The 132500-nt window shown below is 52.1% G+C and overlaps 6 protein-coding genes across 20 annotated transcripts in view; 4 read left to right on the forward strand and 2 right to left on the reverse strand.

Moving 5' to 3' along the window:
• IGSF10 (immunoglobulin superfamily member 10) overlaps positions 1–5928 on the reverse strand; it is a 9952-nt gene extending 4024 nt beyond the window's left edge. The window contains 9 exon segments of the mRNA XM_053951883.1: positions 43–125; positions 127–557; positions 560–670; positions 673–1083; positions 1086–1869; positions 1872–2956; positions 3462–3852; positions 4478–4607; positions 5662–5928. Coding sequence (XP_053807858.1) covers positions 43–125; positions 127–557; positions 560–670; positions 673–1083; positions 1086–1869; positions 1872–2956; positions 3462–3852; positions 4478–4607; positions 5662–5855 — 3620 coding nt within the window. The 5' untranslated portion in view covers positions 5856–5928.
• Positions 5929–6115: 187 nt separating this feature from the next.
• LOC128792960 (uncharacterized) lies at positions 6116–7189 on the forward strand. The gene has a single exon (XM_053951884.1). The coding sequence runs from the start codon at positions 6116–6118 to the stop codon at positions 7187–7189; it is 1074 nt and encodes a 357-aa protein (XP_053807859.1).
• Positions 7190–27164: 19975 nt separating this feature from the next.
• On the forward strand, positions 27165–34752 carry AADAC (arylacetamide deacetylase). Its single transcript, XM_053951728.1, has 5 exons — positions 27165–27336; positions 30769–30991; positions 31219–31288; positions 31621–31792; positions 32886–34752. The coding sequence occupies exons 1-5, from the start codon at positions 27199–27201 to the stop codon at positions 33492–33494; spliced, it is 1212 nt and encodes a 403-aa protein (XP_053807703.1). The 5' UTR covers positions 27165–27198; the 3' UTR covers positions 33495–34752.
• Positions 34753–37678: 2926 nt separating this feature from the next.
• SUCNR1 (succinate receptor 1) lies at positions 37679–40857 on the forward strand. The gene is made up of 2 exons (XM_053951877.1): positions 37679–37693; positions 39031–40857. Exons 1-2 carry the CDS (start codon positions 37691–37693, stop codon positions 39979–39981), a joined length of 954 nt encoding a protein of 317 aa, XP_053807852.1. The 5' UTR covers positions 37679–37690; the 3' UTR covers positions 39982–40857.
• A 15274-nt stretch (positions 40858–56131) lies between these two features.
• MBNL1 (muscleblind like splicing regulator 1) lies at positions 56132–119660 on the forward strand. 15 transcript variants are annotated; one of them, XM_053951586.1, is made up of 12 exons: positions 56132–56257; positions 70743–71660; positions 95996–96166; positions 98309–98509; positions 104045–104302; positions 105218–105271; positions 105628–105789; positions 106087–106240; positions 111716–111751; positions 112440–112534; positions 114346–114470; positions 115497–115546. In XM_053951586.1, coding segments are annotated over exons 2-12 (1431 nt in total). In that variant the 5' UTR covers positions 56132–56257; positions 70743–71486; the 3' UTR covers positions 115498–115546. The 15 variants fall into 15 exon arrangements, with proteins under 15 accessions (XP_053807561.1, XP_053807564.1, XP_053807562.1 ...); XM_053951588.1 differs by lacking the exons at positions 56132–56257; positions 114346–114470 and adding an exon at positions 116364–119660 and having other exon boundaries at positions 70683–71660; positions 115497–115571; XM_053951589.1 differs by lacking the exons at positions 56132–56257; positions 114346–114470; positions 115497–115546 and adding an exon at positions 113147–113340 and having other exon boundaries at positions 70682–71660.
• On the reverse strand, positions 98528–100080 carry LOC128792807 (uncharacterized). The gene is made up of 2 exons (XM_053951602.1): positions 99354–100080; positions 98528–99260 (listed from the first exon to the last, which is right to left on the reverse strand). Exons 1-2 carry the CDS (start codon positions 99996–99998, stop codon positions 98820–98822), a joined length of 1086 nt encoding a protein of 361 aa, XP_053807577.1. The 5' UTR covers positions 99999–100080; the 3' UTR covers positions 98528–98819.
• Positions 119661–132500: the final 12840 nt, after the last annotated feature.

A 132500-nucleotide genomic window follows, 5' to 3' on the forward strand; every position in this document is an offset into this window, starting at 1 on the left:
GCTCGCTGCAGGGGTGGCTGCAGTGCTCTGGGCTGCAGCCACATGCTCTGGGATAGGTGTTTTAGGAGGCCTCTCCTTCTCTGACCTTTCCTTCCTCCCACTCTGAGTGTTTTACTTTTGGTGACTTCTGGTGTCGGTTTGAGGAGTGATAACAAGTGCAACTGTTGGCTTCAAACCCCTCACACCCAATCCACTGGTTGCAGTAGTGGCAGTGTCCTCTGCAGTGACAGGCATGGCTGTGGCAGCAGCTTTTTGCCTTGCACTATGTTTCTGTTCCTCTTCCCTGAGGAATGCTGTGTTTTGATGGGTACCCACGGGGTGCTCCAATGGCATATTCACGGTGGAGGGGGAAGACAGGGGTGTTTCTGGGCTAAATGGATTGATGGAACTGCTGAAGTTATTTAAGGCTGGTACATTTGATACATAGTTCATATTCACTTGAACACCTGTAGCCACCGCTGTACTTCCTCTGGCAGACCCCGGCCTCCCAGAATTGTATCGGCGCTCTTTCATACTTGGGATACGTCCTGGTCTAACAAGTCGTCTCCGACCAGAAATTTCCTTCGTCTTCCATAGTGCTGCTGGAGCTGGGGTGGATGTGTTGGAACATCCTGGATAACCTGGATTTGCTGACGAGTAGTGAAAGTTGAGGCCAGTGGTGGAGTAGGGTTCCTCCTTTCTGAGTACTGTGAAAATAAATGGGGCCAAATTCAGGGCTTGGTGCATTGACTGTTGCCACAGGGACCTGGTGATCTGTTTTGGTGGAGACATTATCAATAGACTCAGTAAAAATATGTAACTTGTCTGCTGTGTTTTGGGGAGTTACAGCCCTGCTGGTGCCTGTAGCTTCTGTCGTGGGTGTCCTGGATGCAGACTTTGGATGCTGGCTATTACTTTGCCCAGAATATATTGACTTTTGCACAGCAGGGAAGAGTGTGGCTGTTCCACTTGGTACACCTGGCTGTTTTACACCATTTGCTGATATTTGACTCAAAACAGATCTTTCCCATGGGTCTGTAGGTTTTGGAAGTGTTTGTGGCCTTTTGCTGGCAGGTGTCACAGGGTGTGGAAGAGGTGAGGGTAGGGAGTTAATGGCTCTGGGAGCAGGAGAGAGGTGTCCCAGGCAGGAGGGGGATTCGCAGTCTCCTCGGGCCCTTCAGTGATCGTGAGTTCCGTTGCTCTCCCCAGAGCAGATACTGGGGATCTCCCTGTTGCTGGTATGAATTCTTCTTCTGGAGATATGAGATCACCAGATGTCTCCTCCTCATCCTCGGGTACCTCTGAGAGCTTATGGACTTGAACGGGTGGTTCTGTTGCAGCTTCTCCTCGTTTGCCTGTCACTGTCGAGTTCCTCTTTGTTTTCTCCAGCAAGGCTGCCCAGCGCTGTGGATCCACTCTCCTGCCTGAGGAAACAAACTGTCTCCTGTGTCCCCTGAACCGCCTGCCTGTTCTGTCTCCGTAGGGCCAGTGAGGCATTTTCCCGTGGCTGTTCCTGTGACGCGCGCTCTGTGCGCCCTGGCTGCTGGCTGCTGATGCAGCAGACTCCCCGTGAGCTCTCAGGGTGGCTGGAGTGCCTGAGGGATGTCTCTGTGCTGCAGCAGAGCGCAGCAGTTCATTGCCAGAGCCTTCTTCCCACTCTCCCGGAGCTCCATGCTTTTTCTTCAGAGCAGTTTCTTCCTGTCTCATCAGCACTTGGAAAACCAAAAGATCAACGCCGTACCGGTTGGCTGCCACGCATCGGAAGTAGCCCACATCTCGCTCTGTCACCCCTTGTATTCTCAAGGTGCCATTGGCAAAAATATGTTTGTTTCCACCAGAGTGTCGGAGAATTGTGTGCTCAGGGAGCACCCAGGTAACGGCAGCGTCCGGAGAGCAGCCGTGGATGTGCAGGGGAGGTGCAGTGTGCTGCCGGGAGCAGCCGACAGCCGGGCTCCGTTGAGCCCGTTGTGCTCCACGTGAGGATCCAGCACCGTGATTCGGAACGGGAGCGCGTCGGCGTCCTCGTGGTTGGTGCTGATGCAGTGGTAGAGCCCCGAGTCAAACACGTCAGCTGTCCGCAGCGTCAGCACCCCGCTTTTGAGGACTATGATTCTCCCATCTTCACTGATGTGAGGAGCTCGCACTTTGCTGCCGTCGGCCAGTATCCACTCCACGGCGGGAGCCGGCTCTCCAGCTGCCTGGCACCCCAGTTCCACGGTGCCCCCGACCAGCACCGTGTGCTCCGTTTGGGTGCTGTTGTCCCTGGAAATGATGGCCCAGTGGTGGTGTCTCACCCAGTCTTTGTCATCGCTGGGCAGGGCGAGCTGGGCCTCGGTGGCGTAGCGGACGTGCAGCGTGCTGAGCGTGGTGGCTGTCCTGTCCAGCTGCAGGGACACGTGGCTCTGCATCAGCCAGGCTGGCTCAGCTCGCAGCTCAGCCTCGATACTGGTGAAAAGTTCATCTTTCTCACTGATGATCTGCTTATATTTGTAGCTACTGAAAGGCTCGTCAGCTGTCCGCGCAGTTCGCTCCAGTTTCAAAGGAGAGTTGCTGTACAGTGCCAGGATGCTCCACAGCTGCTGGATGTGTCCATCATCGATACCACACACCAGGAATGCTGAGAACGAGGTTTTGAGCACTCGGCTGGGGCCATTTTTGTCAAATGAGATGGGAGACATTTCTTTAGGTCTCTGAACATTGCAAGCCATGTTGCCTCGATTTCCTGCTTGGTCAGTCATATTCAAAACCACAGATCCTATTGGAGCTATCAAGTCCTTGGGAGACACGAAACTGAAATCCCCATCATCTGGCACCGTGAGGTTTCTGGATTTCAGGGAGTCATGGATGATTGGCTTAGTGCAGGTGAAAGATGCAGAAGGGAGATCCACTAAACTTTTCCCATTATGAGTTTTGGGACTAGCACAGACTGGGCACTGCTGGACACCAGAACTTCTCTCTTTTCTGCACTTTATAACATCTGAAGGGAAGAAAACTTCAGTAAGTTTCTGTGCTACAAGTTTTAGTATTAAAAATGATATATAGCTACTAACATGTGGTTCTTTTGAATAAAACAAAACCAAAGATTTAAGTGACACGTGAATGGCAGCAACAGAAAAAGTCCTAGAGTCCCCTGAGTTCCTGAATTTCTTTTTACAGAATCAAGTGCAATGTGGCTCTTGCTCTTGCCAATTCCACAAAAGTTAGCTTGTTCCCTGTGGATTCTCCCAGTGACAGAAACTTTGGACTGGCCAAGGAAAATTCTCCATTAAGGAAAGCTGCACTTGGGAATGGCCATTAGATTAATTTAATCTGGGAAAGGCAGTGGTATTGATCTCTTTATCTTGATTGCACACACCTATACAAATCCTATCTTCCAGTCTTTTCTGGGAGAATAAATAGATGAATAAAGGACAATTGCCTGTATCAGGAAGAGTAAGATTCTACAACAGGATTAAAGAGCATAAACAAAGCCTTCAGCTCACCTGGTCTCTCCCGGGCCCACCTGGCGAAGCCCTGCAGGCTGCAGTCGCAGGACCAGGGGTTTCCGTGGAGGTAAATGCTCTCGAGCTCTGACATGTAGGAAAACATTTCTTGTGGAAGTGAAGTCAGCACATTGTCAGATAGAGAGATGTGCTTCAGGAAGGATATTCTGAATATTTGACTATAGCGCAAGGTGACAAAAGTGTCTGGATGCAGCTGCTGAAGTAAATTTCCATCCAGGTGGACCAACCTCAAGGAAGTGAGCCCATAGAAGACATTGGGATTCACAAATTCAATTTGATTGTGGTCCATATGCAGCCGTACCAAGCTGTTCAGGCCATAAAATACATCCTGCTGAAGCACTCTGACCTTGTTGTAACTCATTTTTAAGACCTGTTCATGAAAAAAGTAACACATGCATAATATTAAGCCATGTTAAATTATAGGACCCCTAATAAATGCTGCTGGAGGTTGCTCTGTGCAGTGAAAGTTCTTCACCAGACCAGGAATGCCAGGTAACTGGAGTTTCTTTAAAGAATTGTTTATATGCAGTGTGTTAAGTTTCTGCAGAGTTTGGCCTTTTTTTCATGAAGTCTTGAAAGAGACAGGATTGCATTGAAGGGAAAGGGAAATCCCAATGGAAAAAAAAATCCTCAAAAAGCCCCAAACTGACTAACTAATTAACAATGACAGGTTTCCTTTTTCAGACACAGTAGTTGGAGCTTTGCAATCTTCTCCTCTGTAGAAAGAGAGTTTTGACTGCAGTTGCCTGCTAAGATACAGATGAGAGATATCCAGCAATGTGTTTGTCATGCTTTTTCCCCTGTATCGAGTGCCTACCTGGGAAGGAAAGACATTTCCCATGAGGATACTGGATTGTGAAGGCCGTTGACTTTCACGTGAATAAGGTAAGAAACAGGAAACCAAAATGCTGCAGGAGGCTGCTCTGTGGCTGCTTACCAGTATCACTGAGAGTTAAATCATAACAAAAAGTAACACTGGCTCATTTAGTTCTTACCTGTAGTGAACGTAAATCACTGAACACCTTCTCAGGGATCGTGCTGATCTCATTGCTGTGCAGCATCAGCAACTCCAGTTTCTCCAGGCCAGCAAAGTCCGTGGGGCTGAGTTTTCTCAGGCTGTTGTAGCTGTACAGGATGGGTTTAGTCAGCCCCAGCTCACAGCTTTTAAATCCAACCAACCCAAAACAAAAGAACCACTCTTTGGGAACGGCTAAAGGTAAGCAGCACTTCCCCTTGCCAAGAGGAAAGTAAGTCATTCCTTCACGTTGGCACAAAAGGTGGTCACTTTTCCAGGACAGGAACATTCCCAGTGGATGGGGTGAGTGACAGCAAGCATGAAACACATCTGTCTGTGTTCACTTCGCTGCCACTTCAGTGAGAAGCTCCTTGTACATTTTCTGCAGACACATCTGGATGGTTCAAAGGTTATGTGTATCAAAAGGGACACACAGATGAGACAAATACTGCTGATGGGTCTCAGCATTTGATTTAAGAGAGAGGACACTTGCTGGAAACTGCATGAAGAGGTCAGACAAGCCTGGGTGTGATCTATTCCCTGCTCCTTTAACCACACAGAGAATGGAGCCACCATGGAAGCTGACATGGCCAGACAAGTGACATTTCCCTGGAACTCAGCAGATGAAAGCACAGACCCTAAGGCTGTGGGACATCCTAAGTGACAGAATCACAGAACAGGCTGAATTGGAAGGGACTCAGAAGGATCATCAAGCCCAGCCCTTTAGTGAATGGCTCACAGGGGATCTAACCCCCGACCTTGGCGTTACATCACAGCAAAGTCTCTGCAGATTTTAATACCCGTGCTCCTTTTCCAGACCACTTTCTGAGCTCTGGACTACCCTTCCCCAGAGAGAAATCTATTTCAGTCTTCTTCCAGGTTCCATGCTACAGACACAACATATTCAGGTAATATAAAGGAAAGTCAAGTTGAAAACTTTCTGAAGTTCTCATGTGTCCTGTGGTAGATCCCCAAAATTTCTCCTTACTGTGGGTGGTCTCGGGCTCTGCTGGCTGTGGCTGCAGCCACTGCTGAGCACGGCAGAACATGATAGACTTACCTATTGCTGCGGCTAATTTTTAGCCCTAAATCTGGAAGGTTAATTATTGCTGTGCAGAGTGTTGGAAGGCAAGCTGAGTGCTCAAACGCCGCAGCTGCACGTACCCCAGGTTGATGCGCTGCACGTCCGGCGGGATGCGCGGGGGGACGGCGGCGAAGTAGCGGAAGGTGCAGTGGAGCTCGGCGGAGCCGTGGCAGGCGCAGGGCCGGGGACAGGCGCTGATGCCCGGGAGGGTGGCCAGGCAGGCGGCCAGGAGGGTCCCCAGCCAGCGGGGCCGTTCCCTGCGCGGGGCCCCCATCCTGCGGGGATCCTACGCTGCCATCGCCAGCAGCGGCGGCGGGCGGACGGGCTCCTGCAGGGGAAGCAGAACACGCGGGCGCTTACAGCGCTGAGCCGCTCGCGGTTAAGCCATAAGCAAAAAAGAATTCTTAACTTGAAAGAAAAACCCGCCCACGAGCCAGCCCCCAAACTCTCGGGTTTCCCCTCAGCGACGGATCTGTGTCATGACCTAGAGCGTTGTCATTTGACAGCTGCCCCGCTGTGCCCCTGCCCGGCGCGATGTGCCGGGAGCTGCCGCTCACAGGAGAAGCTGGAATTCCAGGAGCCGGGAGCAGCCCGGGAGCTGCAGCCGGTGCCCGCCGTGGATCCCAGCTGCGGACCTGGCCCGGCTGTGCGGAGCGCTCCCGCCCCCCCCGGCGGCTCATCCCCCGGAGGCGCCTCCACACGTCAGCTCCTTCCCCTCCAGGAACTGTTCCAAGCAAAATGAACTCATTTCGCATCCTCGCACCAACCCTTCCCGGGACCGGCGCGTTCCCACCTGCGCGCTCCCCTCCGAGGACGGGCAGGGCCGAACCCGCCACCGACTCCTCCTCCCGGGGACGCTGCCGGCCCGCCCGGGCTCCCCGCGGCCCGATCGGCACCGCTCGCTGCGAGGCGGGGAAGGGAGAAGCGCCCGCCGCCGCCGCCTCTGCGGGGATGCTGCGGGACCGGCACCGCCGCTCCCTCCGCGCCCCGCACGGGAACCCCGCACGGGAACCCGGATCCCCCGGCCCCGCACGGGAACCCCGATCCCCCGGCCCCGCACGGGAGCTCCGCATCCTCCGGCCCCGCACGGGAACCCCGATCCCCCGGCCCCGCACGGGAGCTCCGCATCCTCCGGCCCCGCACGGGAACCCCGCATCCCCCGGTCCCGCACGGGAGCCCTGCATCCCCCGGCCCCGCACGGGAGCCCTGCATCCCCCGGCCCCGCACGGGAACCCCGATCCCCCGGCCCCGCATCCCCCGGTCCCGCACGGGAGCCCCGCACCGCCCGGTCCCGCACGGGAGCCCCGCATGCCCGGCCCCGCATCCCCCGGCCCCGCACGGGAGCCCCGCATGCCCGGCCCGCCCGCCGCGGCTCGGCTGCCTCGCACACAAGGAGCGTTTGCTGGCCGGGCTGTTCGTGCGCGACCCCGCCAAGAGCGGCCGGTGACACCTTCGGCTCGGTGTTGGAGGACAAGGTTCCTCTCGCTGTCGGCGGCGTCTGTCAGTGCTTCCAGGTGCTTTTTTCGGCTCAGAGATGTCTGTAACAGCCACAAACTGACAGCACCCTTCTGCTGGAAGTGTGTCATTCTAGGGCAAAGCCCCTTCTAGGAGGAGTTCGACTGGAGATGTAAAGGCAATACAAAACTTTAACGATAAGATAAAGCCTCGAATGTATTTTTAAAGGTTCTAAAGTTGTTCAGATGAGTTCAAAATCAGGTGTGAGCTGTGGGAGCTCAGGAGGGGTGGCAGGAATGGGGCGTTCTGTGCAAGCCAGTTAGAACTTTACTGGTGGAGTTTGCTGGCTGGGGTTTGTTACCTCAGGGGTTGCCCCAGTGAAACAGGGCTGGTCTCACCTTGATTCAGCACGGGAGCCAGGGCCGAGAAACAGTGGCCCACTCGTGTGACTGGCACTTTGGGTCTCAGAAAAAAGAACAACGCCTCAACTGAGCCCTGCACTAACTCCTGGGGTGGCATTTTTAGGTGCTACCCTAAGAACAGGGAAATCCTCGACAGCTCACACTGAATTCTGTTCCCCTGAGTGCTAGAGAGGGTGAGAAGGCTGTTGTTAGGTGCGTTTTCTCTATCTTAACTACTGTCTGAAAAGCAAAGCATCAATTCCTTTCTTTCAGTTCATCAAATTTTTTCTCCTGGATGACTGAGGTCAAGGCTTCTGGAGTGACACATTCCAATGCTGTGCCTCTGTGGGTTTAAACACGAGGTAAAAGGCATTTTAAATGATTTGTGCCAGTCTCCGTAATTTGTAGACATGGTAGACAAGGAACTGAAGTCATTTCTGAGAACGTTTTCCAAAATCAAATATCTGAAAATCTGCATTAAAATACAAACAAATATTTTAAATGTACGTGGACTTTGTCAATATTTTAAGAACAGGGTTTTCATCTCAGGATGTGCTGTCTGTTGTCATTAAGCTGCAGCTCTCACTGCTGAGAGGCAGAGCATTAAGTTACAAGAGATACAAAGTTCTCCCTCTGGAAGGTGGCTGAGGAACATGTGGAATATTTTATTATGATGTGGCTGGGATTTCCCGGGGCGGCCTTACAGGGAACACAATGGTTGTACAAATCTGTGCTGAGCTCGCTGCTTTGCTGGCAATTCTGGCCCTTGTCTGACTTTAAGACATTGGTTTAGCTGGAATTCATTACAAGGGAGAATGAAGGGAGCTTTTTGTTAAGTGAAACTATATTTTGGCAAGAAAGTGTGACTGAGTGTGAGCTCAGGAGCGTTGGGAAGGGGAAAGCTGAGTGAAGGAAGTGTTTGTGAGCTGGATCTGCATAGCAAATTGTATGTACCAAAAGTGGAGCACAATTTCAGCTCATTTTTCAGCAGTTCAGTTTCTAACGTACCTTTCTGTGGAATAACCTGGCTTTGTCCAAGCCAGGAGGGAAGGCAGAGCTGCTCCACAGCTGCGTGTGCTCCTGGGGGCACGGGCAGGTCACAGTGGGCAGGTAGAGTGGGCAGGTAGGGTGGGAGGTCACAGTGGGCAGGTCACCCTGGGCAGGTACAGTGGGCAGGCACAGTCAGAAGGTCACAGGGGCAGGTCACAGGGGCAGGTCACAGGGGCAGGTCACAGGGGCAGGTCACCAGGGGCAGGTCGGCAGGAGACCTGCACAGGAGTGCACAAACACCTGAGGTGGCACAAGGGCACAGCCCGGCTCTGCTGAGCCCTGGGTCAGGCTGTCAGGGTGGCACTCGTGCTCTAAGGCTCAGCACTGGCATCTCTGTGCAGCAAAGCCTGCTCTGGTCTGTCACACAGCCCAGCCTCGCCCACAGCTCGGGAACACCCGGCCCAGGAGTCAGGCACACCCAGACCTGCCCTGCACACACACCCACCCGCCCTCCAGAGCCCTCACGGGGAATCCAGCTTTGCTTTGCTGTTTCTCTGTTTTCTCTTTAAATGACTGTTTGCTTTTTCTCCTTCCTCAGCGTGAAAGAGTCTGTGGAAAAAGACTCAAACTTCAGGGAATGGAGTCATAGAGAGCAAATGATGTATGGGAGGGATGTTTTTTTCTTCTGAAGAGATGGGAATAGCCTCACTTTTCAGGCAGGGACTCTGCCTCTCTAGTGGGCAGCCTGTTCCTTAGTCTGGTTTTAATGGTGCTGCTGGTACCCCTGGGACAGAAGCAGAGCCCAGCCTGGGGAATCTGGGTGCAGTTCAAGCCCATCAGGGGCTGTGGCGTGAGGCTCTGGATCTTCAGCTTCCTTGAAGGAAATTGTGGAGGGGCAGATCCACAGATCTGGGATCTTGGCAGAAATAGAGCATGATCTCTTTAATTACAGGAGTCAGTAGAAATTATATTAAGGAGGCAGCTTTGGAGAACACCACCCTGATGTGTTTCATGCATCAGTGTCAGCCTAAAAAAGGGGGTTTTATGCAATTCTAATCTTAATTATGTACCTGAATTCTGTATCTGGGTTTTCTTTGATGATTGGTTTTAAATTTGTTCTTCCATTGCAGACATTGCCTAGTCCTTCCCTCACCCCACTGTTCCCTTGTGATACTGTCCCAGCTGTTTCCCAGCCAGCACTGCAGGTGCCTCTGTTCCTGCAACACAGCATGCCCACTCTGCCTCAGTTTATCCCTCCTCATGCTCTCTCTTCTCTCTACATTGTGCCAATTCTCCTTAAAGGCCCTTTGCAAAATGTTTTCATGTTGTTCTTTTCCTTCACAGCTTCTTGCTGGCCAAATTCTTTCAGTGCCTCCGTGGGTTGCTGGATGCCTTAAAAAGGACGACATGACCCTCCGAGTGCCGTGTTGGGGATTTTCAAAATAACACACTTAGGTACAGCTCTCCTGTGGCTCCAGGCCACAGTCAGACATTCTAGCTCCATTGTAAGGAGCTGGACAAGCTCCCAGCAAAGCAGCAGCGACTCTGGAAGCAGGGTCGGTGCTTGGAGCTGCCGCTGCGTTTGTGCAAATGCTGCTTTGGACAGTCAGAGCCTGCGTGGGCAGCGTGGTGCTGAGCACAGGGCAGAGAATGCTGCACTCCAGGAAACCAATTCCATCAGAGGAATGAGTGCTGTAAAGGGGACTGGGCCATGGCTGCCTTCCTGTCCCCTCCTGTCCCCTCCTGTCCCCAGCAGCTCTGTGCTCCAGATTCCTTCTGTCCTCCCTGTGCTCCCTCAGCCGGCTGGGCTGGAGACAATCCGTCCTCTCCTGGGTGGGATGGGCTCTTGTTGATGTCCACACCAGGTGTGAAGGGCCAGGGGCCCCCAGTGGCTGCTGCTTTTGAACTCCATCCAGCAGAGGTGACCTGGGGCTCTGTAAATCATCCACGGTGTGGGCAGGCACAGCAAGAGCTCCTCGCTGTGAGGAGCTGGGTGCGTCTCACCCCAGCATGGCCAGCACCTGCTGAGCTGAGAAAGGTCTGTATTTTCTTGTCTGGGAAGCTGTGGCACCTTTCTCTTTCCCATGGGCAGTTGTTGGAGGTGGGCAGGAAGGGAGGGGTTGTGTGTCACCCCAGGGTAGAGGAAAAGCCTGTTTAACGCTCGGTGTGCCCGAGGAGGATCTGCTCTCCTCATTACTGGAGCAGATCCTCAGCCGGGGTAATTCCGTGTTTGATCTGCAATGACATGCTCCACCAGTGGTTCCTGTGCTCTCGAGGAGATCTTTAATCTCCTGTCAGGCAGAGACAGGCACCTGCAAATCCACTCCAGGCACTCCTGCTAAAGCACTTCTGCAGGTGCAGGCTGGATGTTTTCAACATTCATCTTAAACATTAGCTGGAGTGGTTTTTTCATGGTTTGAATTGCAAAAGCAGCACTGAACAAGATTTTGGAGGTCTCTGTCTTGCTCTCTGGAGTTGTTTTGTGAGGGTGATTAATCAGGCATGTTCCTGTTTCTTGATGGCCACTAGACATCATGGATTTACATCCACAGGATAAGGCAGCAAGCCTACAAATCTGTAGCCCACATAACCTATAGATCTAATGTAGTAATTAAAGGAAAATGTTCTGCAGTTCATTAACAAGAACCTGGACACCTCCCAGCCAACTGAAAGCAAACCAAAAGCTGATCTTTGCTGCACAAGTTTTGCTTGTCCTGGAATAACAAGCAAAGATGGCCCTGCACACTGGTCTTTAATTCAGCTTTTAAATTGTTGAAAAAACAAACAGAAACCCCCAACAAAAAAACTAACCAACCCCCACCCTCACCCAAAGAAGCCAACAGATGCCTCTGGGTGAGGGAGATGAGGCATGGCTGTTTATTCCCCAGTTACAGGTCAGAGTGTGTTTCTGAACTGTGTTTTATTTCCCAGTGACAATTAAAGAACAATTTCAAAGCAGAGTCCGGGTGTCAGCTGCAGCCTTTCCCCTGCCCATCTGAGTGGTGCTGCTCTCCGTTTGTCAGCAGCTCTGATCAGCCAGGGAGCTGCATTGTGGTCAGGTGCCTCCTGCCAGGCACAACCCCTGGGGCTGTTGGGGGCAGGCACAGGGTCAGACCTGCTTTGGCTGGCTGGGGGCTCTGTGCTGTGTGTGAGCCCCTGGTTTGAGGCTTGTGATTGAGAACCAGCAATAGCAGGGTGTGAGAAGCCTCAGGAGTGTAGGAGTTGCTACGTGAGTCTGTCAAGGTCAAGACTAGCAAATGAGAGCTCTTCTGGGCGGAACTGCGGGGAGAAGGGAAGCAGAGGTGCCTGTTCTGCAGGTAAGGAAGCCTGAATGCTACCCTTGGGTCTTCATGTTGGCAACACAGGGAGCAAGAGTGTTTTTTACCTGGTGAATGTGGTTTGCTTGCTGAGCTCGCCGTGGTGGGTCACACAGAATTGGACTACACTCTCCTGAGGAAGTTTAACTTGCACTAGAAGACTTTCCTGCTATAGCTATGCCAGCAAAAAGTAAATTTTGGGTTCAAAATTTGGGTCAACCCAAAAAGTGGGTTCTGGGGATGTGTGTGCTAAACGAAGCAATGCTGGGTTTGTGGAGAACTGGCACTGATAAGCTGATGAAGGCAGAGGGGATGGTCACTTGCTGGGCCATTTAAAAACCCTTGGCTCTAAGTGATGGAATAATTTTTCTCTGGAATAGCGTGTGAAGAATTGTTTGGGAGGAGAAGGCATGTGAAAGTGTGATATGGATTGAAAAGTGGAGAGCTCAAACTTGTCACTTTCTCCTTTTTCTCCATTTGTATGCTCAGCAGAGTAGCTCTCCACCACTTTCAAGTAGTTGAGAATATCCAGTTAAAAATCCTTTAAAAATTGTAATTCTCCTAATTGAAACAATGAGGTCATAGCTGGGTAATGATCTCCCACTGTCTCTTCTGCTACTTTAGTCTTAACAGTATTTTCCTATGGCTTCTTGAATGGCTCACAGGGACTGCCACGTGGCTGTTGGCTTTCCAAAGCTCTGGAAGTGGCTGTGTCCTATGGCAAATTAAATGCTCATGAGCTGCTCTGCTTTGAGCTGCGGGTGTGGGGTGGTTCAACATTTAAACCACGCTGAAGCTGTGGTGTCACTTATTAGACTTAATAAGTTTGTTTGTGTTATGGTTTAAAGTGGATCACCAGAGGCAAAATCAAGATCTAGTCAAAAAAATCAAGATCTAGTCAAAAAACCACTTCACAAACGTCTGCAGATGAGGTTTCTGAAGGCTGTGTTGGCTGGTTTTGCTCCAGCATTGAGTAAGGTCCTGCATTTTCTTTCTCTATTCTGCACGCTGCTTGTCCAGGTTGTGTTTGACCTCGTACTCGTGCAGAGAAGTTTCTGAACTGCTGCACCAATAATGTGGCTCGGCATTGTTAAAACTGGATGTCTTTAAGTGTAATGCTGGAAATGTCTGAAGCCTGCTGGGGCACATGAGGAGTTCAGAGTAACAGGTGACACGATTTGAAGGCCTCACTCCTGGAGCAGGAGTGACCTGGGTAACGTGAGGGGGATGAACAGGAGCAGCCCTGCAGAGCTGGAATGACCACCTGTGCCATTCCCAGGAAACCCAGTAAAGGTGCTGGCTAAGGGCCTGGGCTGCTGCCTTACTGACTGCAAGGAAAGGGGTAATTTTGAATTAATTATATCACTAAAGGTATCTAAAGAACATGTTGAGCTTTATCTCGTTGTGGTAGCTCTGAGCTATGGATGTATTGGTAATGGCACAGATCCAGGTCCCCTGGGCCCAGAGGTTCAAACAAACTTGTTTTTGTCAGTGAAGTGAATTCCACTGCAATTGCAGGAAACCAGAGTCCAATCTGACACACCAAATAAGTTTATAGACCTCTATTTGTAAGAGCATTTATTTCCCTGGGGAAAGCCTTTCGGGGCCATTGCGCTGCCAGGTGTGGAGCAGGGCCCTGCCCGGCCCTGGGCTGTCAGCTCCGACCCTGCCCTGGACCTGGCTCCAGGTGTGTGAGGGGGAATGGGGGAGGAGGTGCCATCGCTGCCCAGCCCTGCTGGCACCTCCGGGGGCGAGGCTGGGCACCCCTCAGCTGCATGGAACAAGGCCTTTCTGCTAGGGGTAGTGTAAAGCAACAGGGGGCTGGTGAGGGGCAGAGCATTTGCTGTCTGCTTCCCTGGGGGACTGCTCTCGTGTTCCATTTGTTTTGGAGCGCGTTTCAGACTTCCCTGCGTGTTGGTTTGTGTCGGAGCTGTTGGTTGGATCGAGTGTCCTTTCCATTACTGAATGCAACAAACCCTCCAGGATGAATGCTGCAAACTGTTCCAGAGCAGTGTTTTCTTCCATGATGGCCTCCTATGGAATATCCAGCTGCTGTGCTCAGGAAATCCGATGCTTTTGTCCATCTCAGAATACAATAAACCCCCATTTCTTCGCCCTGCAGCTCACTGCAGATTCTTGCCTCCCTGTTGCTGTTGGCAAAACTCTTAATGCAAATTCCATCATTGTGGGGGCACGGGGAAGGGGCAGTGTGCTGGGACAGACCCTGGTGCCAGGCTGGGGGAGCACTGTGCTCCTCCCTCAGCCCCTGCCCGGCGTTCCCAGGGCCAGGAGAGGCTGCAGGGTCCCCTGGGACACCTGGGCAAGCAGGGATCCTCTGGGAGGAGCCGGGCTCTGGGATCTGGGGTCCCTTGCATTCAGCCCAGCATGATCTGGTTTTATTTATCCTGTAAGGGATGTGGGATAGAGAGCACTTGGAAGCAACTCGACAGCCACTAAAATAAATGTTCTTTTCTGTTTATTCCTTGGCTTACATCTGGAAATTAGATGTGCTGCATTAGGAATCTCAAACTTTGACTGTCTTAGTGAGTCTCTAATTGAAGACAGGTCAAACCCAAAAGCATGACTGACTTCTGTTGCTGCACTAGGAAAAATCACTGATTTCAGAGAGGCTGTGGGTACAAGACATTGCTGCTGTAGGTACAATACATCACTGCTGTACAAAAAAACTTTACTTTGATCAGGACATGGCAATGACTCTGGTTTGGAATGGTTGAATCTCGCAGCAGGAAATAGATCAATAAAGACTTTAATGCTGGTCTTGGGTAAAATTACAGCAAGTTGTGAATGCAGGCTGAGAGCTTTCTGTTTAAAGCTGGTACATCTCTGCTAAAAACTGGTAAATTTTCCACAACAGTCAGCTTAATGCTGCATTTTTTACATAAAGAAAATTGTTGAATCAAGCTGAAAGGAATGTGTCCTTAATTCTTTCAGCAGTCCTTGAGCCACATGTTCAGCAGCTCTGTTCACAAACTCCAGCAATGTTCTTATTTCTACAACATTTGCCTCAATTTCCTGTTTTCCAGCATTTTTTGAGTTGAAGAGAAAATGACTTTTTTCCTCAATGCGGTCTCAGGGCTGGAGGTAGTTGTCAATATGTGTGCAGAAATGATTTCCCAAGGAAGCTCAGCTCTGCAAGGTGCTGGAACCTGGGCTGGTGCCGTGGCTGAGAGCCTGAGCCCTGTGGCCAGAGGCTGGTCTAGGTCGAAGTCCTGCTGAATTGTCCCTGCCAGCCCTGAGCCAGCGGGGACTTGTGCAATTAAACTGCTTTTAAACCTCTGCCAGCATGTTAATAAAGCCTTGTTTATGTGCAAAGCACTTGGAAAACAACTCTAAACACGGGATTTATTTGCAGTAAATGTTGGACTTAATCACAGAAGATTTTCATCTGGATTTGCAAACATGATGCACATTTTTGCTTTGTTCCATAGCAGAGTCAGGCACTGGTTACCTGTTGGAAGGGGCGAGTGGGTGGTTCTAAAGCAGCTTCCTGGCACTCCTCTGCTCTCTGTGCCTTGTGCTCCCACCGTGGTGTGCCCGGGGAGCTGCTCAGGGCACTGCTGGAAGCGTTTGGTGGCAGCAGCCCCAAAGCCATCCTGACCTTTCTCCTTCTTCAAGCAGAGGCTGTGCCCTCAGAGCAGCTGAGGAAGGGCTTTCCCATCAGTGTCCACAGATGGAAGAACCCAAAGCTGTGCAAAATTACTGGTTTTCCAGCATTTGAAAGAAATGTAGTCTTTCCTTTTCTAGAAAAGGACGTTCAGAATTCCTTTTTCATGATAAGAATGAAAAAGGACAGCTTGGCTTCTTTCCTTTTCTAAAAGGCTCAGCTCATTTCTGAGCCCTTCCTGGAAAAACATTTTCTGATGTTGAAATTAGCCAAGACCAGAGTTGCTGCCTGGGAGTACTTAGCTGTAAATTCACATGCTCTTGGCCTCTGGTTTGTTTTATCTCCTCATGTTTAGCAGAAAGCCCTTGGCTTTGCTCTGGTTTTGCTGACAATGTGAGGTCTGAAGTGACTGCCCCGGAAGGGTGTTACAGTCCTGAGATTAACATCGTGTGTGTTGGGCAAAACCGGCAGCTTCTGTGCCCCAGTGATGGCATGATGTGTAAGGGAAAATAACATTTAATTCCAGTTTAGTCCTTGTGTCAGTCCCACAGCAGCACCAAGTACCCGTGAGATTCCCACTGGGAGCTGAGATTCCTGCAGCAGGGGGATCAGGGACAAGGTGGGGAGCAGGGGCAAGGTGGGGATCAGGGAGCTGCTGCATCAGGACAAGGTGGGGATCAGGGAGATGCTGCTGACCCCAGCCCTTTGGAGGGTTTGTGCTGCTGGCTCAGAGAGCCCTGAGGTGACAGGGCTCCCTTCTGCCCACGCCTTCAGCTGCTGCCCCGTGCCTGTGTGTGCTCTGGGGCTGGATGTTTGCACCAGTCCTTACCAGGAGCAGCCCTGGGCCCCCGGAGCTGCTTTCCAAGCAGTGGGAGCAGGGCTCTGGGGGAGGTGGATGGAGGACTGGGAATGCTGGAGATGCAGGCTGTGCCAGGCTCCCCGGGCTGCCTCCCAGGCAGGCAGGTTCCAACGGGCTGCTCTGACCCTGGAGCTGCACTCTGCTCCCCCTGTCCATCTCTGGCCCCAGAGGAATAAGAAACATCTGTCAGAGAGGCCACGCAGCTCAAATGTTTGAAGTGCAGATGCTTGGGAGAGTTGTGTACAAACACGGAGCTTGAGTTTTGTTTGTTGTTGAAACCTCTGACACTGCCCCCTGTGCCGAGCCTCTGCTCTACCTAGCATTCTCCTGGGGATGTTCTCCTGCTGGCTTTTCCCTTTCCCCTGGTAATGCTGGTTCAAGTATAAACCAAGCTAAGAGTGCCACAGGGCTCACTGTGCTCCTGCTGGCAAGGTTTCCCTCGTGACGACGTGTAGGAAATACCTGGTTGGTTGTGTGTGAGCTGGATTTAATCTCTAGGTCGTGGTAAGCAGGAATGAGGGGCCAAATTCTGATCCAGTGATGACATGGGTAAACTCCCTCTGATTTCCAGAGATTGAATTGGCTGTAGAGGGCTGGGTTTGCAAATCCAAATGCCTCTGACAAACACATTTGGCTCACTTTCTGCCAGCACTCCATTATTTTTTCCCCAGTTCAGATGTTTATGTGAGTGCTTGCTGGCTCAAGAGGCTGAATGTGTCTGGTCCTATTTGAGGGGATAAATGAAACTAAACATATCTGGCAAATGCCATCAGCACTGCTCAGCTGGAGGAGCCCTACAGAGCTCTTGTACCCTTGTCTCACAGCTCTGCTCCTCTGGTTCCTCCTGGCTGGGAGGATGCAGGTTTCTTGCAGGAGCTCCCACAGCTGCCACCTCCCAGATCTGCACAGGGGCTTAACCCCCCCGGCCTGGTGTCCAGGTGAGCCTGAGATGGCAACCAGGTTGTGGTGGTGGCACTGAAGTTTATGGTAGGCAGAAATGCCCAGAGACAAACCCCTCTTATGTTGCATGGATAAATGATTTTTTGAAGCATGAGAAGTACTGGTATCAGTGGCACGTGTCTGTAGTAAGCAGTGCAGAACAAATCTGGGGGCAGAACCTTTCCTGCAGTGCAGTACTGAGCCAGTGTGATTTGTTTATCCTGATTCTGAGATGAGCAACTGTTGTGGTTTAAGCCCCAGCCCAAGGCAGCACAGCAGCGTGTGTGACAGTTTTTACAATTTTATTCAATGTATTAAAAAGACAATAAAATTTATCTGTACGGCCACGAGAGGAGCAGTCACTGCAGCGAAATGTGCTTTCAGCAGCAGGAGTGTAGGAGTGACACATGGTGGGAAAGCATGAAACCAAGCATAAACACCTTCCCTAGAGCAGGGTGTCAGGGAACTGCCTGAATGTGCAAAGCTCTGATGCTGTGTGTGACTGCCAGAGCAGCCTCTGAAATGGGGCACAGCTGGGAGGGCTTTGCACCCAAAGCTTCACCCTCAGATCGTGTGGTCAGCAGCTCTGGTGCTGCACAGAGGGAGTGTTTTACCTTCATTTATTACCTTCATTAGAGGGGATGTTCAGCCTTCATTTCCTTTCTGGCCTGGCTGGACAGGGCATGTGGAGATTTGCTCTGTCCTTCTGGATGTACACACTGTTCTTTGCTATTTTTCTATTCACCAGTATTATGAGCTGTAATTTTGTGTTAAAACCAAAGCACTGCATGGAAACAGCAGTCAGCAGGGAGTCAAGGAATGCTGGATGTAACACACTTTCACAGTTGTTAAGCCATTGCAGTTTGACTCATTGATGCTTCCTCCTCTCTGCTTCCTTGGATCTCAAATGCTACCCTGGTTTTCCTTTGCAGTTTCCTGGGAGGTGTGGTGGTTTTGTTTGTTTTTTTGTTTTGTTGGTTTTTTTTTTTTGGTTTTTTGTTTTTTTTTTTTGTTTGTTTGTGTTTGTTTGTTTGTTTTTTTCTGCAGCTCCTTCCTGTGGTCACTGCCACACATGCAGCATTCTGGGAGTGCCAGTGGGCATCAGGTGCCCTTTGCACGGGCATCTCCTGGGGATCTTCCCTGCCCCACTGCCCTCTCCTTGCACTCTGGAGGTAAAGCCCAGAATATCCCTGTGGCAAGCACATTTCTCTCTCTCTCAGGATTTTTCATAGAGGTGCACAGAGAAAAAGAGAAAACAATTTCTATTTCTGTTCCTTGTTTTTCCCATGTGGAATGTGCTTGGAGAATTGTTTACCTGGGGTGATTGCTTGGTTGGATGCTGGTGAGGATTGTTTGAGCCTGGTGGCCAATCCAACCCACCTGTGGCTGCACTCTGGAGAACAGGATCATGAGTTGGGAGTGGTTAGATATGGTAGAAAAGTAGGTTTGTAGTTTTAGTATCTCCTTTAAATAGCATAGTTATAATAAAGAAATCCTTCAGCCTTCTGAACTGATGTTGGACATCATCATTTCTTCCCACTGGGTTCTCCTGCATTTTACAAAATATCCCAGGAAGATTTTCCTTCCTGAGCTGGTGGGAGTGGATGGAAGGAGGGAGCCTTTTCCACCTGCAACAACAGGTTGTGTTTAAATGGTTCATCGGTGTCATTAGGGGGCTGTGATACATTTCCAGGTGTAGTTTTTGAAATAATTTTATTTCAAGACCAAGACAAGCCTGAATAGCTGAAGAGCATGTCTGACTCATGGGCTCATTCCCAGAGATAGTGATTTCCTTGGCTCGGACAGCTGAGTGGGATCCAGCTCTCGTGTCTGACTTCTGAAGCTCTGACAAAGGGAAGTGCTGACCTTGCTGAGGCGTCCCACAGGTGTGAGGAAGGCTCAGACACCCCGGGCCTGCCTCTCGTGGTCTGTGGGACCAGCTGAGAGCGCTGTCCCTCCCTGCGGGAGCCAGGCTGCTGCAGCTGGGTCCCTGCTGCTGAGCTCTGAGCCTGCTGAGCTCCCCCGAGGAGCCAGTCCCTGTCCTGGGCATGGGAGCCACTGTGGATGGGGAATTCTGCCACGTTTTCCCCGGGGCTGAGCGGCCAGTCCGCTCCTGGGGCGTCAGTGCTGGCTTGGGAACACCTCTGGGACAAACCGGCTCTGGGAGATAAAGCCAGAATTTGTTTCTAGCCAGAAAGAATGCAGCCCATGGAAAAACCATAAAAGTTTCTGGTTGTGGCAGGATTACAGCAGGGCTGACAGTGAAAGTTGCTGCTTGGAGCAGGATTACAGCAGGAATGAAATTTCAGAGGAACTCAGAGTTTCCACTCAAATACAGACATTGATAATTTTATGTTTGCCTCTTTGTGGCTTGAAGTCAACCTCCTCCTGAAGTTGATTTTTTGTAGAAGCTAAATCTTCTGTAATGCATTTTATAATTTTAAAAATATCCTTTTTGTTGTAAAATTGTCCCCCCTCCTTGTGTCCTGCTGCCTGGGTGGGCATGCAGCTCCTGCAGCACCCCGGGATGCAGCCTGGGGAGAACTGCACGTTATGGCTCAGTAAATGCCACAGGGAGGGTGCCAAGGCCACCAGGCTGTCATGGGCTGGGGCAAGAAACGCAGATTGCTGGGATTGTTTAAAAAGTAAGGGCTGCGGGTGTTTAATCTGACACCATTCACATCCTGAGGCTGTTTCTATGAAGTTTTGGTCAACCCTTTTGGCCAGTCCTTGGTAAAATCCCAGCAGAAACCTCAGTCCTGTTAATATTCTAATTGTTTTCCTCAGCTCTGTTGGTTATTGGCAAAGGCTGTGGATTCTCTTGCAGCTTTTTAATGGTTTTACACATGAGAAAATGATGGGATGCACTTTCCAAAGTGCTTTTGTAAGTGATGGGGCCACAAAGGAGACTTGCCAGGGAGTCTGCAGGCACCAGCAGTCAGGTTTGCCTTTGTCCCTCGGACTGTGCAAAGCCATGAGCCACTTTCCATCCCTGCCTTCACCTTCCCACAGGCAAAGCACGGTCTTGGAGCTGACTTCTTATTTAGAGAAGTGGTTTGAGAGCTATTTGCTTAGTTTGCACTATTATTATTAAAGACAGAAATGGGTTTTTAAAGGTTTTAGCGAGTTATAATTGTAGGTGGTTTTCACTTCAAATCACCCAGTGGGGGCACTGGGACTTGCTCTGCAAAATGGGGAAACCTGAGCTGCAGCAGTGATGGGCCTCAGGGACGTGGATGTCCCATTGCAAATCCACTGCAGTTGCTTCAGAATCACAGCACGACCCAGGCTGGAAAAGAACTCTGAAATATCAAATGCAACCTTTGGCCAATGCCCACCTTGTCACCCAGCCCAGAGCACTGAGTGCCACATCCAGTCTTTGCTTGGACACCTCCAGGGATGGAGACTCCACCACCTCCCTGGGCAGCCCCTGCAATGTTTAACAGCCAGTTTAACAATTTAACAGTGAAATTTAACAGTGGAGAAATTCTCCCTGGTGTCCGACCTGAACCTCTCAGCGCAGCAGGGGACATTTCCCCTTGTCCTGGCACTTGTTGCCCGGGAGAAGAGGCTGACCCCACCTGGCCACAACTCCTGTCAGGCAGGAGTATCAGCTGCAAGTTGAGAATCCTGAGTCTTTTGCTGGGGACTGACAGGATCCTGCAGTAGCACTGCAACCTGCTGGGCACTGCAGGTGCTTTAAAGCCCAATAAAAACCTCTGTCATGAACCTGCAGTTAATAAATGCTAACAATCAGTTGTTGCAAATTCATGTCCTTGATGCTTATTAGAAATATTTGGCATTGCAGCACTTCTCAGAATTCTTGTGAGGCCAAACCCTGTGTGTCCATTCTAGGAACTCACTGAGAGTGAAGAACAAACTCTGCATTGAACACAGATGTTGCTCACCCCTTCCTGGTAAGGAGAGAGGGTATGGACAGGACTCTCCTTGCACAGAGGGGTTTTCCCCCTCTCAGTGCGTCTACTCAAGTCATGGATTTTCTGCTTTGGTTTTAAACAGTTTCAATTTTAACATCAGCCAAATACTTCCTGCAATATTTTCTTCTAGTTTTGTACAACTTTGGTGGATTGAAAGATGGAGGTACTGTACGTGGTCCTGGCTTGAATCCTCCTTCTTGGAGCTTTCACAGTGAGATTATTCCAGGAGGATTTCTGCTGGCTCAGCTCTGAGCAGTCAGGGGTGACCCGCGATCCCAAATGCATTGCAGGGTGATTTGAGAAAACACTTTGGTGGTACCTGGCGTGAGCACAGACATTCAGCTCTTCTGAGGAGCTGCTCAGCACCAGCCTGTGTCCCCTGGTGTGTCTGTGCTCCCTGCATGGCCCATCCTGAGTGGCAGCTGGCTGGTCTGAGCAGCCAGGGTTCTCTGGGGACTGCAGCTCGTTCCAAACTCTCTGGCCTGGATCTCCCGGAGATTCCCAGTGCTCCTCATCTCCAGCCTGGCCACAGATGCTGGAGAACATTGGTTCAGGATGTCTGGGTCTGGCTGAGAATGGCTGTGAGAAACAGGAGCAGGGGAGAAAATGTGTCCCCAGATGAGGATATTGGGAGTTCAAGTTTCCAGTTTTGTATTTGATTTTAGCCAAATGACTGATTTTGTTACACGTTGGGAGAATGAAAACTAGAATGTGAGTGTGAGGCTGCCTTTAAAATGCTTTTACTGAGAGCTAGCCTTTCCCTGTGATCTTTGTGGAAACAAGAGGTAACCTGCAGGTTTGGCAGTTCTGACTGCACTGCACATGTGAGATGCACTGGACACGTGGCTACTGCTCGAGTTCTGGTGCTTCTGAGTGCAATTCTTACTGTAGGGTGGCAGCAGGGCACAGCCTCCCAGCACAGAGCTGCTGCTGAGCCAGCCCCACCGGCAGGAAACAGCCCAGAGCACTTCCATGATGGCACAGTGGCAATGCTGTTTCTGGGTGCTGACACAGAAGGGACGTTCTGCTGGCACGAGGGCATGGGCCCTGTGCTCCTCCAGAGCACCAGGATCTTCCAAAGATCACTCAGGTGATTTTATACCCATCTGAGCTGTGTAACTTACCCTTTCCAGTGGGAATAGGAACAGTTAAAATCCATCTTCTGGCACTGCTGCAGGTATGGGCTGCTCAGGGGATGGGTACCTGGCAGCACAAGGGTTTTAGCTTAACCTTTCTCTCACAAATACACAGGCCAAGTATCTGTGGCACTTTGGCCAAACCTCCTCTTGCATAAAGAAACATCCCTGGGGTCTTTTGTGTTGGTGTTTCCAGCAGCTGGTGAGAATTACTCCTGGTTGTTTCCTTTCCCTCTCCTAGTCACAAAAGGAACACATTAAGAAAGTCAAGATTTTCTGCTTACAAAATGAAAGAAAAAGCTTTGTAGAAACGAGGTCTGGGCAGCAGTTGGGTCTTTGTTTTGTGCAGCAGGACCTGCTTATGCAAGGGAGAGCCTCTGGCAGGGCCCTGCAGGGAGGTGGGCGTGGGGCAGCCTTGGGAGAAACAGGGTAAGAGGGATCTGTGGAGGGGGAAGCATGCAATGCACCTGGGGGGCAAACATTGTTTGGATTTTTAGTTGTTATTTTATCTGAGAAGATAAATTTTGTTACTGCTATTTTTTTTAGGTGTTGGATTTTTTGTTTTATAGTCTTCTACTGGGTCTGCTGCATATAAAGATTATTTGTACATAGGTATTTTTGTGTTACACTTTTTAGGACTTGTGGTTAGAGGTTGTGAGGGTTAGCCCCCCTCATTATTTTTTGGTTGATAGGATTATGTGATAGGGATCTTAAATGTTTTGTTTTAGTGTCATTCAGAATTGTAGTTTTACTTGTAGTATCTTAAAGATGGACTGGCTAACTAAATATATGTTTTCTGGAGTGTTTTGTATTTTTGGAGCGTTCAGAAACACTGTATGTGCTATACTTCTGCTTACTAAAGTTTCAGATAATTGCTTTTTTTCAGTTCAGGGTATGAATGTATTGTCCAATAAGACATTTGTTTCCATTTATACAACTTGCAATTTGGTAATAAGCAACAGATGAAAAAGCAGTGCCCAAATTCTCTTGTATAAAATTTCTTGTGAATGCCATCCCTTCATTTCACAGAAAGAGGCCAGGTTTCAGTCCCGTGAGTGGCATTTAAAAGTACAGATACCAATAAAGAAGAAAGAAAGCAGAAATAACTGCAGCTTAGTGAGGTGGTATGAATTCTAGCACTGGCTTCTGAATATCAACCCAAAGGCTGTCCCCCGACTCAAGGGGTGTTTTCAGCCCCGTGCTGCTCTGACCAGTCACTGGCTGTCCATCCGAGGCATTAAAGGGCAGAGCAAGACATTTCTGCTTTTTACTACAAGGTTGCAGCTTTATCGTCTGAAGGCAGACGTAGGCAGCATTCAGTGGCCCCAGTGCGGTGCTCTGGACCTCTCCCCCCTCGGGAGCCTCCAGGTGCCTGTCACAGCCTGTGCCTGTCACAGCCTGTGCCTGTCACAGCCTGCGCCTGTCACAGCCTGTGCCTGTCACAGCCTCTGCCTGTCACAGCCTCTGCCTGTCACAGCCTGCGCTGCCCCTCGCGGGGAAGGACCGCCGGGAGCGGTGCTCCTGCTCCTGGGGCTCTGCGGCCCTCGGGGTGGAAGGGAGACCGTCTGCAGGGCTGCACTGCCTCCCGGCGGCTTCTCCCTTCCTTTCCTAAAATACTTCCTCCGGATGGAAGCGCATCGCTGACCCCTGCAGCGCTTCTGCCTCCCCTCACCCTGCCATGGCTGCAGCCCCTGGCACAGCTGTGCCCCTCCTGATGAAGTTTCTGAAGCTCCCCGGGGCTGTGGTGTCGTTTCCCACCGCCTTTCAGCACCCCTGGTCCATCCCGCAGCCCTGCAGGGGTATCAGCCACCGGGGCTGGCACCTCTGTGCCCAGCAGGAGTGGGGCTGTGGCTGCCCCGACCCCATCGCCCGTGGGGGTACCCAGGGCAGACGGGGGCCCAGGGTGTGACCCTGTGGCCCTGCCAGCCCTCGGTGCCGTTTTGGGCAGCTTTTGTCACTGCATAGCCCAGAGGAGACGTGACCCTTCTCAGCGTGGGTGCACAAAGCCACTGCTGTCATCAGGGGTCCAAGGTGTCTGTGAGACAGCAGGGCCACCCTGGCAGCCCGGGGGTGCCAGCGCTGCCAGCAGCACCCCTCGGCTCAGCCAGGGCCTGGGCAGTGACGTGCCCAGCCCACGAGGCACTGCAGGACTCCTGAAGCGGGGCAGGCTTGGATGCACACTGGGAAACAACGCCCACGGGCTGCACGTGGCAGCGGTGCCGTCCCCAGCCCTGGAGGAGTGTGTGGATGTGGCACCTGGGGACATGGACTACTGGCGGCCTGGGCAGTGCTCAGGGGATGGCTGGGCTCGATGCTCTCGGAGGGATTTTCCAAGCTGAATGATTCTGTGACTGACAGACAAAGCAAGGCCTTGTAACACTGGAGAGCAGTGAGGGGAATTGCAGTGGGGTGGGAGCGGGTGGAGAGGCACTGCTGGCACACACAGATGTAAGGCTGTAAGCCTGGGCTGCTGTTACAAACAAGATGTACGGTTATAAACTCACACATTCCTCCTTTCCAAACCACAGTTTGAAAGCTCAGTCTGATGTTGCAACACTCATTCTTCGCTGGGCTGACTTACTGAGGTGGCAGGTCAGTGCCTGACTGAGTCCTTGCCCCTCTCTGCACGGCTGAGCAATGTGCAGTGACAGGCAGCCCTGGCTCTGATTGTGTCGTGGAGCACATGGGTGCAGGGAATGCTGGCTCTCAGCAGAGTGACATGCTGGCTGCTGCTTTTCCTATTGCAGTTTTAACCTGGCTTTACTCTGCTTAACTTTGCATTCATTTTTTTTTCCTGAAATATCAGTAGCTTGGACGGCATGAAAATGCAGAGGGTGGGCAGGAGGGCATGCTGCATGGCTCCTGGTACACTGTGTGCAGGAAAAGCTGCAATGTGACATTTCATCCTTCTATAACTACAGAATGGTTTGGGTTGGGAGGGTGGCTTAAAATTGTCTCATTCCACACACATTCCATGAGCAGGGACACCCTCCGCTAGACCAGGTGCTCCAAGCTCCATCCAACCTCACTGAATGAAATAAACAAGGAGGGAAAAGACTAAACCCACTGTTTGTTTGCTTTAGAAAGCTGTGGGTGGTGGGGGAGCTGGTGATGCACAGCAAGCAGCAGTGCTGAGTGCTGCTGAGGGCTCTGGAGAGCGCTGGCAGTGCAGGGCCTGGTGTTGGGGTGAGGCATGAAGGGCAATCACTGCATGGGATGCAGCTGGATTTTAACATCCACGTGTTTCATTTGGCACCTCATCCCCTGTCTGAGAGAGGTCTTGTGCTGTCCCATCTGGTCCCTTTGACTGAAAGGGCATATTAAAATTGGCACGTGGGCATTTCCATATTGCAGCTGATGCTGTACAGTTCTTTTGGGTCAATCAGTTTATGATTTCCTTTATCTGGGAATGCTGTGGGCTCAGGGAGATTGCTGGGGTGGTTCACTGGAGGGCAGGGGAGTGACTCTGGGACGAGAGGAGACGTTGGTCTTTCCAGGTTAAGCACTGTGAGCTCCTGCCCTAAGCCAAGGGTGACCTCGGGGCAGGAGCAGAGCCCAGGCTGTCGCTGCACAGCCGCGCTTCCATCTGGAGACCAGCAGGGAAGGAGAGTGGGAAACCTCCCTTAAGTGCAACAAAATGAAACACCAGTTTTGTGGCTGTTCCATTCTGGCCTCATCTCCCTCTGTGCTGTTTGCCCGTGCCAGAGCTGTCCTGGGAGCTCCCGTTGCTCCTGGGGAGGGGCAGGGCAGGAGAGGGCTTTGTCCTGCATTCCCCATCACTCAGCTGTGCCTTGTCTTCCCATGACACCTGAAATCTTACTTCTTTATCCATGTTTTCCCTCTCAGCCCCTGACAAAAGGGGCTGTGCAAAAGAGGACATGGGTTTGATGGTCTGTGCCCAGCCCTGCCTGTACACGTGTCACTGCTGGGACCCAGGGCCAGGCCACCCTCACCTGTGTCAGGGTGGGCTCGCCTGTCCCTGCCCAGCACCTGGCGCTCCAGGGCAGGTGGAGTGGCCATGGAGCTGTGCTCTCTCTTGGTTTTGTTGGAGCAGGGTCAAGGACATTGGGCTTTCACTGGCTGTTGTACTGCAGAAGGACTGCAGGGAGAGAGCACAGATGGATTTTTAAAATACTTGAATAGTGTTCAGAGGTGCTCAGAACTTAAATGTCTGAAAGTTTGACTAAGGGCCAGTCTTCATCTGTGTTTGGGCAGGTGGCAATGGTTCAGCTTTCAGCCTTCTGTGCTGCTTCTTGCTCTGCTCCTCCAAAGGATGCTTCACCCCACAGGCTGCTCAGCCCGAGAGCACGAGGCTGCGCTGTTTGCTGTTGGTAGAACTTTAGCCAAAGCAATCACCTAAATTTTAAACGGAAAAGATAAAACCGCTGTGGGCCAGGCCCTGCTTGAGTTTCTGCCTCGCAGAGCGGCAGCTCAGTGCCCCGGGACACCCGACACGGCTGTGTGCACCCGGGTGTCACCGCGCGGCCCCGCCGCCACCTCCCGCTCCCGTCCCTGCCGCCTGTCCTGGGGCCGGGGGCCGGGCAGGGACGGGCAGTGGGCTCGGTGGGGGTTCAGTGCAGGGACGGGCAGCGGGGTTCAGTGCAGGGCTCGGTGCGGGGTTCAGTGCGGGGTTCAGTGCAGGGCTGGCAGCAGGGATCGGTGCGGGGTTCAGTGCAGGGATGGGCAGTGGGCTCGATGCGGGGTTCACTGCAGGGCTGGCAGCGGGGCTCGGTGCGGGGCTGGCCCGCTCGGCTGCTCCCGGCAGCTGCACGCCCTGCTGGGGAAACGCGCTGTTTTGGAATCTGCACGGTGGAGTAACCTCTGCCCCGGATGATACGACAAGAAATCACCTCCTGGCCAGGACCCAAGCAAAACACGGGATTAACTTTGCCCTGTGCTGACTTGTTGGGAGGCGGTGAGAGCTGCTCCCAGCAGCGCCAGAGCGGAGCCTGCAAGGATGGGAGCCAGGCTGCTCTGCCTGTGCCTCCTCACAGCCCTCCTCGGCTACTACATCTACACCCCGCTCCCCGAGGACCTGGCCCAGCCCTGGACAGTGATGCTCATCTCGGCTGCCGTCAGGGCCCTGGGGCACCTGGTGAGGTGGTGGGGGCTGGGAGGGCAGGGCAGGGGGGTTCTCGTGCCCCTGGGGCTCAGGGACACGGCAGTGGGTGTGTGCCAGGCTGGCTGCTGTGTTACACGGGCACGGTGTTACACTGACCCAAGGGCAGGAGCCGCTGAAATGAAGCGCTGAACTGACTGTGACTAGGATACAAAGAAATGTAGGAAAGATTTGACCTTGCAGCCTTGAGAAAGGGCCGTTCAGAGTAACGAATGGGATGTGGGAGGTGACTGTGGATCGACACGCGTCTCTTGCTTTACGGCGCTGTGCAGCTCAAGCCCTGCTGCTTGACTCGTTCCTGACTCCCGAGTGCCCAGCTCCCCCGGCAGCGCTGCGCGTCCGGGCAGGGAACACTAGAGCAGCTCTCACATTCTGCTGATTTTTGTGGCTTCGTGGAAATCCACTGACAAAATAGGCCTGAAAGCCACGCAAAGCAACATCTCTGTGTGAGACAGCCCTTGTTGGCAGGGGGTACCTTTTTAGGGCTGTCCAGTCGGCAGGAGGAGGGAGGATGAGGAGTTTTTTGGTGTGTGTCAGGGACTCCTGTTTTGATTTCGGGGGTTGAAGTGGTGAGAAAGAAAGGAACTGTGGTCGGCAGTGTTGGTGCGCTGCCTTGCTGCTTGCCCTCCTAAATCCCCTGCTGGAGGGAGCCTGCAAGGAGGGCGGGCACGGGCAGCTCATTGCCCAGGCACGCCCGGTGCCTGCTCGGTCACACTGTCACCTCAGCAGGGCACTGCTGGCCGCAGGAGCGTCCTCTTTGTGCGAGGATGGTGTGTTTTCCCTGGCAGGTGGAGCTGTGCCCGTGGTGCTGCTGTCCTGCCTGCCTGGGAACAGCGGGGCTGTGGGCAGGCATCTTCTAACTGGGCTCTCATCTCCTGTGAAACCATCATCCCAAGGGATGGATGGGCACAGCCACAGCCTCCCTGGAGCTGCACTAGTGCAAACTAGAGTTAGGTGGCTCTAAATTGTCCTAAATATATCCTGAATCCAGTGTATGCTGAGTGTGCAGTTCCAGGGCAGTGACTCGAGGTCTCTTGGGGCAGGGCTGTGCTCCAGAGGGGACCCTGCTGTAGTCCCTCTGACTCCCTGATGCTGGTTTGAGCAAAAGGGACAAAGTGCCACCCTCGAGCGTTCCTGAGCAGTAGAATCCTCTCCGAGCTCCCAGAAGGGAGCACCACGGCATGGCACATCTGCATCCCCTCTGTTGTGGAGGGTCCTGGGGAGCCCCCAGCTCGGCAGCCCTGCTGGCTGTGCTCAGCGGCCCCTGGTGCCCCCTCTTTGCAGCAGGGGGGCTGGGAATGCCTCCCTTGCCTGTTGATGTTCGTGTCCTGTGTCCATGTGCTGCCAAGCTGGGGAACAGCCTCTGAGAGCAAACCTGCCACTTGCTGCAGTGTTTGAGCCCAAAATCCCCCAGGTATTTCAGGAAGTGCCCCGTGCCCTCGGTCTGAAACGCCTGAAGAAGGTACAGAACACAAAGGGATGTTTTTACTGTGTGACATCCCCCCAGGGCTCCCTCCCTCCTCAGCCCGGCTCTGTGGGAGCTCTGAGGCCCAGACTCGGGCCCCTCTCATGAGCTGCCCTGCCGGGCTGATGGGGAGCATCCCCCGAGGGTGCCTCATCCCAGCTGCTGCCCCTCTGGAACCTGACCCGCTGGAAGCCCTGTGGGCACTGCCCCTGCCCCTGGCCAGGCTCAGCCAGGCTCCCTTCCCCCTCCACAGGTTTTGGGTCTGTCCCTGCTCTAGGCACTGGGGAAAATGCTTTCCAAAGCACCAAGGATCCCAGAGTGGCTGGCTTTCCTGTTACTCCATAACACCCAATAATCTCACACTGGGACAACGAGGGATTTTCAGATGAGGGCACCATTTCCTTTTATTGAAAATGTCCTGGGAACCGCAGGCAGCAGCCCAGTGGTTTCCCACAATGTAAATTGTCCACTTGTGGAAAACAGCTCTGAGAGCACTGGAAACCCTCAGTGCTGGGGCTCAGGGAATTCCTCCCACTGTGGGGCTTTCACGAGCTCACTGGAGTCACAGCAGGACTCACTTTGGCTGAGATATTTGTTTTTTCAAGATGTTAATCCTTGGGGGAAAAGCAACAACTGAGAAATGTTTATGTAAACTGTGTCAATGTGGTGGCAAACGGCAATTCTGGCACGTGTATGTGTGTTTGTTTGTTTGTTTTCATGGAGCTGATGGCAAGGACCTGTGCTTGCCTTTGCAGTGTGCCAGGGCCTGCCCACTCATCTCCATCCCAGTTCCAGCACACTGGGATTGGCAGGGCTCCTCCTGGCATCACCCGCTCCAGGCCTTCAGAGAGAGGTGACTCAAAACTGTGGTGACAATCCCTGTCAAAGACTGCCAGCAAGTGAGCTGTGTGCTATTCTAGCTCCTGAAAAAGGAGGTTATATCATGAAATCCCAGACTGGTTTGGGTTGGAAAAGATCTTAAATTTCATCTCATTCCACCCTCCTGCCAAGGTCAGGGACACCTTCCACTAGACCAGGTTGCTCAAAACCTGGTTATATGTAGATGATGATTAAACAGTTGATTTAAATACAATTTGAAGGGAAAAAAAATACACCAAGCAGGGTCAGACTGTGACTTCCACTGTGACAGTCTGAAGGCTAGAGGTTACACCTCTCAGCAGATGACCAGTCATGCTCTGGGGGTTTCACATTCTTCCTGTGGATAACAAGCATCTCTTGGAAGCCAAACTCCAAACAGGTTCCGCACCAAGCTGGGCTAATTGTTTTCTTTTAAAATTCAAACCTGCTCTGAATTTCATCTGTTTTCACCTTCAGACAACATGTAAGAGCTTGGCTTTATTTCCTGTTGTTTCAATTGTGATGTGATGAGGCTGGGGTGGGAAGAGGGTCACGTCCCATTGCTGGGGATGGTGGTGGGGGAGCTGAGGTGCTGGTGCTGGCAGCAGTGCAGGAGCTGTGGGTGGCTCTCTGCAGTGTGCTCCCCGGGCTGTCCCCATGGCACACTGGTGCCAGCAGCAGGCCAGGAGCTGTGGGTGGCTCTCTGTGTCACAAAGCCCGTGCTGATGCTGGTGGGTCACTGAGATGGACACTGGGCTGCAGAGGTGACCCACGTGAATGCCGAGCACGAGTCTGAGTGTGGCACGAAGCAGCAGCCCTGGTTCTGGGCTGGGCCCTGGTTCTGGGCTGGGCCCTGGTTCTGGGCTGGGCCCTGGCCTTGCTGGGCAGCTGGTGGCAGTGTGAGCGCGTGCCACCAGCGCTCCTCGCACTGCCAAGCTCAGATGGAGGCACTCTGCTCTGGCCTGTTGTGCTGGCTTCCACAGCAACTTCGCATGTCTGTACTGAGCATCAAATGGCTCCAAGGGATTTAAATCTGAGAATAAATAGGCTGCATTCAAAACAGTTTGCCCTTGTCCTGGCTGCAGTCGGAGGCGGCTGAGCTGCTGGGGATGATGCACTACATGGAGGGCTTGAGGCTGATCACGGCTGTCGAGCTCGTCGCTCCCACGTCCGACGAGAACGTCACTGTGGCAGACACAGAGTTCAGCGCTGTCCCCGTCCGCCTGTTCCTGCCCCGGAGGGCACCCGGCGGGCTCAGGAGGGCCATGGTCTACTTCCACGGCGGCGGGTGGTGCCTGGGAGACGCAGGTGAGCTCTGCGGCAGCGCTGCCCTGGGTCTGTGCCAAGGATCTCCGCAGCCCTGTCGAGCGCTGCCTTGTGTTCGGTGGGAGTTGCCACAGGGAGGGGCAGGGGGCTGGGGTCTCAGCAGCTGAAAGCAGGGGGAGGTTTGGGAAAGTCAGCTGAAAGTGCTGCCAAGAGGAGCAGGCAGGTGTGGGGGTGTGTCCATTCTCACAGGCACCGGGCTCTCATTCCAGGCATGCACAGCTACGATCTCATGTCACGGCGGATTTCAAACGAGCTAAATGCTGTCGTGGTGTCAGTCAAGTAAGAGATAGTCTCCTTCCAGATGGGATGAGGGTGTGGAGTAAATTAATCTCTTTCAATTAATCTGATTTTTCAATGTTTCTGTATTTGGTCACGTGCTTTCCTGCTGACAAACACATTTGGGAACAGAGGCTGCCAGGGTGGCAGTGGAGAACTGTGGTTGGTGGCTATTTTGTCTTTACAAAGATGGGTGGGTAATAAAGTGGATCCTCTGGGACGGACAGTTCCCACTTCTCTGGGCACAGAAATAAACATCCCCCAGCTGGGAGATGCGAGCAAGTCCTTCTCTTTATCACCAGCAGGTACTAACACACTTCTCTTGCCTGCACCAGCTACAGGCTGGCCCCTCCGCACCATTTCCCTGCCCAGTTTGAAGACGTGTACGCGGTGACCAAGTTCTTCCTGCAGAGCAAGGTCCTGTCCCAGTACGGGGTGGACCCTGCGCGGGTCTGCGTGGCCGGGGACAGCGCCGGGGGCAACCTGGCTGCGGCTGTGGCACAGCAGGTACCATACAAACGGTTTGCAAGCTCAAAGTCAGTGTTTGTCGAGCTTCACGACCACTAAGAAGAGCTCAGCTTGCAGCACACGCTGCTCTCGTGGTCTGTCAGGATGTCACAGCCTGCGGGATCCTCACAGGGCTCTGGGAACCAGGCAAGAGGCTGTGCCTGAGCCACTCAATGGCATCGGAGCAGCTTTAGTGCCACCCAGGCATCTGTCCCCTAAAAAAGGCTCCCCGCCCTCTAGTCGGGGCTTACAGCACTCTAACCTTAAGCTCGTGTTGACTGGTTTAGGTATGATGTTTGAAAAGGGAATTTTAACTGCGTGACTCATAAAGATGCAAATAGCAGGGAAAACAAGCAAACAAAAAAACCCTCACTAAATGTTGCAGTGTCTGATCACACAGTTTGGCGCCTTTTGCACGTCTCCTTCAGCCTTATTAAATAAAGTCAGCACGATGTTGTTGCTCTCTTGAGAAGCTGTTTGGGCTGTAATGAAACACTGGGAATGGTGGTGAATTTGCTGCGGATGCTGAAGGCAGAAGATGAAGGAGAAAATGGAAAATTTATTAGTGAAGAGGGGAAAAGGTTGACATATAAGAAATGTCAATGTTTAATTAATCACATTTTATTTGTTACATCTCTAAAATTCACAGACTTGCAATTGCTTGAGTTGTAAAATCTCATGATTAAAAACCAAACAGATGAAAATGCTCTAAATTGTGTGAAATTGTCAGGTTTCTGGGTCTCCTTAAAGTTTCGTGATGCAAGAATAGAAATTTTATGTAGCTATAGAAAATCTTCTGTCAATACTTCAGAAAGCATGAAAATTTCAGAGAGTATTTCCCAAAAAATCATTATCCTTCAGTACAAGAAATAAAATGAAATTATATTTGATGTTTGAGAATTTTTATTACAGCATGCTGTTTTTAGATAACCTGCCTATATATCCAGAATTTCTTTATGCTGGTTTAACTGACAATCTTATTTTGCTCATGTCGCAAAATGCATGTCTTAATTCTTTACCTCAGATGATCCGTCAGCGTGGGAGAATCTACGCCTTTACTGATTCTTTGCAATGGTCTCTGTTTCTTCTACAGCTGTCGGAGGACCCTGAAGTCAAAACCAAGCTCAAAGCTCAAGTTCTGATCTACCCAGCTCTGCAGGCGCTGGACCTGAACCTGCCGTCCTACCGGGACAACGCCGACAAGCCGCTGCTGCCCCGCTCGCTGATGGTGCGCTTCTGGAGCGAGTATTTCACGTCGGACCCGGCTCTCAGGGAGGCCATGGCCTGCAACGGGCACGTCCCGGCCGAGGCGGGCCCGCTGCTGCCGCTGGTGAACTGGAGCCGCTGGCTGCCCGCCGAGATGCGGAAGGCTCACGCGTACGCCAGCCCGGCCCCGGGCGGCGCGGAGCTGGCCCGGAGGTACCCCGGGCTGCTGGACCCGCGGGCGTCCCCGCTGCTGGCCAGCGAGCCCCGGCTGCGCCGCCTGCCCCGCGCCCTCATCGTCACCTGCGAGCACGACGTGCTGCGGGACGACGGCGCCATGTACGCGGGCCGGCTCCGCGCCGCCGGCGTGCCCGTCACGCACCACCACGCCGGGGACGCCTTCCACGGCGCCCTCACCTTCCTCGCGTGGCCGCTGGAGCTGGCCCTGGGCCACCGGCTGCTCAACACCTGCGTGGGCTGGCTGAGGGAGAACCTGTGAGCGCAAAGTCCCCTCCTCACCTGCGCCAGGTGTGGCCGGAGCCGTGCCGGATTCCGGCCGTGATTGCCGTCCCCGTTGCAATTCCCGCGGTGCTGGGGCTGGAGCGTTTCCCGTCTTGTCCGGCAGGAAATCAGTCTGACCCTAACCCACGTGTTCCTCCAGTGTTATCGCCCGAACCTCAAACCCCCAGACTGCCAGGACTGCCCCGGGGTTCCTCTTCTGGCCCTGCAGCCTCCGGGATTCGGTGTCTTTTCTCCGTTGCTCTTCTTCCTTCCCACCACGTTTTCAGCCCGCGGTGTGTGCCGAGGGGCCAGGTCGCTGTGGGCACACGGGACGTGCTCGTGGCTGCTTTCTTCCTGTCTGCTTTGGCTCCGTGGGATGCGGCAGCAGGGCCCTACTGCTGCCGGGGCTGATGGGGTGAAGGGAAGCAGCGGGAGGCTCGGGGCGGCTGCAGGGACCTGCCCATCGCGGGCTGGGCTGGGCTGGGCTGGGGCTGCTGCTCCTGCCCGGCACAGCTTGAGGGAAGCACTTGGAAACCCAGTGGGATGGCTAAAAAATTGTGAAAGTGTTTGGGGCTTTGCTTGTTTGTTTGTTTTGGGGGTTTTGTTTTCTGGGTTTTTTTTTTTTTTGGGGGGGTTTTTTTTTTTTTTTTTTTTTTTTTGGTTTTTTTTTTTTTTTTTTTTTTTTTAGCACTCTCTTACTCCTACTTCCTTTCTTTAATCCTTGCACTAGCAGGAAAGAGTGAATCAAACCAGCACTGGATATTCACTGGGAAAAGGAAGCTGTGAAGGTCCCAGCCTTATGATAACACTGCTGCATGGTCTGTGCTCTACTCATATGTTAAGTCATGTACTAGGTGTTCTAATTGTCCTTGAAATTTTTTATCAGATTTCACATATGATTTCTTAAAAGTAGAATTAGCTTAGTAGCTTTATAGGCTTGGAAAAGAAACATAGTTCAGCTGGCTGTGGGGAACAAATAACCTCTGTGTAAATGTTTGGTGTGTTAAATATAAACCCTAAAACTTTTGACTGAAGCATGAATACAGGGGTTGGCTGTTGGTTTAAGTAAATCAACCACTGGGCAGGTACTTCATGTATCCTGCTTTTCTTTTGCATAAAAGGTACTGAATCCTCAATAATTCTGGGTTATTTTTCCTGGGTGTGTGCGGCCTGTTCAGATGGAATGTGTACAGGATGATTGCTGTTTTCCATCTTTATTAAGTTGAATCTAAAGATTAAACTCGTTTTTGATTCCAGTGCAATGTGTTTTGTCACTCGGGTGTCCCATCCGTGGGGAAGCAGTGGCAGCTGTGCTGCAGCCAAAGGGTGGCTGCTGCAGACAGCCCCAGGTCTCAGCCCTGCTCTCACTCCTGCTGGGGATGGGGTGCTGCTGGGCTGGGGCTGTCCAGGAGGGAAGCAGCAGTGGCTGCTCCTTGCACCTTGGCACACCCTCTGGATGCACATCCGTGCTCCTGTGCTCAGTCCCAGAGTGTTTGGGAGTTATTCCTCAGGTCTCCCTGCAGCTCTGCCAGCACAGCCCAGTGCTCACCCACACACTGGGCTCCTGTCTGCTGGCACAGGCAGCTCCACTGCAGTTTGAGTCCTCCCACATTTGGAATTAATTAACAGCCCCTTAGTGCTCCTGAGGAAGTTGGGCTTTGGGGTTTTGCTCAGCAATGCCTTTGGTCTGATTTTCTATACAGTTTTAGGGTCACGTTCACAAGAATGTTCCCTGGGATGGCATTTCTGGGTTGTAAATGCTAATGGAATGAGCCCAGCTGGGGTTTCCAGGAAGACAACCTTGCTTAGGAGACTGCTCAGGGAGGATGGCTGTGTTTTTGATTTGGAGGGGATGTGCCCACATCACATCCCTCAGCAGGTTGCCCTGCTGTGACCCAGAGTGGCCGTGGTCGTTCTCCTGCCCCACAGCACTGGGATGCTGCTGCTAGAGCAGCACTGGCCTGAAGTGTTGGCTCAGCTGGCTTTGCTTCCCCTCGGGGCTGCTGGAGGTGCCTGGGCCAGCCCAGCTGGAGCAAACCTGGCCCATCCTCCCTGTTCACACTGTCACCAGTGTTGTGCTTCCTCCATCGTGGCTCAGGCAGCAGCTCTGTCAGGGACACTGAACGCCTGCCTGCAAGGCAGAAGAAAAATTTATGTTCTAAGAAACAATGCCAGACAAAAATTGCCAACCTTCCCTTGTGTGTTTTTATAGGATACTCTTGGAACCAGAAGTAAATGGCTTTTAAGCACCAGCACCTAAATATGGACTCATGATTGATTGGGCTGTATGTTTTTGTTTAGGTTCCCAAAATAGACTTTTGGGATTGGAAATGCCTGGTGAGGCACAAAATGAGACAGTGAAAGCTGCACTATTGATGTTGCTGGCAGGAGAGGCTGGAGCTGCAGTAAGCAACCCGTTTATCCACGCCAGAAAACAAGACAAACCACCACAAGGGAAGGCTTTGGTACGTCTCCAAAAGCCTTCCCTTGAAGGGAGGATGGGATTTGGTGGTTGACAGTCAAGGACAAAGCTCAGCCTCACCGTGGTGGGGCTCACAACCCTGTTTGCAGCCAGCTCTGGGTGCAGAGATCAAACCCTCCAAGGATGCCCAAGCACAGGGAGACTGATCACAGACTCTCCTACCACAGGGTGCAGAAGGAGGGGTGTTCAGAGAGTGGGGTTCATGCTTGCGGGTGAGTCAAGCAGGAAATGAAGCATCCTCGAAGTATCCCCACCAATCTGGGCTTCCCCATCACCCCTTTCTTAAGAATCCTTAACTTTTTGTCGAAGTACTATACTGGTTAAAAAAAACCAAAAAATTCCCCAACAAACCACCACCAAAACCCCAAAGCCCCGGACCGGGCAGGACTCTTGGGTTTCTGGTGTTTTTGGCAGTGTGGGTTGATTGCTCCCGCTGTGCTCAGCCGGGCCCTTGCTCCCGAGAAGGGCTCGGGGAGGGCCCAACGCTGCCATCAGCGGCCACCCCACCCCACCGAGCCCTCGGGCTCCCTTCTGCTTCCTCAGGCCGACCTGGGCTGGACCTTGCCCAGCAGAGGCCGGCAGGACTCCAGCCCGCCGTGCCAGGAGCACCGGGAGCCGCGGGCACGGCCGTGGCAGCGGGCCTGGAGTGCCGGGTGCCAAACGCTGCAGCAACCACGGAGCCTGCAGCCGAGAGCCCAGCTCGGGTGCTTCTCATGGACAGGGCTGCTGAAAGGCAAAGGAATTACAGGTGCCAGCAGGTGTGACTGGGACGGCCTCAAAATAACTAAGGGTCAGAAAACTGCTCAGAAGTACAACCAACTGAAGCAATAGTCACAGAGCTGTGGAGCAGGGACCAATCTAAACCTACCGAAATGACATTAAGGAGCATTTCTTGCTCCCTCACCAGTTTTCTGAGGAGTTACTGCAGCAGGAAGGAAGAAATGCTCCATTTGTTCAACCCTATTTAATCCTTCAGTGCAACAGCAGTTGCCTGAATGAACAAGATATTTAAAAGCTGGTAAATGAGAAGCCAGTATCGGTTATTAGTCATGGGGGAAATTTTAAATCAGCTTCTGTAATGTCTTAATATGAGCTGATTTATTGGCCTTGTCCACGGAGAAAAGCCACAATAGCTTTTTATATATATTAATAGGGTTAATATTTGCTAACTGTGAAGTACACACAATAAAGGGGAGGAGGGGGAAGGCAGAGAAGCTGTGGCTGCCCCATACCTGAGGATGTTCAAGGCCAGGTTGAACGGGGCTTGAAGCAGCCTGGTGCAGTGGAAGTGTCCCTGCCCATGGCAGAGGGGGTGGAAGCAGTTGCTGTGGGGTTTGGTCACTCTGCATTAACACCATTATTATATTTTTATCTTTGCCAATAATTTATTTGCACTGCTGAGTAAAGCAGAGAGCTGCGGAGGGGTGATGCGCTGCTGGTGATGCGCTGCTGTGTGTAAGGGCTGCTCTTCCCGGCGGCCCTGCCCTGCTCCAGCCCCTGGCTGTCCTCAGGGCATGGCACGGGAGCAGGGGCTGTCCTCTCCTCCGTGCGGCCCGGCTGGCTCCCCGTGAAGGGGAAGTGTTGTTCGCAGCTCAGCCAACAGATCCCGCCTTCGCCTTGCCTCGTTAATGATTGAATCCTGCGCACACGCGGCGGGGCTGCCCCGCGATCCCGCGGCTCGGCCGGACCTGCGGCTCGGCGGCACCCTGGGCATGGTAAGGGCTCCAGCGCTGGGCACTCTTCTGTCCCACCCCTCTCTGAGTGGGCTTCTAACGCTTCACCTTCTTACCTTAAAATCGATCTGTCAGCCTTTTCCTAACGACTTGCTAAATTAATCATCTGTCCACACCGAACTTTCAATCATCATCGCTATTTAAGGTGCTGATGTCCGTGATGTGCTTTCTAGATTTGGAATCTCACTAAGGTGTTGGGTTTCTCCTCCAGAACCGAGCAGACAGGGCTCAGCAGGTGCAGCAGGTGAGGTCTGACAGAGCAAGCACTCTCTGTAGCATTTCTGTCTCCTGGGGGGCACAGAGTAAGTGTAGAGACTCGATGGAAATAGCTTTATGGAGTTTTTGTTCTGCCTCACGATCTCCCTTCGAAATGAAATACAGCTGGTCTCTGCTTTGAGGGCAGAGACCTGTGAACAAGTTCTTGACACCAAAACACCTTTGGAAATGCTTAACCTTAGCTTGAGTTCAGTTTTGATCTATATCCAGTTTCTGGCATTTGGCTTTCCCTGCTTTCCATTTGTTTGCTGACACTTTATCCCAGGCTCCCACCAAAAGCTGTCTATGTCCTGTGGCAGGGGCAGGTGGCTTTGCTGAGGAGGGAGAGGAGTAAACTCTTGAGATCCTGCTCTATTTCCTTCCCTGTAGCTGAAAGCATTTTTTTTAAACCAGCCTTTAGAAAGAAAGCGAGCTCGTGGTGTGGCACAGCTTTGAAGAAAGCTTTGGCAGATTGCACAGGAGATGTGCTCCGTCCTCTGTGCAATTCTGGTACCCAGTTTCCAGCACAGCACACAAAGTGCTCGATTAAGGGCTGGGTTAATTTAACAAACACATCTCTCCTGGCTCCCCAGCCAGCTCCGAGCAGCGCTGACGTGCTCATCCCTCACCAGCCTTGTCAGCAAACCTCTGCCTCGCTGACGAGGGAGGACCCGTGGGGCCGGCGTTGGGTAACAGGGGCAGATGACTCCACGAGGCTCTGACAGGGCACCCACGGGCTGGTTTCACTTTCCTGGCCCCTGGCACTGCCCTGGCTTTGGCCAAGCTGGCACGCAGGGACTGATGCCTTCATTCAGGTGATGCTCCCACTTTGAGTTCCTCACACAGGTCTTTGCTCAGGCGAGTTTTCCTCTTCTGTAACTGATCAGTGTCTGCAAGTACCAATCCCATGTGTGAGAGACATTTGAGGTCACATATCCACTTACCCTGTAGGCTGGAAGGAAATAGCAGGCTGCATTCACTGATTACAGCAATGATATAACAATAAATGCACAATGATCTTTTACTTGGGTTTGGTGTTTATTTTTTTCCTTTTGATTTTCCAGGCTGTGAACAAGACCAGTGACTGTTTTCTGATGAACAGAGTACTGGAAAAGTATTATCTCTCCACCATGTACAGCCTTGAGTTCATTTTAGGTGCCATTGGAAACACCATTGTGGTGTTTGGCTATATTTTCTGCCTGAAAAAATGGAAAAGCGGCAACATCTACCTGTTCAATCTATCCATATCAGATTTGCTATTTCTGTGCACTCTGCCAATACTGGTGAACAGCTACTCCAACGACCAGTGGGCAAAGGAGAGCATCCTGTGCCACAGCAACAGATTCCTGCTGCATGCCAACCTGTACAGCAGCATCCTCTTCCTCACCGCTATCAGCGTTGACCGGTACCTGCTCATGAAGCACCCCTTCAGGGACCACAGCCTACAGAAGAGGAGAACAGCTGTTATGGTGTGCGTTGCCATATGGATTGGGGTGATCCTGGAGCTGCTGCCACTGTTGCATTTCCTGGAGACTCTAACACCTGCCAATAATGATGAGTGTCTTGATTACGCGAGCTCCGGAGAGCCCGAGAAAAACCTCGTCTACAGCATGTTCCTGACGGTCTTTGGTTTCCTCATTCCTCTCTTGACCATGTGCTGCTTCTACGTGAAGATGGTTCGTTTTCTGAAAAACAGGAGCGAGCAGGTCCGTTCTGCCCTGACCCTGGAGAAGCCCCTGAGCCTGGTGATCCTCACCGTGGTCATCTTCTCCCTGCTCTTTACTCCCTACCACGTCATGCGCAACGTCCGGATCGCCTCCCGAATCCCGGCCTTGAACGTCTCCCAGTGCACGCAGGGAATCATCAGCACCGTTTACATCATCACAAAACCCTTTGCCTTTCTGAATAGTGCCATTAATCCCGTTTTTTATTTCCTGATGGGTGACCACTTCAGAGAGATGCTGATGGCCAAAACAAGACAGCTCCTGGGCAGGCTGACAGCCACTGGGAAGTGAATGAGTAAGCAGACCCCTTGGAGTGGGAGAGGTCTGGGAGGAAACGCTCTTAGGGAGAGCATTCAGCAATGTGCCATGTTTTTAGATAACTTTATTTATGCAATAGAATAGGTATGAGCTGGTTGTGTTCCTCTAAATGTGCCTGTTACCTTATTGTACAGGAGACTTCTGCTGAGCTGAGGGATGCTCTGCTCGCTCCCAGCAGGACAGCAGGACCCTGCCCTCAGTGGGATAGCCCAGAGCCCATTAATACTGCCATCAGGTCAACTCTCTGAGGGCAAACACGCTGCTCTCAGAGAGCTGCTTTGTGAGCCATAACGTGGGCCTGGGCTGGGGCAAAACGTGCCTTCGTGTGTCACAGGCTCATGTGTCACAGGCTGTCACAGGACAGCCAGGCACGCTCGCAGGGGCACTCACACTGCCACTTCTCAGGGTATGGAGCTACCTATCTTCAATATAGCTGTCTATAAGTGCCCGTGGAATCTATAGCCTGAAGCAGAATTTAGAGCTCAGAGCTGACAGTTCATTAGCAGCTCTACTAATGAACCAGGAGCTAATGAGAGCCAGTCCCTGCCTGCTCCCTGCAGGATCGATCAGCAGCACAAGTTACTCTGCCATGGACTGGCCCGGCTTCAAACAGACAAGGGAAAGATCGATGGAGCACTGAGCTCACGTGAGCTTGGGCTGGCCCGGGGCTGCTGGAGGGAGTGGGCAGGCTGTGGGCAGCCCCCTCCCCTGCCTGCACTCCTGCAGGGGGTCCCCAGCCCCAGGGACCCCCTGCTCCCCAGCACAGGGGATGGCTCGGGTCTCACCCAGCTCAGCCTGGGCTCTGCTCTCTGATGTGTCAGTCACCTGCAATGTGCTTTGCTGTGCTGGTGGCACCAGCAGCCCCTGGAGAATAAACTGCTTTAAAAACTAGAAAAAGTCTCCTCTGCGTTGTTTTACTTTATCTGCTGATCTCTGGAGTGTCCACGAAACCTCAGCATCTGCCTTGGTCCGTGTCACATGGCCCTGTGCCCTGTCACAGAGTTATCAAAGCAGGGTCTGGTCCCCAGCCCCACACAGCAGCAGCACTTCTGTGCCTGCCAGGGAGGTGACCCTGTGCTCTTTGCAGAAATGTGGAAGCAACTTACTTGCTTTGGGTTTTTTTGGCACAGAAACAGCCATGCAGAAGCTCAAGGTGCTTTGTCAATTTAGATTTCCTCCTCGAGGCTGGGTTTGCTGGAAGAGGAGGCACTGCCAGACCAACAGCACCCAGGTGTCACTGCCCTGGTCTTGCCTGGGTCCAGTCCAAGCCCCAAGGCAGGGCTGGGGCCAAGGGCACACTGGGTGCCCCTGCCCTCTCCAGAGAGGTGCCTGTACAGCATGTGGCATCCCATGCCCCTGTGTTGGTGGCCAGGAGCTGGTTTCTCTTTGTAAACAGTGTGTAGTGGCAGTTTTTATGGATTCATATACTCAATTACTTGTTCTGCTGTGTCCACTGAGGTGAGCAGGGTCACCTGCTCCTTCTGAGTGACTGAGCCACCGAGGGTTCCTGCCTGAGTGCACACTGCATGGCACTTACCCACGGGCACCCACCAGCCCCAAATGTGTGCTCTTCCTGTCAACATGAACCATAGATCCACCATCAGAAAGGAGCCAAGGCAGAGCCCGTGCCGTGGGACCCCAGTGCTGAGCAGAGCTCGCAGCGTTCCATCGCTGCTCTCATCACAGCAGGTGATGCAGTCACAGCACCTGCCTGGCCACCTGGACCTGCACTGCTCACGGCAGGCTCTCCTCAGCTGGGGAGCTCCAGACAGAGCCCCGGCACCTCACAGGGGCCCAAAGACCTGCTGGGCTCTGCTCCTTCCCCCTCCTGAGACAGCCCTGCTCTGTACCTCTAGAGAGGCAATCTCTAGTCCCCATGACTTCCATTTCCCTAAGCTAATGAGTGAAACTTCTGATCCTTACACAATTTACTGTGATGCTGCTGGTTTTGCAATTAAAATTGGGATAAAAAAGAGAATATAAACCAGTACGTTCAAGCTTCACATACATGCTCCTCTCTGCTTAATTCTCCTACTCCTGAGTAGTGCATGGAGAAATTTGAATTAATAAAGCTCCAAAGCACTACCTGGTTCACCTGAGCTGGGCTAAGCAGGGCTAAGGCGGGTGCAGGTGTGGCTGCAGGTGATGGGCAGTGGGTGCAGGTTCCCCCAGGCAGAGCCACACTTGGGCTGCAGGCATTGGCATCAGCACAGCTGGACAGGCTCCGGTTCTGACTCAGACAGGGTGTTTTTGGTTTCATTTTGTTCTGTCTTCCCTTATTTTGGGTGTGGACTGAAAATGTCTCCAGAACAGGAATTCAGCTGTGAGTCACGCTGAAAACAGTCCAAGTATGTTTTAGTGGCGGTAAGTGACCTAAAAATAACTGTTCCTGGGAAGAGTGGTGAGGGCAGGGCGAGGGGCTGGGGGCTGCCCCTGCCTCTCCCAGCCCTGCAGCCACTTTCCCAGGCAAACACAGGGCCAGGACACTGGGCTGTGTTCAGTCTGCTCTTCAGGTGCGAGCTGCAGGAGCCCGTCTTTGTTGGGAATTCACAACCAGCTCCCCACCCACGAGAAATCACATGGATCTATTTCTTATTCATTCCAAACCCAACCAAACCTCAGGTCCTCTGCAGCTTGGAATGTGTAAAATTCACAATGTTTTCCCTGACGTTTAGAGGGAATTTCCCGGGTTTGCCTTTGTTCCCATCACCTTTTGCCCCGCCACTGCCCAGGCAGTGCTGCCTCTGCTCCTTGCCCAGCTCTCTGCAGTGCCCTGTGCCACAGCATTGCTTTGATAATGATTGATAAGGACATGCCTCCAGAAGAGCAGGACTGCCCACTCAGGCTGCCACGGGGGCCGTGGATCCAGCGCAGTGCCCTGTGAGGGGTGGGTGGCTGCCTGGCTGCCCCGGACACCTGGAAGGAGCTGGCACCTCTGCCAGGATTCCCAGCAGCAGAGGTGTCCTGACCATGTCACTGCCACACTGGCAACTCAGAGTTTAACTGCTCATGTTGACAGTAATGGAGATACCAATTCAGCTGACTTCTGCTTGGTTTCAATTTGGTTTTCACTTTCTAAAAATATGTAAGCTAAAAATAGTCTTCCTGGAGCCCAGGAGGAGCTTCACCCTCCGGGCAGCCTGTCCTTTGGCTGGTGAGGTGAGGTCACCTCAGCAGCCCCCCGAGGTCTCTGGGGAGCACGCCAGGTGTGCAGGCACACTCATGGAAACACTTAGAGCTTTACCTGTTCTTAGAGCAGCTTTTGGATCAGCAGCACGAGGGTCTGGGCCGAGCACCCGGACACCTGGGGGCAGCGCTGCAGGGATCTGATGTCGGAGCAAGGTGCCTGCAAGACTCATTTTCCTTTCAGTTTTCTGTGTCTTATCGAGATTTTGACCCACATAACTGAAGTGGAACGTTTAACTGCTGCTTTGTTCATTCTTGCACTCTTGCCTCACTTCCTGACACAGCCACATAAGAGTCACAGGATGGAAGGTCTCACAAATAACTGTCCAGATGAAGTAATTAAATTATTTGGTAAATAAAGCAATCCAGCAGTATGCCTGCTGCCTTTTGAAATAAATCCTGTGCTCTCAGCTGCTCCAAGGCTTGGTCTTAGGAATTGTTTTTCCTTCCCAGAGGCTGCTCTGTTTGGTGAGTGCTGTTCAGGGGCAGGCACAGCCCACTTGCTGTTGGCCCAATTCCTTCTTTCTGATGGGCAAGGTGGGGACTGAGCCTGGCACAGCCCAGCTGTCCGAATGCCCTGGGGGAAATAGGGAGCTGTCACCCACCCAGCAGATGATGCAGTGCTGGGCACGGGCTGGGGAGTGTCCTCTGCCCAGCAGCGGGCAGTGCTGACGAGCCAGAAGAGGCAATGGATCCCACCTGCCCCAGGAGCTCCATCAGACAGGATGTGGGGCCCAAAGGGTTAAATAGGAGCCGTGGTGCTGCTTCCCTGCCCGCACAAGGATCCTGTGCTGTGTGCTCTGCTGGTGGGTGCCCAGGTGCACAAGGAAGGAGCAAGCTGAACAGGTAAGAACGAGGTGACAGTTCTCAAAAGTCTCTTTTACAACTAAGTTACAGCAGAAAAAATTACTGCAGAATGTGGCACTTCTTGGGGAAGCCTGGTTGAGTGATCTGCTGGAGAGGGAGCTTGTCTGTGCGCTGTGGTGTAGGGCTGTGGTGGGACAGTCAGATGGAATCAGGAGTTCCTGAAGAGAAGCAAAGTGACCCAGTTTGGTTTATCGGAAATGTGCGTTCAGTGTCGGTGCAGCAACGTGAGGGGAACTGCTCTGTGCTAAGGCAGGAGGGCTGAAGGGAGCTGCTGCAGGTGTAGTAACTGAGAGGCAATGTGCACAAAACCAATCCTTCCAGCTGGGTCACAAGTGAAACTACTCGGACAGGTCCCCTGCAAATGGAAGCACGAGGAGCAGCCGTTAGCCCAGGCAGCAGCCTGGAGCTGCCCCGGGCTCTGCAGGGACACACACGGGGCACGTCTGGCTTCAGCTGACCTGGCAAACGGCTCAGGGTGTGTGAATGCCCCAGTGGGCTCCCTCCATCCTTGGAATGGTAGTTTTAAAAGCATGGACTTTCTCTTTTTTCCTTTGGGCAGTCCTCACATCTCCTTTCCCCTGATCAGCCTATGGCGAGGCTCAAAGCAAACATGATTTCACCTGCTGGACCCTGGGCCACTCACATCTACTTTGTCACTGAACAGCTCCTGGCCCTCAGGGGTTTTCCATTCTCCTAAAGCAATACAGCTCCTGGGATGCCTGGTTGTGTTCCCCTGGCAGGTTTACTAGCGGAAATCCTCCTGCTGCAGGAGCACAATGGCTGGGGGCTCTCCAGGGTGAGCAGCAGCCAGGGAAAACAAACATCATCCTGTTAGAGCACATTTCTACAGAGGCCCGAATTTAAAAACCTCATGCATGAGGTTCGCTTGCCATGATTTTATATCTAGCAATACATTTTTGACAAGACAGGAAGTACTTTATCACCCTAATGTTTATTTTTCTTTATGGTGTATGGGGATATTCTAGTTTCTTTGTATTTCAACCCTATATTTTTGCAGGGAATGCTTTAGCTATCGACTGCCCTAAGAAATTATGGCTTCTCTGAGATTTGTGTCTATAGTTCTGTCACAGAGAAATAAGCTTTCCCTGATCCCTGTGAGCAAATTACTTCCAGTGCCCATTTGTCTTTCAGGGTGTTTTTTCTTATTTCCTTTTAAATATGGTTGTGCATTTCAGGGCAATCGTTACAAAATGGTGGTGCTTCCTGCTGCTCATTTTGCTTCGTTTAGGGAAGTGTCACAGGATGCTTTAGATGGCTTGATTTCCATAAAATCCCTTTGAATTCAGGGTTTGGTTGTGTTTCAGGAGGAGGGCTGTGACCTCAAGTGCTCGTCCCTGCCTTCCCTCAGGACCAGTGCATGTCCTTCATCCTCATCCCCTGCATGGAGCTGGAGCTGATGAGCAGATGCTCTCTCCTCTGCTTTGATTTCTGTTATTTCCTAGAAGGATTTCTGTAGTAACCTCAAAGGATCCCGAAATGACTTTTCCTGTTCCCATCAGAGATTAATTCAGTCTTTGTTTTCTCCTGCCTGCAACACCTTTGGGCAGAGTGTTTGGTATAACTTGGCAAGGGAAGAAATAACATCAGAATTGACCTTGAACCAAAATAAATAGAGAGGAATTAATGTTTAGTTACAATTATCCTGTTCTCATTAACAGTTCCTCTGCTCACTGTGACATACAAACTTCCAAGGGGTTTGGTGTGACTTTTGCCATATTTATGAAAGCAGCTTTTCCAGACCTGCTGCCTGTGAGGAAGAATAAGCCTGCTTATACCTCCTAAACTGCTTTTCAGACCACTCTATGTAGTACCCACTATTGCTTTACACAGATAAAGATAAAAATAAACAGAGTTAAGTGGTTCCTCTTAGCTACTTTATTCCTATATTGAATTATATCAGAGAAATCAGTTTTTCTTAAAGCTGCTGCCTATCATTACAGTGATTCAGTTGTACTGATAGCATTGAATGTAAGTTTCTCCAACAGTATTTCTTAGCATGACAGACTTGATGTTGATTCCTTGGGCTCCTTAAATCTTATTTTAAAGCAAGTTTGTGCTTCATGCCTGTAACATGCAGACTGTAAATCTGTTGAATGGACTCACTGTCTGGATGTGCCACTTCTTATTTATTTTTCTCTCCTTCTGTAATAGTATCTTTCATATTTTTCTTTATATCCCTTTCAAAAGCACAAGAGACAAAGTATGCCTTTTTCACTAAAAAAAACCCAATTAAAATATGGCCTAATGATTAGTTACTTGCAATCTGATTTTTATGACATGTAGCTACAGTCGCTACTTAATTAGAAAGAGTACAACTCTAAATATCGAGTTAGGGAAACCAGCTGGTGTTTACAGAATGAGCTGATCATTAACCCCAGCTCTGGGGGTGTCACCCTCCATTCCAGTATGCCCACTGGTCTGTACTGGGCAAGCATTGCTCGGGTTTTCTATGGCATGGCAAGGTGTGGAAGGGCTGTGCCCCACTGGAATAGGGCCAGGAGCCTGGACACTGGCAAAGGGGACTGATGCTCTGTGAACAGTTGTCATAGAACAGCAGATCATGGAAGCTCTTGGTTTGTGTCAGAGTGAAGTGGGTGGTGTGTTCTGTGTGTCCTCTGTGGGGTCTGTGCTTGTCACCGTGCTCTGGTTAACTGGGGGCCCATTATCCTGTTGGCAGCCTTTGAGCAATGTGTGATTACAGAAGAAAACCCTGAAATTTTCTTGTTTGACTGGGCCTTGATGAGAGCAAGACAGAAACAACACTCTTGTCATCTTCCTGTATTTTTATTCGGATTATTTTGCTTTGGGCCTGACAGGACGGGGTTGGTGCATCCAGATGAGGGCTGTCAGCCACAGAAGTTGCTCCAGTGAAGTAATGTGGCCTCTTGTATGCTGTGAACCCAATGCCCTCCCCAAAATACTCTACCTGTGTTGGTTAATTCCTCAGGCTGGGAAAACATCAGCAATAAAATGTGTGTTTTGTGTCTCATAGCAGATGATGTGTCTGAAAATAGGTCCCAAGTAGACCTGTGTGAATTAGCAGTGGCTTCTGAAGAAATTGGGGACTGTGGTTTCTTGAAGAGACAGAAAGATAGACTGATTGGAGTGTTTGCCAGGCTGGAGGAAACCTTTAGACATCCCTTCAAAAAGCCGTTAAAAAGGCAATGCCTTCACCCAGGCAGGGACATGGAGGGTCTTGGCCTGTCCCACGCCACCTGAGCATCCTCTTTGTGGCCAGCATCCCCCGAGCCGCGCTCCCGCTGCGACGGCTGCGGTCCGTCCTGCCACGGGGCGCAGCGGCAGCTCTGCTATCGGAGCGCATCCCCCGCCCTGCCCGGGGCCGGGGGAGCCGCCAGAGCTGCGGTTCGCTACCCGGCTCCCGGCCAGGCTGTGCCCCGGCCCTGAGCCGGGTCAGGGCAGGTCCTGCGGCCGCTCCCCAGCCCGGCCCCCGCTCTCCGGGACTGCTTGGTCTGAGTGCTCGTGGCCGAGCCTGGGGCCAGAGCTCCAAGCCCCGGTGCCCCGGCACTGCAGGCAGTGCCCTTCGCTGTGGCAAGGCGCGCCGGGCACAGGGAGGGCCCGGCGGGGACACGCTGGGTGCCCGCGGCTCCCGGCGCTCGGCGGGCGCGGCTGGGCAGGGCGTTCCCCGGCACCCGGCTGTCTGCGGCCAGGTTGGCGACACCGTGTCCCTGGCAGGTGCCGGAGAGGCTTCGCGGCGTGCGCGCAGAGCCGCTGGCTGTGCTTTGCCCTCCTGCCCGGTGCCCGGTGCGGCAGGGCTCAGCCCCGGCACTGCCCCTGGCCGCAGCCCTCCCGCTGGCCGGGCCCTGCGGAGGGCAGGAGCAGCGCTTCCCTCCTGGCACACGAGCCCGGCGTTCTGAGAGGGGAGCGGCACGGACTGGGCTCCGCCGGAGCCGCTGGAAGGGCTGTGACACTTACACCGGCGTGCAAGTACGCACAGGCTGCTGTCAAAGGCTGTCAGGCTGGAGCTGGGCACTGCTGGGGCCAGTGCTGCTAAAACACGGGAAAATAGAGCATCCCTGTTATTTTGGCTAAAAATATGGGGGTCACTAAGTCACGTCTGCCTCGCTCCTTATACCGTAATATTTTGGTGTAGGCATCGGCCAAGTAGCAACAACCGTCCATGGTCACACAGAAATGAAACCAGACTTTGAAATGTAATTTTCATGTCCTTCCTTGGCAGGAGGGGACTGTTGCTCCCTGTCACTGCCTGCCGGTCTGTGGCCATGCTGGAACATGGCTGGGTTATGCAGTGTGGGGCTGTATGAAAGGCTGTGCATTATTGCTGCCCTTTGGAAACATCTCCGTGTCTGGAATTGCTGCGTTCTGTATGAAGGCAGACTCACCTTGTGCTTCCGCTTGTGCCCCTTGGCAGTTTCACAGCAGAATACTTTTAAACGTGGCTGGTTTGGGTCACAGATGCACAAATCCTCTGGAAGCAACAGGGATACTTTGGTAAAACTCCACAGCTTTCACCAGAGCAGCTTTTCCTGCTCAGCAGCAGCCATGCTTTGAGTTAAATATTGAGAGTAACTAGTCAGTAGCTGGCTGTGTTTTTTCCCCCGAAGAATTTCTTTGTTTCTAAATGTGGCTGCGAACTGTTGCTGCCTCTGTCATTCAGGGGACAGGCAGTGCCCCCCACAGCTGGGCAGCTCAGATTGGAAATGGCAGGTTTGGAGATGGGATCCAAGTGCCCGCAGTCCTGCTGGTACAAGAGGTTTGCAGATGATGCCCGTGTGCCGAGGGTGGCAGGAGCTGCGGGTCCAGCCCCCGCCTGCACCGCCGGGCTCTGGGCTGGCAGCGCTCTGCTCCAGGAGAGCTGCGGGCAGCGCCCCAAATGTGCCTCAGCATCACGGGCACCGCGCTGCCGGCGAGCCTCGGAGCCGGGGAGCCTCACCCAGGTGATACGTGAGAGAAACGAGGAACGTTTCCAGGAGCTAATATTGAATTTGGCTGCATCGGTGCGGGCAGGAATGTGCCATTGCTCTGGAAGCCCAGGGAGGCTGTGAAAGGCAGGGAAGGAGGGGAGTTCCACTGGCTCTTTGCCAGGCATTGGGATGATAACAAGTAGGATTGAAAAAGAAAATTAAATAAAGTCCTAGGCCTGAAACTCTGCAAACTTCTTAAAACTATCTTTAATTTTATACTTGGATGCATTTAGTGAAAAAGAGGGAAAAAAGGTAAAGAATACATCAGGAGTGCCTTTAGTAGCATCACTTATTTGGGATCTACCTTTTGAAAGGGAAAAAATGCCAAACAAAGCAAATAAGTGTCTGTTGTTACACCTGGTGCACTTTGCCTTTACATATGAATTTAACTTTTGGGACTTATATGTTTTATTGTTTGAGCCAACAAACAAACCTCCTTTATGGTTGGACTCAAACAATCTTTTCTGGGATGGAATTTGATGCTCCATGTTGATGTTGAGATGCTCCCACTCCCGCCCAGTGCCAGCCAGGCCAGTGTGCCCATGGCAGGTCTGGTTACACAATTCCTCACGGAAAATACAAAAGCTGCCTAAACAACACAAGAAGGTACAATAGGGTCAGTTTATTATAATTTCTGGGGTTTAATATAAAAACATGAGGATCCTGCTCCTGGTTCCCATATCAGGGAAGGGACCTTTGTTTCCAATCTGGATCTGTTTGACACGATATCCAGCAGGAAGGCAAAGCTGTTATCTCCAACGCTGGGATGGAAATGAGGAGCAAGGACACTTTATCTCCTAATGAGGGAGAGATGAGATTGTCCATATGTTTCCCACACTTCCTCTGATTCAGATAATCTTTTACAGATTAACCAGAGACTTCTTATTCTTTGCAAACAAAACAAAATGCTCCTGCTCCTGAAAACTTTTACAGTCATTATTTTTCAAAACAAATATGTGATCAAAATTTGGAAAAATAATAATAAGGATGGAGTGGGGTGGTTGGTCAGACACTGTCAGCTTTAATGAGAAAGAATTAAAGCTCCTGAAATGTTGGGAACAGAAACCCCTTCAGCAGCACCATGACATGGGCTGGCTTTGCTGCCTTTCTGAAAGAACTCATTATTTTAATAATTGCAGCCTAAGAAAAACTTCAGGCTTTGGACTCTTCAGGAATAATAATGAAAAAAGAGGAAAAAAGCTGGGCAATGTTGTCATCTGTCTCACCACCACTGCTCACCCTGCTCAGTCTGGGGCTCACAACGCATTTTAGCTCAATTCAGAGCCAGCGCCACAAAGCACACCATGGCCCGAGTAATAATGTGCCAGCAAGTGTGTCTGTGATGAGTATTTAGTGAGCAGTTTTACTCATTCATCAGAGCATGAAGACTCCCCCTGCTGCATGTCTGACACCACAGGGAAGGCGGATGGGCCCTGCTCTCTGTTTCTAATCACGTCAGATTAAACAGGGCTGTTTGCTAGCTCACTGCGCCTGGCAGTCCCAGAGCTGGATCAAGAGAAAGGAGAAAATCTGTCATTTCAGCCAAGATTTTCAGACTAGACCTGGGCCTCTCTCCATGGAGGCCTCTTTTCTGATGGAGGCCTTGAGGATGTTGGGTTTCTGCACAGATAGCTGACACCCATGAGAAATTTTATCTGTTGTATCTCTCTGGGTGAAATTTCTGGTACCTTTCACCCTTATATGGGGTTTTACTCTGACCAAGCTACGGAACCTTTAGGAATCCCAGAGAAGGTTTCCTGAAGAGACAGAAAGATAGATTGATTGGAGTGTTTGCAAGGCTGGAGGAAATCTGGGGTGGCTGCAGTGCCTGTGCTCTGCTTGGAAAAAGGCTTCAGAATGGGAAGAAATCCCTAGTGCAGAGCATCCCTATCCCTGCCAAAACACACAAAATTCTGTAATAGGAATAGATATTTCTCAGGTGACTATTGTAATTGATTTTATTATTTCTTAGTGATTGAAATCAGGACTCAGGACGTGTCTTTCTCACCACAGCGCAGTTCTTGGAGCAGCCTCAGAGAGGAAGTGTGCATGCTCCCCCCACTCTGCTGCCGGTGCTGAGGCCAAGCTGGGGCTGTGCCAGGCTGGGGCTGGCTGGTACCTGCCCGAGCCAGGCTCAGGGGCTCATGGAAAGCTGTTCCCTCCACTCCTGCAATACCCTGTAGGGTGGGTAGTGAATCCAGCAGCGCTCTGATGCAGGGCAGGAGCAGAGGGGGACACCGGTGCAGGAGCGGAAAGAAATGACAGGAAATCCTGTGCATGGCCCTGCTGGCTGCAGTGTCCCACAGCAGCACTTCCAGGCTGCTCAACTGCATGCTGCACCTCCAACCACAGCTGCAGCACACCCCGAGCTCGGGCACTGCAGGGCCCGGGTCCCAGAGAGGCGGCTCCGCTCCCGGCACGGGGGCAGTGGGTACAGCCCTCCTGCCCCGGCTGCAGGGCACAGCTGGCACAGCCGAGCGCAGCCACAGGGCCTTTCCCCTGCAGCACTGCCCACACACCCCTTGCCCTGGGCCATGCCCACCACGCACGCTGCCGGGCGGGAGCCACTGGGTGGGTTTACCAAAGCTGGCATGGCCAGTGAAGACGGGACACCATGGCGTTTTCCCCCTGGGCTCAGCGAGGGACATTTCCAGCTGGCTCTGAGTGCAGCAGAGCTTCGGGTGGAAGGGCTGCTGGCTTTGGAAGCCTGGAGTTGGTGGTAACCCCAGCAGAAGTAGCAATAATGGGCCTGAAAGTCCCTGGCTGGCGAGGCCAGCCGTGCTCTGGGTGCCGGCGCTGGCCAGGCAGCCGTTATCTGCGGCTTGCAGCAGGAAGGAGTCCCGGGCCACCGCCCCAGCATTGCCCCATTTCCAGGCAGGGAGCGGGGGTGATGGCCCATGTCAGCGGCCCGAGCCCGCTTCCCCCAGCAGCTGCAGCGGGCAGATTAATGGCTCACAGGGACACGTCTGCAGCCGGCGCGCTGCAAACCGCGTGTCCGCGTCCCTGACACGAGCTCCCCGTCAGCGAGCTGGGCTGCAGCGCCATGCAAAGCACTTCCTCTGGCATGTCCTTTTTTACTAGCAGAAAGTAATTTTTGCTTCCTTAAGAAAATATATGCGCAAAGCCCAGCCCGTGGCCGTGGTTACCGCTGCACGAAGGGCTCCCTTCACTCCCTTGGCCCCACGGGTTTGGTAAGTGTCACTCTCTGGGCTGTCACCGCTTCCCCCGGCCAGGCCAGCGTGCTGCGGTCGCCGAGAGCAGCAGGCTGTAATTGGCCCCGCGGCACCGCGGGGCGGTGGCTGTGCCAGCAGCGCTGCTGGCGCCCCGCGCACCGCGCAGGAGCCCCAGGTGGGACTGAGCCACTCGCCCCAGCGCGGGGCTCGCCGGCCCGCGGAGCGCAGCAGGACAGGGCGGCTGTCGCTGTCGGCGACGGACGGTGAGTTGTTCGCAAAGCTGGATGGTTTCATTGTCGCCTTTCATTGTGCTGCTTTCGCATATGCGCCTCGCTATCTTGAGTTAGTGGAGACTTGAATAGTTTATTAGAGAAATTAACACTAAATGCAAGATGGTTTTATGCAGGGCATGAGTAACAAAACTTCGTGGTTCTGAAGAGCATTAAAAATTGCAGTCAGACCCACCATAGACCCTCTGTGGTGCGTGCTGGGGGCCCGCTGGGGCCCTGTGGTGTGGAGCTGCACCGTGATGAGCAGCAGCCTGCTCCCAGGGACACGTGGAACAAACACGGCGCGGGAGCCACTGCCATGGCGCCGGCGTGCGCACCTTCTCTTTCTTCTGCTTTTACTACAGTTTTATCCGTTCATCACCCGTGGTGCTAACTGCACTGGAAAAGCTTCCAAGAGCCCTGTGAGCTGGTTTAACATCTGCTGTGTTCTGGCAGTAGAGCGGACACAGGCCTGGTGAGGCACCCCCGCCATGGCTGTGCACCACTTTGGGTGCATTTCCCGTGGGGCCGGGTGCTGCTCCTCCGCAGGGTCCTGCCAGCCCTGGGCGAGGCAGGTGGGTGTCCATTCCGGGGGTGTCACTCCTCAACCCCTCTCTGGCGCTCTGGGGGGCTGTTGGTTAAGCTCATGGGAGACTGAAGTGACATTAATCCTCTGAGAGCAACCCTCAGCTTCCTACCATGAAATCCGCTGCTGCTGGCGATCGTCCCGCCAGATTTCCGTGACTAAACACCACGTTGGGTCGCACACAGCAGCCATGGGGCTGAGCACCCACACTGCTCCCATGGGGCTGGGGCTGCGACAGGTGCTGCTGGAGGGGCTCCAGCATGAGCTGCGGAGAAGGAAAGAAATTGCCTTTGCAAAAGGCAGTGCAAAAAGAAAGTGCAAAAGCTATAACGTGTATCACAGTTATTTGCTGGGAATTGCACTGTGGATTTTTCTCATTTATGTGCTTGTAGACTAGGAGAGATTTGCTTTCAACAAAAATACTATCACACAGTAGTTGCAGGAGGTTTTAAAATAAAAGGACAGAACAGTGTAAGGGCCAAGTCATAAATTTGTGTGCTATATTTACAGAAATGCACATGCGGATGAGATCATTAAAACAGAAACAAATGTGCTCTGGCCTGGCGGGAAGCGGTGGCTGCGTGTGCCATGCAGCAGCCGCGGGAGCGGGCTCCGGAAGAGCAGGGAGGCAGCAGGGCCTTCTGTGGTAGCAGCACTGGAGCTTGTGTCAGACCTTTTTGGGGAACTTGAGCTTCACCAGTGTTGCACAAATAAGGGCATAGGAAGCAAACGGCTTCTCCAGGGTTGCAGTAATATTCAGTTCGGGTTTGAAGCAACTCGTGAGTCTACCTTTAATAAAGGCTCAAGGAGGGAAGGAAAATCAGAGTACAGGTTGATTTAGTGACTGCTGTATTGCAGCTATTTGGTGAGATAAAATGAAGACACACTTGGAGCTCAGGTGGTTTCTGTCTGTGTGTGAGGCTGGGTACGGAGCCCCCCGTGCTCCTAACGGGTGGGAGCCCTGCAGTGAGGAGGTGTTTTTGTTCTGCTCGAGGTGCAGCTGGGATGAGGATGGCCACAGGCAGCCTCGTGTCAGGCTCTGGGACACACTGGTGTCCGTGCTCCGGGTGACCACTGGCCCTGCTGCCTGCTGGGCTCAGAGGGAAGGGCAGGCACCTTGGCACCCCTTTCACAGGTCAGCCTCTCACCTCAACAGCACCAGGGCTGCACTGACTCAGCTGGGAGAGCTCCTCTTTCTTGCTCCACTTGCAGCAGCACACGGGGACTCTAAAACACAAAGTATCCCTCAAAAAACTTTCTTAGCACACAGTGTTTCTCTTTGTCCTCAAGTACTGATTTATATCTTCTGGGCCGAGCAGCACACAACGGTGAGTGTGCAATTTCTTTATCTTTGCTGTAAGACAATTAGTCTGTTGGAATCGCAGGTGGTGATTGTTGTTGGTATTAGATAATGACCTGGGAGACCCCTGGATCTGAAATTTCTTTACGGTTTCCTCTTTTCCCTGCCCTACCTGGGCTTTCTGTTACGACAGAGCTTGTGCCTGACATCCATGCCCTAGGGTTTGATTCCCTGTAACCTGCATAAACCAGTGTGAATGGAATGCATTCACTTTTCGGGATACAGTGAGAAATGCCATCACTGTGCCCAGGACACAGCTCCAGCCTCCCAGCGCCAAGACACTGTTCCACGCCATTATTTAAGAAGAATTTGGGCAGGGAGGAGTTTGTACAGAAACTTTGTGACCAGAACAAGCACTTTGAAACCGCCCAGAGCGGTGATGTCGGTTCTCGGGGAGGAAATGGCCCAGGGAGCTCTTTGTGCTAGAACGGGAACAGGAAGAGCACGAGTGGCCCAGTACAATGCTCACTCCCTGGGCCCATCGGGGCTGTGCAGCCAGGGCTGCTCTGTCTGAGGGGACATCTGCTCTGCACCACAGCCAGGCAGGCAAATATAAAATACGGTGGGATACCAGTTGTCATGGATTTTGTTCTGCTCTGGGTTAAACTTCATTGAAACAAAAGTGTAAGAACACGACATTTTTCTGAAAGAAAATGGAATGCTTCTTTGTCCTTTCAGCCTCCCGTTTCTAGCAAAAAGCCATCAGAGCTAACCAGCAGGTATCAGAAAGCTCTCCCAGCCAGTGAGGTGCCGGCACTCCCTCGGGCATGTGGCACACCTGGATGCTCCCCAGGCTGGGCAGCTCTGAGGAGGGATGCTCACTAAACCCATTCTGTTTCCAAAGTGCTGCCTGCTCGGTTGCAAGGGTGATTAGAGCACAAGAAAAGCAAACTTAATTATATCCCCTCCAGGCTGTGTAATAGAACAAAAAGCCTCATGAAGGAAGCAGCTGGAGTTAGATCTTGAGACCAGGTAACAAAATCTGTCTCCCAAAGTCAAGTGAGGAATTATTTGTCACTACTTCGTCTCACAAAACATAACCATCTCCTTAGGTGTCTGTGTTAAAAGACGTTTAACAGTACGTGACACCGGAGATAAACTCTTTGTCTCTTTCCTTGTCTCTTTTCAGTTTGTTTGCCTTTCCTAAACCGTGGTTAGCACCACAGTGGTTCGATGAGCCCTTTGCACATGACCCTGTGCGCGTCTCCTGGCAGGGGACACTGATACACCTCTGGCTAATCTAGACCATTGCGTCTCCTTTTGTGCGCTCTGCTGTCGGTGTCACCCGCACGGCAGGACCGACACCTGCCCTGTGCCGGGGGCAGAGCCGACCTGCTGCCTCGGCGGTGGGCCTGCGGGCCAGGCAGCGGTGCAGCCGCTGATGGTGGGTGCCGGGGGAGCCGTGCCAGCCCCCGCTGCGGCCGGCAGAACCAACCGCCCTGCAACGGCTCCTCTAGCTCAGACGAAGGAAGAGCGGGAACCGGGAGGAAAGCAGGGTCCTGCTGCCTGCTTTGGGAAGCAGATCTTTAGAGGATCGTGTCCTCAGGAAGGGCTTTGGGGGGGGTCTGGAGCAATCGCGCTGGGCGTCCTGCGGACGCGGCCGGGCCGCGGGCAGCGCCGCCCGCCCCCGGGCCGCCCCTGCCGTGCCTCCCCCGGCCGGAGGCGGCGGGGCCGGGCACGTGTGCGGGCCCGGCTCGGTGACTCATGAGGCGCCGGCCGCTCCGCCGCGGGGAGGATGAGGGAGGGCGGCCCCGGGGGAGGGCAGCCCGCCGCGCCGCCGCCCCGCTCCGCGCCTTCCCCTCGCTCCCGCGGTGCCCGGAGCGCGGAGGCCGCACCGGGATTAGGTGAGCGCGGCCGGGCCGGGGCCGGGGCCGGGCCGGGCTCCCCGCGGGCCCGGGGCTGCCGGCGGGGCCGGGGCCGGGTGGCGCTTCCGGGCGGGGCGGGGGCGGCGGCGGAAGCGGGCCCGGGGCTGGCGCGGGGAGCCCGGGCCGCCGCTGCCTCCGCCGGCGGCGCCGTCAGCATGAGCCGCTGAGCCGGGCGGGCCGCGCCGGCAGGGCCCCGCCGGCAGGCCCGGGGTGAGTGCGGCGGCGAGGCCCGGGCCCGGCGGCGGGGGGAGGCGGGCGGCGGCCCTGCCGGGGCGGCTCCCGGGGAAGCGGGGGGGGGGCTCGCCGGGCTCCGCGGGGAAGGCGGGGAGCGGCGCTGCGCTCGGCGGGCCGGGCACAGCGAGCGTCCTCCGCCAGGGGCCGGGGCGCGGCCCCGCCGCCCGCGCGTTCCCCTCGGCAGCGCCCGGCGCGGGGCTCCCCTCGCCGGGCCCGGAGCCGCCCGGCCGCGGGGCGAGCCGCGGTTCCGCCGCGCTCGGCAGCGCCGGGCCGGGGCTCGGCCGCGGCTCGGGGCAGCCGGGCCCGCTCCGCGCCGCCCGGGCCGGGCGCTGGGTGCCCGCGGGGCCGGTGCCGCCGGGCGGTGTCGGAGGCGGGCGGGACCCCGGGCGCAGCGCTCGGCGGCTCTCACCGCACGGCCTGGCCCCGGCAGCTGCCGCGGTAGCGTGACGGAAAGAGAGCTTTTTGTTTCCTTTTTGGAGAAAGTTCTTGAATTCAGAACTTCGGTTTTGCAGGTGCAAACAAGTCAGTTTGTAAAGACGTTGGTATAGTGGAAGAGAAAAATGCAGGGATGTTTGTGTAAAATGGTTGTCTTGGAAAAATATCTGATTGCTTGGTTTAGAGGAAAGAAATAGTTTCTTTCGGTGATTTTTTTTTTTTGAGGTGGGGAATATATGCCCCAGAGAAGCTGGACACGGGTGACAGAGATAATGAAGTGCAGGAGAGCAGGGAAGGGATGTAACGGGAAAGAGAGATGGAACTAATGGATAGTAATGGTGAATAACTTAACTGGATATATCTTTTTTTGGCACTACGGAGAAGGGGTTCTAATGAAACGACAACATATCCCAAAGTGACTAGGAAATTATTTGCCTAATGAGTAATTAACCGATGGCACTTGTTGCTGCAGGGGAAGTTTGGGGTGAGAGCTGAGGAGAGGTTGCAGGCTTCCCTCGGGCTGGCTGCATGTGACACTGACACTGGGCAGGCCCACTGGCACAGAACAGTATTATGATAATGTAAAGTAGATAAAAGAGGAAGAAATGAAAGGCTTGGTAACCCCATGCTCGCTGCAATGGTGACAGGACTGCTGCATGCGGAAGGTTGGGATGTGCCACTGCAGGAACCAGAGGTGCTGGGAGTCTCTCTGCTCTGGGCTGAAAGCAGGCATGGGTAATGGCCCGTTCAGGTGTATCCCACAGCTGCCTCCAGCCTGGTTCCCCTGCCTAGGAAAATCTGCAGTGCGCTCCTGCAGGCTCTCCTCTGAGGGGTCTGTGGAGGGCAGGTGAACGCCCCATGGTGTGGCCTTGGTCGATGCCCCAGCCCTGTCCTGCTGCATCCCCGCATCAGGTGCTGCTCTGACTTCCCTGTCCTCGGAGCCGCCTGTGCTGGAAGCCTGGAGTGTAAGGGTGACGTCCAGGAGATGGTGATGGGTGCCAGCAAACAGCTGGAGCACGCCCTGCCCGTTGGGAGGGTGCTGCCCTGCAGGGCCGGGCTCCGGCTGCCCAGAGCAGACAGGCTGTAAATCCACATGGTTTCACTCTCACTGTCCAGGGGGGTTTCTGTGGCCACAGGAAGGTTCTTACACGTGTGGTGTAGATGAAGATCTAATGGCCAGCTCAGATTAAATCATAGGCTTCCCTCTCCGTTTTTATTTCCTTTGAGTACTTGTTTTATTCTGCTGCTTCAGCATCTGTGGGGAGGTGGTAGTGACACAGGGATGCTTGTAATTTGGGGGATGAGCCTCAGCACCTCTTGATTCCTAAATAGTGGATGATTCCTGCTCAGGAACTGGTGGATAATCTGCAGACATCATTTTCTGACACTGAGGAAATGCGTGTTGGGTTGTAAAAGGCCTTGTGGTAACTCCGTTACTTTCAAAGGCTTAATGGGTGTTTTCCTTAGGCATATTTTCAATGGGAATGCTGTAAACAGGCCAGCTAAGGCCAGCTCCTTAAGGTAAAACTGCAGGGAAAGTTCTGTTCCCATTCCTTATGATTTATGTTCATGCCAAGGATGATTTTTGCAACTATGAGTTTATCAGCAAATTCCTGCTACTACTCCTGCCCTGAGGGAAGGGAAAGGGAGGATCTGGCAGAGTTCAATTGCTTCCCTGGGAATTCCTGCACTTCAGTGTGTCCTGCTGTGCCCAGCCCTACACAGGGGGCTCTCCTTTCCCTTGCATGACTTGTGGTCTCCACTGTTGGTGTGCCTTAAGGATTAGAGCAGTTGCCTATGGTTATTATTTTTAAATTTAATTTTATGAACAATTATATACTGTAAACTTAGTTTCCCAAGTTATGCAGCAAAGTAAACAACATTTCTTTCCTCCTACCCCATAGTTATTTACCAAAAGAATAAACATGTAAATATGTTTGAGTGTTGTCCTTGGTGACATTTGGAGCCTGCTCTGCTGTGAATATGTGCAATTGCAATTCCATTAGTGTCAAAGAGAGTTCCCAGCAGTTAACAAGGAAAGAGAAGGGACTATTAAAACCGTGTTGTAGTTGTGATGAAACTTCAGTGCATCCTAAGATGAGAAAACACAGTTAATGTACTGAGGTGCAAGGTGAAGGCTTTGTGTGGTACCTGTGAGGATGCTGGGGCCCACTCTCCCTTCAGCAGTCTGTGCAGGGGGAATGTCCTTGTCAGTACTTTGCTCAGAGTAAAAAGCCAGAGACAAATGTTGGCTTGCCCTGATCTGTGCATTCAAAACCAGCACCAGGTCCTGCTGTTCTGAAGATGCTCTGAAGTCTCTTCAATAGTTTCAGAGGCAACAGCAGGAGAGCGACAGCAGCACCCTGAGCTGGGGCAGGCTGACAGATACGAGGTTTCCTGTGCCCATTGGGCAGTTTGATGTGTGCTGACCTCAGGGTGAAATCCCACTATCAGAAGAATTGCTTTTCCTAAGGGGTCAATTATTTTTTTTTTTAATGTCCACTTTCTGTCAACATCTACCCTGTGAAATAGTTCATGTTTCAGATTATGTGCATGTAATTGTTTAGAAGAATATTTTTATCCAAAATATCTTTATTTTAAGTAGCTGGGAAGAAAAAAATGTTTGCAATAGGTATAATCTATCCTCAGTAAAATCTGACTCGAGTTCTCACAATTCAACTTGATTAAGCTTGAAATTTTGGAGGTAAAATTGCTGTTGGTACAAATTAGTAAGACCAGCAGCAGTGTGTAAAGTGACAGCACTTCTGTCACAAGGGTGCAAAATCCTGCAGTTTGAGTTCATTTTTATTTGACTGTACAGGTTGTACAGGGAAACTGAGGCAGCCAGGCCTGAGGGAAATGCAGCTGGGCCTGAGTTTTGTGTGGCCAGATTATAATTCCCATAAGGCAAGTGCATGACCAGCATTAGCCCAGCCTGGGGAATGGGCCAGCTCAGCTTGGGTTTGTCTGTCCTTCCACAGCCTCCCTGCCCCCTGGAGCTGCCCTGATCTGAGCACTGGGGTAAAATGTGTGACTCCTGTGTGCTCTGAGACCTTTGCTTTGGGCAAATAGGCCAAATACTGGTTTTCTCAGAAAAATATTTTGGTACATAAATATGCAAGGTGTATATGCGTAGCTGAATGAAGTGAATTTCCACAGGAAAAAAAAAAAAAAAAAAGCAGCAAGTACTAGATAGGTTGAAATACGTGCAGTCGTTTGGTGTTTGGAGCAGAGCTCCTGCACAGCCCGCCTGGTTAGCCTGCCTGGGCTGGGCTCCTTTTATCAGTCCTTCTTGGGAATGTACAGGTGGCAGTTCCAGTGCCTGCGGAGTGTCCAGGTTTTCCTGTGGGAAGTGTACCTCGCTGTCCGCCCTGGGGCAGGCTGCTCTTGTAAAAGGAATTTCTTTTCCCTTATGTAACTTGTTGGTGTTACATCCAGAGTCGGCTCCTGCAAAAGTGCGTCAGTCTTGCTTGCAGTGGCAGTGAAAAAACTTAGCAGAGCGTGCACTGAATTCCCCCCTTATCTCTCTATAGCACATTTTATGTATCTTGTAGTGAGATGTTTTGTTTCTGCAGTTTCAGACTTCGTGTTTCAGAAGATTAATAGACTTAGCAGCCCTGTTTGCTCAGCTTAGCAGCGATAACAATGTAATAAGTCATGAGACGGTCGCAGATCATCTGGCAAGGCAAAATATGCCTTGGACTTGAACTTGGAGCAGGTATTATTTGCAGAGAAAAGTGAAATGTTGAAAGCATTATAAATAGCGTGTCCTGACTTGGGTGGCTGTGGGTTCAGGTCTGCCTGCAGAGCCTGCACAGGAGGCGGCTGATGGCATCTGCATTTCCCCTCCGGATGGCCCGGGAGGGTGAGGGCAGCGTTTGTACCGTGCATGGCTGGCATTTACTGCAGCACGTACCGAGCCCTGGCGGGGCTTGGAGGCTGGAGGAGCAGGGCTGGGCCCCGGGCTCCCAAATCCTCCCGCAGCAGCTCCCCGCATTCCTGCTGCCTTGCTGTCTCCTGTGCCAGCGAGTCCAACTGCGAGCAGTGAGTAAGGACTTGGGAACCCAGAGCATTTTTGGGCTCTGGGCCCAATCCTGCTTCCAGAGAAGTTAATTGGAATGTTTTCCTTCTAAAAAAGGGAGAGCAGTCAGAGCTGCCCAGCTCGGTGCTGCAGGCCCTGGGCGCTGCCGCGTGTGCGGTGTGTGAGCCGGGCTGCCCCGGCGGTCCGGCAGGGATGGGCTGCGGGCAGCCGGAGCCCCGGCGGTCCGGCAGGGATGGGCTGCGGGCAGCCGGAGCCCCGGCGGTCCGGCAGGGATGGGCTGCGGGCAGCCGGAGCCCCGGCGGTCCGGCAGGGATGGGCTGCGGGCAGCCGGAGCCCCGGCGGTCCGGCACGGATGGGCTGCGGGCAGCCGGAGCCCCGGCGGTCCGGCACGGATGGGCTGCGGGCAGCCGGAGCCCCGGCGGTCCGGCACGGATGGGCTGCGGGCTGCGGGCAGCCGGAGCCCCGGCGGAGGGGAGCCCTCCAGCTCCCGAGGCCGCTGGAGCCGTGGCGCTGCAGTGGCGTTATCTGCACTGCAGTGACAGTACCCGGCGCTCGAGGAGATAAGCTTTTGCTTTAAGTGTGAGTACACTGCTGTGGGAGCACGTGGATGTGCCGTGTCAGGTGGCTCTGGCCGTACCCGAGGTGTGGAGCCCTGGAACCCCGCGCTCCCCGGGCAGCGGAGCGCGCTGCTCCAGGCACGTGTGTCAGGCTTTCCGAGCAGGCTGCCAAAGCTGCAGGCACAGCAGCAGGCCTGGATTGGCCATATAAAGGGTGCTGCGCAGGGCCACCCGCCCTTCCTCTTCCTCGCCGCTCCCCAGGGCCGCGCTCGCCGGTGTTTCAGCGCTGCCTGTGCCGCCGGCTCCCGGGGAAGGAAGGTGCCGTCAGCTGCGCTCGCTGATAAACACGGCAGGGCTTTCTGGGGAGGAATGAACGCTCCCTTTTTTCTTCCGTGACTCTCCAAAGCCTGGAATAAAATCCGAATAAGTCCGAACAAAAATCTTGATTCCAGTGTGTGGAAGAGTTTATTGGTGCCTGGGCAGCATTCTTGACTTTGTATGGCCACCTCTGGTTTTCAGTGAAGTCTGGTACTCTTTACCTGTAATTTTATATGGGAATCCTTCCATGCTCCAAACGTAGGCACAACTTGAGTGGACTTTGAGCCTTCTTTCAAGCAGTGAAAAATCAAAGGTAGTGAGTTCATGATCCTGATAATGTAATTATGTATTTTTCAGCTTTTTGATGTGTAGCAGTTAAAAATGTTGTTTTGGGAGTGTGGGCGCTTGCTGTGGTGCTAGAGCTTTGCAGGCTGCTGGGAAGGAAGTCCCTGGGCAAATATCTTGTTTGCTGCTTATCAAGGTTTTTTTGAGCTTCTGTATTTATGTGCAAATATATTCAATAAATAAATCTTTAATGATGTGATTTTTATTGTGAAAAGTAGACACAGCTCTGTTCAATTCTTCTAATTAAATACAGCTAATGGTGGAACAGAAATACAAGCATTTGAACTTCTTTGACTAATTTTTCTGTGTTACTGACAAAGTTATTGCTTTGGATTTGGTTTGTTTTCTACAACTTCTGAGCATTCTACAGCTTCTGCCTTTAATCACCATTTTTATAAAAGCTAGGTTTTCGTATGTTATTTCAGAAGCTGTTTTCCAAATATCCCTGTTTCTGTTTTCCAATATCCCCATTTCTGTTTTTTTTTTTGTGTAAGAGTAGAAATCTAAACTTTCATTCTTGGTGTTTTAAAATGGCTTTTAGAGGTAGGAAGGAAAATACAAGGGAAACAGTGATCTTTTGAGATCTTTCCAGAATTCCTTCATTGCATTTAACGTGGGTAGCTTGCTATGTTAATGGGAAAGGGGACACACGGAGGAGAGCCCAAGCAGAGGATTGAGTATTCCTGTGAGAAGTCCTGGGGGACAGTGGCAGTGGCACCACTGCTGTGCCGAGCAGGAGCCAGCCCAGCTCAGGAGCCCCTTTGTGACTTGTCCCTGTGTGGTGGGAGCTCTGCTGGCTGAGGGTGAGTGCAGAGAGGCTGTTCTGAACAGGGGCTCCTACAGCCTTGTTTCTCACGGTTGTTGTTAGCTGTGTACGTGTCATAATTCAAAATGAACAAGCGTAACAATATACTAAAGCAAATACTGATTAAAAATTTGTCTCCAAGATATTTTCCACTTATTTCCTAAAATAAAAGTCATGCATTTTTTATTACTTCTTTTTAATACCAGTGACTAATTTGGAGCTGTTGCTTGATATCTGAAGATGCATGTATCTGTTTAGTTTGCGTGAGATTGGTCAGGATCCAAAATTGATCACATCAGTTAGTGTTTCTGTGCTGCTCAGCACTGTATATGTAAGGATCTCTATTAATTCAAGGAAAGTGTCTCCTAAACTGGTTTAGTTTTGCTGTGTATGGAAAAATCATTTTATATTTAGGGTATAACAGTCATCTCTGTTACCTCAGGTGGTGGCAGGGCAGAAAGAACTAAAAATCCCATTCTCTGTGGTTTAGATTCTTACGTAACTAATTAAATTATATAGATTCATTGTATTTTCTGAGATGTTGTACAAGTTTCTCTTATCCTGGAAGGATGTGATTATAAACATAAATTAAATGTAAGGCCAGAATGAATCAAAGCACCGCAAGTGCTCTATTTTGGATCTGAGATTCCCTGAGGAACAGACAGCTGTGAATGCAAATGCAGTCGGCTGTGTCTCCTGTCTCACAGCAGATGCTGGAGTGTTTTCCAGGACTGTCCTTGCCGTGATTCATGTTGGTGACCGAGTCGGGCAGTGTTGTCATCGCACTGAGCTGGCAGTGCCTCCCTGCTCCAGGTGTCCCCAGCATGGCAGTGCTGCCACTCGGTGATGCTGCCGTGGTTTCAGAGGTGTGGGACTCCTGCTCCTTCCTGGGGGGGCTGTGCCTGGCACTGCATGGCCATGCTGCAGAGCCAGGGCGCTGGTTTGCTGCTTCTGCAGCACTCCTTCGGTCCAAACGGAGATACTCTGCTGTCCCTCATTCCCAGGTAATTTTCTGGTCCCTGGGGAGAAGCGTGTGATTGTCCCTGCATTGCCATAGCTCGCCATGGCTGAGCTGAAGTGACCAGTTCTAAGAGCTGCTGCAAGCAGAACTCGGCGTAACGCGTTCCTCGTGAGCTGCGCTCACGTCCCTTTTCGCTTGCTCTCAAGTCAGATGCGAGATGAGGCAATCCATGATTGCCCTAACTCCGATGGGCCTGGCTGGGACTGTGCCTGTTCTGCAGCAGGCAGAGAGCAGCAAGGTGTCCCCCATGGAATCGTGCCCCACTGTGCTCCAGGTGTCCTCAGGGCCAGGAGAGCTGCTGGCATTGTCACCAGGAGCAGGACCACACGCCAGTGTGGAGCAGGTGACATGAAGGGCCTGTTCTATTCCTGGTAATTAGGTTCAGATTTAATCTTGCTAGTTAATTTGATGTGTGCAGGGATGTGGTGGCTGCATCCAGACACTTGACTTGAAATTATTGTCCTAACAAAGTGGTTGTCATGTGAACGGGCAAGAACTTTGAAATCTGGAGTTTTTGATGTGGGAGGGGAGGCCCAGCCAGGGATGAGTTAGTGAGGCCAAGGGGGGGAGCTTATTGTCTGGAGGAAGTGGTACTATTAATAAATTAATAATGCTTAGTGACCATGTGTATGTCCTGACCCATCAGGTGCTGTCTGCAGTGGTCCCTCAGGACTCCTTTTCCCCACTGCTTCATCCAGCTGTCTGTGGGGAAGGAAAAGCCACCCTTTGCACCAGGGCCACGTGGCAGCTGCATTAGGAAGGGGAGTGGAAACCAGTTTGTAAGTGGAAGCCTGAGCAGTACTGAGGTGCTGCTCTGTTTTCCCTTGCAGTACTGGAGGTGTTCAGGCATCAGAGCCGTGGGAAGCTGGGGTTGGTGTGTGCTGCACCTCTCACCAGTGAGAGCTCCTCCTGAAACCATCAGCATCAGCTGAATTTGGTGTCAGAGGGAAGCGGTTCCTTCCCTTGCTGAGTCATGGACGTGGCTTTTTTTTTCTGTAGGGATTCTTCTTACGGGTGATGCTAATCATCGTGTTGTATATAAATCCATACGCACATGTGCAGCTGTGGGACAGTTTTTTGCCTCTTTGCTGCTGCTGCAGGTGCCTGCCAGCTCCGAATCTGGGCTCTGGGACTCATCCTGGGGTTTGCCACGCGGCTGTTCTTGAGGACAGCACCCAGCAGCCACCGAGACAGGCGCGATAGTGAGCGGGAGTCCCTGCAGGCTGCAGAGCAGGAAGGTTTTACAGGTGCAGTGTCTGTTCACGCACCCCGTGCTGCCCCGGGGAGACGCCAGGGTTGGGGGCCTCCTCCTGGGCTGACCCCGCTGCCGTGGTCATCCTGCTGCTCTCCTGCCTTGCTTGGCTTGTTTACATTTGCAGTTAATCAAACAAAACGTGCAAGAGTCGGATTAATAAATAGCTTGTAGCTTTTGGAAGGGTGCATAGTTGATTTATTATGCCCTCTCAAAAGCCTTTGTGTAGAAACAACATGTTTAAAATTACTATTAGAACAAGAAAATAAAACTGATTTTAATAAAGCAGGTTTTGTTTTTTTCAATTCAGTTTGTTATTTCATGGAATTTTAACTTAAATCACTAGATTACTTTTATTTTTAAAGATAAACAACTTCTTTTTAGGCTTGCTTGGGCAATGTCACTTCTATGATGGTTGGAATTCCCCTGTGCCAGGATAATACAGAACTTCCCATTTCTAAAATACATTGTGTACATGTTATGGCAAAGGAATTAGAGTGTGAATATGATTTTATTACCAGAAACAGTATTTGTGACTTCAGTGGTAGGTGGGGATGGATATGTAAATGCTTTGTAATACAGAAATTGATGAAAAGTGGATTAAAGGCAGAGTAGTCCTTGCCCATTTTGTGTCCCTGACTTAAAGTTGCAAGAACAGAATAACAGCTTGTGTGCCACGTCCTCGTCCAGAGACAGGACCTGGCCCGTGCCTGCTCTTGCTCATAAATACACATCCAGCTAATGCTGTCAAACTGTGAATCCCGCGTGTCCCTGAAGTCTCAAATTTTGTAACAGAGATTGATATATAGCCCAGGTTATTAAAAAAAAAAAAATCAACAGGCATGTTTCTTGACTTTAATATTTCTAAAATTACAGCAAGAGCAGTTAATCCGTAACTGTCTGCTCCTTAAAGGAAAGAGGGTTTATGGAATTTGCAGTGTAGCTTTCTGACTTGAAAATAGCATTACTGTAATCTAAAGTAAGAGAGGATTGAGCTGTGGGATTTGTACGTCAGTGCTGCTGGTGGGAATTGGTTTGCAGTTTGATTAGGGATGGAAATCCTGGGGCAATACCTGATTTCTGCACGTGGTTGGGGCACGTAGTGTACAACATGTTGCCTCTTTTTTCATTATTTATCAAGTTTTCATGAACCGAGTACACTTGGGTGTGTTAAATTCAGATGGAATGTCACAGTTAGGTGGTTCTGCTAAAACAGTTTCAGAAACTGTGAAATAGACTCAAGATTAAACTACATCTGATGGGGATGTGCTGGAGGAGCCACTGAAGTCAGTGGGAGGTTGCACCAGGAAAGTCTGTCAGAGCTAAAACAGTACAGAAAAAAACCTTTAAAACACTAGTAGTAGTAGTAGTAGTAGTACTAAAACTATGTATGTCATGCAAAATATCTGCGTCATAGAAGCAGTGTTGGCAGTTTTTTACTAATCTGGTGTGGCACTTAGTAGTTCAAAGCTAACATGTGCTTGCAGTTTTACCAGGTTGCTGGGCTGGGGAGCTGTGAAATCCAGCCCAGGCTACAGACCCTGCTCTAGAGCTGGCTGCTCTCTGCTCCTGCCTTTGCACTCCCATTTTTTCCTGAAATACACAAAGGTACAAAATTGTAAGAGGAATCATCTTGCTTTTCTGTGCTGTCCTATGGGAGCAGCCCAGAGTGTGAGACAATTGGGATCTTCAGCTGTAGTTTACTAAAGAATATTTTCCTTTATCCAGTCCTATACTGTTATGTGACAAGATGTTAATTAGCTCATTGTTTCAGCTTAATTTTGTGACAGTGCTATAATTATATCCCTCAATTGTGCCATGGAGTAATTGCTGTATCTCTTCCAAATTTAATATTGAGATATGTCATTGGTAAACTTTGAGTTTGGCAGAGGTGTTTTGAAAATACTGTAAGGAGTCAGTAATTTTGTGTTCCTTGATTTAAAAGACAGCCATTTGGCAATTTCAGGCTTTGAGACTGCCCTGTCAGTGTAAATAGAATATTGATTTTATTCCATTTCCTATCTCATTAGAGTCATTGTCATGAGGATGAATTCACGTTGTGTAATTATCTGTTCTTGCCGACTGTTCTCATGTCACTGAGACTGGTGTTTTCAGCTTCCACTTTCTCTAAGCATAAAAATAGCATTCTTCCCTGCCATCTTCTCCTTCAGTGTTGGGCTTCTTGCCTGCCCAGCTTTCTACATCTTTCTTTGAGAGACGTGTGTGAATTGAGATGAACAGGGATGTCCAGCAAAGCCAGGTACAGGAATGTGAAAACAATGCCTCTTTGGGAGTGATTCTCAGTGCAGGGAGTTGCCTTATTTTTGTGTCAAAGACTGTAATGAGGGGGGAAAATGCATTGTTAATCTGTCTGCACATTTCTTTATAGCAATAAGGGGCAGTAACAGGAGTCTCTTCTGTGTCAGATTCACTTTCTTGGACATTTCCAGATAACCTTTCCATTGATTTGTGAGGCTGTTTCTTAATGATTTTCATTGACCCAGCTCAGGAGACAACTAAGTCATCTCTGTTACCCTCCTAAGGAATGACTTCTCAGTGTTGTTTCTCTCTTCTGTCTCTTCTGAGAATCACTTTTTAATTTGCTTTCAATCCTTATATCTTGATATTCAATGAAGGCAAGGTTCTGCCTTAGCCAAACCAATGTTGCAATATTCTCAAGACAAGTGGCAAATGCTTCCAAATTTCAAAAGGTGAGCTTTAAAATCCACCTGTGGATCACAAGAGTCTTTAGTACTGACTGCTCTGCTAGGTGGGGTCTAGAAACCGTCAACCCCTAAATCAGTTTTAATTTCAATGAAAAATAAGAAGTTCAATCCTTTTCCTGTCCTGTCCCTATGGTTCTCCCTCTGGATTTGTTGCAGTCGTATCAGCTGGCTTTTGCAGACAGTGTATCTTCTAGCAGGTGACACTGGGGACTCCTTAGTGACTGAGTGAGTATCACAAGAGAATTTCCAAGTGATGTGAAAATAATTTATGCAGATAAACAGGTGATTCTGTGCTAACATCTTCCTTTTTTTAGTGGGAATATTGAAGATAAACCTCTGGAATGATTGTCAGGCTTTATTTCGCTCAAAGGCTATTTTTAAAGCTGACATTTCTGGCTGTGTTCAGGTAGACAACAAACTATGACAAAACACTTTTTCTTCAAGTAACTGTTCATACAAAATATACATCTAGTATTTCTTTGTGTTCCGAAGATTTACCTTTGAGGCAACAGCTCCTTGGAGTAATGCTTTTCTTTTTGTGGCTGGCAGGCTGAAGAAGGAAGGGTGGAATTCAGGCTCAGTTAGTGCAGTCACAAGTGTGTCACTGACCTCAGCAGGAGCAGGATTTCTCTCCAAGTGGGTGATTGTCCAAATCCTAACAAAACTTATTACAAACTTGGGAGTAAAACACAGTTTGGGGAGTCTTACCAGGAATGTTTCTCCTGTCAGTACATGAGAGCACAAAAGCTAGTTTTCATCTGTTTTCATTTTGGGTGCTGCCTTCATGCTCTCTTTCATTTCTTGTTAGGGGTGACTACTCGTGTAATGAGAGTGAAATACCTTCTTTGGAAACAGTGGCCTTTAACTTGCATTGGCTTTAGCATATAAAATACATCAATTTACTGCTCTAACTCTTCTTGGTGCTTGGAAAAATCAATGCTTGGTATGGATTGGTTACCAAGCTGATGAACAGGAGAAAACCCTGCTTAGAGCTGTTCCACAGCTTTGTGTTAGAGCCCTTCCTGCTGGCATTGGCAGCACCCTGTCCTGAGGCTCTCACAGGGAGCAGATGCTCCGAACAAAATAACACGAGTCATTTTGTGCAGCGTGGGAGGACGCAGATCCAGCTCTTGTCTGCAGAGGACAAGTTGCAGTGCACCTTGACTGAAGGCTGGGAGATGTGTTTAGGCTTCCAAAAGTGCTGCTATTCCCGCACGAGGCTCTGGAGGTCTGGTGGACCCAGCAGCACATTCTCTGCTTTCAGATCTCTTGGTGCTAATCTGTCACGGCTGGGTAGCGTGGCACAAATGCAAGAACCAAGCTGGCTTGCCTGGACATTTGTTACAGAACAAGTTTTCAAGACCTAATTATTCAATATCGCAAGCACTGAGGAGCAGTGACTGCTGGTGTGGGATGATCCCGAACTTCAGAGTTTCAGGCAGTTGAAGCAAATGAGTATCTGTGTTTACCACAAAGACACTTAGTTGTTAACCTGTGCTTGCAAGTAATTATGTAGTTGTTTGTCTCTTGCTAGCAGGGATTAAAAACGTGGCATGATTTCAAGTGTCCTGGCAAAGAACGCACGGTGCCTGTTGTAATCTCGTTAGCTCTGTTAGGTGTGTTTTCCTTCCCCTGGAGTTGGTCGTTCTGATCACTGTGTCCCTAGAAAAAGACTGTAGCTTTTCCTCATCTGTTGGTTTGCACGCACGCTGAGAGCATTGCTTCCCAGGGTGTGATTCTGGGGGCTGTGTCAGTGACCTGCATGGGAGGGCGGTGGGAAATAGGAACATGATGAAGCAGCATCTTTAGAAAGACGGGGATGGGAACAGTCTACCCCTCAGCGCAGGCGGAGGATGCTGCTGGGGTTGCAGTGCTGGCAGAATCCCGTCGCTGGTGTTGTCAGTGTGTCCCAGGCAGTGCCACGAGGGCCCCTCTGCTCCGTCCTCGGGGCACTGCGATCCTCAGGTGGGGACAGGAGCTGTGGTTCATTATAGCGATTTGTATTTGCAGGTGGCACCAGGCTTCTGTGGCGGAGCTGGCCATCTGAGTCGCGGCGTGAAGGGAAGCCCCTGCAGCCCGCCTCGGCCTCCGCGGGCAGGGCTCGCCCTCCGGCCCGCCGGGGTTGGCGGTGGCCGGAGGCGCTCCCGCAGCGCGGTGCCGAGGGCAGAGCGCCGCTCCCGGCGGGCAGGGCCGGCGTCCCCCGGGCTCTCGGCGCGGCCCCGGTGCCGCTGGCCGTGTCCGAGCCGCGGGGGCCGAGCCGCTCCGGGGTCAGCGTGTCTCGGGTCTGTCCTCAGGCCGGCCGGGCCGACGGGGCGGTGCCGGTGCCGTTCAGCCGCCGCGTTCCGCACGCCGGGGAGCCGCGGCGGGCGGTCCGGCGGCGCCGGGCCCGAGCCGCTGGGAGGGCCGGTGCCGGTGCCGGTGCGGTTCGCGGCCGGGCCCGCACGCCGGTACCGCCGGGCCCGCACGCGCGGCCCCCGGCGGGCGCGCTCGGGGCAGCGCGGCGCGGCCGGCGTCTGACAGGCGCGACCTTTCATAAGACGGCCCCCGCCATTGGCTCCCTGCCCGGAGTGTCGCTGCAACGCTCGCCGCGATTGGCCCGCGGCGGTGCCGCCGCCCGGCCCCGCGCGGGGACGCGGCCCCGCCGCCCGCAGCCGTGAGTGCCCTGCGCGGGGCGGCGGCTCGCGGGGCGCCCGCGCCGCCCGCTCGTAACGTGTCTCTTCTCTCCACAGGTTGGTACTAAGAAGTGCCTTTCCTGACGTCGCTGCTGCTTGGGACCGCTTCTAGAGCAGCCGCTGCTTTTGCCTTGCTTGCTGCCAGCTAGACTGCGACGACAGCGCTCCGCCGCTGCCAGCCCCGCGCCCGCCGGGAGGAGGGTCCGGCGCTGCTCCCCCGCCGCCGCTGCACTGTGCACTAAAGTGTGCCGCGAAGGTCAGAGCTCTGCTGCCCGAAAGCCAAGGAGAGGAGGAGAAAAACCCCAGCCCAAACCCGGTGTCGGTCGTTGCTCTAAACTGCTGCATCTGTCTATGCCAAACTAATCGATCCCGATTGCACCGCAGAGCCCGCTGCGAGCCCGCTGCCCGGAGGCACCTGCCAGCCGCCGTCCCCGGGAGCCGCTCGGGAATCGCTGCCGGAGCCCGCCACGGTCCCATGCTTGCGGCGGCCGCACTCAGGACGGGATGCTGAGCGCTCGGGGCTAGTCCCGGCCACGCTCCCGCAGGCGCACCTGGCTGCCGGCCCCGGCCTTCCCCGAGCCCCGCTAACGGCGCCGCGCTCTGAACTCTGGTGACACAGCTCTTCCTCGAGATTGCAGCCACCCGGTTTTACACGTACTTATTTTGAAATAGGGAGCGGGGGGAAAAAAAAAAAAAAAAAAAGTGTTCTGGAGGTGGCGCTTCCATAATTTCCAGTTTATCAGTTCAGCTACTCGTGTGCCCATTTTTATTGGAAATTTTAACTACCTGTAAAATCTAAAGATGGCTGTTAGCGTCACACCGATCCGGGACACAAAATGGCTAACGCTGGAAGTGTGTAGGGAGTTCCAAAGGGGGACTTGCTCACGACCAGACACGGAATGTAAATTTGCACACCCATCGAAAAGCTGCCAAGTTGAAAACGGACGTGTAATCGCCTGCTTTGACTCATTAAAAGTGAGTAAATATTACATTATTTTCAAGGATAAATGGTTAATGAAAGAAGCAGTTGTAGCCAGAGAAATCCTGCAGCCGAACAGGAGCAAGTGCTGGCTGCCAGCAGTGGGGTGTTTTGCTGCTTTTATTTTATTGATGCTTGTTGATTTGTGTTGCTGCTTTCCTCAGGGGAAGGGGAAGGATATAGGGAACGAAGGGAAAATACATCTGGCAGGGCTCAAATCCTCCAGTATGGCTACAGGGGCTCATTCTTTGCCTCCAAATTATTCCCTGCCTGTAGCTGGAATAAAGGGCACTTCACGTAGAAACAGCAAAGTCACTGTGAGGATTCTTTGTTTTTAATAGCACAAACCACGTAAGCAATATGAGGATTTGTTTCCATCTCATAACTACCAGCAGGTTGCTGGTGTCTCTGGACAGCTGATGGTGAACCTTAGAAGAGTGTTTTCCTCCCTGGGTTATTCAGGTGTCTGTGAGAGCCCTGCTTGCCTTTCTGTGGTTGGCACTGGCGTGGTTATCCCGTCTTTTTCCCAAGTGCACTTGCTTAAGGGAGGGACAGCACTTAACAGAAGGCAAGGTGCCTCTGGACATGCAAGCATGGCAGGAGCAGAGAGGGTTTTCAGGAGGCACATCCCAGCCAGGCACCGTAAATATAGGGCTGTTGTTTCACTGTAGCTGCCGTGTCAGTGATAGGTGTTAAATGTGCAGGTCCCAGCTCCTTCCCTTGGTTTTTCACAATTTAAGTAGCCTAACATGTAAAATACTCATACCGCAAACAGTACAGAATTAATCCAGCGGAGTAATGAAAAAAATCAAAACTTGGGAAGCAGAAATGTGTTTGTCTGTCAGTTTTCTCTCCAGTGTGATTTTCTCCTCCTGGGCCCCGAAAGCAGAGCTGGCTGCTGGCAGGCCCCTGCTCGGAGGGAGCTGGAGCAGCTCCTGCAGGCCGTGGCTCGGCCGGCCCGGCGCAGCGCGAGCGGGACAGCGAGTGGCTTACAGCAGGTCTCTGTAAATCCTCAACGCCCTGAGCTTCACCGTGTGTCTTGTCTCCAGTCAGGGGACGGGGTAAAGCTCTACAGTGCTCTTCACCCCCAGCCATGGCTTCACTTGCAGATACTGAAAGGATTTGTTTCTCTGTTGTTCAATTTATTTTAAAATACAGCAATTACAATGCATGCAGGGTATTCATTTTAAAATGTGGAAATAAGATGTTTTTATGCATTAAGCACGTGCTGGAGGTAGGAGCAGAGCCAGGGCTGCCAGTGCCAGTGGGGAGTCCCAGCCCCGCGGTGTCATCACGAGGACGCGGTGCCACCGCGTGTCAGCGTGGCCGTCGGTGGCTGCGCAGTGTCACCGTGGGGATGGCGGTGCTGCCACAGCACAGGCCTGGCCCCAGAGCCTCTAAGCTGTTTGTGAGCGAGGGGCTGTGACTGCCACCATGGGCTTGCTGGTGCAGCAGCACCCGCAGTGTCCCCGGGTTGGTTTCCCAGCAACGTGCGTCTGGCCACCGCGGCCTGACCCCACTGGCCTTGCGCTTCTCATCATGAGGATCTGGCCGAAAGGCTGGAAACCAGCGGCTAGAGCGACCCAGACACGATGTCAGTGGTCGTGGAAGTGCCTTAAAATCTCAGTGCTGGACGGGGGTGCTGCTGGTACAGGAGCCGGGCGGCAGCGTGAGCTGGTGTCTGTAAGAGGGGATGGACTGGCCTGGCCTGGTTTCCCCAGCCCCGGCAGCGTGACCGGCCCTTCTGCTGCTGTCAGCAGGGCTCTTCGCTTCCTTTTTTAATGCAGGAACTAAGGCTGACCTTTGCCAAGCGCTGCAAGGTCCGTGGGTGATAACCGTGGGTAACGTTACAGCGTTGCTGCGGATCCTCGGAAAGGAGCGTGCTGCTGCCCTGTGGAGTCAGCGCAGGGGCTGAGCTGGGAGCTGGGAAAGAATCTGCTGTTTAAAAATACACTGCTGACCAGAGCTGTTTACTTGTGCTCATGCTGAAAGGTTTGCCACTGGCTGAGCTGCTGTGTGCTGGAGCAGCTCCCGGGGATCTGGGGCAGGATCCCAGCCTGTGGCTGCCAGCGGCTCCCCAGCCCCTGGGCAGGGTGGTTAGTGAAGCAGCTGTACCACTACCAGAACACCTTGGGGAAACAGGAAATGGAATATCCCCCTTTGGGGAATTCCCAGTCCAATCGCCGTTGCTGAAGCCATTGCTCAGTTTTGGTTTTGTTTCAGCTCTGTGTCGGTTTTGGTGTGTGCTGAGCTCAACCAGCTCCAGTCATTGAGTTACCTTGCTGCAATATCCCAAACTTAAATGTTCTGCAAAAGCAATTTAGGGAGATGCTGCACCAGCTCTCTCTGGACCTTATAAGGTCAGTCAATACTTCAGTACAGATTAAAAAAGATTTTTGGTTAGGACATTCAAAAGTAATTTTTAATTTTTCAGTAACTCAATATGTAATGTCCTTGTTCTTTACTAAAATAGCAGCACGCTGAAAAATTGACCTTAATGTTAAAATATTTGATTTCTTATTAATGTATATAATATTAGTATTAATTATACAGCTATTCTTGCATTATCTCTTGAGCATAAGACAGATACTTAGTCACTGAATTTTTCTCTCCAAACTCCTGCATCTTGGCAGTATGAGTTGAAATGAGGTGACCTTTGAGGTCCCTTCCAGCCCAGCCCGCTGTGTGATGCTGTGACGTGCCACTCCAAGACCTGGTGTGCCTTAGGAGTGCCTGCTGTGTGCAGCTGACGTCAGGCAGGTGTGAGTGCTGCAGAGCTGCAGCCGCTGGGCAGGACTGCTCGGAGCTGGAGGTGGCCCGTGTGCTCGGCTATGTTTGGAGCACAAACAGGCGGAGCAGGTCCTCGGAGGGGACCCTGTGTGGTGGCAGTGCCCTTCGGCTCTGGCCCTGGCCCAGGTGTCCTCTGCGGGCGCAGGGACAGAGCGACCGAGCGCGCAGCCGCCGCAGCCAAACTCCATGGCCCTGCCCTGCCGGGAGGAGGCAAAAATAGATGCCAGAAGTGAAACTTGCAGCTTGGGTGAAGCGCTTTTTTTTAAAATTAGTATTTCCCCCTCCTGTGAAATGAAGGCACAAACTCTGTGCAGGGCTAGAGAAGGAAAGCAGTGCTGCCTCCCGAGGTTCCCTCCTGTGCTGTGTGGGAGCAGTGGCACTGGGCTCTGGACACCGTCTCTGGTTGCAAACACGTCCTGTGGGCGCACCTGGCGGCTCCTCCTTACCTGCGAGCAGGTAACGGGGACCGTGGGGAGCAAAAGGCAGCCAGGCCCGTGGCTGTGACCTCTGAGGTGCTGCAGGAGGTCAGGGCTGGGACAGCCCCAGCGAGATGTTATCGTCCTGCTGCCTAATTAGCGCTAATGAAACCTGCGCGGCTGGCCTAGGGGAGCGCGTGAATCAAGATGAACGTGTGTGGGATAATCTGGCCCTTAGATATTAGGAAGATAATTTTAAACCAAGAATGATTATGTAGTGTATTCAAATTATGCGCTGGAGCGGCTGAGTCAGCTCCAGCTCTGGCTCTGCCTTGTTTAAATGCCGTAGGATTTTTTTCCTAAATTTGGATGCCTAAAAGCCTGTTAGACTGTCTACAGCAAAAATAATCTCGAGTTCCTAAATCAGGAGGCTGGTTTGCAACAGAAATTTGATTTCTACCATAATTTTGAAACATTTTTTCTTCTTTCTTTTTCTTGGAAAAATAAGCCAAAGTAGAACTCGTTTCTGAAATTACGTTAGCTTCGTCAGATGTTCCGATAGATGAGTCATCCACGTTTCCTGAAAGCTGAGATAAAGATGTCTGAACAATGGGGAGATGGATGTCAAATGCAAATCTTGTGGGAGCTGCAGATGCGCCGAGGCCACCGTCACTGCGGCCAGGCTGCCACGCGGCCACTGCCAGCCCTGTGCTGGGGAAAGTGTCACACAGCAGGAGGGGCAGCGGGCTCGGCTGTCCCAGTGCTGTCCCAGTGCTGTCCCAGTGCTATCCCAGTGCTGTCCCAGTGCTGTCCCAGTGCTGTCCCAGTGCTGTCCCAGTGCTATCCCAGTGCTGTCCCAGTGCTGTCCCAGGGCTATCCCAGTGCTGTCCCAGTGCTGTCCCAGTGCTGTCCCGTTAGTGTCCCAGTGCTATCCCAGTGCTATCCCAGTGCTATCCCAGTGCTATCCCAGTGCTGTCCCAGTGCTGTCCCAGTGCTGTCCCAGTGCTGTCCCGTTAGTGTCCCAGTGCTGTCCCAGTGCTGTCCCAGTGCTGTCCCAGTGCTGTCCCGTTAGTGTCCCAGTGCTGTCCCAGTGCTGTCCCGTTAGTGTCCCAGTGCTGTCCCAGTGCTGTCCCAGTGCTGTCCCAGTGCTATCCCAGTGCTATCCCAGTGCTGTCCCAGTGCTATCCCAGTGCAGTCCCAGTGCTGTCCCAGTGCTGTCCCGTTAGTGTCCCAGTGCTGTCCCGTTAGTGTCCCAGTGCTGTCCCAGTGCTGTCCCAGTGCTGTCCCGTTAGTGTCCCAGTGCTATCCCAGTGCTATCCCAGTGCTGTCCCAGTGCTATCCCAGTGCTATCCCAGTGCTATCCCAGTGCTGTCCCAGTGCTATCCCAGTGCTATCCCAGTGCTGTCCCAGTGCTGTCCCAGTGCTGTCCCGTTAGTGTCCCAGTGCTGTCCCAGTGCTGTCCCAGTGCTGTCCCAATACTATCCCAGTGCTGTCCCAGTGCTGTCCCAGTGCTATCCCAGTGCTGTCCCAGTGCTGTCCCAGTGCTGTCCCAGTGCTGTCCCAGTGCAGTCCCAGTGCTGTCCCAGTGCTGTCCCAGTGCTGTCCCGTTAGTGTCCCAGTGCTGTCCCGTTAGTGTCCCAGTGCTGTCCCAGTGCTGTCCCGTTAGTGTCCCAGTGCTGTCCCAGTGCTGTCCCAATACTATCCCAGTGCTATCCCAGTGCTGTCCCAGTGCCATCCCAGTGCTGTCCCGTTAGTGTCCCAGTGCTATCCCAGTGCTGTCCCAGTGCTATCCCAGTGCTGTCCCAGTGCCGTCCCAGTACTATCCCAGTGCTATCCCAGTACTATCCCAATACTATCCCAGTGCTATTCCAGTGCTATCCCAGTGCTGTCCCCGTACTATCCCAGTGCTGTCCCGTTACTGTCCCAGTACTATCCCAGTGCTATCCCAGTACTATCCCAGTACTGTCCCAGTACTATCCCAGTGCTGTCCCGTTACTATCCCAGTACTATCCCAGTGCTGTCCCGTTACTGTCCCAGTACTATCCCAGTACTATCCCAGTGCTGTCCCAGTGCTATCCCAGTGCTGTCCCAGTGCTATCCCAGTACTATCCCAATACTATCCCAGTTCTATTCCAGTGCTATCCCAGTGCTGTCCCCGTACTATCCCAGTGCTGTCCCGTTACTATCCCAGTACTATCCCAGTACTATCCCAGTGCTGTCCCGTTACTGTCCCAGTACTATCCCAGTGCTATCCCAGTACTATCCCAGTGCTGTCCCAGTGCTGCCCTGGCACTGCCCCGCTGTGCTCAGCCCCACACCAGCTCTCTGCGGGGTGGGGCTGCTGTGTTCCCAAACCTGCTGCTTCCAAGTGATCTGAACCTCACGTGGCTCCGGTGGCCGTGTTGGACACGAGTGCCAGCCCGTGGCTTTGGAGATAACGTGCACCACGGGCACTGCACTTCAAGCTGGCTTTTGGTCTCTGAAGCTATGCTCCTGCTCAGGCAGCTCCTTCGTGTTCAAGCTGGGTGTCCCAATGAAGTGTAAAAGCCTTTTCTGCTCTTTCTTTAACAGCTGGAAAGTCTTAAACTTCCACATTTCTCTGCCTTTTTTTTTTTTTTTTTTTTAATTCTAAGAAAAAGCTGGAAACAGAAGTGTAAATCACTTCAGTGATGATGTCTGATGTCTGAGGTTGAAGCTCTGGTGCCTAGTGTCTGAGACCTACTAGCACTTGGTATGATAGTATTTTATCTTCTGATGTAAAAGTGTTTATTTTTTTAAAATAGAACACCTGAACCCTGTAAAAGTGACTGCCACTTTTTACCAAGAACGCTTAAAAATATGTAAGTGTAGCATTTTTATTATTATTATTGCTGAAATTCATGAGCATCTTTCTTCTTGTACCTCAGAGACGTAATTGTTACTTGCTCAAGTCTCTCTACTGAAGTCTCTCTACTTTGTCACTGCTTAAAAAAATACTGACTTTTTTGACTTGTTCTCCCTTGTGTGACACTTACCTAAGGGTGTACAGTAAGAACTCTATTTCATTTAATACAAGGAAAAGAAAATCCCGTAAGCCTATTGCACTAATCATGTTGAGACTGGCCGATCACAGGTCTGATTCTTCCTCAGTGAAGGCAAAAGAAGAACCCCAGAGCAGCTGAGCAGGTGGTTCTTGGGTAGTTTTACCTGTGTGGTATCTGGCATCCCTGGAGCGTGGGGCAGTGGCAGGACTCGGGGTGCAGGGATGAGGTGAGACTCAGGGCTGGGAGGCAGATGGACACATGGCTGATTCCAAGGAAGCTCGTAAAGCAGTAACCCTTGGCAAAAAATGAAAACATAAACAATGTTCAAATTCCTAAGGTCTGATTTGCCATTTTTCTCCTCTCCAGCTCGTGTGTCTGCCAGCAGGCTGAGCTCCAGAAGAGGAAGCAAAGGGAAAAGTGGCAAACACATCGAGAAAATGGGGCAATTGTTAGGTGGAGTGGCAAATAGTCCATTAGCAAACCAAACAATTGAAAGCACGTGTGTTCCTCTGTGGGAAGATAGATGGTGTTTTGAAATCTTATCAGGTCTTTGGACAGAGGAGTTACAACTAACTACAGCCTTCGCAGCTCATTTTACAGTTTCAGCTCTGCCTTGGCAGAAAGAAATTAAGTAGAAATTAAAACAATGCACTGCAGCATTTGCACTGTCATTTCTTAAAGGCTGTGCATAATAGAAACCAGAGTGGGCTCCTGTTACAGTCAGGAACTCTGCTGGGCACAGTCAAAATCAGTAAAATTCTGAACCGGTTTGCAGGGAAGATGTAAAGAGGCATAAAATAAGAAAATCTCGTGTCGAGAACATTCAGACATTTGTCCCAAGTCTTAACTGAGTGATCAGGAGCAGCCTGTGAGGCCTGTCTCCTTCCCTGGATGACCCCAAGTGTCTGTTTTTCCAAATACAGATGCCTTGTTGCCAAGGCTCACTGAAATTTGTTGGAAGCAACAAATTACATTCAAGAGCGAATGATCACATCTGTTTTTTGACTTTGGAGAAATGCTGGTGTTTCTTTGTTGGGACTGCAGAGCTTTGTTAGCCCAGCTGGATGTTATTTAGGAGCTGCTGCCCCGGGTGCTGCTCAGGAGTCTGCGCTTCCTGCCGGGAGCTGCTGCCGTGTCCCGTGCCTGGGAAGGAGCCTCTTCTCCAGGTGAGCAGCCACAGCCAGGGCGAGGCCACAGCCCTCCCTCCAGAGAGCTCAGGTGCAGGCAGAGAGGGAACCAGCAGGGCTTTGGGCTTTGCCAGAGTCAGGCCCATCCCCGATGCTCTGTGCTGGGCTGTGCTCCCGGCAGAGCCTGCACCGGGGCTGCACAGCAGCACTCCAGCCAGCCCCCTAGGAAACAACAAGAGCTGCTTTGATCCTGGGCCAGAGCTCTGTCTTGTCCCTCATTTCACAGTGCCACTAGGAGGATTACTGCTGTTGAAATAAGATTTAAGTTGACAGTGAATCGTCAGGTCCTGAAACACAGGATTATGCAAGTAAGAAAACCCTTGGGTTCATGGTTGAATTTATTGAAATACTTATGACTTATCCTCTTCATTAGGAAACATCTCAGGATTTAACAGATGCAGAACACACACTGAGGTAGTTGAAAGCAACTGCAATATTTGATCAAATAAAGGAAAATACATCTGATGAAGTGTATTTCTAAAGAAAAAGAAATCCAGTGTGGTGCTTCTGGAGGGCTTCACCCTGACACTAGCAAGCTGCTTCCTCAGATTGTCTTTTCATTATACTCCACTCACTGGATAAACTTCTCAGCTCTCAGCCCTGGAGATCCCAAAAAGGTCTCTGTCTTTACAGAGAGGGGATGGTGGGCTCTGATGGGAGAATGCTGATGCTTCCCAAGTTTGCTGACAGGAGCAGGAGGGGGAAGGGGCCGGCTGGGGGAGCAGGTCTGGATCCAGCTTCATCTCAGAGCACTTCAAGTCCTGTCAAGTTCCTGGAAAGACTCTCTTCAGCTCCAGATTTCTCTGGACCATTCCTAAGTTGGCAAAATAGTACAGAGACTTAGCAAGAAGAGAGAGCTGTTTGAAAAGAGGAGCAGTTTTGGGAGGAAGCAAAGCTGGTTACTTTCTGTTGCTGCGATTTCACTGAATTTGCATGGGTTAATTACAGGCTTAGATAGAGACATAAATGGTTGTGAGATTGAGATTTAAATTTGAAAGGGAAGAATTGCAAAGTACAGAAGTTGTCCTCAGTGTGTGCACACTGCCCACCCTGTGGGAGGGCATGTGTCCACGTGTACCCAAGGGACCAGGCGGGAGCTGTGAGGATGTGGAGGGTGGGTGGCTGCGAGGCCACCTCTGTTGGGGGGGATATACCTGTGGGACCAGGAGGAGCAAACATTCCATGGAATCTGGGATGGAACAGGGCAGTTTGTGGTCGGGGCGGGTCATGGGGCAGGAGCTGGCTCAGGCCTGAGGGGTCTGTGGTGTCCCTGGAGACAGGGTCGTTTGTGTGTGGACATGCTGGAAAACCCCGCAGCCCAGGAGCAGGCAGCAAAGCCAGGGTAGCTGCAGGTGTAGTAGGTAACTACCACTTTGTAGGAGTAAAACTCATTGTTTTCTGCTCGACCTAAAATCCTGTACAAGTTCAGTGCTGCTATTCCATACTGGGTGAAGAGGAGGTTGTGTTTTTTTAATTTTAGAGCATCTTTCCAGCCTTGTCTGGCTCAGGTGAGAGAATTTGTATAGAATTCAGCCTTCAGCAGGCAGCAGCTCAGAGCACATTATGCCACTGGAGGCAGGCCGAGCTGCAGCTGCAAAGGCTACTGGTTCTGCTGCCCCTTCCCCTTTCTTAGAGCCAGCTGGAGATGGGAAATTGTTCCTGGAATTCTGGTTGCTTTCTGGTTGTAGGGTGTGTTCAGAAAATCATCTGCATTGACATACCGCTGCTTGTCTGGTGCCCTGGTAAAATCTTCCCTGCAGTGAGTGGAGTCAGGAGACAACCTGGATGTCTGCAGTGGCTGTAACCAAATAAAAATGCAGGTGAGCTGGGAAAGCCCCTGACTGGCAAAGGGAAGGGTTAAAGAGTTCCTGCTCACTAAACACTCCTTAGAGGAAACAGAAGAGTCAGTACTTTGTATCTACTAGTTGTTATGTACTCCTGTTGTTGGTTGAACCCTGGCTGCATCTCCTGCATCTCGTGTCTGTGGAGCAGAGTGAGGTGCTTCCCTTGGGCAAGGCATGCAGGGGATGGATGGATGGATGGATGGATGGATGGATGGATGGATGGATGGATGGATACGGCAACTTTAATTCCAAGTAAAGTACCTTAAAATGCAAAGCTCTTGTTGACAGTGGAACACAAGGAATTGTTTCATAGTAAAAAAATTAATTTGTGATTTAAATTTCCAGGTGATACTGGAGGGGTGTGGGGGGTTGGTGAGTCCAGGGAACACCTCACCAGGCTGGCCATTTGTTGCAGAAGTGACCATGTGTGGAGCTGCAGCTGGCAAAACAGACGTGCAGCACAGAGTGAGCTCATTGCAGCCAGGACAGGGTTGGGGTTTTTCTCTGTGGCTGCACTGGACAGGAGGAAACGGGGATTTTTTATGACAGTGATGAAGGTGATTAAGTCTCTAACTAGAAGAGAAGAGAAGGCAGATGAGAGAAAGAAGTTAAAGGGTGGGACAGAAGAGAGACAAAAGGCTGAAGAGGTCAGATGCTGTTATAGCACCTGGCAGATAACAGGAGAGAGGGCTCTGTCTGAACTGTGTGAGCAGATGGGAGGGGAAGGGGAAGCAAGAGCAAAGCACAAGCCAGGGAGATCAGGAGATATCAGAGGGTGTAGTGTGCAGGCAGGCTCCAAGATTCCTTGACAAAATGTGTTTATTCCCACATTCTGCCAGCTTTTTGCAACAGATCTTTTGCACCTAGTTCCAAACATGATTACTGGTGTGAATGAATATATCTGAAGAGAAAAATAACACTTGCTGATGGAATTTTTTTTTTTTTTACCATGGAGGAAAGCACACCTAGTTTTGCCTTGTTGGAATCCTTTAGCGTTTGGCTTCATTAAGTCCGGCACTGCAAATCAGAAGGGAAGTGGAGTCTCCTGTTCATGTTTAGTCCATTGGCTGAAGGCACTCCAATGTTTGTAACAATATAAAAGATTTCTACACAGCATTTGTCACATATTTATGGTTTAGATGTTTCCGGTAATTTTAGATACCTAAGGAATTGGACACTGAAAAAGTAGCAACAGTGGAAGGTTGAAGTTATTTGTTATACTTGTCAAGTGTTCTGCTCTGGGCTACGCACACACTGTAGGCTGTTTGTGTGTGTCTGTGTGCTCCTTGTCTATTATATATAATATATGTCTGTATGTATATGACTCCTCCAGGTGTTCTCAGGCTGTGTGTTTTGTGTGTTGACTTTGGGTTTGTATGCAAAAAAGAGCATTCAGAAACTGCAAAGACCTTTTGTGAATTAAGAAGCTACTTTATGCTTAAAAAAATTTAAAATTGTAGTTGCTAAAAATACGCTCGTATTTAATATTTAAAATTTGGAAAGCATTGCTGGATTTTATTGTTGTCTGGAGTAAAGCCATGGGTCAGTTGTCCAGCACCGTCTGTAGCTGTTGCATTCTTTCTTCTCCGTTCTGTTTAAATGACAAATAATTAAGTGTTACTGAGTGACTGTTCTGTTTTGATCACCTGACAAATTACTTGGTTCAGCTTCTGCTCCTTAATGTTGTGTAAAAGCTGTCTGAGCCCTGGGAGCTGCAGCAGGCAGGGATTCCCAGTGGCAGTGGTGCCACGGAAGAGCAGGATCAGCTGCTGGGAGCAGCACATCTCCAGGTGCCTGGAATGCTGGGGTTCTGAGCTCTTGGCCATAATGGTGAGCAAAGCTGTCGCCGTCAACGTGTTCTTTGTAGGGAGGTTGTGGTGTAGAAAGTTCTCATTTTCTATTTCACTACTTTGCTGTTTTACTATTTTTAGAGTGAGACTGGTCTCACATTAAAAGAAATGAAAATATAGGAATTCAGTATTTGTTTTATTTCCTTTTAATACTCAGAAACAAATTGTTTCCTCTCATAGATCTAAGTGAAATATATTAAAAGAGAATTTAGGTTTTTGAAGAGCAAGCACCTGTAAGGCAGCCCTGCAAACCAGCCCCGAGGCTGATGCTGTCATCTCTGGAGCTTTGATTCTGCCTCACACATGCTGAACTTGGGGAAAAAGTGCTTCTGCAATGAGATCATGATACGCCAGTCCTCCCTCTGAATGTTCCTGTTTGTTTCATCAGCTCAGTTGGCTCCCACACATGGAAAGTTTTTCATTTCCCACCAGCTATGTGGCTGAACACTTGAAGTGAGAGCGTTTGAGTCTTCAGGTCACACACACACAGTGTCTGCAGAGGTGGCATTTCCTGCAGCTCAGCGTGTGCGCCTAGCTAGTGACACTGCCAAAATGTCCTACAGTGACATCAAACTGCCAGGAGCAGAAACCACAGAATCATTTAGGGTGGAAAACACCTCCAAGATCATTGAGTCCAAGCTGTGCCTGATCCCCACCTTGTCACCCAGCCCAGAGCACTGAGTGCCACGTGCAGTCATTCCTTGGACACCTCCAGGGCAGCCCCTGCCAGTGCCTGACCACCCTTTCCGTAAAGAAATTCTTCCTGAAAATGCTGCTTCTTACAGAAAGCCTGCATCTGTGAAACAATACTACTCCTCTTTCCTTTGTGCCATTGGGCTGGGGTTTTGTAATTTCCTCCTGGGTAAGCTCCTGCTGGGATGGGCCCCGGAGCCGAGCTTCCCTCGGGAGGAGCGGAGCGCTGCTGCCTCTGCACAGCTCTGCTTTGGGACAGGGCAGTTGTCAGTGCCCCCGTGAAAATAAACAGGCAAAGGGAGTTCTGACCACAGAGCAGTGCTTGGCATATTTTGTGCTTATTTAACTTTAGACAAATAAATCCTGCCACCTGTGTTTGCCACTAGTCCGTGTGCACTGACCTGCTCTGCTCACAGCGTGGCAAGGGCAGGTGGATCTGCACCTCTGTGTTCCTGCATGCCCATGAGCTCTGCGAGGCCTTACAGACACTGAGAAACAGTTTCTGCTGTTTGCGTGTTCTTTCTGCTCCTCTGGTGTCATTGTCACATATTTCAGTGTGTCTCAGCACATTTGAGCGTTTTTCTCTTCAGTGTGTGTCTGACAAAGTTGAGCTTTTCAAGACTTTTGCATCAGATATTCACCCTGCAGCCGCATTTCGGAGCACACAGAGGCTCTCAGCTGCTCCTGCTCTGTGTAAGTATTTGTTCTAACAAGGAGTTGCGTTTTTAGAAGTAAAGCCTATGCAAAGGCTTTAACAGAGGGAGACTGGAGAGCTCCTGAGAGCAGGCAATGTTTCCTGGTAGATGTAATTATATTTGCACTGCACTGGTGCGGACAGAGCAGAGAGATACTGTCTTTATTTGCACACTGCCTTACAGTAGGTCTTTTGTTCTGTCATTTTACTGTCATTTTGTTTCATATGGAAAGTGAGCAAGGCCAAACCTCTGGGGTAGAAGGTAGCAGGGGTGCAGAGTGTGTAGTTACAGCAGCACTGCCTGTTAGAGATGCTTAAATGAGTGCACACATCCATCAGACAGCTTTGTCTGTGTGAAATATTGATCTGCAATATCAATGTTAAGAGGCTTGGAAAGCACTTAGTGCAGGAAATTATTCCTGAGCTGTATGAGAAAAAAACCTGTGACTGATACAGGGCCTGTTGGGCCCTCTTGTCCTGCCTTCCCCTCCTGAGCAGTGCAGCACAGAGCGAGGAACTCGGCATTGCTGTGGGCTGAGGCTTCCCGTTTTGGTGGGTGCTTCCATGGATGATTATTGATCAGTCGTGGGCGTGCCAGGGGTGGGGCTGGACACTGACCCAAGGGCAGGAGGCTGGACACTGCCCTGCCTCGTGGGGATGGCTGAGCCCTCCACATGAGAAATTCAGCAGCCAGTGCTGGTGCTCTGCTGGCTTCCTCAGGACACAGAGCTTCCCTGCCCCAGCTGGGATGTCCTCTGCTCCTTCCTGGTTTCCCATGGAGCTGTTAAGTGCTTCAGGGCTGGGTTTGGTTTGGTTTGTTTTTTTAGAGAAATATGACAAGTGTGTCCCAGAAGCAGAGTGGAAGTGGTGCTGCCTGTGAGCTCCCAGTGCTGCTCCAGCGGGGCCTCCAGCCCAACCCTCCTTCCAAGGGTGTTTATTTGGTTAGGAAGCTTTTACTGGGCCCCATGCACACTTGCAAGGTAAAGCAAACCTGATGTGTCAGCCTTTGTTTACCCATGACACTTTCCCTTTCCTACCCTTGCTTCAATTTGTTCTTTGTTAAAGACTTTTAACTCTCCGTTTGCCTTCTGATGTTGAATACATCAACATTTTTTGGTATCATGTTTTTTGTCCCTGAAGTCTGAATTACTTAGATTGATCTTCCTGTATGAATTTTTGAGCTATAAACTTAGTTTAAGTTTTTTTTATTTCTCTTTTGCTGTAACCTTTGTTTTTTATATTCTTTTCTTCCCTCATTTGCCTAAGCAGTAAAAAACTATTACTCAAGCTTGTCATCAGTTGGCCACGGATTAGTGGCTTTTTTTATCTAGCTTCTAATTACTTCAAATTTGTCTTTTCTCTTGCCTCTCTGGATGATTCAGTAAAATCTTGGGTTTGTATTTTTCTAGTCCCTTTACTAACACTCAGTGCTGTTATCCCCTCATCAGTGACGGGCAGACCATATTTCAACAGTAATGGGTACTTTCATTGCCATCAGGGAAATCTGATCTTCCTTTCAGCTTTCCTCCCCACTCCTGAGGCTTCTGCAAAGTGCCTCTATATTGAATAGCAACTGGCTTGAGAGCCACCAGACCCATGGTAACTCCATCACCAGCACCGTGTTCTCCGGGGGGCTGTTGCTGGTGTTTTCTTGTCCACCCCAAGCTGAGCAGTTGGGGTGTTCTCCGTGCTGAGGAGGAGCTGGGTCTGTGGGTTAACGGGGTCACAGTTCCCCTGGGGGAGCCTGTGCAGGACCCTGCTGTGTGTGTGCGGGGTTTGGTGCAGTGGGGCACCAGGGCAGTGCCCCTGGCAGGGTGTCCCGTGCCCGCCCTGCCTGTGCAGGACCCTGCTCTGTGTGTGTGCAGGGTTTGGTGCAGTGGGGTACCAGGGCAGTGCCCCTGGCAGGGTGTCCCGTGCCCGCCCTGCCTGTGCAGGACCCTGCTGTGTGTGTGGGGTTTGGTGCAGTGGGGCACCAGGGCAGTGCCCCTGGCAGGGTGTCCCGTGCCCGCCCTGCCTGTGCAGGACCCTGCTCTGTGTGTGTGCGGGGTTTGGTGCAGTGGGGCACCAGGGCAGTGCCCCTGGCAGGGTGTCCTGTGCCCGCCCTGCCTGTGCAGGACCCTGCTCTGTGTGTGTGCGGGGTTTGGTGCAGTGGGATACCAGGGCAGTGCCCCTGGCAGGGTGTCCCGTGCCCGCCCTGCCGGTGGAGCGCCGCTCCCGTCCCGGCCCTCCCATCCATCCCGGTGTTCCGGCGCTCCGCTCCCCTCCGCCCCGCTCACATGCTCGCTTTTTTTGTCCAGAAGTGACTAAGCTTCCTGTTATTCCACTCTGTCAGTTTTTCCCCAATCCTGCTGTCGTGTTGGGCAATATTTACTTGCCAGCAGCTTCCTCTGCCGCTGTCCCACTCCGCTCCGTCCCGTTCCCACTTGACTCTTAATTTGTTATTTGCGGCCATCAGGGATGTTCACTTTCACTCCGTTGGACTTATTTCCACTAAAGCCAGGATTTATAAAGAGCTGTGACCCCAGGAGAAGGTCACCTGGATGCTGCAGGGATGCCCTGTGGGCTCTTTGGTCTGTGGAGGGAGAGCTGCACTTTGGTTCACGATGTGAGCACACCTGGCGTGGGTGCAGCCAGGGCGGCATCGCAGCGCTGTCCTGAGCTATCCCTGCCTGCTGGGTGTGTTCGTGTGCACAGAGGAATTGTTCCTGCCTCGTTGGAAGCCATGGGCACACTTTGATTTAGCAGGGCTTTCCTTCGGATGATGGGAAATCTAGGGAGCTGCTCAGGAGAGGGTTTTCCCTCTGGAGCTCCAAGGGCAGCCTGGAGGCATTGGCTGGTGCCGTGGGGAGGTGGAGGGTGACTGTCCCTGCGTGCTGGGCACGGCTGGCAGGGTGGGCAGTGGCTGAAGGTGTCTCTCATGGACCTCTCCCAGGCTGCACGGAGCCCTCTGCTCTGAGGCACGGTGGTCAGGCGGGCTAGGGATGTCCCCAGGCCAGCACCCTGCAGGGCTCGTGCACCTGGCCCCACCACGTGCCTCCACTGGGACCAGCAGCAGCCAACAGCCACCAGTACTGCTGGTGTAAAAATAATACCTCAGGAGGAGTAAACAAGCTATTTTTGTGTATTAGGGGTGGCCATGCAGAGCTGAGTCAGGGCCTTGCCTTGCGCTGCCACCGAGGGCTTGTTCAGACATCCTGAGCATTTAGACCAGCTTGAGGCGCTCCCCTTGTGCTGGGAGGGTGGGGTGGTGCCAGTGGGGCCTGGGAGGTGTCCGTGTCCCGAGAGGGGCTGCCAGGCACTGCTGCTGTGTCACAGAGCAGGGGACATCCCACTGCCGGGTCCTCGGGTCCCCAGCAGCGTGGTCAGGCCCTGCTGGAGCTGCTGCTGGCTCGGGTGGTGCTTGTGCCCAGGTACAAGTAATTACATGGAATTTCAACAGGTGGGGAGGGAAACTTTATCTGGAAGCAAATAGGGACAGAACTCATAGGAAATGAATAGTGCCTGGCAGAGATTGGGTGTGAAAACTGACACATAAATGTCACAGCATGAAAAATAGGTTCTGGTACACAGAATTAAACTGCTTGTGAGCCTGAGGCTACAGCGGGGCTGGGTATGCCAGGGAAAGAGCATCTCTTTTTGGTTTTACTCACTTTACCACTACGACAAGTACTAATTTCAATTGTTTTACTTTGCACGTGCTGAGTTCTGTCAATTGCCAGATTCCAGGATGTACCCATTAGGCTCCGTGGGTTTTATGGTGGTGATACGTGCAGAAACACAGACCAAGGCTAACAGTTCTACTTATGTGATAATTACGGTATGGTGGAGAGTAAAGGGACAAGAGCTGTGTTCGGTCTGTCTTGCACATTTAAGGAAAGATGCAAGGCTAGTTTTCTGTCAGCCTAATATTTATCTTTTAATGATTGTTCTTTGATTTTCACTTCAAACCAGACATTATGAGCTTTAAAAAAAAAAAAAAATTCAAAGTAACCAGGCGTGCTTAATTGCTAGCCAGCAGAAGGAAGGAGGCAAGGTGTGGGATAGGAGGTGGGGTGTGGTGGTCCTGGCAGGGGCACACAGCAGTGCCCTTTGAGGGGGGAACTTGGCAGTGTCTCAGGGGGATGGGGTGGTGCCCTGGGGTGGGCACCACGGTGCTGGGGACTGTTGCTGATCTGGGGGTGCCTTTGGGCACGGGGCCCTCATAAGTGAATGTGGCTGGGTTCATTAATTCCTCCTGAATTGCTGATTAAGGGTCTCCTTTCTGCCACGGGTCCTGGGAAGCTGCACTGACTGATTTTAAAGAGGTGTTTTGTAGGAAATCACTGTCTTGTCAAAAGTTCCCTCTTGTGGAAAACAGGTGGAATTTTTTCTTAGAAGTTGTTAAAGATTTCCTGGTTTTGTTTTGGTTGTTGGTTTTTTTTGTTGTTTTTTTTTTTTCCAAAAGAGAAATTCTTCAACTTTATTTAGTTCCTACAATTCTTGTTGGACAGTGGCAGTGCTTTCTGCCTTACTCAAGTGCATTTGTGGGTTTGTCCTTTCGGTCACAGTGGGATTCTGGCTGGAAGAGGTGTCCACTGGCCTGATGTGTCCTGTTGCTGGAAGCTCTGAGCGGTTTTCCTTCCACTCCTGTGTGAACTTCTCTCATTCTCCGGGTTTGCAAGGCAGGGCAGCACTGGCTGGTTCTGCACACACCTCCAGTCAGTGGCACTGTGGTGGTGCCAGCCATGAACCTTCACTGTCAAACCTGTGGGTCACTCTGTGCTGCTCTAAGGGGCTCGATGCCCCCCTTTTACCTGCTGTGATGGACTTCAGTGGTCCCTCAGCCCCTGTGGAAATTGATCTCCAAGTGTTGTGTTTAGTGGTGCAGTGACATCAGCCTAAAGTGCTTTGGAGCTCCAGTGCCCTGAGCGTGACGTGCACCTGCCTCGTGCAGCAGCCTGTCCTGGTGCCAGGTGTGCTATATTGGCCTCTCTTTGGTTTTGTTACTGAGTAGTCTGAATGGCCTTCATTTGTTTATCGTGTAAGCAAACTGTTCAGAAAAGCCAGAAGTGTCAAATTTTTGGTTGCCAGAGGCAGAACTTGGTGTCAGGTGCCAAAGGCACCTGTGGTATGTATATTGTGTATATTGTGGGTATGTATATTGTGTATATTGTGTATATTGGTATATTGTGGGTATGGCACCCCTGCAAGTCTCCCTGCTGCTCTGCAGTGCCCAAGCACCTCTGTCCCAGTGCTGAGAGCTCTCCCACCACCTCCATAGCCACTCGGGGTTATTTTGGCAGTACTGGAGGTGTGTGGTAATTAAGTAGAAAGGTTTGGATGTCATTAAGCAGTATCTTTCCATCTTGGGCAGTTTACTGTGTTGTAAAATGTCTCTTGCACGTGTGCACTCAAGGACCTGGAGCTGTTTATTCCTGAAAATGAGGTGACCTCTCGGTGCTCCTGGGAGGGATTTCACAGGATGCCCTGCAGCCCGTGGGTTCCCAGCAGTGGAACGTGCAGGTTTGTTCTGTCAGGTGCCAGCCAGCCCTTGCAGAGCCAGCAGAGCGCGCGGCCCCGCGGAGGTTTCGGTGTGCCATTGCTGAAAGAGAGTCAAGAGCATTTCTCATGCTGCTAACTCCAGCTTGTGAGCCTTTGTACGCTTCCTCATGCTGGGAAAGCAGCTGTTGGCTTTTCCAGCTGCAAGCAGCCACTGCTTCCCCCATGCCATGAGCATGTGTGCAGGTTCCTGTGCCATCGCTGTCCGCCTGGGGAGGGAGGGTTCACTGTCTGCTTTCCACATTCTAAGAAAAGTGGCACCTCGGAGCAGAGCTCAGGGGATTAATTTGAAATCATATCTCCAGGCTTTGGCATTGATCCTCAGAACAGTTCCCATTTGAGGCTGACCTTGGTTTCAGAAATATGTTTTATTTATCTGTAAGGATAGGTCCAGGCAAATTTCTTCTTTCAGCAGAAATTTTTCTCTGGGAGGGTGGTGAGTCTGGCACAGGTTGACAGAGTAGCTGTGGCTGCCCCTGGAACCCTGGAAGTGTCCAAGGCTGGGTAGGACAGGGCTCAGAGCTACCTGGGGTAGTGGAAGGTGTCCCTGCCCATGGCAGGAGGGTTGGAACTGGGTGATCTTTAGGGTCACTTTCAACCATAACAAGTCTGTGACTCTGTGATGCTATGAAATGATACTCTGTGGTGCGATGAAACTTCACAATTAGAGCTTTTCCCCTCAGAGTGCTTTGTTTCACCTGTGCTCAGTTGTAAATTCAAATCCTATTTTGAAATGAAGTTTAATAAACTTCCCAAATTTCAGTCAGAATTTATTGTTTAACTTGAATAGAATAATATTTTGGTAATTACTTTGCCCGCTAATATTGGGGAATGAATTATTTTTCAGTCAATAATATATTTGCCTGACAAATGTATTCTAATCATATTTAAATTCTATTTAAAACAGCATGTCAAGATACCGTACTTGCTAAAAACAAGGGGAAAATACAGTTAAAAGGATAACAAGGAAATCAGGAGAGGTATAATTCTTACATAAACTCTGTCGATAAAAGCCCCAAACACGTGGGTGTGCTGGCATTTCAGGATTGGATTCCAGCAGTGATTTCCAGTGTCTGGGCTGTGGGGCTGCAGTTCTCAGCAATGCTTTCAGAGCAGCCTCTCTCCCATAAGAATGCAGACATAGAGGCTGGCAGCCGCTGACCTTCAGCCACGCGGAGGGTGTGCTGTCGGGCAGCGCGGAGCACTCAGAGCCCTGAGGGAGATTTTCCTGTCCTTCAGCGCTGCCCTGAGCCTGGCACTGCTGTCCTCACGCCACCCGGGCCCGGGGGCAGAGCCTCCCCAGAGCCCCCTGTGCCCCCTGCTCGGGCAGAGCCCTGCAAGGCAGCCAGCGGGGAGCCTCAGGAGAAGTGACACAGCACCGCCGTGAAAATGCCCTGGTGGACGTGCTGGCTGCTGTGAGGGGTGACGGTGCATCAAAGCCAGGGCGTTGCTTCTCTTTCCCCCTCTCCCCCTGGTCCTTGTTTTGGAGCCTGGGCACCCCTGGCCCATGTACACATCTGGAGGGGGTTGTTCTGTCCCTGCTCACATCCAGCTGCGCGTGGGGGATGCGGGTCCTGTCTTGAGGGCCACGTGTCTCGTCTGATGGGGCAGGGGGATGCCAGGCTGGGGGTGCGCTGTGGGCACCTCTGGGAGCTAAAGGCAGCCAGCAGGGGTGCCCAGCTGGGGTCCCTGTGCAGCGGGTGCCCGTGATGGGCTCAGTCCTGAGCTCTGTGCGGGAGGATCGGCACAGTGATGGGCCCTCACCCCTCTCCTGCTGCTAATTAGCTCTGTCTGTTCAGGGCAAATTTCTGGTGAAGGTTCTGTGTAGTGCTCTGTGTCGTGCCTGCCGAGTCGCTGTCAGGGGATTACAGCTGTGAGCAGGATTTGGATGACAGCAATCCCAGCACCTGCTCAGCATCCCGCTGTTCTGGCCACTTGCAGCTGGGCGCCACGGGAATCTGCACTGTAAACAGATTAAATGTGCTGTGTGTTTTACTTGATCCGGACATAAAGCCATCGTCATTCTCCTCTTAAATTGTGGGTCACGCCGTGCCTGAGTGAGCATCATATGGGTTACCAGAGATTGCTCTAAAAGGATTTGGCAGCACTGGAAGCTCAAGGAGCAGCTGGAGCTCTCGCTGGAAGATTTTGTGGTTCCCAAAGGTGCTGCCCCTCGGGCTGGGGCTGCTCTTTCTGCACACCCCTGGAAAAATGTGATTCCCTCGTGTCCCGGGGTACAGCACTGGCTGGGGGCAGGTGGAGAGGTGCTTGGGAGGAAATGAAGTGTTGCTCAATCTCAGGCTGCAGAGTTTGTCTGTGTTTGTGTGTCCTGGGAGTGTCAATATAAATACTGATGGATTGGTACATATGTGGTGTCTGTACAGACATGGGGATATGCAAACATTTGTAGTAATACCAAGATCAACCACATATTGTATTGAATATTTATATAAATGTTGAAAACACATAAAATTTTAAATACATAAATATAAATAAAATTTATAAAAGTTAAAGAATTTATGTAAGTACTTGTACGTCCATATGTGGTTGATGCATTTGCTAATGCTGTTATGAAATGAGAATTGGGGTCATTTGGAGGTATCCTAGCAGCCCCCTTACCCTGAGTCAGGGTGGCTAGGGCTGGACCGGTGCTCAGTTCACATCACTGTGGCTGCAAAGAAAAGTGGCACAGGTGTGAATGTCCCCATCTGCATCCCTGTCCCCATCCCCATCCTCATGCCGGTGTTGTGGCACTGGGGATCATTCTGTGCTTCCTTGGGGCTGAGGAGGAGGAGGGACCCACAGACAGCAGGAGCAGCAGGCAGGGTTTTGCTGCTGAGCTGGTGTCTTTCCTTCTGTTTCCTGCTGGCAATCTGCTTGCTCTGTTTGCTTTTTTCTTTCTTTTTTTAAATCCTGTTGTATTTCATGGCAGGAGGACAGCTCCCGTAGGAGTGCTATTAGCTGTGCAAGCCAAATGATCCATTAGAGGGCTTGAGGCTTTTATGTACAAGAATCACACACAGAGACGTTGTTAAGTGGTCGCTTTGGTGTGTTTTCACATGAAAGGATTCACTTTTAAACGTGTCTGCAGAGTGCTGCCATCAGTATCCCTGTGCCACAGCAGCAGCCCTGGGGGGAGCTGAGGGGGCTTCACAGGGGGGATGCCCTCACCTCCTTGCCCCGAGATGTGTGTTTGCCCCCAGCTGGCATTCTGCTTGCTCTGAGAGTTGTTTGGAGTGTCCAAACCCGCAGCCCCTCCGTGGCAGGCTCTTGGGCTGTGAGCTGGGGGAGCTGCAGGGTCTGGAGGGCGAGCACTGCCCCCAGCTCTGGGTTTTGGCCCTGAACCAGCACCTGGTCACGGTGTGGGACCAGCTCTGGGGAGAGGCACCTGCGGTCCCACAGCGTCAGGCAGGGGCAGAGCTGGGTGCAGTGACCCCTCCAGCAGGTGTTGGGCTTATCTGCAAACAGGCTGTGCAGCAGCTTTGTGTGGAGGCTCAGTGACTGCAGCCCTGCCTCTCACTGGCCCCAGAGGTGTAAGTCATGGGGCTGCAGGCAGCCAGGCAGGCCCTGGGATACATTAAAAAGGTTTCTCTGGATGTGGCAGGCAGCCTCGACACGCCTGCAAACAGTTTATTTTTAAAAAGGAAACCACAGCTTACATGGAGTTAAATGTTTTCCTGTAAAACACATGGGCATCAGGAGAAATAGTTTTACCATTTACAGGCAATGGTTGTGGTCCCTAGCAGCCATCCTCCTGCTCGGGTTCAAAGGCGCCGGCTCAGAGGGATTTGTACTCGATTTGTGCTCCCTGACGGAGGGAGGTGTTTGCCTGTTTGTTTTGGATCAGGAGCATTCCGTGTGTTCCAGCTGCACTGTTGGGCCGTGGCTGCTGGTCCTGCAGCTTTGGCAGCCCCAGCCCGGGGGAAGCAGCCCCAGGCAGAGCCCCCAGCTGAGGGAACAGCGCAGCTCCAGCAGCAGCACCCTCAGATCATCCCCGCGTGTTTCAGTGGCTGACAGTTCTGCCAGTGGTTAATAATTGTTCAGTAGTCATGGGGTGGTGCGTGCTCACGCAGGGCAGCTGGGATCTGTAGCGCTCACTGGAGTCTCTGTTGGCCACGAGGAGATTTTTCTTCTGTCTTTAGGAGGTACCTGTGAAATGTTAGAGGGTTGTAGGTCTGACCATGGATGGCCACTTCAAATTGCAGAATCACAGACTTGGCGAGTAAAGGACCTTGCAGTCTCAGAAGGGAATCCCAAGAAAGCTCTTCTGTTATTAAATATGCAATCAAGTTGTTTTCTGGAAGGAGATTATTATCAGAAAGCAAAAATTGCAGCTGTATTGCTAACATTTGCTGTGGGATGTTAAAAACAGGGTGTGCTATGTTTCCCAGAAAACTGGTGTTGCGGGGAAGAGCCTGGTGGTGACCACACAGAGATGGGCACACTCCTGTTCACCTGTGTGCAGGTCCGAAAAACCCAGGTGTACTGACATCATCCAGCACACCTGTCAGAGGATCCAAGTCTTCTACAAATACCCTGGATTTTCAGAATGTAGAATTTTGGGAGTGATTTTTCCAAGGCATGATTGGTTATTTTCTTTTGTCCGAGTTTGCCACGTTTTCCACAATTCTGTAAGTGTTCACACAAAGTGCCTTTGCTTTGTGGGGAGTAAAGCCATGGTGTGCAGCTGGGGATGCTTCTGCCCTGTGGGAGGGTGCCTGGGGACAGGTACAAGTTCCTGCTCCCCTGAAGGCAAGGTGAAAAATCCTCCCAGTCCAAGTCCTGATCAGCAGACCGTGCTGAGCCCTGTGCTGCACCCCGTGAGGTGTCACAGGAGGCTGAACGCAGCAAGGTCAGGCACATCCTGCTCCCATCCAGAGTGGATGGCATTCCTTCATTTTTGACAATGAAAGTGAACTATACAGAGTAGGAAATAAATCTATTATTAAACACCAAAAAAAGAAATGGGGAGGCAGCATGAGATGAAAAGATTTACTGCTGCAAGGAGAGCAAAGCAAATGTGTGCTTGCTGCCACACCTAAATCAGAGTGAGAAGTTGGTGTGGCAGCACCACGGTGCTGTGCGGGTGGTCGGAGCGGCTGAGCTGAGCTCAGCGGGCACTCCTGACACTGCTGAGCCCAGAGCTGGGGCAGAGCACCACGTGAGACTGGCTGGGACACCGAGGGACCCCATGGCCTCGAGGGCCTCTGCTGAGGGGCATGCTGGGGAGCCTCGGGAGCATTTGTCCAGAGTTCTGTCCAGTAGGATTGGGTTAATCCCCCGCTGTGCTGGTGTGGCCCGGCAGGACACCGCAGCATCCCCTGCCACCTCTGAATTTACCCACGTACAATATTCCTTTTGTAATGATTGCAAGAGAGTTCAGAGAAGGTTCAGAGAGATGAAAATCTGCCTTGAACTCTGTCGACTGCATTAGCAGGATCCAGTGGCAGGTAATTGGGAGCTGCTCGCTGCAGGGATGGAGCTGCCCGTGCTCTGGTGACCTCTGTGCCACTGGTTTCCAGCCCGCGCCTCCCAGCTCCTGCGCGCTCTGTGGACCATTTTAAAGGTTCATGAAATAAAAGTGAAACAAGAAACCCTGCTCCCAGACAGACAAATCTGCATTTCTTCTGGGAAATTCACTAAGATCTGTAAATGAAAAGAGATTGAAGGTTAAAGGTGCCCTGAGCTCCAGAGCTACATGCAAACAAGGAGGATGTAAGTGTTTTGATAGTAGCGGGTGATAGCAAAGCATAAGCACAGTTTACCTGGGGCTGTGGTATATTCTGGTAGTCTTTAACTCTGAGTAAATAGCTTTCCTTAAAGACCATCTCCTAGGTGGGTAGAAATGCTGGTCTCCATAGGGAAGCAGCGAGGCTCCTTGTTTCCTGGGAGCCAGAGGACATTGCATTATAGCACAGGAATGATTTTTTATGGCTTTAAACACTTGAGTGTATGAAGTACACTAAGTGGTTGAGGTGTACGACACATACTGCCAGGCTTTGGATCTCATCCAGAGAGCTGTGGAACAGCCTAAGCCCCAGCACTGAAATGAGGACATTGAGTCAAATCTGGATTTCAGAATCAGGTTGGTTAACTGCTCCTGTGATTCCAGCAACACATGTTGTAGTTCCACGTTAGCCATTTAGCAGTAATTGGCTCTGACTTTTACATTGTGCTCATGTAAGATCTCATTTTCCAGGTATCTGGTAAGTGTGTCTGCTTGTATTTGCTTTAGCTCGTGGCATAAGTAACAAAGATGCAGCTTCTAATCCTACTGTGTCCATTCTCTTCTTCAGGGTCGATGTTCGAGGGAAAACTGCAAATATCTTCACCCACCACCACACTTAAAAACGCAGCTGGAGATCAATGGCCGCAATAACCTGATCCAGCAGAAGAACATGGCCATGCTGGCCCAGCAGATGCAGCTGGCCAATGCCATGATGCCCGGAGCCCCGCTGCAGCCCGTGGTACGTGCACTGCAGGGGTCCCTCGGGAGCTGGGGCCCAGTGCAGGCAGCACAGGCTTCCCCACAGGGAAATCCCACAGATTTGGGAATGGGAGAGGAGCCAACTGCACTGAAATGCCCCTCTGTATGTCTTTGTGTTGCTTCATTCTGCCTTGCCTGAAGTATTTTTATATTTATATATATATATGAAAGATAAATCAACTCAAGATTACTGACATTAATTAAAAATATTAAATATATATATTTTATATATATTTATCGTATATAAATATATATGTTTAATATATATTATATATAAATATATATATTTTTAATATTTTTAATTAATGTCAGTAATCTTGAGTTAATTTATCTTTCACAACTTTATTCTCAGAGTTTGGAAAGTGAGTGATCTGCATGAGATTTTGGTTTCCTTTGCAATATTGTGTGCTCTAGGAAACTCCTGGCTTTGAGAAGATGCCCACTGGGTGTTTTCCCTTCACTCAGGGGAACTTCCCCAGAGAATTGCTTGCTGGAATTGAGCTTTAGTGTAGAGGGAGTTAGGCTCAGCTTGGGCGTGGCTGGTGCATTGTCACTATGAGCCCATCCAGCAGCAGAGAGCTGGGCTGGCTCTGTGCCCTGGCCCAGAGTGGCCATGTGCCAGTGGGGCTGGAGGACAGGCAGGTGTCCCCACCTAGACTGTGCAGCACATCACAATGTTCCTGTGAGCTTCAGAGCAATGCCAGCTGGCTCTGATAACGTGCTGTTATTCTGCAGTGGTCAAAAGGCTGCAGGATATTTATATTGCTAGAAAATAAGCTCAGTAGGAAATAAATGGGGTAGTCTTATTTGCTGTACAGCAGGCACACAGGTGTCTGTTTGAGCGTATTGGGCTGAAATCAAACACCAACATCTCTTAAGTCACACACTAACAGACTGGTTCTATTTTGAAGTTCATTATTACCTAGCTGATAAACCAGTAATGAAAAGTGCAGTTAATTAATAGTGTATTTAAGAGTAATATTTAATTTCCTGTAATATTTGCCAGGTTGTTTTTCATTCATGTGGGTAAAGAATCATAAGCATTACAGAAGTTATACCCATTTACACAACTCTCATTCTGTTTTCTCCAGTAATCCCTGCATGTTTTCGTTCATTATTTCCAACGTCTCTTGCTTCCAGAAAATTCAGTCATTTCCTCAGGAATACAGAAACATGTGCTGTTCTCTGCTGTCTGCCTTAAATTGATAGGAAACAGAGAAAGAGTTGTGTTAAATCTGTAGTTGTTTTTCTCTCTAAAAATTAGTTGGGGAAAATAACCTAAATGCCTTGTGTAACTTTATTTAGATGGTGAAAGACAAACACTCCTGGCTGAATTTTATTTGGCAGTTACACTGCATTTGGGGGCAGGAGTGTTATTTAATCCTTGCCGCAGTGTAGCAGCTCTGTGTTGGGTTTTCACAGCATTATTTGGGCTCTTCACACCCACAAGGGCATTTGACTCTTTTTTAAAAACATGCAAACAAACAAAATAAAACTGTATTTGCATGTGCTCTTTCTTCCACTGGTTTAATGTTTTAGCCTAACTAAAGCATCTCCCTGATGCAGTGAGTGTCTGAGTATCTGCATGGCCAGCCTGCTGGATTCTGTAAAACAGCAGGATTGTGGCTGTGAAACCCCAGGAGTTCCTGAGCCAGCTCTAGCTGCAGCAGTAAAGCTTTGCCTGTGCCTGAAGTCGAGTGTGGTTGATGCTTTGTCAGGGCTCTCAGATGCCTTTTCTCCAAGAGTCAGTGTTGTACCTGCTGTGGCCATGTCTCCCTGGTAGCCCTGGACTCTCTGTGACCCCACAGAGCATTTGTCATTCACTGTGGCATTGCTGGAGGGTGGATCCACTGTGAGTTTGCTCCAGGAGCTGCCGCGTGCTCTGAGCGTGCAGGGAAGCTGGAGGAGGAGAACCAGCAGAGGCTGGTGGGGATACCTGTCCCGTGCTCTTGCTCACGTGCAACAACTGCACGGGTGCTCCCCACGACCCACAAACACAACAAATGCTCCTTTCCAGCTAGCAGCAGAAACCCACCTCGTTCAGCTCCAGGGGATGGCCAGGGAGCTGTTTTGGTGCTGCACAGCAGATGTTTAGTGTGTCTTTCCCTGTCTCCAACTGCAGCCGATGTTTTCCGTTGCACCGAGCTTAGCCACCAACGCGTCAGCCGCCTTCAACCCCTACCTGGGGCCGGTGTCTCCAGGCCTGGTCCCCGCCGAGATCCTGCCCACGGCCCCGATGCTGGTGACGGGAAACCCCGGCGTGCCGGTCCCTGCCGCCGCCGCCGCCGCTGCCCAGAAGCTGATGAGGACAGACAGGCTGGAGGTAGGAGCTCGGTGGTGTCACTTACTCATTTATTGTCATTTATTATGTCTTCTAGGTAGGAAATACTTCCCTTGTGAAAGCAAACAATGCAGGTTTCACTTGGGCCGTAATGTTGTATCTTTATGATGGTAAGAACGAGGAGTGACTGAGTGACTGTACAGTGAGTTCAGGCTGCCGGTCTGCCTCTGACCCTCCCTTGCAGAAGGAAGTGGGAATATTTAGGAATGATCGTGGCAGCAGCAAGGGTGCCACAAAGCTGTTAGTGTGTGCCCAGAAGGCGTTAACACGGTGGGGGCACAGCCCCTGAGTGCTAGGGAGAGGTGCAGAGCTGCAGAGAGCTGCAGCTGCTGAGGTGCAGATAACTCGTCTCTGGCTCTGGGCAGACAGTGCCCACGCTCCCCTGCTGGCCTCCCGCACCTGGCTTATCACCCTCGCTACAACCCTGACAAGTGTCGGTGCTCTCGAGCTGCTGCTCTCCCTTGCTCCAAATCTTTCTTATCTGAAAGGCCTGACAGTGTTTTCGGCACCTTATCGGTGCTGCGGCAGCGTGGGCGGGGAGCCAGGGACGTGCTGCCAGCTGCCGAGAGCTTGGGGCACAGCCCGTGGGCACAGCCTGAGAGCACAGCCTGAGAGCACAGCCTGAGAGCACAGCCTGAGAGCATGGAGCACAGCCTGAGAGCATGGAGCACAGCCTGAGAGCACAGCCTGAGAGCATGGAGCACAGCCTGAGAGCACAGCCTGAGAGCACAGCCTGAGAGTGTGGAGCACAGCCTGAGAGCATGGAGCACAGCCTGAGAGTGTGGAGCACAGCCTGAGAGCACAGCCTGAGAGCATGGAGCACAGCCTGAGAGCACAGCCTGAGAGCACAGCCTGAGAGTGTGGAGCACAGCCTGAGAGCACAGCCTGAGAGTGTGGAGCACAGCCTGAGAGCATGGAGCACAGCCTGAGAGTGTGGAGCACAGCCTGAGAGCACAGCCTGAGAGCATGGAGCACAGCCTGAGAGCATGGAGCACAGCCTGAGAGCACAGCCTGAGAGCATGGAGCACAGCCTGAGAGCACAGCCTGAGAGCATGGAGCACAGCCTGAGAGCATGGAGCACAGCCTGAGAGCACAGCCTGAGAGCATGGAGCACAGCCTGAGAGCACAGCCTGAGAGCACAGCCTGAGAGTGTGGAGCACAGCCTGAGAGCATGGAGCACAGCCTGAGAGCACAGCCTGAGAGTGTGGAGCACAGCCTGAGAGCATGGAGCACAGCCTGAGAGTGTGGAGCACAGCCTGAGAGCACAGCCTGAGAGCATGGAGCACAGCCTGAGAGCATGGAGCACAGCCTGAGAGCACAGCCTGAGAGCATGGAGCACAGCCTGAGAGCCTGGAGCACAGCCTGAGAGCACAGCCTGAGAGCCTGGAGCACAGCCTGAGAGCACAGCCTGAGAGTGTGGAGCACAGCCTGAGAGCCTGGAGCACAGCCTGAGAGCACAGCCTGAGAGCATGGAGCACAGCCTGAGAGCATGGAGCACAGCCTGAGAGCACAGCCTGAGAGTGTGGAGCACAGCCTGAGAGCCTGGAGCACAGCCTGAGAGCACAGCCTGAGGGCCTGGAGCACAGCCTGAGAGCACAGCCTGAGAGTGTGGAGCACAGCCTGAGAGCCTGGAGCACAGCCTGAGAGCACAGCCTGAGAGCATGGAGCACAGCCTGAGAGCACAGCCTGAGAGCATGGAGCACAGCCTGAGAGCACAGCCTGAGAGCACAGCCTGAGAGCATGGAGCACAGCCTGAGAGTATGGAGCACAGCCTGAGAGCACAGCCTGAGAGCATGGAGCACAGCCTGAGAGCACAGCCTGAGAGCATGGAGCACAGCCTGAGATGTGGAGCACAGCCTGAGATGTGGAGCACAGCTTGAGAGCACAGCCTGAGATGTGGAGCACAGCCTGAGAGCCTGGAGCACAACCTGAGAGCACAGCCTGAGAGCTCAGCCCGTGGGCACAGCCTGGAGCAGGTGCTTGCAGCCCTGGTTGGGTCTGGTGGTTAAAAGGCAGCGATGGGGAGGCTGAGCAGCCAGGCTGCCCTGCTGCCACCCTGCTGTGTGCTGGACACGGCGGGAGTCAGGGCTCAAGGCTGCTGCCTCCTGCACGGCTGCTGCTGGTCTCCCTTCTGGCAGTGGGTCTGCTCACTGAGCTCAGGGAGCTCGCTGGGAGGAGTGAGAAGGATCTCTGTTTTATGCAGCCTACTGTGTTTGTAACTCTGTTCTTTCTGCCTGTGCACTAACAGGGAGTAACTCTCCTTCCAAGGGAAATTAATTCCTTTTCCTTAGCTGCATTCCTGACTGGCGAGCTGCTGCTCAGAAGGGGTGAGCTGGGAGCAGTGTGGAGGATCATCTGGCAGCCAGCATTTCCCGCTGCTGCTGTCACTATTCTCAGAGTTCACATCACCACAGGTCACCCTCCTGTGGGATCGCATCATTTCCCTTTTTAGAGATGTTTTCCCCGAGGGAAGCGTTCCCCAAAGCACGCTCAGGTTGCAGGGGAGGCAGCTCTGAGCTGGCACACAGGTGGCTGGCTGGAATCACCCAGGGATGTTTTTCCCTTGAGGACTCTGTTTCATGATGGACACCTGCCAGAGGTGGATTAAAACCAAAATGCAATTAGGTAAATTCATAAATAAATCATAATGGATTTGGAAATGAGTACGGAGAGGAGGATGCCTATGGTGGGAACCCTTTGGGTTATGTTGCCAAGATGAGCTGCTGTGTTTGATTGTGCTTCCAGCCCTGCAGTGCCCATGGGCTGGTCAGGGTGGGACATGAGGGCTCAAAAGCATCCTGGTCATAAGCAGGATGTACCCATTGTCCCCGAGCACCCTGGAAAGCAGGGGCAGCCCTTTGTGTGCCCCTCCAGGGCAGCCCTGGTGCTGGCCGCAGGCTGTGACCGCTGTGCACAGGGAGCTGGTGTCATCTGGGACCTCAGCGTGCAGGATTTGGCCCTCTGGACGCTGCATTCTCTTGATATTGCTGTTCAAGAAGTGGTGCACTGCTGAGCCAAACTCCTCTGCATGAGAGGGAGATGCTAGACTAGCACTCTCAGGGTCACAATACTGTTTTTCCCTTCTGCAAATTTAGTTTAAACAGTGAAACATATAGGTGAGAACATCATTTGCAAATGCTTTCCAGTACAGTGGTCATCTGATCTGGAGTATCCAAATTTAGTATCCAAACACTAAACAGGCACGTAATTTTTATGAACAGCAAAATATTTGAGTGTACTTTATAGGCTACAGAAATGCAGAATGGATTTTGGAGATTCTATATGATCTGGCTATTGCCTCCCAGAGGAGCCAGCAGTGTCTTACCTGCTCTTCCCGGGAGCTGCAGCTGTGGCATTGCCATTTGTTATGGCGTGATCAGAGCTTTATAAGGCTCCACTCACTCTCCCTTGGAATGAACTGTCCTGGAGAAAAATAACCACAATGATGTTAGCATCTAATCTTGGAGTATGATTGGTTCTGCTTAGAATTTTAAATATTTATTTTCAAGAGTGATATACACTGGCAGAAATTAAGTCAGCACACGTTCTGGCATACAGACCCAGGCTGTTCCCAGGCTGAAAGCTCTCAGTAAGCACACCTGGGGTTTTCAGGGATGCAGGCAGACACCACTGCTGAGTCTCCTGAATTAATGTGAGTCTTGGTAAAGTGAGGTCGGTGACTGATACTAGCAGTGGGATTGCTTTCACCTGGATTTCATACTGACAGCATGCAGGTGTTGGGTGTCCAGTGCTTTCAGCCACTCCTGTAAGGAGTCTGCATCTCAGGATGGAAATGTCATGGCTTCAGGCTTTTCCACAGCTTTCCTCACACTCCTCCCCTGCAGGAAATAACTTAAACAAAGTTCTTCAGTGAACTAGAAAAGAAGCAAGAAGGACAGGGAAGTAAGAGAAAAAGGAATTGCCTAACACTTTATCAAAAACAGCTGTTTCTGTTGGAATGCTATTATTTTCTATTAGAAGTGTTCCAAAGTCAGGAATGACCACAGCCAAGCTGTTTCTTGCTTGGTTCTTACATACCATGTTTTGCCAGAAAGAAGCAACTTAGAAGTTCTTGGAGCTGGTCAGCTCTGGGTGATCAGGACTGTTGTGCTGGCTGGCATGTGTCGCTGCAGGGGACTGGACCAGGGAAGGGACCTGGCTGCAGGATTACCTGGCAGGCCAGTGGTTCTTTTGCAGCCCAGGAATTTGCCTGAGCTGTTTCTGGCGTGCTGCAGAATCTGTTCTGCGAGCCTTGAGCAAGAGGGCACGGGATGAGCAGGGGCGTGGAGGGGCTGGGCCTGGCTCACGTGGCTCAGGTGCCAGTGAACACCTGGAGTCTGTCACCACGTGAAAAAAGCCTGTGGACGTTCAGGAACGGCCCTGAACAAATGTTTTCACACCCAACCTGGTCCTGGTCCTACAGGGGGGTCAGTTCATAACCATGGAGGATTTGCAGGTGGCAGTGGCAGTGGCACAAGGATTAAACAGCAGCCAGAGGACTGGTGTAAAGAAAACCACCACCAAATCTGGGTTGTTGCGGCGATCAGAGCCAAGGTTCTTGAGGAAATACTTATGATCCAAGCTCACAGGCACCCACCTTGAACAGGAAGTTCCATCTACTAAAGGGTTTTATTTTTGTGCAGGCCCGGTTGCTTTTGTCCCTTTGTTTCCTGTGGCCTTTGGAAAACTGGAATGCAAAATGTGTTTTGTTGGCAGTTTGGGGAGAACTGACCACGACAGACGCCCACGTCAGTCTGTCAGACACAGGGGCTCGCACCTGTGCAGAGGGGGCCGGTGTTTGTCACACTGGTGCCACAGTCCGTGTCTGGGGGTCTGTGTGGGCTGGGGGCTGGCTGGAGCCCACGGGGACCCTGCAGGGGCTGTTGGCCAAGCAGCTGCAGTGTCTGAGCCCTCCAGCTCCATGTGGCTGCTGTGACAGCGAGAGCAGTGGCCGCTGCGGCTGTGGCCACTGCCATTCCCCACCTCCCCAGGGTGATGGCTGGGCAGCACAGGGGCTGTGCCACCACCGTGGGCTTGGGTTGCTGTCTCCTGCCAGGCACCTGGATTGTGGGGGCTCATGGACACAGTGCCCACCCGGTGGGGCTCCCTGGGGGTGGCCACTCACCGTCTACTCACCGTAATGAGCACATCGAGCGCAGCCAGGTCACAGCAGGGCATGGCCGAGCTCCTCGGGGTGTTTGGGTGGTGCCCGAGAGCAGCCACGGCACATTTCAGGAGACAGAAACAGCCCCCAGGCAGCTAAGTGGGAGCCAGAATGACACCTGCTGTGTGCTTGGCTCTGATCATGGGGTTTCATGCTCCTTGACATCAGAAGTGGCTCTGGAGAAGCCAGTCTCTGCTGCCAGGTTCCTGAGCCCTCCATCCCACTGCAGTGCACCGCCTGGGCCAGCACCTCGTGGTGCTCTCTCAGGCTTTCAGAAAGTTTGTCTCTGCTCCGAGCCCTGCCTGCAGCGCCCATCACCCAAAGTAAGTGGCTTTCTTTCCCTGGTGTCACAGGTATGTCGAGAGTACCAGCGTGGGAACTGCAACAGGGGAGAGAACGACTGCCGCTTCGCTCACCCTGCCGACAGCGCCATGATCGACACCAACGACAACACGGTCACCGTCTGCATGGATTACATCAAGGGGAGGTGCTCCCGGGAAAAGTGCAAATATTTTCACCCTCCTGCACACCTGCAAGCCAAGATCAAGGCTGCCCAGTACCAGGTTAACCAAGCTGCAGCTGCCCAAGCAGCAGCGACTGCAGCTGCCATGGTGAGTGTGGGAGCACTTCTGGACATAGACGTACATTGAGGAGAGGCAATGGTGGATGCGTGTTTGTCCTTGCTGAGGAGGGTGCGTGTGCTTGGGGACCCCGGTCACTACACGGTGCAATGAGCTTTCTCAGCATGTGGTGCCAGATCTGCTGTGAAGTAGTTCAGACCATTGAGGTGTGTGACTAATTTTGCCTGCTGATGTACGGAGTACCTGTGTGTACCTCTGTGCGTGCATACGTGTGTGCGTGTGTCTCCGTGTGGGCTACTTGTGTCTCTGGTTGGCTGTATGTCTGCGTGTGGGCAGATGTGTATCTGTCCAGCTGCACAGCTAGATCAATCCACGTTTAGTTCCTGTAAGTCCGTGTTTGTAGAGGCATAGTTCGAAGTGGATTGGCCGTGTTCCTGCTGTCCCCGTGCTGTGTCCCCGCGGGCTGGCGGTGGCTGTCCCGGCCCGTAGCGGTAGTGGCCAGACGTGGGCCCCTGAGGAGCCGGTGTGCCGGCGAGGCGAGGGCAGCACTGGGGGGCTGTGCTGGCAGAGGGTCCCGCCTGTGCCGAGCCCGTGGGTGTGGGAAGCAGAGCTCAGCGAGGGCGGCAGGGCCGGCGGGGCGAGGCGGTGGCCGCGGGTCCGGCGCGGGCGGGAGCCCGGTTGTGCGTGGCCGTGAGCCCCGCGGCCCTGCTGGGGCCGGGGGTGGCCCTGGGCACCCCCTGCTGCCCCGCCGCCCTGCCCGACGGGCCCGTGCATGCCTAGTCTTGTTACCGTTGTACACGGCATCCGGTGATTTGTTTTTATTTGTTTTTTCTCACCTCCCCAAATGCACTGCTGCCCCCATGACGCACCTCTGCTTGCTGTTTATGTTAATGCGCTTGACCCCACTGGCCATTGCCATCATGTGCTCGCTGCCTGCTAATTAAGACTCAGTCGGCTGTCAAATCACTGAAGCGACCCCTCGAGGCAACCTTTGACCTGGTACTATGACCTTTCACCTTTTAGCTTGGCATGTAGCTGTATCGTAGAGTCGAGTTTGGGGTTAATGTGTAGGAATGGAACATCCCGGTTTCCCTCCCCACGTCCCCGGCAAAGGGCGTGTGGGCGGCCGGGCCAGGCTGGGTGCCCTCCCTGCTGCCCCCGCGCCCTGCCGGCCCCTTCCCGTCCCCTCCCCTGCCCTCCTGTCCCCCGTCCCCTCCCGGGTGCCGGCGCAGGGGCGTTGGCATGGCTTGGTGGCGCGGAGGCGGCCGGGGCCGGCATGCGGCGTGCTCTGCATGCCCGGGCAGCGCTGGGGCCCGGGGACTGGGGTGTCACCACGGCCCTGCCATCCTCTCCAGACGGTGACTATTAACATGGCTTCTACGTGTGATCCTCATGGAGCTAGCAGTGCTGCTTCCCCGAGAGCCTCGCTCCTGGCCCAGCCCGAAGCTTTCCCGTGGCGTGGCACTGATGCCGGTGCCCATAGCGGCTGTCCCGCCGGTCCCTGTGCCGCTCTAGTGGTAGGCAATTAGTGCTCCTTGGAAAGCTGTTCCCTCGCCTTTTATTTGGTAGTTCAGTCTGCTATGCTGCTTGCTTGCTCATGGAGAAACATGGTGCTGCCTGGTTATTTTGCCTTCTACTGATTTTTCTTTTTCCTTTTTCTCTCTCCTTTTCTCCTCCCTTCTTCCCTCCCTCCCTCCCTCCCTTCCTCCCTCCCATCCTCCTCCACACCCCACCCACCCCCTTCCTTTTTTTTTTTTTTTTTTTTTTTTTCTTTTTGTTACTGGACTTTATTTTTATACCCCTCCACCATTCAGGGAATTCCTCAAGCTGTACTTCCCCCCTTACCAAAGAGGCCTGCGCTTGAAAAAACCAATGGTGCCACCGCAGTCTTTAACACTGGTATCTTCCAATACCAGCAAGCTCTTGCCAACATGCAGTTACAGCAGCATACAGCCTTTCTCCCACCAGGTAAGTGCATCACTGGCGCCTTTTCAGGGGAGGGAGCGGGGGCATTTCTGGGAAAAGCACACTAGGAGACAGCTGTTGGTTGCTGGTGCGAGCGCGGTGTGTGCTGGAGGCCGCTGGTGCCAGGCACAGGCAGCCCCTCCAGCCAGGGCACAGCAGTGCCCCGTGCCCGTGGGCACAGGAGGGGCTGCCTGGGCAACGCTGGCTTCTCTCGGCTCCTCGCAGAAGCTGGGTGGGTGTTTTCTGGTCTAACACAAAATCAGCATCATGCTCTGTCACCCCAAATCGGAATTTGGAATCTCCTCTCTCCTTCCTCTTTCCCTGGATTAACTGCTCTTCCTTCCACATCCCTCAGCTGTCGTGCTTGTTTCCCTGTAAGGCCCCTTGGCCTTGGCACTGGTGGCTCTGAGTCACACACACAAAGGGGTTTTTTAATGAGGTTTTAATGGGGTGCAGTGATCCCAGGCAGCACAGGCAGGCTCACAGGTGGAGAATCACAAACCTACACAAGAAGTCACGGTTTGGACCTCCACCACTGATGTCTCAGGGCTGGTCTTGGACTGAGTAAAGCCAAGTGCTTGTTCTCAGCCAAGAGTCCTGGTGTAATTGCTGAGGAGTTGATGCCTGTGCTATGGACCAAGCAGAAATCCTTCTGGAGGACTAGTGATGGGACATAAAGTTGGAGTATGTGCTTTGGTTCTGCCCATGGGACTCCATGAGAAATGATCTCCAGTGTGTCCTGGGAGCTTTAGTTACACAGCTGAGGTAGTTTGTTACACCTAAAGCAGCACCATCATTCCAGGAGGTGTGCAGAGCTGATGGATCTGTACACAAAAATGGGAAAGAGTCTTTGAGGACAGCCCTTCATAATGCAGACTGGGAAGGGGAAGAAATACAGCTAATCAGTCTCTACCCAAAAATTTAAAGGATTTTATCCTAAACATCTTTGACAAGTATGTTCCCAGGAGATCAGTGTAATGCCCCTTCACTGTTCTGTCTTGATCTGGCACGCAACCAACGTGTGCTTCAAATGGCACAAAAATCAGTTTATTGATCTAGTGCATTTTAATAATGCAAAAATGCATTGCAGCCCCTGTCAGTAAATGTTGCAAAGCTTGCTGGAGTCAATAGCAAGATGGGATGGGTAAGCTGCAGGTCAGATCCCTAGCCCACATATTAAAATCCATATAAAAATGCATATGCAGTCATAGACTCATGGAACCACTGAATAGTTTGGGTTGGGAAGGACATGGAAGACCACCTCATTGCAAAGCCCCTGCCATGGGGGGACACCTCCCAATAGACCAGATTGCTCAGAGCTCCATCTAGATAGACTCAGAGTCCTCCCTATGAATGTTAAACAGTTCACAGATCTCTTTTGGCACAGCATGACCAGTGGAGTCTGTAAACTGCAATTTTTCGGCTTCCATGAAAGCAGCCAGGGGCTGGATGGTTTCTGGAAATGCTGGAGCTGCCTTTGTACTTCCCTTCAAACCCAGGAGCTGGGCTTGTGGTCTGTGTGTGCCAGACCCCATTTGCACCTCATCATAGACTGGGGTCTTTCCCATTGGCTCTTGACACACCTTTCCTCCAGCAGATCTGCACTGAAACCTCCAGGACCTTGGCAGTCGTTCTTAAGGCTTCATTTGACCTTTCCTGACCACTGAAGTTTTAGTGTATGTTACACAAGAAAAGTAAGGGAGTTTTTAGCCTGAGCTATTATAAATTCTCTCTTTATATTTTTCAGATAGCTGCAGTTTGAGCTTCCCAGTAGTCCAGTACTTTCCAAAAAGTTTGAAAAGTGTCTTTGGCACCTTGCCCTTTCTAGTTTTTCCCACTCCAAATGAAGTGGGATCAGTTCCTGTTCGGGCACGGTCACCTGGAAACAGAGTTTCTCCATCTGTCCCTGCGAAGCCACGGAGAGCACAGAGCGTGGGTGCCCCCAGCTCCACGGGCACGGAGCAGGGCCAGGGCAGCTCACTGGGATCTGAATTAAAGTGACATTTTTCAGGTTCAAACACCCGAGGTGTAAGTGCTCGTTTGTGTTCCTAGTGGCTCCAGGCAGAGTGTGCAGGAGGGCTGGAGGGCAGGACACCTGCAGAACCTGCACAGGCTGGGGGTGGGTGTGCCCAGGGTTGGTCCCCTGCGGGCGATCTGGGCAGGACCCTCCCCTCTGCAGGGCACTTCACTCCTCATGTTCTCCCACTGATGATCCAGAAAACCTCAGAGAGCTCTTCTGAGTTGTGAGCATTGTTCCGGCTGGCTGTGTGCCAGGGATGTGAAGCACATCCAGGGAACATCCATGCCTGCGAGTGGACACTGCACTCCAGCACACCTCAAGTGATTAAATGTTCTTCAGACACTCATCTCACCTCTCTCAACTAAAGCTCCCTCTGTGCACAACTCCCCTCCCCTTGAGGTGTCCCCGAAACCCTGGCTGCTGGAAGCTGTCCCCAGACTGAGAGGGGAGTTAGGGGCGTTGCAAGAAAGAACCAGGAACATTGTGCTGGTGAGATAAGGGCAGTTAGTCTGCTGGGTCAGGAGGCAGACCTGCAAACCCTGGCATGCCTGGGTTTGGTCCCTGGGCCCTGGCTGCCAGGCGGGGACACCTCAGCAGACGTGGCTGACCCTCCTGCTGTGAATGTGCAGAGCTGCAGGTCCTCAGCCCTTCACCTGCTCCATGTCCTGCAGCGACTGGGAGCTGGCTGCAGTGCCCTGTGGGCAGCTGAGTGGCATCCTGCCGGTGCCAGGGACCTCCTGTGCCTCAGCTCCCTGTCTCCTCAGGCATGTGAGTGCAGCTCTTCTGCCCCAGGTGTGTCCCCAGGTGAGCAGAGTGGAAGGGGTCAGGCTGGCAGGGTGCTCCCAGGAGCTGGTGCAGCTGCAGGGAACAGGAACCAGCTGAACCCCAGAGCCAGTGAGGAAAGGCTGCAGCTACCTCTGCATCGTGTAACCCATTGTGTATTTGTTCAATTACTGCAGCTTCAGCACCAGAGACTCCCTTGTTCCTGGCTGGGACTCAGTGCCCAGAGGCTTTCCTAAAGCACTTTCCTCCCTGGGGCTGCTGGGCCCGTGCAAAACCACTGCTCTCCCCCAAAACACTGGGGAGGGAAAGGTCACACACCACTGCTCACCTCCACAGGAGCGCCCGTGCTGTCTGGAGTGTTGTTTTTAATTAGGATTTAGTACATTGGGTAGGAAAAATAGACTGAGGGGAATAATACAGGGGAGAAAAGAGAAAAAAAAATTAAATCGACAGTAAACCTAGAGTATTTATAGAAAAAGCTGTATTGTGGTGCAGAAATAATCTGGTTATGAAGTTATGGTCAGTTAAGTCAGAATATCCTCAAATTAAAATTCTGCCTTGTGCCAAACAGCCAGGGAACATTGAAAGTGCACATTCGTTACTCATGTGTTCTCATTAGTCAGTCAAAGCTTCTGAAGTCAAGCTGAATATTAAGATCATAGCAAAAATGATTTTTATTACTGGTAGGAGGGTCATAAAGCATAATATCTGTGTTTGGGTGTTATGCCACCCCCCAGCAAGCATTCTACTTTCTGCCTCACATTCATTTGCTTTAACTCCCTTTCAAAAACTGTGTGCACTGGTCATAATGTTAGTGATGATCATTCAGACTGAAATGTGGAGCTTTGAAGTGAGAAGCGTTGCAGGGATGTTTCAGAGTGGTGACAATACCCAGCTCACGTGTGGCAGGTGACTCACTTGTGCATGGAGTGATGGAGCACTGCAGGGTGCACAGTGCTGTGGGCAGGGCACTCCTGCAGAGCCACAGCTCAGCCAGGGCAGAGCCACAGCTCAGCTGCTGCTCTGAAACCCTGCTGACACCACTGAGCGCCCACAAGAGGGACCAAGAAAGCACTTCTGCTTACTGGTTGTACTTTTTACCCAAATTCTGCTCCGTTTTTTAATCTTGCAGGTGATCCCATTGGCTTCAGCCCTGATTTGTGCCAGGGGAGGTCGGGAGAGGGACCCTTCCTTTTTACCCTTTCTTTGCCAGTGTTCTCAGTCTCTTCCATGGCACAGAGGTGTAATTAGGAAACGTGATGATGCCCTTGCCTTTGTTGCCCTGCAGATACTGCAGTGACAGGGGATAACCTTGGCCCCAGCAGTAATTAAACGGGTCAGCTTCTTCCCTGCATAGTTAAATGCTGCTGAGGCATGGCTGGAGCCATTTCCTGTCCCCAGTACAGCCACGGGGTGTCACAGGGGCAGCACTGCCTGGCTGCCTCTGGCAGCCTGCTAGGATTTCCATTTTGACTGCAATCTCAGTCCCAGATATCAGAGTTTATTTCCGTTTCTGCTGTGTCACTCATCGTTAACAGTGTTAACAAATGTCACTTGTTAAATTAAAAAGTAGAATAATTTATTAAAAATGGATATTCTGGAAGATCTGTATATGTTTTTCATCTTGGAAGCAGAAATAGAAGGCTGTGAGATCAGTCTGGTGGAAGGCATTTTGCTGTGTAACATAAAGAGAATTGCCAACTTGGTGATACTTAAAAAATGATGCCAGAATGATCCTAAAAACACCTTCCTGCTCCTGGCTCTGGTTGCAGGGCAGAACTCCCCAGGTGTGTGGTCTGAAGGGAGTTGGGGCTGTGAGCCCAGGCACCAGCAGCTTACAATACATCCTGCAGTGCAGAACAGAAGGCTGAACAGGGGTTGTGAGGTGTCACCAGGAGCTGCACAGGGCACAGTGACCACTCAGCCACTGCTCTGGCCAGAGCGGGGCACAGGCAGGGTCACTGCCCCTTCTCTGGCAGCCCCAGGGCTCGGGGGTGCAGCCAAAGCCCTGCCTGCCTGGTCACTGGGCATTCCTGGGCATTCCTGGGCATTCCCTGGGCACTGGAGAGGAGAGGAGAGGAGAGGAGAGGAGAGGAGAGGAGAGGAGAGGAGAGGAGAGGAGAGGAGAGGAGAGGAGAGGAGAGGAGAGGAGAGGAGAGGAGAGGAGAGGAGAGGAGAGGAGAGGAGAGGAGAGGAGAGGAGAGGAGAGGAGAGGAGAGGAGAGGAGAGGAGAGGAGAGGCTCTGTCACCTCCCACTGTCCATCTGGACAGCTCCAACAAGGACAGCAGCGCCTGGTCCCTGGCCCCTGCACTGAGGACTGCAGGCACCAGGCAGGGTGAGTTTGAAGCATCTCTTGATCTGAGAAGAGCAGGGAAGGGTCCATGGCAAGGCTTGTGTCAAAAGGCAGAAGGGTTTCAGGAGCTGTGAGTTAGAGCTGAGGAAGGCCAGCAGGGTCCCAGCACAGCTCCATGCACTGCCCTGTCCCTGAGGCCTCATTCTGATGGATCACTGTGCTATTGTATGGTTTGATTGTGCTGACAGTTACATGCCACTGTGCCCGTAATAACAATTTTTCTTCTTTGTTCAATGAAATTTCTAATTACACGTGTGATGGGTTGTTTTAATTCTTTTCCCTTTCCAAATCCACCTTCCTGTTGCAATGCATGATGAGCAGGCTCAATATTGTGCATGACACCCGCTACAAGTGTTGGTAGGTGCCAGCTTTGTTTCTTGATTATCTTAAACCTGTGGTGCAGCTCACAGACCCTCAAAATCCACTGCTAGATTTAACGTACAGCCCTCGTGCCAGTCCATCTCCCCGAGCCTCCTGCACTAACACCTGTCAATTAAATGTGATTGTTTTATTTAATTGACATGGACACGTAGATGTTAATTTTGTACAGCAGTTTTTAATTGCACATTGTTCCTTGGTGGATTTTGACTGGACTATGAGTTCCAGTGTTTAGAAACTATCTCATGTTAACTAAAGACTGTATCTTACCATAGCCATGTAGCTGTATTCTGTCCTTCTACAAGATTAATTTCTGCTAGCAGTAAATATTTGGGTTGAATTTTTAAAAGACAAAAATTTGTAAATATAAGGGCATTGAAAAAACTCTCCTGTTGTTTTTCGTATTGAAACGGTTAAGCTTGTTTGTGTCGATTTTCTTGATTTGATGGTAACAAGCATTTTCCCCTTTTTTTTCTCTTTCATCTCCCTCCCCTCCCTCCTGGAATGTTGTCCTGCTTTGCACTGTGGTTGCATGTCACGCGCTGGCAATGGTGTCTCGGGCTTCTCGCTGTGGTAAACCATGCTCAATGACCCTCCCACGTGTCGCTCTGGTCCCATACTGCTACACTCTTCTGTATGTTTGCTTATTTGATTTTCCTTCCGAAAGTTCCCATGGTGCACGGTGCTACGCCAGCCACTGTGTCTGCAGCAACAACATCTGCCACAAGTGTTCCCTTCGCTGCAACAGCCACAGCCAACCAGGTTTGCTAATTTACAGCTTTGTTCCTTACAGACAACTCGAAATCGGTGCTTTAATGAGCATGGGGGTTTGGATCTGACCTCTTGTTGGCCTACACATTCTCTCAGAGAGCTGCAGCACAGCTTAATCAGCCCTTAGCTGCGCTCCAAAGGTGCTGCAGTTCCATTTCTGATGCTAAAAATAATTGACAATAGAGATTCTGACTCAGTCTTGACATTTATGGGCCATGCTGCTTATTTCTGCTCTCAGGGATGCAAAGAGCAAGGGATAATACACAAACCCATGATTTATTTCCATTTCTGTGGAGCCAACAGCTCCTTTCAGTGCAGAGCTCAGGGAAAGCCAGGGGAGTCTTTGTGCAGAGGGGTTGCAGGTTCTTACAGTCTGAGTTTAGCAGTCCAAACATGTTCTGACTCACCTCTTCCAAGTATAAAACAAAACCCTGTGAGCATGGGCCACACAGAAACTTCCTTGAAGCCTTTGCTGCAGCCTTGTGATTCTCCTTGGAATGGCCTACTGCTTTGAACAGAGCTCAGATAAGAAAATGCCCATTAGAGTCTGGGTTTATTCCTCAATAGCCACCCCAGTCATTGCCATGTTTGGATGTATTTCAGGAATATGAGAGTAATGCTGTACCACATAAGTGATTAGAAGTCCTCCCAGGAAAGCCAGAACCAATGCTCTAAAGATGAGTCCCTGGGCCAGAGGAGCGGCTGGAGCTGCACCGGAGCACAGGATGCTGTCAGAAAAGCAGATTTCTGTACAACACCTGGCTGAAAGTGCAACAATAAAAACGTTTTAAAGAGTTCTCCCGTTCCTCTTCTAAAAGCTAATTATTTTTTTGAGATTTGCTGGGCAGTTAGTTGCCCATGCCATGAAGCTGTCAGTTCTGGTCTGATATGCAGGTCTTGCTTCCACCTCAGTGGGATCACTTGTGTGCCCCTTAGAAAGGGAGCTCCAGGTTCTCCTCAGCGTTGTGCAGGTGTGCTCCTGTGCAGGTCAATGTCAGTGTTAAGGCAGGCTTACCTGACACACTCGGCTCCTGGCTCAGGACAGGTGGCTGCTCAGGACACCCAGAGCTGCAGAGTGAGCCCCAGGGCCTTTGGCTTCAACTTTTACCTGTTGAGCACTACCATTTGTGCTGCCCCAGCTGTACATCCCTCGTTAACCTGTGTGCTTCCTCATCTCTCAAAAATACAAGTCCCAAATGGCATCATTGCAGTGACACCTAGGTGTGCACATCCCGAGCTCCAAAGGGACCTGGATATTGCAGAATTCCAAAACCAGCCCAGGTTAGTCTGCTCAGCAGCTAGCACGTTCTTCTCTTGAGAAGTGTTTGCTGAATGAACAGCTCACTCAGGGCTTTAAACTTGGCCTAAGAATTTGTGTTTTGAAAAGCTAGTTCATAAGTGGGGCTACCTCTGCATGTGTGCCACCTCAGCAAGCAACCTCCTGTATGCCCAAAGTCTCTTAATATTGTAGTTTATTGCACCAGACAGTTACTTCCAGTGTGTCTCTGTATCCTGTGCATGTCCTGGGGGTTGTGAGAACAAGATAAGCCACAGAAAAAGTCATTATTTTTAAATCCTCTCTCTCTTAGTAACCATGCACTTCCCAGGGAGATCACAGGGAAAACCTTCTGCTGTAGAATCTGGTCATTTCATGCCTTTCCTGCCCAGAGCCTCATAACACACGTAGTGCAGTTCTGCAGCCAAACCTCCATATATACATATATACCCATATATGTATATACCATGTGAGCAATGCTGAAGGTATTTAATGCCACCCAATGCCGTGTGCCTGCATGCCAAAGGCTAAAGATGTGGCCCTTCATCTTCCCGGGCTGGTGTGGAAGGTCCTTGGTCTGTTCGACAGCACTGCCCCTGATGCTGCTCCAGCCGGGTGCCGCAGCCTGTCCTGCAGCAGCAGGAAAACATGGTATGAGAAGCTTCATTCTGCTCCAAGCCCATTTCTGTGCAGTTGGCAATGCTGTGATGTGTGAGCTGCCAGGGGAGGAGAGGGCACACGGGTGGAAAAACAGCAGCAGGACCTGCCAATGAGTTAGCTGAGAAGAAACCCCCCCGTTCTCTTTACTGGGCACAGTCACAGGCCGTCCTTGGTGCCCATCAGGAAAAAGGGTCTTTCCAAGTGCCGCAGCCATTTGGGATTGTGCAAATCCGTGGTGTGTCCCAGGCCCCAGCACAGTTCCCTGTGCCTGGGCACGTCTGCTCCCCTGGGCGCTGCGGGGTTGCGGTGCCACCGTGACCCACGGCCAGGGCGCGGTGTCACCTGTTAGTGGCACTGCTGGCACTTGGCTGCAGTGAAACCCTGGTTTGTTAAACGGGAAACTGAGCAGATGGGCACTCGAGGGGAGCCACGTGCTCAGTCCTGTTTGTGCAGCCAAGCACTCAGGGGGCTGTTCCCCTGCCTGGGGAGGCTTTGCTCGCCGGCTGCTCCGCGCGGTGCCGCAGCTGCTGCGGGGAGGACAGAGCTCTTCTGAGCCGGGGATTTTCACCAGCCGTGAAAGTCGAGCTCAGGGCATCGTAGGTTTGGCATCCAAAACCCAGGACAGCGACAGCAGCGAACACTTCACAAAATCACACTGAAACGAGGCCACTGTAGAATTCACCCTCTGAGACACTGAAAGCACAGAATTTTGTGTAGGCCAACAAAAAGGGCTATTTTCAATTACTGCACTGCATGACTTGTAGATGTTAACTTCTCCTGTTTCCTGAACAACCAGTAATACTTATTTGTATTTGTCCAGTAGTACTTAACCCAGTGTTGTCCAGTTATAAGTTGCTACTGTAGCACTTCAGTTGACTTTAACTTATAGTTACGATATAAAATCCACCAACTCACAGCTGATCCTCCCTTTTCCAAACTGATGTTCTGTAGCAAATGCTGTGCCTCTGGGTGGGCTCATTGCACCTGTCACTCACTGTTTACATTTCTTACCTGTAGATACCCATAATATCTGCCGAACATCTGACTAGCCACAAGTATGTTACACAGATGTAGACATTTGGTCATCAAACAGTAAGTTCCCAATGTGTTGTTGCTGTATTTTTTCTTACTCTTACGTGTGCAGTTTGTTGCTGTAAGGGACAGAATGGTTTTACCTGCTTTCTAAGGAAACCAGTAAGCTCTGGAAGCAGAGGCTCTGGCCCCCCTGAGGGGCCATTCCTCTCCAGGGGGAGATCCCACAGATACCAGTGGCCACATCATGTGTTACTTTGCACATGCCCACCCAGCTAAATCAGGGTTCACAGAGGTTTATGTTCAGTCTGTGGTGGCCTCAGCACTGACCTGAGCTGAGGGGCAGACCTGGGGGGAAGATGATTCCATCAGGTTCTCTTCAGAAAGAATGGCTTTTAAATCTCAACATTTGGAACCCCAGCATTTCCTGGGTTTGGAAACTCATAATTTTCCTGTTGTTGTGAGATTCCCCTTCCACAGCCATCTCATCCCAGGATGGCTCCTCCCTCATGTTACCTTCCTCTCTCCTATGCTCCATTTCTGCCGTGTTTTTATTGAATTCCTTGGCCATAATGGAATTATTTCTGAGGGTGAGGATTGACCCTTTGGCCACAGTGGGGTTGTAATCATGGCTGCTCCTGTCAGCTGAGCACAATCATCGTTAAACTGCCGGAGTGATGCAGGGAGGGTGGATGGCACGGGATGGGGTGGATGGAACGCCTCAAGTGGGATGGGGTGCTTCTGCTGCCAGGGTTCCTGCAGGGACACAGCCCCGTGTGTAAAGCTGGGGCTGGCATGTGCGACACCGAGTCCTGGCTGTGCCGAGAACACTTTGTGCTCTTCCCTCCCCAGATGGTATCCGAGGCGAAGAGGCCGGATGTGGGAGGGAAGAGGCCGAGCTCATTAGCCATAGTGTATGTAAATACTGTCCAGCAGCACTGGGAACCCCTCAGCAGTGACATCACACATTGCATGTTAACGAGACGAAGCGAGACCGTGGGACTCCACTGCACACTGTTGCCTATCTACTTTGTACATTGAAATTGATATTTGTGCTGAGGTGATCTTACTGTCCGGGCCTGCAGCATCGTCCGCCTTTCCCGCGCCGCCCGGGCGATGCTCCCGCCGCTGCTCCCGCAGCCTCGCACGTCGCCCGGAAAGACCGACGATGCTGTAACCAGAAACCTATTATGTATTGGTACGTCTGTAGACCAAGATATAATTTTTTAAAGTGAGTTTATTTCTTTCAAGGTTTACAAATAACAAAGGTGCACCTTGTATTTAAAATTGCCATTATAGACGAGAGCGTGCATGCACAGTAATTTTTGTTTAAGAGTAATATTTTTAATGTAATAGATTGTAAGAAATGAGAAGAGAGGAATCTGACAGAGATGAATGTGCCAAGCAAAACCACAACTGTGTATATTTTAAAGCACATCAATGGCTTTAAGTACCAAGTTGTTAAGGATTCTCATGAAGTGCCATAGACTGTACATCCATCAGAGTATTATTTCCGCAGTGTTATTTTCAGAACCACGTTTTCACCGACTTGATGAGTACTGATCAGTCAAAGGGCACCATTCTGTTTCAAACCAAAGCTGTCTCAGAAATGGCCAATTGCTCCTCACAGCCAGTGGGCAGCACCAGAGAGATGCTCCAGCTGTGCATAACCCTTATGGACAACATTTTGTGTAAACTCTCCCAAGGCGTTGTATGTCATATTTATGCATAGTTACTGTAAAAGGTGAGCTGCAAAGGGAAAAGCCATTTCTGAGACACAGTAACACATGTTTGAGGAACTTCTTTTGCTCTATTTATAGCCTCTGTCAGGAGTCACAAGGACTATAAATGCTTTGCAGAGATGGGTTTCACTTTAATTCATCAAGTCCCGCGTCCGCGGCGACTCTAAACAAAGACGCAGAAGCACTGACAGCAGATGCATGACAAACCAAAATAGGACAAATGAGACGTTAATTAGTGTAGAAATTGGGTGGGTTAATACTCGGGTGAGTTTTATATGTGATTTTTTTTTTGTTCAGATTAACTGCTTATAGCCTTAGAAAGCCTTTACAAAATAAAAACAAACAAATAGATGTGCATTCAAGTTCTAAGAATGGATTCATCCAAAGGAATTCCTTTTTGTGGTTTGGATGTTGCAGCCAGTAAAGGATATTTTTGCTCTGTTCAGCCAGGGGCTGCCTGGGGCCAGGCCCCAGGTGGGCAGGGAGGGAGAGGCGCGGGTTCGGTTGTAGAACTCGCCATACTCCGAGTTTACCGCGAGTTTTTATGCTTGAGAGAGATGCTTTATAGATAAGAATGATGTGTTGATTTTCCTGATTGTACTGTACATCTATTAAAGCCTTAGATTATTACATTACGGGTTAAAACCCATACCAATGTAATTTCAATCGTGTTAAGAAAGTATAGGTGACTTCACATGTTATTGTAGTGACTTACCATAGAGAATTTACTTATTTTTTTCTTGTTAAAAGTGTAGTTTTTATTTCTTACATTTATTAGCTCGTTTTCATTTTCTATTATCAGTTGATACCATTTCAGTTCATAGAATTTTGTTTTATTAGAGTTTACTGATGACTTTTTCAAAATACAAAAAAAAAAAAAAGTAGTTTTCTTCATAACATACTCAGTTTGGAATCTATATGTAGTGTCTTATGAGTATTCGTATTATTGTTAACTAAATGATTTCTATTTTACTGATCTAATACGACAATGTAAGAATGTCAGTCATTGTTAGTTCTTGTCTAGTTTTCATTCAAAGAACAAAGATCTTTTATATGGATATCTTATAATTATATAATCATTGCTAAGTAAGAAGTTAAGTTGTTGCTATGGCAACAATCCTGGCAGACAATTGAGTAATATTTTGATGATTTATTTTGTTTGTAATTAGTTATTATGAGAAAAAAAATCTAGTTCCTAGATATTAGAATAAAATTTATTTTCTACTGTATCCATTTCAAATGTTAAAATATTGTTTAAATATTTTTTGAAATCCCTGAATATCAGGCCTTGTTATAAATAAGCTGCATAATCAATAGATCAAGGGACTTTTTGTTGATAATCCAAATACTCAAAGTTTACGTAACAAGAATTCTAGTGTGTGTGTGCAAACTCTTGAGGGTTGATTATGCTGCAGTTGGGACGTCGAGAGCGAAGGTTGACTTTTTGCACTTCTGTATATAGTCAAAAAAGAGAGAAACCTGTATAATAGTAAGATCTTATTTTGAATAAAAATGTCTATAATTACAAGGAGTTTTGTTAAGGCTAAATAAAATGACAGGCTGAACAAAATTGCTTGCAAAAGTGGCACAGAGTTAGCACTCCATCCCCCTTCCAAAAAGTTGCTTTGCTTTATGTGGACAGCTTGTAGTTTGCCAGGATTTTTTCAGCTGGAAAGATCTGCCATCCTTCCGAGATCTCATGACTGACAGAAGCTCCACTGGGTCAAATCTGCCTGAAAATCATTAAGAAACAAAAAAAAGGGAAAAAAAAAAAAAAAGGCAAAAAAAAAAAAGCAGGTACTTCAGCCCATCCAGGGAATCATGGCTCAGATATTCCGTACATTATTCAAAATCTACTGCATGTTTAAAGTATCAAAATATATTAAAGATATATGCTATTCAAACCAGTTTCTGACAATTTCAGTGGTTTCTTGTTCACAAAAAAAGATTCTTCAAACCAAATACTGACATTCACAGAGTTCAACCACGGACAGGCAAACGGAACAGCACCCGTAGCTGTAGGGTAGGGGATTCTTTTCTCGCTGTAGTGGTCCTGTTCTTTTAGCAGGTGAAAACAACCTGGGGGATCTTCCCTTGTCACGAAAGCGTTGCAGGAACCCGGTCATCCTGTGTGTGCCAAGGCTGGGAGCAGGCGTGGGGCTGGGAGCTCACACCAATCAGTAATTAATTAATTAACAATGCCCCGGGCCATCTGCTGGAAGGACGGGCGTGCTTGGGTTTGCTCTTACGTAACCACAGACTTACTTTGCTTGTAGTTGCTCCAGTTACGTACTCTGTCCTGGGCTGCAATTTGGGTTTATGCTTATTTTATTATTACTGCTATAGTTGACCTTGCTGTATGGAAAAAATAAAGTGAAATTGCCCTAATAAAAGTTCTCTTTCTTAATTATCTTTCCCTCTACCAGGTTAAAAGTGGCTCCACTGCGTTACGTAGGCTTGAACATGTCTGAGCACTGGTGGGACTGCCCACAATTTATTTATTTGGTACTGGGGCTTTTCTGCACCAGCACGTTCCATCCACAGGATGTGTATTAAAATACCACCTGTTGAGGACATTCCTGTTACATCCTGGGGTAAATACAAAGCACCAGGCTCTCCGGATCAGCCCCCGCTGTCGTTACCCTCCTGTGGCAACACCTCCGAGGTTCAGGGACACACTGGGACCCCCAGGCCCTCCCTGCAGGGAATGGGGGCACAGGGAGCTGGATCCTCAGGGAACTGGAGAACAGGGAGCTGGCAGTGCTGGGAATTCAGAGTGAAGGGAGTGAGGGGAACATGGGGGAGCAGAAACCTGGAGGTGCAGGGAAAGGGGGAACAGGGAATGGGGGCACAGGGAAGAAAGGGAACTGGGAAGGGAGGTGAGGGAATGGGGGCAGCAGGGAGTGGGGTGCAGCCAGGCAGCGGCTGACATTAGAGGGAGCTCTGTTGCCACGTGTTGCAGTTCCTCCGTCGGTTTCCCACAAATCACTGATAATCAAAAATTTTGATCAGAATATCACAACTTTAATTGATTACAGGAAACACGTCAGGGCAGTTGTTTTCCAGGGGGATTCCGGGTGCCTCCTGTGACCCCCAGCACGAACTGGCCTTCCCCACACAGGTCCATTGGCACCGTTTCCCAGCTCAGCACACCTGGACAGCCCATTCCTGCTGGCCGAGCACCCAGTGCCCTGCACTCCCTTGGTCCCGTGCTCAGGGTGACACCGGCACTTCATTTATCCCCACATGGAGCTGCCAAGGGACAAACAGCGTGTCGAGCAGTGCCGGTGTGCAGAGCTGGCAAAAAGAGCCCAGCTGGATTTTCCTCTGTCGCTCGGACAGTGGCGGCTCCCGGGGCCGGTGCCAGGGCCGGGTCCGTCCCGCGGAGCGCTCTGCGGGCTCCGGCGAGGGAGAGGATGCGGAGCAGCAGCAGCTCTGCCCGCGGGGCTGCCGGCCAGGAATCGGCAGCTCGGATGCCGAGCAGAGCCACGAGAAGGAGCTGCTGCCAAAGCAGCTCGGGAAGCTGCGGCTGTGGCACCTCGCTGCCCGTGGCACCCCTCTGTCCCGGCCACCCCTCTGGGATGTGGCACCTTGCTGGCCAGGGCCAGGACAATGACAACCATGGGAGCAGCAATGACAACTGTATCAGTTGTGAAAAGCAAAATAATAAAATTTTGTTCCAAGCATCTCCTGTGTCTGCAGCTGGGAGGCTTTTCTGAACTGGGGGAGGGTTCTGGGCCTTCAGGGAGGGAGGAACAGGAACCCGGGGAAGAGTTCGAATCACCTCTGCTGCCTAGGCAGGAAATGGTTGCAGGAAGAAGGAAACAGAATAATTCTGAGGGTGTTTTTGCAGCCAGATATTAGTTGTAATTTTTAAAACAGCCTATTTCCTGCCCAAACGGAGCCGGTCACACCCCTGGCTGTGGTCCCAGCCCCGGAGCCCCGTGGCTGTGGAGGGGCTCTCTGGTCCTTTCCCTCCCGCTCCCACACTCTTCCGATGCCCTCGCCTTCCACGCTCCCTTCGCTGCCCGGCGCTCACAGGCTCTTTTGGCAGAGGCTGATTTCACACCTTGGGGGCCGGCTCTGCCTGAGGGTGGCAGCGGTGCTGCAGCCGGGGCTGCTGCCAGGACACCCCGACACGTGGTGGCCGAGGGGCCTGGCCGTGGCCACCGTGGCAAAGGGGGGGATATGCCCAGTGTCACTTACCGGCTCTGCCAGCTGCTGCTGGCTCCAGCTCCTCAGTTCGTGGTTTCTGGTGCAAAAAGGAAAATGATGTGAACATACTGTTACTGCATGAAACCCAGTTCTGAACATCTGTGCTGAAGTGAAAACTTCATCCTAAAATAGATGCACAGATAGAGAGGAAAGAGGAGCAGCTCACAGGAGAGAGCTGGAGGGAAGTCACAAAATCCAACTTGCCCTATAAAACTTTTGGGGGGTCCCTGAGCCTCTACTAACATTCCCTCTCGAGGGTCCCCCTGCCCGCCTGTATTGACCTCTCCCCATAGCCGGTGTCAGTCACTTTGTGTCTGTTCTCCAAAATGCCTCCACGCTGTTTGGAGGTCGTGTCTCTCTGCTGTGAGATGCACACCCTGGGTCTGGTTGCCCTTTCATGGGGTTTATCCATGTCATTGTCCTTTGGAGGAGCCTCCTGTGGCTGGGTGTTGGCAAACACGGACACTGGCCTGGCACCTTTGCTAGTGAAGCTGCTGAGCCCCCCCGTTCCTGTGAGCCCCCGGCCAGAGCTGCCCAGGGCAGGCCCTTCCTGGCCGTGCCTGTGTCACCAGGGCAGGCTGGGGCTGCAGGATGCTGCTGGCTGGGACAGCTCTGGCCCTGGGGACAGGACTCGGGTGCCAAACCCAGCCCAGCGCCCTGGGAATTCCCTGAACCCTCGGCAGAGGTTCAGGCCAGGGCTCAGGCCAGAGCCGAGCCTGGAGTGCCAATTCTCTGCCAGAGTGAGGGGCTGTCCCCCCAGGGTCGTTCCCTGCTGCCTCTGGGTACCCCCGTGCCGGGTCTGTGCCTTCTGACTCACCAGCAGGTGCATTGAGCAATCTTCTGTTTCCCAATCTGTTTTCTCGTTCAGGAATTCAGGCATCACGTTGCTTCCAGGGCAGCAAAAACGTAATCCAGCTGCGAGTTCACACACGCGGCTCTGCCGCTCGGCAGATGCCGGCAGAACCCCTCGTTTGTCACGGGAAGGGAGACGGGGCCGTGCCCAGTGCCCGTGGCTGAGCCCCGCGGGGCTGCCCCCGGCTCCCCTGGGTGCCACCCTGCATCCTGAGCCACCCCCGGGCTCCTGCAGCCCCGGCTCGCTCGCAGGTGAGCAGGGCAGCTGGGGCTGCTCGGGGCGAGCGCTGCCACCCTCCTGTGGGGACGGCACAGCAGGGACGGGATCAGACAGGATGGGATAGGATGGGGCCGGCCCCACGCCCTGAGATGCCCTAACATGCAGGTGCAAGGCAGCGACCCACGGGCAGCACCCAGTGCCAGAAACTGCCGGAGCCCTGCTCTGTCTGCCGTGCCTCTCCCGTGTCATGCCGCGTTCACCGCTGGAGCCTGGGCCTTTCCTATTCTGGGTATTTCCTGGCATTTTGCACTTCTCCCTGCTGCAGCACCTTGCAGTGCTCCCTCCCTGGCAGCTGCCAGCCCCAGCCCCGGGGGCAGTCAGTGTCCCCCAGCCTGCAGCCAGGCGGGCACGCAGCAGGGAAGGGACAAACCTCCAACCCTTTTTTCTCTGCTTCCCTCCTTTTTCTCTCCCCACAGTCCTGGGCGATAGCTTGTGATGCTGCAGTTTGAAGGTTCCCACTCATAACAGATGGGCAACATTTTCTTGTACTTGATTTGTAAAACCTTTCCCGATGCAGTGGGTATTAATGATCACACAAACCAAACTGCTGCTTTCCAAGTGGCACCAGCTCAGACTCCTGCAGGCCAGGAGGAGTCGGTGAGGGACCTGGCAGCCTGTCCGAGTGTGCTGTGATAGTACTCTCGGGCAAACAGAATTTTGTATTAATTTTTTAAACCCTCCCATCCTCCCCTCCGGAGCCGAAGCCTCATTCTGGGGAGAAATCTGTTAACCCAGCACACGATTTCTCTCAGCCTTGCTCCGACGCAGTTTTCAATGGGAACAGGAAGAAACGTGTCAGCGGCTTCGTGTCTCTTCTTGCCGGGGGAACAGGTCCCGTGCCAAGCTGGGAATGCCTTTGGCAGAGCTGTGCCTGCCGGGCGCTGCTCGCTCCTCCTCGGGACGCTGCCGAGCCCCGGGGCCCGAGATCCTCAGCCGGGGATCGCGCGGGGCCGAGCCCCGCGGGCTGTGCGGGCACGTGGAGCCCCACGCGCGGCTCTGCGGCGCCGGGAGCTGAGTCAGCCCCGTTCTGCCGGTCCGGAGGAGGCCCAGCTGTCTCCTCGCCAGGCGTGGAGCGGCTCCAGCCTCCGTGCGCGGTGCCTTCCCACCGCGTGCTGCTGCCATTCCCGGAACGGCGTGTGCCGCTGCCCAGCTCGCTCGGGGGTGCTGCGGGAGCCGGGGTGCCTCGGTGGGGGCTGACACGGGGCTGCGCTCCACCCTCTCCCCAGAAGGAACAGGAGAGGAGCATTAAAACCACGGCGGAGCTGCTACTTTGTCCTGCGGCTTTGCAGCCAGGGCTTTCTCGTGCCTCCTCCTCCCAGGCTGGACCGGGGTGCACCGGGTGGTGCCGGTACAGCGGGTGCGGGATGGGTGGGCTCTGCTCGGAGCCAGCCCCCGCTGTGCTGCGGGCAGCGCTCAGTGCTGGGGCGGGCTGCGGGGTCACTGCGGTCTGGTCCGACACCCCAAATCCGCAGCGAAGCGTTTGGAAGCAGCCCTGGCACGGACGGAGCCAGCGGGGTGCGCCCGCACGGGTTCCACGCGGTGCTGGGCCCCCAGCGCCAGCCGGGACGGGTGGTGCTGATCCCGCAATGCCTGAGCCCTTCTGTGGGCATCACCCCGGCCAGGGGCTGTTTTTACAGGCAGCTTGTTGTCTTTGTGCGTTTGTGCAGGGTGGAAAAAAAAAACGGAGATGAGAAAATGAACATCTATGTGCTCCTGAGCTTTGGAAGTGGATCACCACAGCGTCGTACAATTCATTAAAAATATAATTCTGATGCACTGTAATTAGAAAAAAATTGTTTTCAAATCACGTGGGGATCTGCTTTAATTAAATGTTCATTGTGGGCTCCTGCTGGGTTACAGAGGCAGGAGAGCGAGGGGATCTGTCCATGAGCTGAGGAGCTCCCCTGGCCGGGGCCAGCGGGGCTGCAGGGCGTGCGCTGGGCCCGGACAGCGGCTGCAGCTTGCAGCTCGGGGGGGAAGAGCACAGCAGCTCCCTTTGCTGTGCCTGCGGGCAGCTGAGGGAGTCAACAGCTACAAAAACGCCAAAGCGGCCGAGCAGCCCAAGGAGAGCCCAGCCCAGCGCCGGGGCTGCTCCTCCCGGGCTGCTCCAGCCGGGCGGGCCCGGGGGTCGCGGGGCAGGGCCGGTGCCTGTGCCCGGGGCCAGTCCCTGTGCCCGGGGCCGGTCCCTGTGCCCGGGGCTGGTCCCTGTGCCCGGGGCCGGTCCCCGTGCCCGGGGCTGGTCCCTGTGCCCGGGGCTGGTCCCTGTGCCCGGGGCTGGTCCCTGTGTCCGGGGCCGGTGCCTGTGCCCGAGGCCGGTGCCTGTGCCCGGGGCCGGTCCCTGTGCCCGGGGCCGGTCCCTGTGCCCGGGGCCAGTCCCTGTGCCCGGGGCCGGGAGGCAGCAGCGGAGCGGCGCCCGGCAGAGGTGATGCTCACCGGGCCCCCAGCGCCTCCCGCAGCCGCATCCCTGAGCCGTGCTGGGCACAGCCCTGGGGCAGAAACTGCTGCGGTAACGCAAAAATGCGCGATGCCTTGTCAGGGGAGGAAGCAGAACCACCTGACCGGCCGTGCTGCGCGGCTGCCGTGCTCGGACAGCCTTTAGGACATGCTCTGAGTCGAGGGTGGGGACAGCCCCGCTGTGGGACAGCCGAGGGGCAGCTCCAGCTCCGACTGCCCCACTGGTTTTTTCCCCAGCCAGGCTGAATGCCAGGTTTACCTGGCATTATTTGTCACTAGCAGGGGAGTAAATGCAATGAGAGAGGAGAAATTCTGTCACTCACTCTGCAAAACTGCATGGAACTGGAACTATTTTAAGAAAGGGAGAAAAAAAAAGGATAAACTTTCAAAGGTCTTTTAAAACCAAGGTTAAACGAGGAAAGACTTGGAGATGAGAATTAAAGGACTCAGATAAGCTTTGCTGAGGAGAGGTTTTCTTCCCTGTTAGTTTTGCTTATGGGTTTATGTCAGTTTTATGGAGCTGTACAGTATAATTTATCCAGTCTTTCCTATTTATGGGTACATTTCAGAGTAGAATGTTGTTAGCAGCTTGAAGCACTGCCATGCTCCAGCACTTTGGGTTTAACACTACTCAACATGAAAAAAAAATTAATATTTCGACTCAAAATAGCGAATAGCAACTATGAATGCAAAAGCTTCGCAGCTCACTTCAAAACACGTCAGAACTGCCCAGGGAAGAGGAATGCTGATGTGCGGGGCTTGCGGCAGCAGCTCTGCCGGGCCGGCCGCGGCTGCTGCGGGCTGCGCTTGCAGGGCAGAGCCCCCGGCCTGTCCCAGGGACACTCCGAGCCCCTCTGGGGACAGCAAATCGGCCCCGGGGTTCCTCTGGTGGGCGGCAGCGCCTCCGGGTGCGGCTGGCGCGGGGCTTGGGCAGGACAGCCTGCGGCGAGGCAGGAGCGGCTGGGAAAGCCCCGCGCTCGGTGACTCCGCGGCTCGGTGTCTTTTTTTAAACATCCGCTGCTTTTCCATGGCTGAGAGCTGCTCCCCAGAGCTGCAGGAAGTGGCAATTTTTTTTTTAAAAAGTGTGGCCTTCCGGCAGGAATGAGGCTTTCCCGGGAGCTGGCTCTGCCCACCCCCGGGATGGAGCACTCATCTCCCAGCTCCCACCCGAGAGCTGGGCCCAGGGCTGGGTTCCCGCAGTGCACCGGAGGAATCCATACCATATTCCAGTAAATTTAAAAAGTCGTTAATTATTAAGCAGGCCTGTATCCGGGGGAAGTATGATAACTCAGCCAGGGAGATAGAGCTCCGCTTGCAAAGCTGTTTGTGCAGAGCCTGAGGTGGAGGGAAGGGAATTTATAAATAAAAGAATTACAAAATGTCAACAAAGGCTTTGGCACAAATGACCAGAAGTTCTGATAAAAAGGGGAGCTATTAAGGATCACTTTTCTCAGGCCTTGAAAACCATTTGGGAACTTCCAGGAATGAAGATTGTTTGACCAGCCTGTGAACCCCAGAGAGATCCCAGTGTCAGGGCTGGGGGTGCTGCAGGCTCTCAGCTCCTGAGGCAGCCCCTGCCCACGGCCACCCCCACACACCCCATGTGTGGGGCAGGGCAGGAGCAGAGCCCTCACGCCCTCTGGGTGCCAGGCATCCCGGCTGAGGACGCTGCAGCAGCAGCTCCTGCTCTTCCTCACCCGTGGCACCGAGCCCTGGCAGCCTGTGCCGAGTTAGGGGTGCTGGGCAGGGGGTGTGCCCCAGCTCGGAGCCCCCAAGGCAGCAGTGAGGCTCCACTTTGCCCAGGAAAGGCACGGGGAAGCTGGGCTGCGGGCAGGGAGAGGAGAAGCTGCTTTTGGTGCCTGGGGAGGTGGGACAGCCCCACCCCAGTGCCCCCATTCCCCGTGTCCCCACTCCCCAACCCGCTCTGGGGGTCAGCACAGGCCCTCTCAGCCCAGCCACTTACGTGGGGCTCAGGGGGCCTGGCCCACGGCACAAGAGCAGCTTCCAGAGGCAAAGTGAAAGGGCACGGAGGGAGCTGGCCCAGCAGCAGGCTGCAGGCTATGGGAGCCGTGTGCTGCCACGTTTCTGCCCTCCCTGAGGGGATGGGCACCTGCAGGCCGGGCTGCCAGCTCTGTGAGGACTGCAATCTTCTCTTTATTGTTCAAGTAATAAAAACTATGTGCTTACACCCCAAACCAAACAAAACACCACCCCAGACAGCTGCCACTGAGCTCCTTCACCTGGGATAACAAGGAAAGAGCAGAGAGCACAAAGGCTCTGGTTCTGCTCTAGCAGCTTGGCTCAAGCCCAGACTCCACTCAGGCTGTGAGGGGGAAGGTGGCTCCTCTGCAGAGAGCTGGCTGTGAATCTGAGTCAGATCAAGCTCATGTGCAAAACGAGGTGCAGCTTCCAGCGTCAGCTGTGTGGTGGCAGGACTGGCACGTCCAGGGAGAGGAGGCCGGGATCCTGGAGGCGCTGAGGGGACAGGGATGGGCTGAGCAGTGAGTGGAGCCTCCTGGCTCCTCTTTCACTGCTGTGTTTGTGCCCCGAGGCTGGCTCATCTACCAGGTACCTTGGGGTGCTGTCCTGAGCGAGCGCTGGGGCTGCTCCCCGGGCAGCGCCCCGCCGGGAATCTGTTCTGATTCCATGTGGGAGACCCCCACTGAATTTGAGAGCGGGGGGAACCCAGGGTTTTTTTGGTGCCAGCTGGAATAGGAAACAGATGCTGCAGGGGAACCGGGCTCCCCCCGTCCCCGGTGCCCTCCCAGCTCCGGAGGAGGAGCGCCCGCACGGCGTTTGTGGTCAGGCTGCAGCGAGCAGGAGGCACCAGAGAGCGGATCCGCTTCCTGCCCCTGCCAGCCGTGGCCTCTCTGGATGCTCTGGTGGGGAGGGAGCAGAGGGGAGGGTCTCTCGGTCTCAAAATATTTCAGCAGAGCTGAGTCCTGTCACCTCATCCTGCCGCTCATCCCCAGCAGCAGCAGCACTGACACTCGGCAGAAAACCCAGAGGATTTGGCTGCACACACCCTGAGGCAGCCAAGGAGGCTTTGAAGGAGCTGACAATGCTGTTTCCTTATTTTCAAACCGGACTTGTGAGGACTTTTCCTCCTCTGCTCCTTTGTGACTCCTCCTGTTCCTCTGCCCGAGGCTGGAGAGGGCCCCACCACAGGACCCGACCTGTGAGTGCAGCCCTGAGCTTCGGGCTCACTGACAGTCACAAGGGAGTTTTAAAGTTCGGTACTCCTGCAGCAGTCGATTCAGGTCTTTTACAATCCTGTTCAGGTCTGCACTTCCACGTGTTCTGCCAGGCTGGTTCATTTGGCTCATCCTCGTGTGCTCACCAGGAAGCTGAAGCAGGGGCAGGCGCAGGGATTTGCTCCCTGCGAGAGGCCAGGCTCCCCTCTGGAAGCTCCTGCCCTCCCACCAGCATTCCTGCCTCCACTTCTCGATTGCAACAGCCTTCGTGGCCAGCCCCACCGGAATTAATTCTGCTTTCAAATGAATCATGCTAAGGAATTCATGATGTGGGAGCGACAGGATTATTTTTGCTTCTGTCACAGATGCTGGCAAAGTGACCCCTGCTCCTCCCACTCGTGCTGCAGCTCAGCCCAAGGCACTGAAAGCCCCCCTGCCCCCAGGGAGCCCGGGCTGTGTCCTGGGGCTGTGGGAGCCCGAGGGGAGGGCTCCCAGGCCCTGCCTTCAGGGAAAGCTCAGCCTTTCCTCTGCACCTCGCTCTCTTTGCCACCTGAGGCTCCTTGCTGCAGGGAATTCCAACAGCAGCCCCTTCCTGACCCTGGTGCTGCTATTCTGCTGCTCTGAAAGAAATTTGGGCAGGGAAGAGGCAGAGCTGCCAAGCGCTGGCAGGAGTCCTGTGCTGTGCCCTTCCACAGCACATTGCCAGGGCAAAATGTCAATGGTTTGGGTTAAAATCCAACTTTTTCCTAATTTGCCCTAGCAGAGAGAACTGGCTCCAAATAGATCTTTGTTTTCATTCAAGTCTTAAATGGTTTCTCCAAGAAAAAAACCAAACCAACAAACAAACAAACAAACAAAGCCACCTCCACAGCTCCTCCTGCCTAGGGGTGGAGAAGTGTGTAGTGGTTTGTTTTCACAGGAAAAGCAGCCTTTGTTGGGAGCATGACTCAAACGTGTAGGGACTGGGACTTGGACGGGTTTCCAGAGTTTAGCAATAGTTTTGCAACACGCGTGTGATTTCCAGTGTGACAAGAGGTGGCCAGGCTGCAGCAGCAGTGGGAGGGAAGAGCTGCCTTGGCTTTGCCCAGGTCCTGCCCCAGCCAGAGCTCCGTGGTGCAAGGGCTGCCTGGGGCTGGAATTTCCACTGTCGAGTGCATGACACCACTGCTCGGAGAGAAAAGCCTGCGTGTACCTGGGGAAACATTCCCACCAGCATTTCATGGGAAGCCCTTTTGTGGATGGTGTGATGGGTCCCACGGGAGCTGCCCTGGCGTTTGTGAGGAGGGGGTTCTGATTGTGGCTGCCAGAGCCCCTGGCAGCCACAGGTGCCAGCCACAGGTCCCTGTCACTGCAGCAGGGCCTGCAGTGCCAGGCTGGGCCCCGTGGCCAGCACAGGCCGTGCCAGGGGTCTCGGAGGGTCTCTGGGCAGGTTCTGGGTGTGCTGCTCATCCCCCTGCCTCTGTTCCCCCCGTTCCAATTGCCTTTGAACAGCACCTTGCACCCAGGCTCCTGCTCTGTTCTCCATCCCATCCGTGCTCACCCGGCCCCTGGGCACTCGTTTGCCCATTCCCAGCCACTCCCACATCCCCCAGGGATGCTGCTCCTCTTCCTCCCTGCTCCTGCTCTGCGAGGCTCCCTGGGAGGGCCCAGGTGCCACCCTTGGAGCTGCTGGGACAGAAAAAGGCAATTCTGCAGCCTTTCCTGACAGCAGCACTGAAGGAAGGAAGGAAGGGACTGGTGAGTGGACTCCCACCTGGAAAATACCTTTTCTGCCCTCCTCCACTGAAAACCATCCTGCTGTGAGCGTTAACACTTCTTCTGCAGCTCTAGGAAATACAATAATAGGTTGCACATTCAAACCAGCTGCTCATTTATTTTTTCAACTGCCTCTGAAAAATGCCTGTAATTAGGAAAAATCTATAACAAGAAGTACAAACAAATCAATGTCTTTCATTAGCCACAAAGAGTCGGCACTCTGCCTTCACTGCGGCTTTATTAAATTAGAATAATGAAGCAGAAGCCATAGAAAGCAAAACAAGAGCTTTGGAAAGGGCTGAAAATACACAGATGTCAGGTTAGAAACACGTTTCAAATTTAAGCGTGAAGCTGTAAACACATTTGCTTGTGCTGTTCTGATGCCTCCTCTGCAAGGCTGTGGGAACCTAAATGAATATATATATATAGGAAACACACATATATAACAATATATATATATATAACATATATTTGTATATAAAACGTATATCTATTTCTATCTATATTTCTATTTCTGTTTCTATTTCTATTTCTATTTCTATTTCTATTTCTATTTCTATTTATACTTATATTTATATTTATATTTATATTTATATTTAATTTTTTCCCTCCGATTTCCCTACCAAAGGGATTTAATCTCCTCTGCCAGGATGCTTTGCTCGTGCAGGAGGGTGTCAGGATGTGCACCCGGGAGCTGGGATGGGTGAGGAGGGGGAGGACACCCTGAGGGGAGGGTCCCAGGGCATGTGCCCCGTGCCACACCTGCACTGGGAGCCTCCCTCGGGCCTGATCCCTCCCTGCAGGACAGGCTTTGCCTGGCTCTGCTGCACCCCCTCCCTTCTTGGCCTGGCTCTGTCCTTGTTCCTGCAGGGCCTGGCACACACGGGGCACTGAGGATCAGCAGTCCCGGGACAAAACACAGACAGGCTGCTCAAGGACCTTGCAAGCACCAGAATAAACCAATTTTCGTGCATTTTACTGGTTCTAAGATAATTTTCTCCCATTTGTTTCTGCCATGTGGTAGTTTGTTGCCTTCAAAAACAGACCAAAACCAACCTTTTCATTATCAGCAGAAAATGCTTTCAAAAATCTTCACCTGTGTCTTTCCTAATGCAGAGCTGTGAGCTGGAAAAAGAAGTCTTGCCCTTGATCTCCCTTAAATGGCAGAGCTGCGGGGTTGGGGCAGGGTGGGCAGGGCTGGCTGCAGAGTAGCTGTAAATCCCTTAGTCCTGGCTTATTTAAGGCAGGATTTCTGCAGCCTCGGAGTGTGGAGCCGTGTGCTGGGTGGGGTGGCTGTGCCCTGCGGTGCCCTCCTCGGGGGCACCTGGGGGGCTCTGGCTGTGGGGAGGGGGCAGGACATTACCTAACCCACCCCGAGCAGGTGGATCCGTGAGCCAGGTGCCACCAGCTGGATTTGTCCTTGCAAAGCTGCCGGGGCTGCCAGAGGCGCTGAGGAGCTGCAGGGACGGAGCCTCGGCCAGCCCGGCCCCGGCCCCAGCTCTCCCAAGGAATGTTTGTTTCCTTGCTTTAGCACCCGCTGACAACACCACAGCCCCCCCTAACCCAGCATAATTGAATATTCATCTCCTGTGAATTCTATTAATTCTGCGTTTCTTGTTCACAAGAGCAAAATAATTGCTGCAATTTCATTTCAAACCCCAAAGTCAATAACCACGAGCCTGTCATTTCTCTGTGCTTTCACTGAGAGGATTCGCTGCCTGCTCCGTGATCACTGCTAGAACAGCACATTTATTCGTGCACTTCTCTGCTAAAGCCCAGTCGCTCTAAGTGGCCCAGTTAACACCACCAGAGAGTTCTTTGACCTGGCTTTAAACATCCCTTTAAAACTCTGCATTAATTTAAACAGGAAAATATAAATTAAATTGTGTGGTTTGGTGCACGTTAGTGTTTCCCCCCACCCTCCACCAAAGGCTCTGCATTTTCTTTAAACAGCCCCTAAGGAGATGTGCTTTAATATTAATCAGTGCTAAGAAATAATTTTTAAAAATCAGGTTTTACCCACTAGAGAAAAGCACAGAAAAAGGGATGAGGTTTAAACACATGGCATGGGGACCTGGCATGCAGGGCAGGCGTGGGGAAGCTGCTTGTCAGGGAGCTGTAAAAGGCAGGTTTTATGTTTCCTACACAACCTCCAGCGTGACGGAAGGCTCTGGGTCTGACCTTTCTCCTTACCCCCTTATCCTCTCATCAGTGTTTACCAGACACGCGATTTTCTCACGAAAGAGCAGCTGCTGCTCCAGGAATCAGGGCCACGGGGTACTGCTGCCACAGCGGAATGCCTTCGGCCAGGGGCTGCTGCTGGGGTTTGTGCTTTGGGGAGGGGGCGAGGGAGCAGTGGCACCACAGGGGCACGGCAGGGACAGGGCAGGGACATGGCTGTGACAGGGCAGGGACATGGCTGTGACACTGCTGTGACAGGGCAGGGACATGGCTGTGACAGGGCAGGGACATGGCTGTGACAGGGCAGGGACACCGC

This window comes from Vidua chalybeata, chromosome 10 (genome assembly GCF_026979565.1).
Source record: "Vidua chalybeata isolate OUT-0048 chromosome 10, bVidCha1 merged haplotype, whole genome shotgun sequence".
NCBI classification, from domain to species: domain Eukaryota; kingdom Metazoa; phylum Chordata; class Aves; order Passeriformes; family Viduidae; genus Vidua; species Vidua chalybeata.

Bases quoted from the DNA above. Each gene is read 5' to 3' on its own strand.
- LOC128792960 (XM_053951884.1), top strand. From the start codon at position 6,116: ATGTGCCGGGAGCTGCCGCTCACAGGAGAAGCTGGAATTCCAGGAGCC.
- LOC128792807 (XM_053951602.1), bottom strand. From the start codon at position 99,998: ATGCTCTCAGGCTGTGCTCTCAGGCTGTGCTCCAGGCTCTCAGGCTGT. The intron at 99,261-99,353 runs GCTGTGCTCCAT...CCACACTCTCAG, and splicing joins CTCTCAGGCTGTGCTCTCAG to GCTGTGCTCTCAGGCTGTGC.
- MBNL1 (XM_053951586.1), top strand. From the start codon at position 71,487: ATGGCTGTTAGCGTCACACCGATCCGGGACACAAAATGGCTAACGCTG. The intron at 98,510-104,044 runs GTAGGAGCTCGG...CTGGTGTCACAG, and splicing joins TGAGGACAGACAGGCTGGAG to GTATGTCGAGAGTACCAGCG. The intron at 104,303-105,217 runs GTGAGTGTGGGA...CTGCTAATTAAG, and splicing joins CAGCGACTGCAGCTGCCATG to ACTCAGTCGGCTGTCAAATC.
- AADAC (XM_053951728.1), top strand. From the start codon at position 27,199: ATGGGAGCCAGGCTGCTCTGCCTGTGCCTCCTCACAGCCCTCCTCGGC. The intron at 30,992-31,218 runs GTGAGCTCTGCG...CTCTCATTCCAG, and splicing joins GTGGTGCCTGGGAGACGCAG to GCATGCACAGCTACGATCTC. The intron at 31,793-32,885 runs GTACCATACAAA...TTTCTTCTACAG, and splicing joins CTGCGGCTGTGGCACAGCAG to CTGTCGGAGGACCCTGAAGT.